Consider the following 143,551-nt stretch of genomic DNA (forward strand, 5'->3'; position numbering starts at 1 on the left):
AGGAAGCGGCTCCAGCGGCGCCTGACGCCGTCACGTCAGCTCTGCGTCCGGCCCCGCCCCTGCCCGTGGAGCCAATCGTGGGGCCCGGAGGGGCCTCGGGGCGGGGCCAGCGCTCTCCTGTGCTGAAGGGGTCTCAGCCCCGGAGTAGATACGTGGTCTGGGAGGCTCACGGTCACCGTACCCTAGCGGGGCGCGGAGAAGCAAGGCGGCCGGCGCCCGGCGGAGTGCGTCCTCACTGCCCACCTTCCGCTGGATCTGTGTCAGGCGAGATCCTCCTTCTGAGTTCCCGACCTAATCTGCGTAGAACTGGGGCCGTCACTTGGCCTCCAGCGAAGGTTCCCTGCTTGTAAAATGGGACCAACGCCTACCCTATTTTTGCCTCCCCCAGGGCATCAGTGTAGCTAGATGGGCAGAGCCCAGGCCCAACTTGGAGCTTCTGTCCCGCCAGGCGTTTCTCAGGAAAAGCGTGTGTGTTTTAAGCACAGCTTGTATCAAGGGAACGCCTTGAGGTCCCCTGGGCATTATCTAGTAACGTACCATCATGCCTGCGCCACACTCGCTCAAGCAGTTCTCACGTAGCCTTGCAGTTGTTTGCTTTCCGTTGTAGAAGCGATATTTCTCTTTCAAATGGAATCAGAATAGGGACTTCCTTGGTGGTGCAGTGGTTAAGACTCCATGCTACCAATGAAGGGGGTTTCATCCCTGCTCAGCGAACTAGATCTCACAAACCAACGAAGACCTGGCACAGCTAAATATTTTTTAAAAAGGCGGGTACTGAGAACCAAAGGTCAAAAGTGGGGGTGGGGGGTGGGTCCTGACATACTTGAGACATTTAACACGTGCAGGTTTCGATCTAGTGAGACTAGGTCCTGCGTGTGTGAAGAGGTACCACGACATGCTGGGCTGTGGGACTTTGGGGTGGCTTTACAGGACTGGGGGATGGGGGACACACCAGTTCTTGGGAGAAAGCTCCACTGATCCCTCCTGGGATCTTATGCTCCATCCACCTCTTCAGGGAAGGTGTCCCTTGTATCTCTGGGAAGGTTGAGGTCCCGTGTAAGCAGATAGGATGGGGTGATGGGGAGGTCCTAGGAGAAAAAGAACTCAATATAGCTTTATGACATAAGAGAAGCCATTTTCCACCTAAGCTGTTTTGTAATCTAAGCCTGGCCACGATGCTTGCCCTTGAACAGGTCTCAGTAATTAATGATCTGAAAGGAACAGAGGATTGCAATCAGGAAACAATAATTCAGCTATGAAACGGGAATCCTAGTTCCTCCTCAAGGGCTGGACATAACAATCTGATACACATCTTTGAGTTGTGCTACAGGAACTAAGTCACCCTTGCCCCCCTCACCCCCCACATCCCCACCCTCCCTCCCACCAGGCAGAGGGTGGTAACTGCATGCTCAGTTACCAGCCTGGAAGAGAAATAAGGAATGATGTTGACCTTTTCTGACTTTGTGACTTCAGTCAACTAAAACTTGAACTCTGTCAACATTGGCCCTTATTCTATGTTAAATCCCTCTGCTGAAGCCCCTTCATGAAGATCCATACACCACCCCAGCCCCTTCATGAAATACGCACGTTCAGAAAGGCAAAACAGTCTGAGGAGGCCTTACAAATAACTGAGAAAATAGAGAAGCAAAAGGCAAAGGAGAAAAGGAAAGATACCCATCTGAATGCAGACTTCCAAAGAATAGCAAGGAGAGATAAGAAAATTTTCTTAAGTGAACAATGCAAAGATACAGAGGAAAACAATAGAAAGGGAAAGACTGGAGATCTCTTGAAGAAAATTAGAGATACCAAGGGAACATTTCATGCAAAGATGTGCACAGTAAAGGACAGAAAGGGTATGGACCTAACAGAAGCAGAAGATATTAAGAAGAGATGGCAAGAATACACAGAAGAACTATACAAAAAAGATCTTCAAGACCCAGATCATCATGATGGTGTGATCACTCACCTAGAGCCAGACATCCTGGAATGTGAAGTCAAGTGGGCCTTAGGAAGCATCACTACAAACAAAGTTAGTGGAGGTGAGGGAATTCCAGCTGAGCTATTTCAAATCTTAAAAGATGATGCTGTGAAAGTGCTGCACTCAATATGCCAACAAATTTGGAAAACTCAGCAGTGGCCACAGGACTGGAAAAGGTCAGTTTTCATTCCAATCCCAAAGAAAGGCAATGCCAAAGAATGTTGAAATTACTGCACAATTGCACTTATCTCACATGCCAGCAAACTAATGCTCAAAATCCTTCAAGCTAGGCTTCAACAGTATGTGAACTGAGAACTTCCAGATGTACAAGCTGGATTTACATAAGGCAGAGGAACCAGAGATCAAATTACCAACATCCATTGGATCATAGAAAAAACAAAAGAATTCCAGAAAAACATCTACTTCTGCTTCATTGACTATGCTAAAGCCTTTGACTGTGTGGATCACAACAACTGTGGAAAATCCTTAAAGAGACAGGAATATCAGACTACTTTACCTGCCTCCTGCAAAACCTGTATGCAGGTCAAGAAGCAACAGTTAGAACTGGGAACAATGGGCTGATTTCAAATTGGGAAAGGTACGTGAAGGCTATATATTGTATGTCAACCTGCTTATTTAGTATGTCAACCCTTTTTATTTAATTTCTACGCAGAGTACCTCATGGGAAATGCCAGGCTGGAGGAAGCACAAGCTGGAATCAAGATTGCCAGGAGAAATATCAGTAACCTTAGATATGCAGATGACACTACCCTTATGGCAGAGAGCAAAGGGGAATAAAAGAGCCTCTTGATGAAGGTAAAAGAGGAGAGTGAAAATCTGGCTTAAAACTCAACATTCAAAGAATGAAGATCATGGCATCCACTCCCATCACTTCCTGGCAAATAGATGGGAAACAATGGAAACAGTGACAGACTTTATTTTCTTGGGCTTCAAAATCACTGTAGGCAGTGACTACAGCCATGAAATTAAAAGACGCTTGCTCCTTGGAAGAAAAGCAATGACAAACCTAGTTCAGTTCAGTCGCTCAGTTGTGTCCGATTCTTTGCCACCCCATGAACTGCAGCATGCCAGGCTTCCTAGTCCATCACCAACTCCCAGAGCTTACTCAGACTCATGTCCATCAAGTCTGTGATGCCATCCAACCATCTCATGCTCTGTCGTCCCCTTTCCTTCCACCTTTAATCTTTCCTAGCATCAGGGTCTTTTCCAATGAGTCAGTTCTTCTCATCAGGTGGCCAAATTATTGGAGTTTCAGCTTCAGCATCAGTCCTTCCAATGAATATTCAGGACTGATTTCCTTTAGGATGGACTGGTTGGATCTCCTTGCAGTCCAAGGGACTCTCAAGAGTCTTCTTCAACACCACAGTTCAAAGGCATCAATTCTTTGGTGCTCAGCTTTCTTTATACCAACTCTCACATCCATACGTGACCACTGGAAAAACCATAGCTTTGACTAGAGGGACCTTTGTTGGCAAAGTAATATCTCTGCTCTTTAATATGCTGTCTAGGTCAGTTATAGCTTTTCTTTCCAGGAGCAAGCATCTTTTACTTTCATGGCTGCAGTCATCATCTGCAGTGATTTTGGAGCCCCCCCCAAAAAAATGTCTGCCACTGTTTCCATTGTTTCCCCATCTATTTGCCAGGAAGTGATGGGATGCTGCTGCTAAGTCACTTCAGTCGTGTCCGACTCTGTGTGACCCCATAGACGGAAGCCCACCAGGCTCCCCTGTCCCTGGGATTCTCCAGACAAGAACACTGGAGTGGGTTGCCATTTCCTTCTCCAATGTTTGAAAGTGAAAAGTGAAAGTGAAGTCGCTCAGTCACGTCCGACCCATAGCGACCCCACGGACTGCAGCCTACCAGGCTCCTCCATCCATGGGATTTTCTAGGCAAGAGTACTGGAGTGGTTTGCCATAATCTTAGTTTTCTGAGTGTTGAGTTTCAAGCCAACTTTTTCACTCTCCTCTTTCACTTTCATCAAGAGGCTCTTTAGTTCTTCTTCACATTCTGCCATAAGGGTGGTGTCATCTGTGTTTCTGAGGTTATTGATATTTCCCCTGGCAATTTTGATTCCAGTTTGTGCTTCATCCAGCCCAGCCTTTCACATGATGTATTCTGCATATATGTTAAATAAGCAGGGTGATAATATACACCTGATGTATTCCTGATAATATATACCTTGTTGTATTCCTTTCCCAATTTGGAACCAGTTTGTTGTTCCATGTCCAGTTCTAACTATTGCTTCTTAACCTGCATACGATTTCTCAGGAGGCAGGTTAGGTGGTCTGGTATTCCCATCTCTTTCAGAATTTTCCACAGTTTATTGTGATCCACACAGTCAAAGGCTTTGGCATAGTCAATAAAGCAGAAGTAGATGTTTTTCTGGAACTCTCTTGCTTTTTCAATGATCCAATGGACTTTGGCAATTTGATCTCTGGTTCCTCTGCCTTTTCTAAATCCAGCTTGAACAACTGGAAGTTCACTGTTCACGTAGTGTTGAAGCCTGGCTTGGAGAATTTTGAGCATTACTTTACTAGCATGTGAGATGAGTGCAATTGTGTGGTAGTTTGAGCATTCTTTGGCATTGCCTTTCCTTGGGATTGGAATGAAAACTGACCTTTTCCAGTCTTGTGGCCACTGATGAGTTTTCCAAATTTGCTGGCATATTGAGTGCAGCACTTTCACAGCATCATCTTTCAGGAATTGAAATAGCTCAGCTGGAATTCCATCACCTCCACTAGCTTTGTTTGTAGTGATGCTTTCTAAGGTCCACTTGACTTCACATTCCAGGATGTCTGGCTCTAGGTGAGTGATCACATCATCCTGGTTATCTGGGTCATGAAGGTCTTTTTTGTACAGTTCTGTGTACAAACCTAGATGGCATATCAAAAAACAGAGACATTACTTTGACTTCAAAGGTTACTATATCAAACTATGGTTTTTCCAGTAGTCATGTACAGATGTGAGAACTGGACAATAAAAAAGGCTGAGCACCGAAGAATTGATGCCTTTGAACTTGGTGCTGGAGAAGACTCTTGAGAGTCTCTTGGATAGCAAGGAGATCAAACCAGTCAATCCTAAAGGAAATCAACCCTGAATATTCATTGGAAGGACTGATGCCAAAGCTGAAGCTCTAATACTTTGGCCACCTGATGCAAAGAGCTGTTGAGATGGGAGTCTGAGTTCTTCTCCATGGAGCCAAAAAATGGAATCCAGGAACATGCAAACACTCATGGTAGCAAGCGAATAGGATTTATTAAAGAGGAGGAAAGTACAAAGCTTTCAGCATAGACAGAGAGAGCCAGTAAAGAGTCCCTCCAAGGTGGGACTTACAGCAGTTTTTATATCCTTCCTTAAATCACATTATTTCTAATCAGTCAATTTAAAGGTCAAGAGAGGTAACATCTTTAGAGCTTCTCTTGATCCTTGTGTTAAGTCACCACCCTTTTTTGTACCCTCTGGCCATTTTACCATGGACCAGATGTGTGGGCTTAAGATTAATGCTTTATTGACTATGCCAAAACCTTTGACTGTGTGGATCACAATAAACTGTGGAAAATTCTGAAAAAGTTGGGAATACCAGACCACCTGACCTGCCTCTTGAGAAACCTGTATGCAGGTCAGGAAGCAACAGTTAGAACTGGACATGAAACAACAGATTGGTTCTGAGTTCTGTCTCAAAGTCTCAGAGTTCTACACTGACTGCCTAGTAATTTCTACTTCACTGTTTTTATTGTTCAGTTGCATCTGACTGTTTTGACCGCATGGACTGTAGCACGCCAGGTATCCCTGTCCTTCACTATTTCCCAGAGCTTGCTCCAACTCATGTCCATTGAGTCGGTGATGCCATTCAACCATCTCATCTTCTGTTGTCCCCCTTTCCTGCCTTCAATGTTTCCTAGCATCAGGGTCTTTTCCAGTGAGTCAGCTCTTCATATCAGGTAGACACAGTATTAGAGCTTCAGCTTCAGCATCAGTCCTTCCAATGAATATTCAGGGTTGATTTCCTTTAGGATTGACTGTTTGATCTCCTTGCAGCCCAAGGGACTCTGAAGAGTCTTCTCCAACACCGCAGTTCAAAAGCACCAATTCTTCAGCACTTAGCCTTCTTTATGGTCCAACTCTCACATCCATACATTGAAAAAGACCCTGATGATGGAAAAGATTGAAGGTAGGAGGAGAAGGGGATGACAGAGGATAAGATGTTTGTATGGCATCACTAAGTCAATGGACATGAGTTGGAGCACGCTCTGGGACGTGGTGAAGGACAGGGAAGCCTGGCATGTGTCAGTCCATGGAGTCACAAAGGGTTGGAGAGGACTAAGTAACTGAAAAACAGCAACAAAGAATGGAGAAGCAGAACTTAGTTCTCAAGTCACCTTTTCAACCCACTTCAGGTGGAGACACCATATACATAGGAGGATCAAGTTTAAAGGGAGTAATTTGGAAAGAGAGGGAGGAATATCCATGAGTTATCCAGTATAGGGCTGTGGTTTGGGCAGTAACTGGTGCAGTACTCCTTTTCAGTCCTTGTATGGGCCTTTCCAGTTGTCATGGCAGTTGTCAACTGTCCTCGTGCTGATGGGTGTGTCATTTAGTATAATCGTTCATTACAGTGAGTATATAATGAGGTTCAAGGTCTACTGGAAGTCAAATCTTCCGGCATCTTGGACCAAGTTGGTTATAACTAGTTCTTGTTTTTCTCTCTGCGCTTCCTCCTGAAACTTAGGTAAGAGCAACTAATTTCCATTTGAGGGAGAGGCAGCTGTATGATTCTGGAGCAACAGCCTTGATAATAATTGTGTCTTTTGGCTCAACACCCAAGAGATGAACCCAGCTTTTAGGGAACACCCGTGACTGTTCCCACTTATAAGTGGCTGTTGGGGGCCAAGATAGGGATAGGTAGTCAGTTAGTCATGAGCAGGATGTTAAGGGATCAAAGATTTGATCCATAAATAAAGAGGGGGATTGTGGAGCCCTATACAAAGCTCACAGGTGTGGAGCCTTATATCAAGGTCATAGGACAAAACTTTCTAGAATTAACCAAGCCCCATAGCAACTGTTACCATGAGTCTCCTGGTCTAAAACAGGCAGTTCCCCGACCCCACATTATGTAAAATACTCACCCTATTCAGTTCAGTTCAGTTCAGTCACTCAATCGTGTCCCACTCTTTGCTACCCGGTGGACTGCAGCACTCCAGGCCTCCCTATCCATCACCAACTCCTGGAGTTTACTCAAAGTTATGTCCATTGTGTCCGTTGAGTTCAGGGTTGATTTCCTTTAGGACTGACTGGTTTGATCTTGTTAGGTAGATAGAATAGGGAAAAGGAGTCCAAAATGGCGGTGGCTAAAAGAAGAGGAAGAGAAAAGCCCGTGAAAATAGAACAGAGGAAAGTCTGAGGACGGGAGTGAGGACTGCAGGTAGAACAGCACTCCTGACTAAGCCCAGTTTGCACAGGGCAGGCCCAGGGGAAGAAAACATACAAGAGGAGGAGCCAAGCGCTCTGTCGCTCGCTCTCTATCTACACCCGCCCCCCCCCCCGGCCCCCGTGCATGCTGGTGCGCTCCTCCACTCTCTTCTCTTCTTCGAGGATGGATTCTCCTGCTATCTACTAAATAAAATAGAGCTGTAACACTGACTTGTCTAAGAGCTATGACATGGTTTGTTCAAGACCCGAGAGGACGTCTGTCGCCCCAAATCACTGTTGTGATGAGACAAGAACCGAGAAACATACACTCGCCTGACAATCTCCTTGCAGTCTAAGAGATGTCAAGGGCTTTGGCATAGTCAATAAGGCAGAAATATATGTTTTTCTGAAACTCATTGAGTCAGTGATGCCATCCAGCCATCTCATTCTCTGTCCTCCCCTTCTCCTGCCTTCAATCTTTCCCAGCATCAGGGTCTTTTCAGATGAGTCAGTTCTTCTCATCAGGTGGCCAAATTACTGCAGTTTCAGCTTCAGCATCAGTCCTTCCAATGAATATTCAGGACTGATTTCCTTTAGGATGGACTGGTTGGACCTCCGTGCAGTCCAAGGGACTCTCAAGAATCTTCTTCAGCACCATAGTTCAAAGGCATCAATTCTTTGGCGCTCAGCTTTCTTTATAGTCCAACTCTCACATCCATACATGACCACTGGAAAAACCATAGCTTTGACTAGATGGACCTTTGTTGGCAAAGTAATGTCTCTGCTTTTTAATATGCTGTCTAGGTTGGTCATAAATTTTCTTCCAAGGAGCAAGCATCTTTTACTTTCATGGCTACAGTCACCATCAGCAGTGATTTTGGAGCCCCCCAAAAAAGTCTGTCACTGTTTCCACTGTTTCCCCATCTATTTGCCACGAAGTGATGGGACCAGGTGCCTGATCTTAGTTTTCTGAATGTTGAGTTTTAAGGCAACTTTTCACTCTCTTCTTTCACTTTCATCAAGAGGCTCTTTAGTTCTTCACTTTCTGCCATAAGGCTGGTGTCATCTGCATATCTGAGGTTATTGATATTTCTCCTGGCAATCTTGATTCCAGCTTGTGCTCTATCCGGCCCAGGGTTTCTCATGATGTACTCTGTATATAAGTTAAATAAGGAGGGTGACAATATACAGCCTTGACATACTCCTTTTCCTATTTGAAACCAGTCTGCTGTTCCGTGTCCAGTTCTAACTGTTGCTTCCTGACCTACCCACAGATTTCTTAGGAGGCAGGTCAGGTGGTCTGCTATTGCCATCTCTTTCAGAATTTCCCACATTTTGTTGTGATCCACACAGTCAAGGGCTTTGGCATAGTCAATAAAGCAGAAATAGATGTTTTTCTGGAACTCTCTTGCCTTTTTGACAATCCAGCGGATGTTGTCAACTTGATCTCTGGTTCCTCTGCCTTTTCTAAAACCAGATTGAACATCTGGAAGTCCATGGTTCATGTACTGTTGAAGCCTGGCTTGGAGAATTTTGAGCATTACTTTACTAGCGTGTGAGATGAGGGCAATTGTGCAATTGTTTGAACATTCTTTGGCATTGCCTTTCTTTGGGATTGGAATGAAACCTGACTTTTTCCAGTCCTGTGGCCACTGCTGAGTTTTCCAAATTTGTTGGCATATTGAGTGCAGCACTTTCACAGCATCATCTTTCAGGATTTGAAATAGCTCAGCTGGAATTCCCTCACCTCCACTAGCTTTGTTTGTAGTGATGCTTCCTAAGGCCCACTTGAATTCACATTCCAGGATGTCTGGCTCTAGGTGAGTAATCATACCATTGTGATGATCTGGGTCTTGAAGATCTTTTTTGTATAGTTCTTCTGTGTATTCTTGCCACCTCTTCTTAATATCTTCTGCCTCTGTTAGGTCCATACCATTTCTGTCTTTTATTGAGCCCATTTTTGCATGAAATGTTCCCTTGGTATCTGTAATTTTCTTGAAGAGATCTCTAGTCTTTCCCATTCTATTGTTTTCCTCTATTGCTTTGCACTGATTACCCACACTATAACATCTTAACCATACTAATACCACCCTTCCAGTAGAATTTGTCTCTGTTTTAAGAACTTCCCTGGTGGCTCAGACGGTACAGTGTCTGCCTACAATGAGGGAGACTCGGGTTCAATCCCTGGGTTGGGAAGATCTCCTAGAGAAGGAAATGGAAACCCACTCCAGTATTCTTGCCTGGAAAATCCCATGGATGGAGGATCCTGGTGGGCTATACAGTCCAGGGGGTTGCAAAGAGTTGGACATGACTGAGTGACTTAACTTCACTCACTTCTTAAGGTTATAAAGATTTGCAACTAACTCTTGAAAGGGGTCCTCCCTTGAACTGGCCTATTGTTCTAATCACGTCTCCCACTCTAATAACCTCTATTCTCTTCTCAAAAAAAAAAAAAACAAAAAAAAAACCTGTCTGGCTGTTGGCATTGTGCTCTGCGCCTTTTGAAATTGTCCAGGAGTGACAACCACCCCATCTTTAGCTTTGGGCTTGATAAGTCTGACTGCTGAATGCGTTCACCAGGGTTAATTGTTGATCAGGAAGATTAGAAAGAAGGCCATAGAGGCAAAGTATTCTCATTGTTAAACTCCTTTTTAAAATTAATTAATGTTTTCATTTTTAGCTGTGCTGACTCTTCATTGTTGTGCACGGGCTTTGTCTGGTTGCAGTGAGCGGGGGCTTCTCCCTAGTTGCTGTGAGAGGATTTCTTGTGGTGGCTTCTCCTGTTGCAGCACAGGGGGCCTAGCTGCCCTGCATCATGTGGGATTTTCCCAGACCAGAGATCGAACCCATGTCCCACCACTGACAGGTGGATTCTTAACCACTAAACCACTAGGGAAGTCCCAGTGTTAAATTCATTTTAAACAAGGTAAGAGAGTTACTAGGGAAATCTGTTCACCTTGGCCAAAGGGCAGTATGTTTGGTCATAATTGGCACAGCAAGAGCCTTACCCGCTTGGCACAAGCATACCCTCCCCTCAAATGGAGCATGCAGTGTCACTTGGTTATTCTGATAGGGACAAGTAAAGGTACAAGATAGGTGATTAAACAGTTATTTCCACTAGGGCACTGTAAGTAGGAAGAATAGTGTGGGAGACTCCTGTAAGTTAGTGATTGCTCAAGAAAGCAGGGGTTTGCTTAACCACAAAACCAAGCAGGCTCGCTGAGCAAGAAAACCATGCAACAGAAGCACAAGACATGCCCCAAACAATAAAACAATGGTGACATGAGACCCACATCCTGCCCAGTGGGCTCAACACTAGGACATACTCTCTGCCGACATAGAAAACAATAATTTATGGAAATGTGACATTTCAAAGTGAAGGACACTCATTGTAATGAGACCTGAAATAAGTTTTCCATAGTGTCATGACAGTCCTAGCTTGACCACATAGGGACAAGAAAATTATGTCCCTGCCCACTGTCTCCCCTGCAACGAGATAGAGGAGGAACTAATGGTGGAAGTCTATTCATGAATGAGGAAGAAGAAGGTCTTTTCCCCTCCCCACTTTTCTTTTGTTTATAAAACTGTAACCCACTAAGTTCTTGGGGCAAGGCAACCTCTCACCGCCTGCTTGTAAACCTCAAAAGCATCCTAGTCTAATGAATCACTTCTTATCTATCACTTTGCCTCTTGCTGAATTCTTTCGGTTCTGAGACATAAAGAACCAGAGCTCTTCAAGCCCCTGAAATGCCACCCAGCAATTTCAATTTCAGTGAATTTCTGCACAACTGCCATCTGCAAAAGCTGTGGGAAACCCCTGGAATAATCTGTTGTCTGATTTTTCAGGAGCACACCCATCTCTCAGTCCTCTCCTTCTTCCCAGGCTTCTCAGCCTCTGTGGAAAGTCTGCGAGCTTATCTTCTTCTCTTCCTCTTGCTCTACAAGTCTTGTGAAACTGAATAAAGCCTTGAATCCTGGCAGGGATTGGGGGTTGGAAGGTTGGAGAGTGAAGGTGAGGGTGCATTCCCATGAAAAATTTTACGTGGACCATGAGTGCACCAGGTAGACTCCAGCCAGGAAAGGAATCTCACGTCACCACATAATTTGAACAAAAATAAAGGCAGCCACAAAGTGTTAGATAAGAGAGCTCAAAAGGCATCCTGGAGGAGGTGGCTTTTGATCTGAGTCTTCTTGTCAATAGAGGATCCCACATACCACAACTAAATATATCGCATGCTGCAGCAAAGACCTGTTCCAACCAAATAAATAAATATTAAAAGAAGAAGAAGGAGAAGAAATGGCTGGTGGGTAGAAATGCAAGCTGAGCTCAGGGGAGGGTGGACCCAGAGTGGGAGGGGAAACAAGGAAGTAAGGAAAGGGGAAAGTCAGAGCAGGGGGTTGGGATAAAAGGGAAGATAAAGATAGATTACACCAGAGAGAAAGGGAGGAGGTACAGACACAGTTGGAGACCATGGCAAGGAGGGCTCAAAATATTTGCAAAGGCAGCTCATATCCTGCTGGTCTGAAAGCTGAGATTTCTAGCACTATCCAGAGTTATCTGAAGCCAGATAGAGGAACTGCAGCCATCCAAATTCCCTGGGGACAGGTCCAACATAGAGAATCCTGAACCCCACCCCTACTCTAGAGTCACTACAAGACAGCATCCAAAAATCTGGGCTTGATCATCCCTCTTGTCTTCGGCCCTCACCTCTGATGGATGTGAAGCATAATAAAATGTGAGAATCTCCGCCCCAACCTGGGAGATAAAGGGCAAGGGTTTGACATTTGTGGAAAATAGAAGCTCCTACAAAGCTAGTGGAGGTGATGGAATTCCAGTTGAGCTATTTCAAACCTTGAAAGATGATGCTGTGAAAGTGCTGCACTCAATATGCCAGCAGATTTGGAAAACTCAGCAGTGGCCACAGGACTGGAAGAGGTCAGTCTTCATTCCAATCCCAAAGAAAGGCAATGCCAAAGAATGCTCAAACTACCGCACAATTGCACTCATCTCACACGCTAGTAAAGTCATGCTCAAAATTCTCCAAGCCAGGCTTCAGCAGTATGTAAACCGTGAACTCCCAGATGTTCAAGCAGGTTTTAGAAAAGGCAGAGGCACCAGAGATCAAATTGCCAACATCCGCTGGATCATGGAGAAAGCAAGAGAGTTCCAGGAAAACATCTATTTCTGCTTCATTGACTATGCCAAAGCCTTTGACTGTGTCGATCACAATAAACTGTGGAACATTCTGAAAGAGATGGGAATCCCAGACCACCTGACCTGCCTCTTGAGAAACCTGTATGCAGGTCAGGAAGCAACAGTTAGAACTGGACACGGAACAACAGACTGGTTCCAAATAGGAAAAGGTGTACGTCAAGGTTGTATATTGTCACCTTGCTTATTTAACTTATATACAGAGTACATCATGAGGAACGCTGGGCTGGAAGAAGCACAGGCTGGAATCAAGATTGCTGGGAGAAATATCAATAACCTCAGATATGCAGATGACACTACCCTTATGGCAGAAAGTGAAGAGGAACTCAAAAGCCTCTTGATGAAAGTGAAAGAGGAGAGTGAAAAGGTTGGCTTGAAGCTCAACATTCAGAAAACAAAGATCATGGCATCTGGTCCCATCACTTCATGGGAAATAGATGGAAAAACAGTAGAAACAGTGTCAGACTTTATTTTTTGGGGCTCCAAAATCACTGCAGATGCTGATTGCAGCCATGAAATTAAAAGACGCTTACTCCTTGGAAGGAAAGTTATGACCAACCTTGATAGTATATTAAAGAGCAGAGACATTACTTTGCCAACCAAGGTCCGTCTAGTCAAGGCAATGGTTTTTCCCGTGGTCATGTATGGATGTGAGAGTTGAACTGTGAAGAAAACTGATCGCCGAAGAATCGATGCTTTTGAACTGTGGTGTTGGAGAAGACTCTTGAGAGTCCCTTATACTGCAAGGAGATCCAACCAGTCCATTCTAAAGGAGATCAATCCTGGATGTTCATTGGAGGGACTGATGCTAAAGCTGAAGCTGCAATATTTTGGCCACCTCATGTGACGAGTTGATTCACTGGAAAAGGCTCTGATGCTGGGAAAGGTTGGGGGCGGGAGGAGAAGGGGACGACGGAGAATGAGATGGCTGGATGGCATCACCGACTCTGTGGACATGAGTATGAGTGTACTCCGGGAGTTGGTGATGGACAGGGAGGCCTGGTGTGCTGTAATTCATGGGGTCGCGGAGAGTCGGACACGACTGAGCGACTGAACTGAACTGAACTGAACTGTTGGTTAGGATGGAATTGTGCTCTGCCCTTACCAAGCACTTAGGAAGTAGGCGTCCTTGTTATGCCCATAGTATTGCAGGAAGGGGACCTCCTTTCAAGGCCTGAGAGTGAGGGCTTGTCTAACATTTGGAGATGAATTGTCCAAAGGAGAAGACATGCTAACAAAGCAAGAAACTTTATTGGGAAGGGGCGCCCCAGCAGAGAGCAGTAGGGTAAGAGAATCCAGGAGAACTTCTCTGCCATGCAGTTCACAGTCTTAGGTTTTATGGTGATGGTGTTAGTTTCTGGGTTGTCTCCACCCAGTCATTTTAAAAAATTATTTATTTTTATTTATTTAATAAAAATTTATTTATTTAGCTGCTCTGAGTCTTAGTTCTGGCATGTGGTGGTATTTTTAGTTGTGGCATGCAAAATCTCAATTGCAGCATGTGGGATCTATTTCCCTGACCAGGGACTGAACTGCATTGGGAATATGGAATCTTAGTCACTGGACCACCAGGGAAGTCCCTCTGGCCGATCACTCTGACTCAGGGTCCTTTCTGATGGCATGCACATTGCTCAGCCAAGATGGATTCCAGCGAGAGGAATTCTGGAAGGTTGGTGGGACATATGGACTGGCGTCTCCTCTCTCCTTTTGACCTTTCCCAACTTCTTCCTGGTTGGTGGTAGCTTGTTAGTTTCATGTTCCTTCCCGGGACCTCCTGTTGTAAGATAACTCATGCAAGTGGTTATTATAGTGTCTGGCCAGGGAGGATGGTTTCGGTCAGTGCTTCCCCTAACAACTGTACAAATAAGAAAAGAGGCTTAAGAGAGGTTAAGTGACTTGGGGCCCAAGGCCACACAATGAATAAACAGCAGAAGCAGGATTCTCACTCAGCTCTTCCTGATTCTGGTTGGTGAGGAAGCATAGTTCAGTGGCAGAGCAAGTGAGCTTTGGATGCTTAGTTTTGAATCCCGTGCTGTTTGCTGATAGTAAATGAATGGACGTGTGTGCTCAGTAGTCTCCGACTTTTTGCAACCCCATGGACTGTAGCCTGCTAGGCTCCTCTGTCCGTGGAATTGTCTAGGCAAGAATACTGGAGTGAATTGCCGTTTCCTTCCCCAGGAGATCTTCCTGACTCAGGGACCGAACCTGCATCTCCCACATCTCCTGCACTGGTGGCGGATTCTTTACCACTGAACCACCAGGGAAGCCTAGGTGTTTGCTAAACTTTCCCTAAAACAGTCCAGGGTTCAGGGCCATCCAGTGAGCGTGAAGCTAGGACAACTGCCACAGTGTTGTTAATTTTCATAGGTCCCTTGAGATATCACTGAAAATGAAACTTCTAAATTGAGTTTTATTGATGTTTAGAAAAGAGAAGTAAGTCATAACATCCTCTGGCCCCTTAGCCTCAGGCAGAGTGGTCTGGAATGTGTGACTTCAGGGAAGTTCCTAAAACTCGCTGAGCCTCAGTTCCTCATCTGTAAATTGGGGAAAACATCAGATTAAATAAGATAATATCGTTAAGACAGTTTCTGGTCTGTAGGAAGCACTGGAAGATGACTAGCTATTATTATTACAATTCTGGTAATTCTTCTGAGCCACCAGGGAAGCCCCAGAATACTGGAGCAGGTAGACTATCCCTTCTCCAGGGGAACTTCCTGGCCCAGGAATCGAAGCAGGATCTCCTACATTGCAGGCGAATTCTTTACCAGCTGAGCTACCAGGGAAGCCCAAGGCAATTCTTACCTTCCTAATTCAGTCAGGCCCCTGCCTTTCACTGCTCTTCTGAGCACTGGAGTGAGATCTTTTCTTCTTTGGATCCCAGATATATTCTTACTTGGCATCAGGTTAAAATCATTAAACAGGTAATTACTGCAACCATCTCTTTCAACAATGGAATAGCTGGTGTTTTCCCAGGTTCTTTAGTAGGGAACTGATTCTTCCCACTCTGTCTGCATTTCAGCCGCGTGGCATGGCTTGCCGGATCCTAGTTCCAGGACCAGGGATCAAACCTGCATCCCCTGTAGTGGAGCCCTAACCACTAGACCACTAGGGAATTCCACTTCTCACTCTTTTTTAAAATGGATTTAAATTTTTAAATTATTTGTCAATTATACCTCTTATTGAGGAAAAAAAAAGTCACCAAGTAATGAACTGAAAAAAAAAAAAAACAACAAAAAATTGTATTACATGAAGTTTACATTCAGATAGTACTAAGTGAAATGACATGGTGATGAAACACAAGGATTCATAGCAGTTCCTTGCCCCAGACCAGGTCCTTTCCCACCTTCCTGAGCCAGCTCACTGGGCCTAGGTACCTCTACGGAGCAGGTTTTAGATGAATCTTCTGCTGCTTTTCTCCATTTCTCTTTGCACATCTAGTTCTTATTTATCCATTTTAGACCCTATTGAATTCCTAGTTGGCACTGGCAAGGAGTTGCCACCCCCAAACTATTCTTGAGACTTAGTTATGTCACTCTCTCCGGATAATTAAGTGTTTACAGGGAATTCCATGGTGGTCCCGTGGTTAAGATTCAGATCTTTCACTGCCTAGATTCGGTTCAATCCCTGGTCATGAAACCATGTGATTCAGATTGGGATTTGAACTCAGTCTTTTAACTGATATCACATACCTCATCTCAGGACTTAATGAAGCTCAGTTTCTTGGTGTCATCACAGAAAGAATTCAGTGAGAGACAAACTGACAGGTAAGAAGTGAGTTTATTTAGAGAGAAACCCACTCCACAGAAGGGCCGTCTCAGAAGGGGAGACTGGCAGCAGAGTATGGGGTTGTCAATTCTGTGGGGCTGGGCACTTTCATAGGATAATGAGTGGGAGGAATATTCCAGCTATTTTGAGGAAGGGGAGGAGGTTTCTAGGATCGAGGCCACTGTCCACTTTTTGACTTTTATGGTCAGCCTTGGAACTGTCTTGGTGCCTGTGGGTGTGTCATTTAGTATGCTGATGTGTTGCAATGAGCATACACTGAGGGTCAAGTTCTAGTGGAAGCCAATTTGCCTGCCATCTGGGGCCTAGTTGGTTCTAACCAGTTTATGTCCTGTCCACCCACTATGTCCTTCTTTTAAAGATTGTTCCCTGCCCTCTTCCTGTCTTATCCCCATTCCCTCCTTAACAAGCAGGATCCCTGTTCCCTGTTACACCAGTTCTCAAACTCATTCAGGAGGCAGGGTGTTTATTAAACAGGAGGGATGGGGGCAGGGCACAACCTTTAAAAGAATGACATAGCTCTTTGAGGGCTTATTTTCTGAAATGACCATGTGTCCTGGAGGGGAGTTATGCCTTTTGAGACATTCTGTCTATGGAATGTGTATCTCTCTAAATAAATCTACTTTTTACCTGTCACTTTGCCTTTCACTGAATTCTTTCTGTGATAAACATCAAGAACCTGAGCTTCATTAAGTCCTAAGGCCAGTTATGTGAACTCAATTCAAAGACAGTGGGTTCAAGTCCCAGCTTCTGGCTGGGTTCAAGTCCCACCTGAGTTGTATAGTTTCAGCTGGCAAGAGCAGTTCCAGGGCATGGGGCCATCTCGGAAACTGAGAGCAGCCATGGGAGAAAAACCCCACACAGAGTGTGGGCCATCTCAGAAGGCAAGAGGCTCAAGGTCTACCAGCAGTCAAATCCCTTCCATCTTGGACCTCACTGGTTCTAGCCAGTTTGTGTCGTATATTCAAGGACTATGTTTTTCTTCTAGAGATTGTGCCCTGCCCTCTTCCTTCCCATCTCATTTGGAATGTGTGCATTGTTCAGAACAATTCTTTCTGTTTTAGAACTAGGAATGACCTTGTCAACAGGTCCTATGACTGCTGTTTATTGATGCAGAATAAAATCATGATCATCTGAATTTATTTCTCAGGAAAAATAATGCTGTTAACCAGTGCTTGACGGTAGGTTGTTTTTCCTTTAACATCCCCTGGCTACTTCACATTGTTGTCTATGAGTTCACAAGAGCAGAGAGATGGTGGCACAAATCATAACATCTATTAGCTTACTTTGTTTTACGCTGATTGCGAAGTAATATCCTGAGAATCACGGTCCTGGTATGGTGACCCTATGTGGAGATTTCTAATTCCCAGTTGTTGTTATTTTTAATATAAATACTTCATACAAATACATGACAAAAAATTCAAAAGGTACAAGAGGGGATATGGTGCTGCAGCCTCCCAGTTTCCTTCTCTGAAAGCAACCACCATTACCAGTTTCTTCTGTGTCCTGGACATATTCTGTACCAGCATCATCCAATAGAACCATGATGATGGAAGCAGGCTACCTGCGATGTCCAATACGGTAGCCGTAAGCCAACCCACTCCAGTACTCTTGCCTGGAAAATCCCATGGATGGAGGAGCCTGGTAGGCTGCAGTCCATGGGGTCACTAGGAGTTGGACACGACTGAGCGACTTCACTTTCACTTTCATGCATTGGAGAAGGAAATGGCAACCCACTCCAGCGTTCTTGCCTGGAGAATCCCAGGGACGGGGGAGCCTGGTGGGCTGCCGTCTATGGAGTCACACAGTGTCGGACACGACTGAAGCGACTTAGCAGCAGCAGCAGCAACAGCAACCACATGTGACATCGGAGCTGTGGGGGCTCTGATGAATGATATCATTGTTCTTAAAACTGTCCTTAAGTCCATGTGGAACCCTTTTGTATTATTTTGTATTATTGCGCTTTTGTATTATTTATTTATTTGGCCATGTCTCATGGCTTGCAAGATCTTAGTTCCCCACTCAGGGATTGAACTCTGGGCCCATGGCAGTGAAAGCACTGAGTCCTAACCACTAGGCAGCCAGGGAATTCCCTAGGGTTGTGCTATTTTTTTTTTTTCAATCTGCGTCATAATTTAACCAAGGCTCAGACATAACTAGAAATGTACTGTTTTATTTCTTTTTAAAGATTTTTTGATATGGGCCATTTTTTTCAAGTCTTTATTGAATTTGTTACAGTATTGCTTCTGTTTTATGTTTTGGCCCCAAGGCATGTGAGATTTTAGCTCCCTGACCAGGGACTGAATCTTTACCTCCTGCATTGGAAGGTGATTTCCTACATTACCTCCTGCATTGGACCACCAGGGAAATCCCCAGGATTGTGCTTTTAGACAGCCTTCCTCCTAGGATATTTCAGGCAATGAGAATCTACCCAGTTTCAAATGGCATCTAGAGAAAGACATTTCAATACCTTGTTTTGATGTTTACTCTGTACAAACGCTTTCTTCGGTGAGGTCCCTTCGGACAGCAGTGGATACAGAATTCAGTATCAGCCAGATCTGGGTACAAGACCCACCTCCAAATAACATAATCCCTTTGCAGCTTGTGGAACAAATACAGTAGCATCATATGCTGACCTTTAGGAGCTTAGTCTGTATTTCACAAGGAATCATATGGGCAGAATGAAGAAATGATCTAAAAGTCACTCAAGAATATCCCTGAATCATCGCTGGGGGCAGGGCCTGCTCTTATATATTGGGGATGGGAAGAGGATGTGATTCTTGCCTTGTCAGCGTTCCTGACATAATAGAGAAAGTGTTTGGGTCTGCACACTGACAGACAGTGACTTTCACAATGCTCCATTCATAGGAGACACCTTTGAGAGTGGAAGGTGTGCATTCTGCAAAACCCTTCCTTCTGCTACAGAGCCAGGGCTACCCTTACCAACAGGTCCTATGGCAGCTGTTTATTGATGCAGAACAAAATCGCAATCATTGGCACACATCCCAAACCAAGACTCACCACATCCTGGGAGGGATAGAATCATTAGCCCTGATCCCTTATCTCTCACTACATCTATACTCATCTCACTGTGGGCGGAGTGGACTGTCCAGTCCCTGGGCTTGAACTTGGTCATGTGACTTGCTTTGGCCCATGGAATGGGCAAAAATGAGAGTGTGGCAGTTCCGTGCCAGGTTGGAGAAGGCCTGGTGATGCTTCCTCTCGTATACTTCACTTGGGGCAGCTGCTGCCTCTTCAGCCTGGGCCCCAGGATAAACATGCTTGGAAAAGAGCTACCTCACCTGGTCTGCAGACCAGCAGTGAGGAGCAGAGTGGACCCAGCCAGCAAAGCATTAAACCACAGTGGCCCCAGCCAAACCGCAGACTCGTGAGAATTGCTATCTTAACCCAATGAGGTTGGGATGGGTTTATTACATAGCATTATTGTGGCAATAACTGACCAATACATGTGCATACTCTTTTATTAGATTATAAATTAAGCCGCTGTAGTAAAGAGACGCTACACAATAGTGAGTTAAATAAGAAACATTTATTGATCTTTTGTGTACGAATCTGGGTAAGCAGCCGGGGTTAGTTTGGCGGCTCATGTGTTGGGGAGCCAGGCTCCACCATTCTTGCTGTAGCCCTCTTCCACCTGCAGCCTTCATACTGTGCACAGATCGGTCGTAATTTTCCCACAAGTCCAAACACACCGTAGCGCGGTGCCAAACCCTCTTTCCTACATCACCCTCCAAGAGCTGAAGCCTCACTCTGAACCATGTTTCCACTTCTGCTCCAGGCCTCGGGGCCGGTCTTTTTCTTGGATGGGTGTGCTCCCACCACGTCTGCAAGCTGCTGCTCCACTGCCCCCCCCAGGGGGTCTCAACAGCATCTCACTCTCACCAGCAGCCAGGCCTGGTGCTCCCCAGGAGTAGAGGTCCTCACCTCCTTGGGGAGTGCAAGGGGTGGGCAGAGATGTCCATTCTGCCTCCCAGTCCTCCTTGCAGCCGACATCTCCAACCCTCAAATCCCTGCTGACCTCCGGCCCTGAAGAAGCCAAGAAACTCTGCATCCCACACCTCCCTGGTCCCCTTGCTTCCATATCTCAGCACTTCAGTGAACACAGGAAGCAGGGGTCCCCATGCTTCAGAGGCTGACAGAGGCTGGAGGGGTGGGTATGTGGGTTTGGACAGTGACAGACTCTCTCCTGGACTAGCCAGGCTCCTCTGAGCCTCCCTCTAGATTCAACCTTGGCCCATAAAGACTTGAACAAACACCAACAGTTTCTAGCAGTTCAAGGCCACAGCTCTAGAATGACTCTGCTGCTGCTGCTGCTAAGTTGCTCCAGTTGTATCCGACCCTGTGCGACCCCATAGACTGCAGCCCACTAGGTTTCCCCGTCCCTGGGATTCTCCAGGCAAGAACACTGGAGTGGGTTGCCACTTCTTTCTTCAAAGCATTAGAGTGAAAAGTGAAAGTGAAGTCATTCAGTTGCGTCCGACTCTTCGCGACCCCATGGACTGCAGCCTACCAGGCTCCTCCATCCATGGGATTTTCCGGGTAAGAGTACTGGAGTGGGGTGCCATTGCCTTCTCCCAGGATGACTCTTCAGTTCAGTTCAGTTCAGTTCAGTCGCTCAGTCGTGTCCGACTCTCCGCGACCCCATGAACTACAGCACGCCAGGCCTCCCTGTCCATCACCAACTCCTGGAGTACACTCAAACTCATGTCCACAGAGTCGGTGATGGCATCCAGCCATCTCATTCTCCGTCGTCCCCTTCTCCTCCCGCCCCCAACCTTTCCCAGCATCAGAGTCTTTTCCAGTGAGTCAACTCGTCGCATGAGGTGGCCAAAGTATTGCAGCTTCAGCTTTAGCATCAGTCCCTCCAATGAACACCCAGGATTGATCTCCTTTAGAATGGACTGGTTGGATCTCCTTGCAGTATAAGGGACTCTCAAGAGTCTTCTCCAACACCACAGTTCAAAAGCATCGATTCTTCGGCGATCAGCTTTCTTCACAGTCCAACTCTCACATCCATACATGACCACGGGAAAAACCATTGCCTTGACTAGACGGACCTTGGTTGGCAAAGTAATGTCTCTGCTTTTTAATATACTATCAAGGTTGGTCATAACTTTCCTTCCAAGGAGCAAGCGTCTTTTAATTTCATGGCTGCAATCAGCATCTGCAGTGATTTTGGAGCCCAAAAAAATAAAGTCTGACACTGTTTCCACTAGCCCCCCTTAAAGTGCCTGCCTAGAAAAACCCCAGGCTGCCTAAAGAATTTGCTGTTTGTTCCAGCCAACACCTGAAGCTAGGAACTTTGTCTCCCAGCTGCTGGGACAGGGTCGGAGCCCACCTCTGATTAGCGTCAGTTAGCCAGCACATGTGGGTTTCACATACAAGACCAATCTTTCATCCTTGAAACGTAAACGCTTGTCCTTTCAGTTCTTACTCATCTGCACCCACTGCACAAGCCCTTCAGTTGCATCAAAACCTCTGGTCTGGCGCCCCATTTTCTTCTGGTTCCTACTTGGTCTACATCCCCATGTTGATCTCTTGGCCTGACTACTTTTAGGCCACCATCAAAGTACTCTTTATAGAACTCAAGCTTGGTCGTGTCTCTTTTCTCTGCTTAAAACATTATAGTCTGCGCTCTGTTTGGTCAGGTCCACATGCCTTTGCCAGGCCCTTCAGGAGTAGTTCCCTGCTCACCTGCACAGCCTCATCTGCTGTCCTTTCCCCGTTGAGCTCTATGCTTGGGAACACCAGACTGCACATGCTTCAAGCCCAGCCGAGATTTCATGCTTCTGACCTCTGTGCTATCCTCCATCCAGAATGCCCTTCCTTCATCTTGTCCTCCTAAGAAGCTTCTGTGTGGCTTTCTTCCTCTTCCTCTCCTCCAAGCCACCCTTCACATTTCCTCCTTTCCAGTCAACCAGGAACTGAACCACTTCTTGGTCCATTGCCATCGTCTTGCCAACACACTGTCTTCTATGTGTATCTTCGGGTGTCTGGGCCTCCTGTTAGGCTTAGGGTCCCTCATGGCAGTTACTTTGTCCCAATCAGCTCTTTCCCCAGCACCAGGAGCAGTGTCTGGCTTACAGTCCAGGCCCAGCTCAAGTTCTCCTTTTCCCATGGAGTCTCCCCAGCTTCCTCACCTTCCCTCCTGCGAGGCTTACAACTTTTCTGTATCACTTTTGTCCTAATCACACATTGTCTCATTTCATTATCTTTTAAAAAACGGCTGATTTCTCTGGCAGATTTCATCAGAATCAGTGAGATTTTTCATTCATTTGGTAGCTATCGGCCTTGTGTCTCCCTCTCCTGTCACTCAGCTCTCAACAAGGAGCTGGGCCCTGCGCTGGCTTGTCCATCATGCGATGGTGCCAGAGGCAGCCCTAGGCCGACAAGCTTTGTACCACCTGACCCTGGGCACTCTTCCCTCTTTCAAGCTCTCTCCAGGGATGTGTCCCTGATCCAAGGAGAGACATCTCACTCGCAGGCTGGCCAGGTGATGTCTCCGGGCTCTGGCAAAAACACTGCTCAGTCTAGGTCAGAGGACGAGATGGTTGGATGGTATCACTGATTCAATGGACATGAGTTTGAGCAGGCTCTGGGAGAGGGTGAAGGACAGGGAAGCCTGGTGTGCTGCAGTCCATGGGGTCACAGAGTCAGACATGACTGAGCAGCTGAATAACAGCAGCAACCTTTAGGTCAAGTCGGGCAAAACAGACTTTAACTCTTGGAAATTTTAATTTAGAAAACTGGTAGGGTAGCATGTGAGACCGATATAAAATTGTGCAAAGTTGAGGCAGTGTGATACAAAAAAATGATATCTAAACCTTGAGAGTCCCTTGTACCGCAAGGAGATCCAACCAGTCCATTCTAAGGGAGATTGATCCTGGGTGTTCATTGGAGGGATTGATGCTGAAGCTGAAACTGCAATACTTTGGCCACCTCATGCGACGAGTTGACTCACTGGAAAAGACTCTGATGCTGGGAAAGGTTGGGGGCGGGAGAAGAAGGGGACGACCGAGAATGAGATGGCTGGATGCCATCACCGACTCTGTGGACATGAGTTTGAGTGAGCTCTGGGAGTTGGTGATGGACAGGGAGGCCTGGCGTTCTGTGATTCATGGGGTCGCGGAGAGTCGGACAAGACTGAGCGACTGAACTGAACTGAACTGAAACCTCACTTTATGTACCAACTCTGAAATAATGAAAATGTCCCCAGATAGGAACCTGGAGCTACTGGGAATCCTGGTCCGTGCTTTGCGAAGCCCAGCAGCGCAGGGTCTCTACTCCCTGGTCTGGTCAACTCCTTGTCTTTGTGTCTACATCTCTTACTGAAATCAACCTCCCTTTCATTACAGGGTTTTGAGCGGACATGGGGACTTTCTGCTCTTGTGAACTAATAGTGTAACCAAAGCCCCTAGTATAGTACCTGGCGCATAGCGGGTGCTCCATAAACAGCGGCCGCCCCTTCCCCATAATTATTATCATCATCACTGTTATTGACTCTTTGGTGGCAACCAAAGGTTCCACACTTCTCTCACCCCTATTGGAATCTAGCAGTTCTGCGCTACAACCCTAACATATTTTTGCACATATGGCCTGGGGCACTTGAGAAAACCTACGTTCTTTTTAGAATTTATTTGTTTTTGGCTGCACTGGATTTTTGTTGCTGCACGTGAGCTTTCTCTAGTTGAGGTGCGTGGCTTCTCTTGTTGCAGAGCACGGGCTCTAGCGCGTGGGCTTCAGTAATTGAGTGGCGCACAGGCTTAGTTGTCCCACAGCATGTGGAATCTTTCTGAATCAAGGATTAAATCCGCGCCCCTTGCACTGAGGGGTGGGTTCTTAACCACTGGACCCTCAGGGAAGTCGTTACCGACATTCTTTAAACCCTGTTTCCTATCTGTCAAACGAGGATAACAAGATATGTTTCCATGGATTGTTGGGCTAGATAAGACCATAAAATGCCTAAACCAGGGCTGGGCACCACATAAGCCCAAATAGAACATGCTAGCTGATGCTGTTTCCTATTATTAGTATTATTGGTCATGCCCTTTAAACAAAGTAAATACTCATTGGCTGAAGTTACCGCCCAGAGAAAACATTTGATTTTCATTCTTGGTGAGAAATTTTGGGAGATGACCTGGGCAAGCACTGAGAGAACAGATGTCTTCATGCAGCATCCGGGAACTCATAAACCAGAAGAAACGGGTGGGCCGATCACTTTGCTTGAAATCTCATCCAACTAGCAGAACCTGCTGGGCTGTCTCTCAGGCCCACTGCTCCTCTGGGGGACTGTGAGCTCTCATCCCATGGTTTGCACCATTCTTCACCTTGTATTATTAAAGCTCCGGCGCTATCTGTGGTCCTTTTGGTAGATTATCAATTCTTGTTCATTCAGAATTTCTTGCTCATTAATATCTTTCTTTCTCCCTGACTTAGTAAATGCGATTCATTAACGATTTTCTTTGCAGAAGGACTAGAAAAGCCTTTGCACCTTTCCCACATGGCACTGTCATTACATCATCACTTGGAGTCAAGGCAGCCCTGGACACGTGTTGGGTGAGGCAGGAGTGGGTTTGGTTTGGTGCTGGAGGGAGCTGAGCAACACATGACTGACCCTCAAAGGGGTCAAGATAGGCTGGGGCCTGAGGAGGACCATCTTGGGTGCTCTCACATGTTTTTCTTTATCCTGCCCCTCTGGCCCCTCCCTGCTAGCTATTCAAAGTCTCAGATTTTTTGTTTTTTTTAAAGAAAAAATACAACCCAATGTGCATTTTCCACCAGCTTGAAGGGGTGGAGAACCCCCTACCAAGACAGGGAACACATCCGAACATGAGTTTGAGAGCTTGGGAGAAAGTCAGGCCTTGGTCCTGTGGTGGAGGGAGACCCAGTGATCCAAATATTCTGTCAGCCCCAGTGACTTACAAGAGGGGCCAGAAGTGGATGATCCTCCATGAGCAGGAGGTCAAGTGTGTTGTAAATAACTTGTACTTGATGAACCAGAAGAGAAAGCACCAGAGAAAACTGTTATTTGATTTAATGATCTATACCCCCTGAGGATGACCTGCTTTCCAGTTCCCAAGGGCTGGTTATACTGGGGAAACAAGGGATGCAAGCCCCCCTCCATCCTTGTATTTATCCTCTTCTGCCCGCATTTCCTCTGGTGGACATTCTGGCCTCCCTGAAGGAGTCCAGTTTCAAAAAAAAGCTCTGCTTTCTTCTTGCAGGCCCTTGATGCTGCTGCTACTGCTGCTAAGTCGCTTCAGTCGTGTCCGACTCTGTGCGACCCCATAGACGGCAGCCCACCAGGCTCCGCTGTCCCTGGGATTCTCCAGGCAAGAACACTGGAGTGGGTTGCCATTTCCTTCTCCAATATAGTGGTACATAAATACTCAACTATTGACATTTTAATTCCTTACCACAGGGTTAGAATTGGTTATGGATTTATACATTTTAATATGAGAAAAATAAGTATTTTACAAGTGACGCTGAGGGGCCAGTCTCAGAAAATAAAATCTGCAGGTGGCTTGCGGCAGGACGGGGCTCACTCTGTGGCGGTGTCGGCGGCCGCCTCACTCTCCTCACCCGCTGGCTCTTCAGCAGCTGAATCTGTAGCCGGAGGAGCCTCCTCTGTGGGTGCTTCAGGGGCCCCCCTGGGATGAGAAGAAGAGTGCCAAGGCATTTAGTCTCGAAAGGGGCAATTACACTTTTCCTCATCTGGGGCAAGAAGTGTCAATGGTCCCTTATCATTTACCCTGTATCCTTATTGAAAATCTCATCTTCTTCTGAAGACTCCTTGTCATGCAGCTTCTGTGCCATGTTTTTCTTGCGTGTGGCGTTGAGAGGCCTGTACATGTCCCGAAGCCAAAGTGGCCGCCGCCTCCAGAAAAAGCCCTCCTGGGACACAGAGAGCGACATGTTAGTTCTGCTTCTCCCCTGCTTCCTCTGGCCACAGCACTTGATCCTTCCCAGACCTACCTGACTCTCACTTGTCCCTGAGCTTCTCTTACGCAGCAGAAATCCAAAAAAGCCCCTTGGAGGAAAGCATACACAGTTAGCGCCACGGCCGCTTTCCATCTCTCACAGCTTATTTGCTCTGGTCTTAGCAGGACTAAATGGGACTTCAGTCAGCAATCACAGTGAGCAAAGTCACCGCAGATCTGGGGTCGTGAGAATCACTCCATGCATGCTGGCCTTCCAGAAGCTCTCCGGGTCTGTCCAAAATTGCCCCCCGCCTGCATCTCTGGGGAGACCTGTGCATGTGGCTTAGCGTGGCCTTCAGGCATGACTGCGGCCACACTCACATTTCTCAGCCCTCAGCCAACTGCCCTCATGCAGTGAAAACACTGCACAACCATGCTGGGCAGACGCACATTCCTTTCAGAGGCATTCCACACTAGCCCCCTTTGGACTTAGTCTCATGTGCTGCATTTGCGGGGGTAGGGGTCGGGGAGGGGAGGAGGTGCTTCTGTTTTCTTAGCTGCTCTGTCTGATAAACTGCATCTCAGCAGGTCAACCCCTAAGTCCAACTAGCAAACTTATCTAGCACTCTGACTTGCATATGCTAGGGTTGTCACTGAGGTGTGAGTGAATTGTGAAATCAGTTTAAAGGTTATGACCAGCAGGAAAATTCAAAAGTATTCTTTTTGAAAACAAACAGAATTGAAACAAAAAACAGAGTGCACAATGAGTTTGTATCAGAAACCACTTCTGTCCATAAAGTATGTGTGTACTGAGCTGTGACATAAAATGCAGCTCACAGCCCAAGCACAGGGTGATCACGAGGGGCCCTGGGTGGAAAGGTACAACCTTCTTTTTGATAATCACTAGCAGAGTGACCACGGGGTCAGATGTTTTCTCTTTCTCCATTTTTTTTTTTTTTTATTATAAAAGGAAAAGACAAACTACTGTCTAAAGTTTCTTCCAGTTAAAATTTTATGAGGTTTAGATAAAGGGAATACGGAGTGGGGGCTGAAAACCAGGAGGATAAGAAGGGAAGCTTTCCTGCCCCTTTACAGAAAGAACATATAATTTGTTCTACTTTTCATCAGCTTTGACTAAGGCTAGCCCCCAAATCTCTAACTTCCCTACCCCAGAGCCTCCAAGAAGACCTCTGACCTGGCCTGATGCCTACCACCGGCAGGAACAGGTACAACCGAAACCTCTCCCCGTCCACCCTCTTTCCTTAAAGAACAAGTGAAACCAGATGAATCCATCCCAGTCCTGTGCTAGGCCAGATTTGGTTGGGGAGCTAGTTCTGCTGATAAATTAGCGTAAAGCATTAGAGTAAATAAAGCTTCTTCCTGCCTTTGGTGAGGAGACTAAAACAGATGAGTTCTCAGCTCTCCTCTAGTTCTAAAATTCTACTTTAAAAGACCAATATTTACCTTCTGCTTCCTTCTTCCTCTGATGCTGTTCTATGAGAATAAATCTGTTTTAAAAGAAAACATGATCACAATCATGACAGTCACTTCCAAATCTTTATTCATTACTTTTTATTTTCAGTCTTATCTACCCAGTGAGTTGATAACATTTTTAAGGACAGGAATTCTATCCTGTTTAAGAATCTTTTGACTTTCCCATAGTACCTAACCTTGACTGTTGCATGCAGCTGGAGACATATTTTATGGGCCATTTTAGATCAAGTTCAACAGATAATTCCTAACAAAAAACTTTCAGAAGTAGGGAAAGAAAATAAAAGTATTGACCAGAAACCTAAGCACTGTTTAAAAATCAAGAACAGCAGGAAGAGGCCTATCATTACCATTACTATTGATCACTGTGGAGAAGGGGGGTCGTAATGAGTACAGTAAGAAAAATGGGAGAATTGGAAAGGAAGAGATAAACATATCTGCATATGGATGATGGACTTTAGAAGACCAAAGGAATCAACTGAAATTTTAAGTACTGTAAGTAATATGAGAATTCCGTAAGATGGCTTATGTACAAAATCAAGAGATCAACATATAAGCTTTAATAGCTTTCCTATATAGCACAAATAACTAGCTAAAAAATAGAAAAAAGATCCCATTTATAATATCAATAAGAATGCATAAAGTAACTAGGAATCAACTCAACCAAAAATGTGTAAGACTTATGTAATGAGAATATTAAAACCTTCCTGAAGGACATTGAGAAGAAATACATACATGGCATGGGATTCTATCTTCCGAGAAAACTGTAAGGAGGTCAATTCTCCTCAAATTAACCTACAAATTCAATGCAACCTTATTTATATCCAAGGAAATTTTTAAACAAAACTTGGTGAGGTGACATTTGGTAGAGAATATATGCAAGAACACTTATGAAATGTATGAAAAAGAAGATCAAAGAGCAGGGCCTTACCCCAACAGATATAAAACTACATGTTATAGAGTAATTGGAGTTAAGCAGTATGATATTGAAAAGATAACTGGATCGAGAGAATAGAATCCAAGTAAAGATAGTATTTTAGACAGGGGAGAAAGAATGAACCATTCAGTGAAAGATTTGAAAACAAGTGGATCTTCACGTACTAGGGAAAAAGTTAGATCCCCTACCTCAACCACACTAAAAATCAAATACAGCAAGTTCTAGACAGATTATAAAAGTACTTGAAAATGATGATTAGAGATGATTTTTATGTCATGAGGTGACAAAGGCTTGGCTAACAAAACCCGCTGCACACGAGTCATGAGGAGAGGATGGCCCAGTGTGGTGGCGGGCCGTCAGTGCCTCTCCTACTCTCCTCAGCCCTCACCCGCTTCTCCCCGGATTGTCTGTCTTCCTGCTGATTTATAAAACCCCTTGGAGTTCCTTAGTGGTCCACAGGTTAGCACTTGGCCATTTCACTGTGGTGGCCTGGATTTGATCCCTGGTCAGGAACGAAGATCCTGCAAGCACAGCATGGCCAAACAAACAAAAACACCCCCCACCACAAACCGCTTTATAATAAATAAATATTGGCTTTCATTGAATTTCAGCGTTTCAAACCTCCCGTTGTTTCTGTCTCTAAGGAGACAAGACAAAATAGCAGAGTAGGGAGCACAAGCTTTGCAGTCGGGTAATACTGGCTCCTGCTTTTGGTTTGACCACTGGGGCCTCATGCTCATTTCCTTCCTCTATGAGGGAGCGACAGGAATACCATCCTCACAGGACTGTGGCGATTGAGTCAGACAATACACAGAAAATTCTTCATCTTCCACTTGGCATGAATCAGTGCTAAGTTGGTGTCACAGACCAGGTGGTCAGATCCATCAAAGACTCTGCTTGTGGTACCGGGCCCTGAAGCTGCTTTCCTGCCACAAGATTATTAAAATACTGCTTTTCTTCTAATACTTTTATGCAGTATTTTTTTTCACATTTATGGAAACATGTTTATTTAAGGTGAGAAATGGGGATCTGCTATTATTCCTCCCCCCTCCCCACAAATAGTCAGGCAGCCTATTTGATTATCATTTATTCATTTTCTTCCACTGATTAGAATATTAAAACATGACAAATATCTTAAGAACACATGGGTCTATTTCTGGACTCTCTACGCTACTTCAAATAAATATTCCATTGCATTATTCCTCACTGTGGAACTCATACAATGCCTCATCTCTGTTCCGTCAAACACCATTAGTGTCTGTCATGGGAAAAACATTGCACAGTCCCTGTCCTCAAAAACCTTGTAAGTGGGGAGAGGAAACAATGAAATGGTATAAATACAAAGGCAAGGTTAAACTACATGGAAACTAAAAACAGTAAAAAGAGGATATTATAGGACTTCCCAGGTGGCACTAGTGGTAAAGAACCTGCCCACCAATGCACAAGACATAAGAGATGTAGGTTTGATTCCTGGGTTGGGAAGATCTCCTGGAGGAGGGCATGACAACCCACTCCAGTATTCTTGCCTGGAGAATCCCAAGGGCAGAGGAGCCTGGAAGAGCTACAGTCCATGGGGCCACAAAGAGTCAGACACGACTGGAGACTTAGCTTGCACATGTAGATATACTAAACAAGCAAAGGCCATATGCCACCTGAAGATGCAGAGGGTACAGTCTGGGCAATGGCCAACTGCTAGCAAGCTGACCCCATGCTAAGTCCCCAGACCTCATGTTAAGTCCCCAGCCTTCTAGGCTCAGAAATTACTCTTCCCCACCAAGAGAGAACTCACATCTTCCTCTTGTGGCAGTTTCACTTTATCAATAATATCACAGGACTGATCAAAAATCAGAATGCCAAATTCTTACTTGACAACGAAAAATACATTTGTTCTACAGACAGGGCACCTGTGTCTACACAACCAGAGAATTAAAATTCTGTAGAGACAGGCCTCCAAGGCACACCAAAGCACAACCACACACTCAAAAGGCTACTTGGTGAGAACAGAATTAGAACCAAAGGAATCAGCTGAATCCCACATTAAATGGAAAGGCCTGTGGTAGCCAGATGCTCTCAACAGGTGCAGCCTGGCGATGGGCCTGACTCCAGTTATGCTGCCTCAGGTGCCACCTCTTCTCTTGGACAAGGTGAGGCTGGGCACTGCTGGTCCCTCTTCACCTTTTCTGTACTTTCACTACTGACCAGCCTTCCTGCAGACGGACACATTTCTCTCTAGCAGGTAACACATCATGTCAGGTTTTATTCAAGTCTGACAGACCAGGAAGCCATTGGTCCTTACACTGCTCTGCTTCTCTGCATGAGGCTCTTAGGGAGCCACCTTCTAAAGAACTGTTTACCACTTTTGTAGGTTCTGAGGTGAGGGGACTGCTTTGCTGGGGCCCTTAAGAACTGTTGACAGGCCTCATGGGACTAGGGTCAGGAGGGCTGGATTATTCAGGGAAGTCTATTTGAAGAAAGATGAACTTGAGTTGGCTTTTGAGAGTCACAGGACTCCCACAGGAGTAAAATAAAATAAAGGAGTAAAGTAAAATAAAGGAATTTATTTAAATGAGCAGGCAAAAGCAGGAATGGTATGGTGTAACAAGCACATGGTGAGGGGCTGCTTTGGCTGGAATGGAGGGCTGCCAGGACAGAAGAACAGATAAAGCAGATTGACTGGGTAGAGTAGAATCAAGATGGTTAGCTCACTAAAATTGTTCTTTTGGACTTCCCTGGTGGTGCTGTGGATAGGAGTCCGCCTGCCAATGCAGGAGACATGGGTTTGATCCCTGGCCCAGGAAGACCCCACGAGCCATGGAGCAACTAAGCCTGTGTGCTGCAACTACTCAGCTCCCACACATAAAGCCCGTGCTCTGCAACAAGAGAAGTCACCGCAATGAGAAGCCTGTGCACAGCAAGGAAGAGTAGCCCCACCACTTATCTCGACCAGAGAAAGCCCGCACAAAGCAACAAAGACCCAGGGCAGCAAAAATAAATTGATAAATAAGATTATAAAAAATAAAACAAACATGTTAAAAAAACCCCAAATCTCCCTCTTAATGTTAGCAACTGCCTGTTGGGGAAAGTAAGAAACCATTATGGAACTGAATGCAAGGTAAGGAGGAAGATGCTACTCTGAACGTGACATACTTCAGGGTGGCCTAATGCAGGGCTCTAATGGAACCTATTTACACGATGCCTAACACACTGGAGAAGACAGCTGCTAAGGAGATCTAAGGGACTGATAAGATCACACTTCTCTCTACTAGCCGGGTCCTTTTAGCCCTCCTAGGGTGACCGATAGCTCCGTGAGGGTGGAAATGATGTATCTATCATCACAGCAGCCAGCGAGGAGAGAAATCAAGGTAGCATGACGGTGACTGTGAGCACATCAAACCCACAAGGTGTTCTGAGTCAAAGAAATGTTACTATCGTGTCAACTCTGGCTTCTTATAAACTTAACTGGTCAGAATAGTCTAACGGCTTGTTATCTTGGATTCAGTTCCACAGATAACTCCTGGGAGTGGAGCTCCTGTGAAAACCCTGGGAACAGACTCTTCAGTAAAAGAACAGAGTATATGTCAGTCCTCGTGACTGAAGAGGAGTATCAAGTACTGGCAGGTGGAAAGGTGGCTTTGATTTTTCCGGTTGGGGGTTCTGAATCTGCATTAATAATCGTCCTTACCTCAATGAGACAGAACATTATAATCAAAAACATCACTACTACAGTCACAGATATCGCCAAGATGAGTTTGTTGTTATAGCCATAACCTGGAACTTCTTTTGCGAGCTAAAAAAAAATAAATACATAACAAGTTTTAAAAAACAGGGAGCTGGAAAGGATGAAAGCTGAGTATTTTTAAACCTATTCTAAACAATAGCTAACTATTTTGAAACTACTAGAAGACGCCATCCTTTTCAGGTGGATAGCTTTTAGAAGAAGAAACCAAATTTAAAGTTATGGATCTCATCGTGAGCATTTTCTTCTGCAATGTATTTATCTTGTGTGTCATGTCCTCTTCTCACCTACCCTAGGAATAGTGGCACACTCTCTGAATGAGCAGAGTGGGAGGTCACTGTCTTAGCCAGCTTGGCCGAGACAAGAGACAGACCAGGAGCCCCAGGTCTTCCTGCTTGGGCACTTCAGTGGCATGTCCTGAACTGAGTGGAAGTCCGGGTCCCATGTCTCAGGCATGGTCCTCACCTCACTGGACTCCTGTTCCTTCTGTTCACTCTGGGCTTCAGTGCTCTCATTGATGTAGTTCTCAGTTTTCCACTGGTCCGTATCCCATTCTGCCTTGGACACCTTTATTTCTTGCTGCTCACTGAGCAGCTTCATCAAGAGGCCTGTTCTCGAGATGAGTTTGGCACAGGCCAGCTGCACGTGGGTCTCAGAGCAGTCCATTTTCAAAGTCCGGATGACGTGAGCAATGAGCTTTCTCACGTCGTTGTTGGGGATGAGGGGCCGTAGCTGCTGGTTAAGCTGACTTTCAAACTGATCGCCTGGGGATGAGAGCACCGGGAAACTGGCACTTGGGGGCTTCGAGGCGAACTCAGTGCCCACGTTGTGGTACTCCCATTGTGTTTCGTTGGTGTGGTGAACAGGTGGCATGAAGTCCGCAGCAACGGTGGACTGTGCACTGGAGACATTCTTACGGGCAGTGATTCCAGGTCTGGATCCTTTTGGCACAGTAATGTTTCCCGAAGAGATAACTGCTTCAAAAACATGTGGAGTATCGTTCACTGAGCTCGAGCTTTCTTTAGGAGGGTCTGAAAGAGAATATAATTCTGAAAAACGATTTTCCTGAGGATCCAGTAATCCTGAAGATGAAAATGCCTCTCGTGGAGGGGAATTGATGAGACTCCTCACGGCAGAGAACAGAGGCCTTCTGGCCAGCATCATTCTATTGAGTGAACCTTTCTTTCTCAGCTTTCGACGTATTTTGGCCTTTGGTGTTCTGTGGGCCACCCGAGAGCGAGTTTTATGGAAGAGGTATTTTTTTCTGGAATGCGAGACTGGTTTGGAAGACTTCATGTTTCTCACTCTAGCATCAGCATCTTCTAAAACGAAAATGGTGTAGGATAAGTCTTTTGATTTGTTTTTAACCTCAGGTTGGGGTTTTGGAGGGAGGGGGTCAGAAGGCCTGCCCCGAGAGTACTGTTTCAGGAAAGAAGAGACAGCTGCCTTGTGTTCCTTTATGAACGAAGGCTCTGTGTTGAAGGAGTTCCCCACTAACTTCCTGGGCCTCTGCACCATGTCCAGCTCGTCCAGCTCCCTGGGGGACGGCCTCCTGAGCCTTCTTTCTTTGGCAGTGTTCTCCACAAATGACTGGGCATTCTGTTTCTTCTCGCTGCTCTCATCTCCCACATCTTTGAAGTGCCTTTTCTGTAGGCCCCTTGGGTGCTTGAGGACCCTGTTCATTCTCAGCAGCCTTTGCCCTGGGCTCTCAATCTCGGCTAGGCTGTTTTCCTGTGGTTGGGCGGTTTCCAGTTTCTTCGGAAAGATCTGGCGTTTAAATTTGGGACCCAAAAGGTTGGCACGGATAAGCATGGCCGTTTTTTCTTTCTTTTTAACCTCATCAATTTTTTCTTGAATTTCTGCATCTAACAAGTTTTCCAGAAAATAGAGTTTCCTCAATTTATTTTTATAAGTCGAATTGTTGTATATAGGCTTAACAGAAGGGTTCTTTGTATTGTTTTTGAAATGGCCCAGTGGCATATCTCCCTCACGGGAATTTGTAAAAAGAAGTTGAATGAAGGGCAATAATGTTGATTCAACATCTTCTAGATTTCCCTCTGAGAAATAAGGCAGTATGTAATTCAGTGCGCTGATCACATCACTTTCATCAGTAAAGTCCAGCTGCTCGTTCATGAAGGCTGACAGGCTGACAGCACTTTTGTCTGAGGATGCCTTCTCGGGTTCAATAGTCAGCTCTGTGCTGGTATTCTTCTTCCGGGCTTGTAACACCTTCATGAACGATCCTTCTGCATTCCCTATAGATGTATTTTCATCTGTCAAAAGAGAAGAGACTGGTTTTGATAACTGAAGACTGACGGGAGAGCTTTTGGTCAGTCCACAGTCATGTATCCCAGACAAATAAATTAGGCATCAGCAAATGTTTGATTGCCACTTGGAAGGGAGAGAAAGAAACCCAAACATAAGCCAATGATTGACAACAATAAAAGGTGAAAAAAGATATCTTTTGAAAAAGTAACCATCTACTCAGAAGATTCTGTGGCATGAAATATAGTCATATTTAGGATCACTCGACTGGCTCCCAAGGGACAGGCAGGAAGACAAAGATTCCTCTACTCGGAGCTACAGTGACTCCTCGTGGTCACATACCCCATCCTGCCCTGCCTCAGACGCAGAGGAGCAGAAGGTCTCCCCTCTCCACCTCCTCAGTGTACTTGCCTTCTTACTACTATCACAGGCGACCATGACCACAACTGTTGCCGACAGGTCATCATCCAAACGTGTCTTTCACCCACCCATCGAGTCCTTTGCTCAGTCCCTGCCTCCATATATTCCAGCCCCTAGAACAGAGGGCTCTGTGTCCAAAACTCTTACGTCACCCTGGCTCTTTGCTGAAATTTAGGCAGGGATCCATTAGCTAACAGATTTGCCAGCCCATATGCCAGTGTGGAATGTCCAACAGATCAATAGAATAATACTTGAAGTACTATAATGCAGAAGGGAAAAGCAACTTCTGTCAGTTGCCTACTTTGCTTTCATTCAATTTCACTTCTAATATTTCCAGTGTTTTTGGAAACCATTCAAAGCTTCTGACTGTATGAAGGTAATATGTACCATTGTGTTGCTGGGCTTCTCTTCCAAAAGGCTTAAAAATTTTAGTGGTGGTGGCAAGGGTCAAAGGAGGATGTAAGGGTCATGAGAGAGGAGGGGCATGGGTGTGCAGAGAGCCTAAAATCGGAGACAGGAGATCTGGGTACTAGGCCATTGCACTTAATACCTCGGATCTCGCTTTTCCTCATCTGCAAAAGGAGATTAAAAGTGCCTTTTCTGGCCCACTTCTGGGGGAGAAGGGAGTAATATAATTGGTAAAAACAATTGTTTTGAGGAGTTCCCTGGTGGTATAATGGTTAGGATACAGTATTTTCACTGCCATGGCCCAGGTTCTATCCCTGGTCAGGGAACTGAGTAGCCAAAATAAAAAAAATTTTTGAAAAATAAGCAAAAATTGTCTTTATATAACTAACAAAGTGTTATTATTTATGATGTGTTCTAGACCATTGATAGACACCTGTATTCAAGCTATCTGGGCATCAAAGCACATTTTGGAGGTTATCATGTTAGTGCCAACAAATCTAATATATAGAAAAATAGTCAGAAGCACCTGAATGTTTTGTGGATAGAAAAGTTTGAGATTCAGAACAAGTTCAGAGCTGGACAGTCTAAGAATAAAATTGCTCTTCCCTGGTGGTGCTAGTGGTAAAGAACCTACTTGCCAATACAAGAGATGTAAGATATGCAGGTTCGATCCCTCGGTTGGGAAGAACCCTTGGAGGAGGGTATGGTAACACACCTCAATATTCTTGCCTGGAGAATCTCATGGACAGAGGAGTCTAGTGGGCAACAGTCCATAGAATCTCAAAGAGTCAGACATGACTGAAGCAACTTAGCACACACACAGCATACCCATCCTTTAGAAGAGCTAGCTAGTAGCTTCTGGTAGTGGAACCAGAAACTCTCAGGCTCCAGGTAGGCCATAAGACAGCATCACTTGTACTCTTTTATAATATTATAAAAATAGACAAAATATCAAAAATATGTTTACATCTATCCTATAAGACAAAGGATACTTGAGACCTAATGTATATAGAATCAGTTTACAAAGGATGCACTGTATGAATAAGTTCTCATTTGCACACAGCACAGAATACACTGTATGGCCATTCGTGTTAATGCCCTTCCCCCTTCCATTCCTTTCTCTTGTTCTTTTATGTATGTATATCAGTTACGTTATTAAGTTAATGTAACTAAGCTATTATTAGCTTAATAATTTAACCAAGAATCTGATTTTTAGTAAGAGAGTAGTTCTTAGAAATTTAGGGATGTGGAACTCTGAATAAAAATAATGCAATTACATTATTAATTTTAAAATTTATCATCACTGGTTAAAAATAAAAATGAAAGAATTAGAAGAAAATTTAAAAATCATCATCAGGCAATTCAGACTCACCACAAAACGTGATGTTTGTCAGGCAATCACTGTCACAATGCAGTTTGACTGTCTTGCAGACAACCTCAATAGTATCTTTAAATTGGCAGAGGCAGCAGGCCATACGGATAGGTAAGATCCTATAAATGGAAACACAGAGAATCAAATTTGTGGTAAAGGAGTTACTCGAGTAGGTGGAAGAGGCAGGCCAAGGCCACCACAGGCCAGTGCAAAAAGGAGTTAGTTCTTGGGGCATATGGATTGGAGAACTGGATACAGATCAGTTGGCCAGTTGCTGATCTTGACTGTTGAAAACAAGTATAGAGGCCAGAGGTGCCCAACAGAAGGATTAGGGTGGCAGTGGGGATGGTATACCTAGAAAAAAGGGAACAAGGACTAGAACTGGGTGACATTGATCTGTAGTTTAATTCAGAAATATCTCCTTCCAACCCAAAAACTTCATTTTGGGTTGACAGTACACAGAAGTAGGAAGACTTCTGAGAAGAATCTGAATAAGTCCCCAACTTCCGAAGTCTCTTTCTCAATTCCTATTTATGAGTAATAAATACATTAGAAATTACTCTAGGAATAAAAAAACATTGTGTGGTTTAACAATAATAGAGATCTCATTGACCAAATCAGGATAATCTGAACATTCAAAAGAATAACATTATCATTATAACAAGTTATAATTAAAGAAGAGTACATGAGTTCATAATGATATTCAAAAAGAAAAGTGAGGGAGCTCTCCTTTATGGAATAATAACAGGTAATAAATGCGAAAGGAATGATAAAATTAGGAAAGTGTAATTTTACAACTATCAATGTAATAGTTGATTCAGACAAGTACTATCATTGATGCACTGCTGGATGAAGTGTTGTCTGGAAGTAGGATCTTCACTGATCCCAAAGTTCAGCCCACGTATTATTTATCAATTACCAAGGGGGAAAACAACTTTACAATGGAGACATATGTAAGATATCACCTTAATCAAGTGATCAGACTTAGCACTGGGCCACTTGAAGTGATGAAGTAGGAAGGATACATCACTTATATAGTATTCTTCTCCAAAATGTTTACTTTGAATCTAATGAGGAAACAGACAAATCCAGATTGTGGGGCAAATTACAAAACAACTGACTTAGACTTTTCAGAAATGCCAATGTCATAAAAGATCAAAAAAAAAAAAAGTAGGGAAACATTCTACATTAAAGGAAACAAAGACATGACATGCAATGCCTAGTCTTTGATTGGACTCCATATCAAAACAAAACAGACTTAAAGAATATTATTGGCTTCAGGTCAAGATGAAGTAGCAAGGACCCATTTAACCTTTTACCTGAAACAATGAAAAAATCAAACAAAACTTACGAAAAACAGTTTTCAGGAAATTGGACCTCAGGCAATCAAGTTCGGTGATCCCCAGGAGATGGGAGATAAATGAAGTGACCTTTATGATTGCTCTAGCTTACTTCTTTAAGAGAATTTCCAGGTCATGGTACAGGGGAGAGAAATCCTGGCACACAGACTCCCCAGCTGAAGAAATGGAGCTGAGAATCTGGGAAAACCAAGGTGGTGAGAGTTCACAAAGCAGAGTACTAGAGGGTAAAGAAGTACACAGACAAAGAACTCTGGAGATATGCAGAGGAAGCTCTTAAGTATTCAACAAAGTATTAGTCACACAGCATTTGTGTGAGGAATTAACTGATGCCAGGAAAAGAACCACATGAAAGGATTAATAATAAGAATAACTGCAAAATTCTGGACAGCAATGATCCTTCAATAAAAAATAAATTAAAAAAAATTTTAAGTAAAAAATAAAGATTAACTGGATATCACACAGGGTTGGGAATAGTATCTGTTCCTACAAGTCAGAAGAGAAAACCTCATGGTACACAGAAAGTACTTGTCTCAGTAGTTGCAAATAATGAATTCTAGACTAAAGGTTACTTGAAGTGCTACCTAATGCATCTTAAAAGCTAGACCTAAAAGAATAAAATTGTTCTGAGTAACTTAACTTTACCCAAAACAAAGCCCAAGCGTTTTTTTAAAATATATATAGCACACAATAAGCTAAAAATTCACAATGTCTAGAATCATATGAAAAATTACCAGGCATGCAAATAAGCAGGAAAATGTGACCTATATTGGGGAAAAAGCAATCAATCAAAACTAACTCACTATCGATACAGATATTAGAATTAGTAGAAAAGGACATTTTAAAAATTATATGAAAAAGCTGACTGGCTGACTGCTGGCTGACTTAAAACTTAACATTCAAAAAACTAAGATCATGGCATGTGGTCCCATTACTTCATGGCAAATAGAAGGGGAAAAAGTGGTAGCGGTGACAGATGTTCTTTTCGTGGGCTCCAAAATCACTGCAGACAGTGACTGCAGCCATGAAATTAAAAGACACTTGCTTTTTTGGAAGAAAAATTATGACAAACCTAGACAGCATATTAAAAGGCAGACATACCACTTTGCCAACAAAGGTCTATATAGTCAAAGCTATGATTTTTCTATTAGCCATGTATGGATGTGAGAGTTGGACCATAAAGAAGGCTGACCACTGAAGAATTGATGCTTTTGAATTGTGCTGGAGAAGACTCTTGAGAGACCCTTGGACAGCAAGGAGATCAAATCAGTCAATCCTAAAGGAAATCAACCCTGAATATTCATTGGAAGGACTGATGCTGAAGTTGAAGCTCTAATACTTTGACCACCTAATGTAAACAGCCAACTCATTGGAAAAGAAGGATTGAAGGTAAAAGAAGAGGATGACAGAGGATGAGATGGTTAGATTGCACCACTGATTCAATGGGCATGAATTTGGGCAAACTCTGGGAGATAGTGAAGGACAGGGAAGCTTGGTATTCTGCAGTCCATGGCGTCACAAAGAGTCAGTACAACTTGGTGGCTGAACAACAACAACATACGTGAAAAAAGTTGTAACAACTGTATTTCATTTGTTACAAAAGCAAGACTAAAGACTGAAAATGTTAAGTAGAGGCATGGAAGATGTAAAACCGATCCAAACTGAACTTCTAGAGATTATAAAAACAATGTCGGAATGAAAAAGATACTAGGTGAGGTTAATGGCATATTAGACACTGCAGAAGAAAGAATCAGAAAACATTAAGACATAGTAATAGAAACCCAAAATGAAACACAAAGAGTAAAAAAACAAAACAACAACAAAAATGAACAGCACATCAATGAATTGTGCAACAACTTCAAGTGACCTAAAATATGTATACTTAGAGTCCACGAAGGAGAGGAGAGATACAAAAATTTGAAGAAATAATAGCCAAATTTTTCCCACATTGCTAAACACTATAAACTGACAAAGCTGAGATCAGTGAACTTTAAGCATAAGAAACATGGACAAAACTACACCAAGGCACAAATAATCAAATTGCTCAAAACCAGCAATAAAGAGAGAAATTTTAAAGCCATCAGAAGAAAAAACTATGCACTACATACAGAGGAACAAAGATAACAATGACAGCAGATTTCTTGTTGGAAATAATGTAAAAACATACTAAGTGGATTAACGTAATAACAATGCAAGTAGTGAATTGAATACTATCAGGCTAGAATTCTATACCCAGATCTTTCAAAAATAAAAGCAAAATAAAGGGTATCTCAGACATACAAAAGCTGAAGAATTCATCACTAGTCGATTTTCATTGTAAGAAATGTTAAAAAGTATTTTTAAACAGAAGGAAAATGATACCAGATGGAATCATGGATCTACACAAAAGAATAAAAACACTGTAATTGGTAACAGGTAAATATACAAGATTTTTCTTATTATTTAAATATCTTTAAAAGATAATCTATTGTTTAAACAAAAAATAATATAGTGTGCTGTTTATGACATAAGTAAAATATATGAAAACAATACCACAAAGGGCAGGAGGGAAGAAATGGAAGTACCCTATTGTAAGATTCCTATACTATTAATGAAATTGTATAATTTGAAGATAGACTGTGATAAGTTAAAGATGCATACTGTAAACTATCAAGCAATCATCGAAATAACAAAACCTGAGTTATAATGAATTAGCCAACAAAGGAAATAAAATAATAAAATGTACTCAGTCTGAAAGTAGGAAGAAAAAGGAAAAAGAAAGTACAGATGGGACAAATAGAAAGCAAATGGCAAGACAGTAGATTTGAATGTAGTAATATTAATAATTACATTAAATGTAAATGCTCTAATCACCCTAATTAAAAGAATCATCACACTAGACAGAAAAGCAAAAGCCAACTATATACAAGAACCATCTTCAATAGAAAATAAAAGTTTAAAAGGATAGAAAAAATTATTCTATGTTAACACTAATGAAAAGAAAACTGGAGTGGATGTATCACTTTAAGACAAAGTCAGTGACAAAGCAGAGAATATTATCAGGGATAGAGAATGTTACTTCATCATGATAGAAAGGTCAATTGATGAAGAAGACATTACCTAAAAAATTATCCATTCGGTAACAGCTTCAAAATATATGAATGAAAAATGAGAGTGGCAAGGAGAAACAACAACAAAAAAACCCTATAATTACAGTTAGGGATTTCAACATTCCTCTCTCAGTAATTAACAGAACAAGTAGATAAAACATCAGAAAGGACTAGAAGACATGAACAACACTATCAACATACTTGACCTAACTAACATTTATAGAACACACCACCCAAATAAAGGAAATCAGTCCTGAATATTCATTGGAAGGACTGATGCTGAAGGTGAAACTCCAGTACTTTGGCCACCTGATGCAAAGAACTGACACATTGGAAAAGACCCTGATGCTGGGAAAGATTGCAGGCAGGAGGAGAAGAGGACCACAGAGGATGAGATGATTGGATGGCATCACCAACTCTATGGACATGAGTTTGAGTTAGCTCCGGGAGTTGGTGATGGACAGGGAAGCCTAGCATACTGCAGTCCGTGGGGTAGCAAGGAGTCAGACATGACTGAGCAACTGAACTGAAGGTGTGTAATAAACTGTCACAATAAGGACCTACAGAAATAGTTTTTTAAACTGCAAAAAAATAAAACCTGACCCCTTCCCTCACAGCATACATGAAAATTAAATGGATCATAGACCTAAATGTAACTATACAACTTCTGGAAGAAAACACAGGAGAAAAATCTTTGTGATTTTGGATTAGGCAATGGGATCTCAGAAGAAGACTTCTTAGGTAAGACACAAAAAAGCACAAACCATACAAGAAAAATTGCTAGGGTTCTTCAAAATTTTAAAACTTCTGGTCTTCAGAGACACTTTAATAGAATGAAGGTAAATCACAATCTGAAAGAAGATATTTACTAAACACATATCTAAGAGAAAGGACTTATTTTTTTCAGTGCTCTGTAAAGTATTCTTAAAACTCAATATAAATATCCAATTAAAATGGATTTGAACAGACACTTCATTTTAAAAGATATCTGCACATGAATCACTCAACAGTATCAGCTATTAGAGAAATGCAAATTAAAGCACAATGAGATTTAACCACACACCTACTAGGAAGGCTTAAATTTTTTAAAACAAATATAAGGATCAGGTGAAGATGTGGAGCAATCCCAACTCTCAGACGCTGCCAGTGGGAATACAACACGGAACAGCCACTTTAGATACCAGTTCAGCAGTTTCTTAAAAAATTAAATATGCACTTAGCATATGATGCAGCAATCCCACCCTTAGGTATTTTACCCCAAAGAAATGAAAATATACATTTGCACAAAACATATGCTCACACATGCATGTGACTATTTTTAGAGGTTTTGTTCATAATAGCTGAAAAACGAAATAGCTCAGCTGATGTTCATCAACTGATAAACAAACTATATACCCACACAACTAGAATACTACTCAGCATTATTGCTGAGGGATGAACTACCAATAGGTGCGACTGCATCAATAAATCTCCAAGGAGACTGGCTAAGTGAAAGGAGTCAAAAACAAAAAGGCTACATACCACATGATTTCAGGTATAAGATACTATGGAAAAGGCAAAAGTATAAAGACAAAACTCAGATTGGTGGTTGCCAGGTGGTAGGAGGAGGAGACTGACTACAAAGGGACATGAGGGGTCTTTGGGGGAGTGCAGAAGTTTTCTATATCTCAAATGTAATGGTGGCTACAGAACTATAAGTCTGTCAAAACACATCAAACTGTATATTTTTAAACAGTGAATTTTATTAAATGAAAATTATACATCAATAAACTTAAAAAAATAATAAAATAAACCTAAAAATACACAATCGAGTGAAAATAAATATAATAAAAATCAACTTACAGTTTTTCCAATTCAAGGGTCATCATGAGAATACTTTCAATTGTTGTAAGTGACACTTGTGTTGTTCCCATGTCTCTGAAGAAGCCCAAACATGTAAGATATAAACATATAATATAAACACAAATTCTAAACTTAAAAATTTTAACATGTGATTACTTCAATTCTGACTTCTTAAATGCCCTAGATAATTCCAGAGAACTCCTACTGGAGAAATTTAAATTTGCATCATCAAATTAATGACCCTGGTGCTGAACAGCAAATCTTTATTATCCTAACTTCTCATTTTCAATTGCATCTACCTCTCCTGATAACTTTGTTTTTAAAATAATGTACCCCTCATTCCTTTTTGCTTTCTGGGATAAATAATATTCCTACATGCATCTATATGTTCCATATCTATGTGTGTTCTTCAACACTGCTGTCTTCCTCTGCTGGCTGTCTTACTCATATACATTCTTTAGCTTTTTTCTTTGCCAATAACTCTTGTATCAATAACCTAGTTAAAATTTAAACTATGACTTTTTAGCCAAAATACTCAACCTGTGACAAAAATAAGAAAGAGCAGAAATCATCTCAAGGGCCATGAAAATGCTGCTATACTCACAAATATTTTAATGCCGGCAATTTAAAAAGATACGAATCTTCCACTGCTGTCAAAGGATTACGATTGAGAATTCTGAAAAATGGAATGGAATTAAAATTGTCCACATTTTCAATGACATCCAAGAAAGTTTACATTCATGTTTGGGGCATATGGAACTTGGTAAAAAAATAATCTTTTTCTGTCTACCTATAAATCACCCTTAGAATCCATAAAGCACTATTCCTTTGGGAATTACCCAAGTCTCTAGATGATAAGAAGGAGAAGAGAAAGAGAGGGAAAAAATAGAAAAATAGTGGATAACAAAGAAAAAATACGCCAAAGAACTTTTCAGGTCAAAAACCCTAGAAGTGACTATGCTGGTAGGAAGCCCTTGCTCCATAAGAAATATTATTTCTAGAGTCCTCCATAATTTAAGGTGTTTTTCCTTCATTTCTAGAAAATTTTTTTAAATTTCATAGTTTAAACTACCCAATTAAAGACAAAAATAGGACAGTTCCTTGATTTTGGAGCCAAAGAAGAAGAAATAAACATAAAAGGAACTGGTGAAAGTCATAGTCCCATCACGTGGTCCCACGTGTATCCTAGGATCATAGCCTTTGCTACAGTGTATGTAATCATCTGTTTGTCAGTCTCCTAGGTTGTCAACAACTTGAAAGCAGTGACCACACTATATTGTCATTGTTATCCCTGTGCCTGACAGAGTGCCTAATATTTACCAGGTATTTAATAAATGTTTGTTGAATAAATAAATAACATTTTATTTATATATCAAAAAAAAGGAAAAAATTAATTTTTTTGGAACAAAGTTTTTTATTCCGAAATACTAGAATAGATTTTCTTCTTAGTTCTTTAAAACAAATAAGGAAAAGGAAAACCAAGAAGAAACAGGAAGAAAGGAAAGAAAATCTGTCTTTAAGGTAACTCCACCCAAGAATCACTAGCATATTTTTGCAGAATATTATAAAGCTAATTATCACAACTAACATCTGTTGGGTTGCTAGGCATCTGTGATTGGCATTTATCATTTAATCCTCATAGTAATCTTACGTGATCGACTTATTACCCCATTTTACAAATGAGGAAACTGAGGCACAGAGAAGTTATATAACTTGTTCTAAGTCATCAAACTAGTAAGCAGAACTGGAATTTGTACTCAGTTCTGACTCAAAGCCTGTGTTTAACCTGTATGGGAAAAAAAATGAGGGGTTAAAATTATCTGTTATGTTAACCTCAATTGTGAGAGCACTAAATATAGAACTACCTTTTCAAACTTCATCTATCCATCTGAGAAAGCCTCTATGAGAATTGTACTTTCTCTTTTTCTTTCTTTTCCCTAATTATCTCCCACGATCAAATATTTAATTAGCCTATGGTCACTGAGATTTTAAGCAATGTTGCAGGCAAATCAGTAAAACTGATGGAGTAAGGACATCTGAAAATTCATCCCTCCATAAAAGTAACGACAACAAAACTGACCAAAAAATGGTCTGAATCAACTTTTCCTGAACTCTGGAAATTTAACCAACAGGCTTGCAGCAAACCAGGGAACCATTTATTCAAGGAAAACAAATTAATTTCTGTAAGAACAATGAGATCTGTGTTGCCCCATTTTACAAATGAGGAAACTTCACTTGTTCCAGACCTTTGCTCTCCATGCCTTGATAAATAGCCCACATCTCTGGTACCAGAAGAAGCAGAATGGACTGGGAGGGCCTTCAAAGCCTCACTTCCAAAGCACTATCATTATTTTACACGTTTGGTGGTTCCCTGGAGGACCTTACTTGAAAGGTTTGCCTTTGACCTGACTGGAAGCTACCTAATGTAAAAGGCCTCTTCTCAGATGGTATTTTTGGAAAATATTTTCAGGTAAATATTTTAACAAGACAGTTGTATGAGGCCGTGGATAACAGTTTGAGGCAAAACAGCCTAACCAAAAAGCTTAAAAAGAAAAGCTGAGGGACTTCCCTGGTGGCTCATTGGTAAAGAATTCACCTACCAAACCAGGAGACAAGGGTTCGATCCCTGGTCCAGGAAGATCCCACAAGCGTGGGCAACTAAGGTGTGGCAACTAAGCCCCTGTGCTACAACTATTTAGCCTATGCTCTAGAACCTGGGAGCTGCAACTACTGAAGCCCATTCACCCTAGAGCCAGTGCTCTGCAACAAGAGAACCCACGGCAAGGAGAAACCCGCGCACCACAACTGGAGAGCAGCTCCTTTTCTCTGCAACTAGAGAAAAGCCTTCACAGCAAAGACGACCCACAGCCAAAAATAAAGAAAGAAAGAAAAGCTGAGGAATGAGATGCCCACAGAGCCTGTAATGTTCCAACACATTCCTGGGAAACTAGAAGACCACAAGACATATTCTTGGGAATCTAAAAATAACCATTAGCCTTAAAGAGTTCAGCAAAGTTACAAAATGTAAGAAAAATATACAAAAATTAGTTATATTTCTATACAACAGTAATGAATGCTACAAACAAGAAATTAAGAAAACAATTCCATGAGTAACAGCATCAAAGCAAATAAAATACTTGGGAAAAATTTTAACCAAGTAAGTGCAAGATTCACACTGCAAAGTGTGAAACATTGTTGAAAGAAATTAAAGAAGGTCTAAATAAAATGTAAAGACATGCTGTGTTTGTGGGTAGGAAAGAAACATTATTAAAATTTCACCACTTCCAAAATTGACCTATGGTTTCAGGGCAATGTCTATCAAAATCCCAGCTGACTTCTTTCTGGAAATTGCCAACCTAATTCTAAAATTTATATGGCAATTCAAGGAAAAAGAAAAACCGAAACAATGTTGGTGGTATCAAAGGCAGCTTAAGGCTACTGCAATCACAGTGTGGGGCTGGCATAAGAATAGACATATTAAATCAATGGAACAGAATTGACAGTACAGAAATAAAGCCTTATATTTATGGTCTATTGATTTTCAACATGGGTGCCAAAGCAACTCAATGTGGAAAGAGTAGTCTTTTCAAATGGTGCTGGGACAACTGTACATCCATACACGAAATAATGAAGCTGGACTCTTACACGTCACACCATATGAGAAAATTAACTCCAAATGGATCAAATATCCAAAAGTAAGAGCTAAAGCTATAAAACTCTTGGAAGAGAACAAATGGGTAAATTTGTATGATCTTGCATTGTGTATGTGCTTTGTTCAGTTACTCAGTCAGGTCTGATTCTTTTTTGACCCCATAGACTGTAGCCCACCAGGCTTCTCTGTCCATGGAATTTTCCAAGAATAATAGAGTGGGTTGTCACTTCCTACTCCAGGGGATCTTCCTGATCCAGGGATCAAATCCACATCTCTTGCATCTCCTGCATTGGTAGGCAGATTCTTTACCGCTACGCTACCTGATACCCAATCAGAGGAAAAATAGATGAACTGGACTTTACAAAAATTAAAATGTTTGTTCTTCAGAAGACACTATCAAGAAAGTGATAAAAGATAGGACTTCCCTGGATGTTCAGTGGTTAAGACTCTACACTTCCAATGCAGGAGACACAGGTTCAATCCCTGGTCCAGGAAGATTCCACATACCCCTGTGGGCAAATAAGCCCCTGTGCCACAACTACTGAGCCCACGCTCTAGAGCCCCAACTACTGAAGCCTGCATGTTCTAGGGCCCCCGACCCACAACTAATGAGCCCCTGTGCCACAACTACTGAAACCTTTGCGCCCTAGAGCTTATGCTCCATGAGAGAAGCCTCGGCAATGAGAAGCCTGTGCACTGCAGCTGGAGAGCAGCCAGTCACTGCAACTAGAGACAGTCTGTGTGCAGCAACGAAGACCCAGCATAGCCAAAAACAAATAAATAATAAGTAAATAGAGCAGTGTGTACACGCCAAAAAAAAAAAAAAAAATGTGAGTGTCACGTGTTTGGTTAAGCACAGTTCCTCAAACTTTGAGGAGCTGAAAAACAAACTTTTGGCATTAAAACCTATCAGATCACTGATGGGCTCCTGTGGCAGTGAATTCCTTCACTTTTGCATCTTCTCCTGTCCACTTTTTCCTAGTCATCACGAATGACTATATATAAAAATAGAATGTTATAAAGCAATAGGTAGCCAAAACAATTTGGCAAAGTTTGTTATCTTTCTCCAGAATTATCTCAATTCTCCAGCCCTTCACTTTTTCTTAATAGCTTGGTTCCGTGAGCTCACTGTCTTTTCTTTACTAAGCAGCCCTTTTCTGAGATTAACATCCTTGTGTTCCTCCCTAGTGAAATAAAAATGTGCGGCCACTCTAAGTTACCCTGTTTCTTCCTCCTGTCTTTCGTGCAGCCTTTTGTTCACTAAACTTGTGTCTGGGCAAAGGGGAGAATGAGTCAACAACTCAATGTGGGGGCTCCTACAGCACCTACTTTCCCACAAACCAAAGGACAAATGGTTTTAGATTCACAGTGGACACTGTACTACAGATCATTTCCATTTTGGCCTGATTCCCTCATTTTACACATAAAAGGTATGCTGACTTCTAGTCCATTACCTTTTTGATTCATGATTCCATTTTGGCCTGATTCCCTCATTTTACACATAAAAGGTATGCTGACTTCTAGTCCATTACCTTTTTGATTCATGAGCTTATCTTTATGGAACAAAACATGGGAACAGTTTTTTCTTTTTTTGGCAACTTTAAAAAAGAAGTTTTATTTGAATAATTTCAAACTTATAAAATGTTACAAAAACAAACAGATCAAGGAATATGTGTATATTTTTACCCAGATTCCCCTAGGCAATATCTTTTATTAGCCTCAAAGACCATCTCAAAGTTTAAGGAATGTTGTCCTAAATGGTTTTGAAAAATATATCTTATTTGAAGAATAGAGCTCAAATGTTTTCGCATCAGCCTTCTGCTGTAGAACACAAAATAAGGGAACATTTCTTACCTGTTATTTTTTTCTCCAAATTCTTCTATACAGGTCCAGACAGATGGGCTACGTTTCCTTTCTATTAACTGAGGAGACACAGAAGAATTGAGGACTGAAGCTTGTCATCACTGTCCTGAGTGTACTGAAATCCTAACAGCTTTAGCTGAAAAAATGTCCAAAGCAGGCAGTGAAAACAGATTTCAAATAGGACAAACTCCACAACTATCTATGCTAGAATCCCAAGGTAGGCAGGGCAAACTGGTTCCTTGGAGGAAGGTAGTCAAAGAAATGAGCAGAGTGACCTGGACCCTGTTCCAACATATTTGAAGTACTTGGGGATGGGCTGACCCCCTTTCCTTCATTCATCTACATAGGTCCATGAGCCATGAGAACATGACTCCCCACGTAAGGCTCCTCAATACAAGACCTCCAGCTGCACCACGTAAACCCTGTCTTGGGGTGGGGTGGGGGCAGCCTAAAGAATTTGAAGTGGTGAATCTGTCTTTCTGTCCAAGTTCTGAGACTAGCCTTGAAGAAGAGTCCCTGGCAGTGAGGAACAGAGAAAGAAACAAGGGAATCGGGCAGACCTGAGTTTGAATTCTGATTGTCACTTTCTGGTACAGTGACTTGAATAACGAACATCTCTGTCTTGCTTAGTACCATTTACCTCATGAGGCAGTTTGAGGATTAAGGGAAAGAGCATGTGCAAAGCACCCAGCACAGACTGGGCACAGAGTAGGTGCTCAGAAGTGATGATGTCATATTTGCTGGGGATGCCCAGAGGCGGCCTTGCCAAGAGCTCCAGAAGCGTGGAATTATCGCAGGGAAACCAGAGCTCTCTGCTCTAAAGGCGCTATTCAGGTTAAAAGCCAACTTCAAGATGCAAGGTACACAAAGCCAAACTGTCATCGTTTAGTTCTTACTGCAAGGAAATGAAGAGTTGCGTAGAAAATTACTTGCAAAGCTCATAAGCGGTTTTCTCTCTTATTAACAGTGTGAATCTAGGCAAGTTATCCAATGTCTCTGAGTTTCAATTTCCTCATCCCCAAAATGGGGATAATAAGAGTTGTTGGGAGAATAAAAGTGTGAAGTACTATGTATTCAGTATTTACCATGTATCAAGCACTATGGTAAAAGCTTCAGGCATACTATCTTACTTGTATAGTAAGTATAGTGCCTGGAACATAATAAGTACCTAGGAGATGTAGGTATTAAAGAAATGTTATAGGGCAGAGGAAGAATTACTATGCTTTTGACAGAGAGAAGAACCGTTGTAATATAGGTGGTAAGAATAAGATGCAGTTGGGAGAAGAAAAGTAGAGTAGTTGCTAGGTGTGACAATCTCAAATTTTTGAACTATTACAGAAAAAAAAAAAACCACAACCAGCCACCCCAAATCATCCCAGAGGACAGACCCAAGTGAGTTCTTTTTCATTTTTAATGTTGATGCCTTTCTGAATCTGAGAAGCTGCCAGGATTCCAGTACATACCAAAAAGTGATGACAACACCCTTCAGGGCGCTAACTTTTGTGTGTACACAGCTATCTAAAGAAAACCAAGGTCAGCTGACTGGGAGGCTTGGTGACCACAGCTCAATTTGCCTTCATGGTATGCCCACATCCATCTCATCAATATTCTCAACCGTGGGGTAAATAATTCAATAGGGATAAGGCTTTGGTTTTCCTCTAATTCTCTCATAATGCTTATGTTCTTGGTACAATATTGATGTACCACAGACAAGCCAGCATGTGAACATGCTCTGTCTGGATAATTATATAGCCTTTCTACATTGTACAGTCCTTCAGTTTCTAAAATCATGGAGCTTGTATTGTTAAAAACAATGAAGTGACTGAAAGAATTAAAAAAAAAAATAAGCCATCAGTCTGGACCTGTGTAGGTGAATGAAGGAGAAGCACTTTAAAGTCAGAAAAAATAGTATACTTAACATTTAGGATTATCAACCACTGCTGGTTTTCCATAGTACATTTCATTCCTGATTTCATCTGAAAGAGATATGATTATTACTGCCATTTACAAAGTTGTACTTAATTTTAAAAGCCCTTGGTTCAACTTTGAGGTGGATTTCAGATTCAGAATAGACTACCACACTGCTAACCTGTTTATCTGGTGTTTGTCAATAACATACAGGCTTCATTTAAGAAACCTACTGTTATAGTTGGGCTTCCCTGGTGGCTCAGAGGTTAAAGCATCTGCCTGCAATGTGGGAGACCTGGGTTCGATCCCTGGGTCGGGAAGATTCCCTGGAGAAGGAAATGGCAGCCCACTCCAGTATTCTTGCCTGGAGAATCTCATGGATGGAGGGGCCTGGTGGGCTACAGTCCACGGGGTCACAAAGAGTTGGACATGACTGAGTGACTTCACTTCACTTCACTGTTATAATTACCTGAAAGCCAGTTGATGAATCAAGTTTTTGTAGGGCCTGAACCTTATCTACTTTGGGAAGTTCTAATAAAAGCACACAAAGATAAGAATACAGAAATTGCTAGGACCACTCCCAAGACCTTGGAAGGGACTTATGCAAGTAAGGAGCCCTGAAGCTTAAGCTTCATTTAATACATGATAAATCCACCTCAACTGGGGCCCTTTACCAAACTTACTTAATGCAAGGGAAAATATCATTTCAACTTATAAACACCCTAGTCATTATAGGTAATAAAATGACTTAACTCGAGGGGTAGCATCTTCTCTTGGCATCTTGCCTTTGGAAAGAGATGCAATCAAGTTTATATCTCACCATGCCAAATGTTGCCTGAAGCAAATTAGCTTTGTCTAGTAGAAAGACTTGGCCCAAAACAAAGAGCCCTACCCCCAACACAAACTTACTATATTGTGACAATCTTTTGATGGTAAAACTTTGAATGAGTTTTAGGAGTACAGTATTATTTCCAAAACCAGATAGCTCGGATTCTTTCATTACCTTTTCCTGTCATTTATGCTAAACACAGAAATTCAAAAGGAACAAGTTGGTGTCTCTTCCCTTAAGAATCTTTTCTGACCCACCACCTGTTTTCTACTTTGTTGCCCCTGCCCACCTTGTTACCCTGCTGCATAGATGTTAGCATGGCTCTCATATATTTTCCCATCAACATCCATCTTCTTCTTTCCAATGTGGAAGCTTCTTGGGGACAAAGTCCTTGTCCTATTCTTCTTTATGTCCCCAACACAGCACTTAGAACAGTGCTGACACACAGTGGGCATGGCACTCTATAAACGTTTCTGAATGAATTAATTTTTGTCAACTGTGATTCCACAATTTATTTTCCTGTTGCCTGCATAACCACAGTGAAACTCTGATTCTTATTAGGGACTCTTGGCATTATAAAATGTTTAGAAAAGGTGGTGAGTTTAAGACATTGTATTGACGCTACTGAAACCTCCTGGCGGAGGGACCTTAGGAGCCTGCTCTCTGGCCTCTGGCCAAAGAAAAACTGACTCTGGGTACTCTTTCCCCAAAGTAGGGATCAGGGACGGGGGTGGGGGGGGAGGCCACCCAAGATAGGGATCTGTAGCTCTGGACACACCCTCAACACCTTCATTAACTGGAAAGGAACTGTGTGAAACTGGATTTCTGAACCACAAGACAGTAAGAGAGTCTTTACCAAAGCCAGGCATAGACAAGTCTCTTTACCTTGACTCGAAAATCCCCTTCTGGCCATGGAATGTACTCACTTTGATTTGCTTGTGTCACAGAGAAATCACAGAATTTTTGAGCAGAAGGGGTGTAAAACCCACACTTGTTATTGACAAATAGTCAGGAAAAGTCTATAGCATTAGGCTACAGCAATATATTTTCTTTATGTTTTTCACACTACAGCTGAACAAAAATATCATCTTTTTCCATAACTGAAAGGTTCCTACTGGCCACAGATAATTCACTTCAGAGGCATACTTTTTGAAAAACAAGTATCTAGGTGATGGGGGAGAGCCCTGTGGTGGATGTTCAGGAATTCCTTTTCATTTACCATTTAAAAGAAGCTAATGGTTGAGGAAGCATCCACACCTTTTGTTCCATGAAGATATTTGTGCTAAACTTAGATCTTTGCAGCTTTGCATTGCATAGATTTTAAGCAGTTAGGAACTTTGCACATGAGCAGGAATCAAAGTTAAATTCAAAAATGGAACTTCAAGGATCCTTCCCATATTGGAGCAGCATCAGTGGGATTCCATGACAGTGCTAATTTGAATGATTTTGCTTGGTGCCTTTTATTGCCTGTGCCAAAGATCAGTACTATGGAAACCAGACCGGTTCATACATAGGAGTTAGACAAGTCTCTTGACCTCTTTGTACCTTAGTTTCCTCATTTGAGAAAAAAAAAAGGATCTCAAGACATACTTTTCAGGATTCATACTAGGCTTATACCAGGTAACCAATAACTGTATGATGTTTTTACACATAGTTTTATACATGTATTCATCTTCTATTTCACTTACAACTTGTGTAAAAACTGCATTCCATGCCAGGCCTGAAATGTTCCAAAACTCAGTTCTGTGAGTAAATTGCAACCAAGATTTCTACAAAAAAAGACACAAGCAAAAGAAGAAGAAAAATATATATTCTTTCAAAACACTTATCCTTTGGCAGTACATTTAATTTATATATGATGAAAATAACATCAGTACTCCCTCCACACACTAAAGAAATCTCAATGTGGAAGATAATATGATTTACACTTTAATGAGTATATATGTGGTGCATTTAGTAAATGCTCAATAAATGCTTATGTTATCTTTATTTCTCTAGAAAAACAGCACTATTGCCATTTGAGACTGGATAATTCTATCTTGTGCTGGGGCTCTCCTGTACACTGTTGAATGTTTAGCTGCATCTCTGGCTTCTGTCCACTAGATGCCAGTAGCACCTACAGTTCTAACAACCAAAAATGTCTCCAGACATTGCCAAATGTCACTGCATGCAAAATCACCCTGGTCAGGAACCACTGTTCTATAACAATTCACTCTAATCTGTGTAATAATTCTCACACTCATCTTTGCCAGAGACAAAAAAGACTTGTTATATAATTTTAATAATATTTCAAAATGAGTAACAAATTGATTTGATAAAAATTAAGTTTTCTAAAAATTCCAAATATAATGAAGTTATATTTGTAACTTACATAAACTGCAAAAAAGGAAGTGGTTCAAATGAACGCCTTTCAATAGACTGTATTTTATTGCAGGATAAATCTCTAGGAAAAGTAAAAGGAAAATATTGCCTCAATTAGCTATTAGATATCTATTTAATAGGAATAACTAGTAGAGGTTAGAATGACAATAACAAATATGTAGCTTTGGTCTAAACTCCAAACCTTAGGAATTGTTATTTGAACCTTCCAGAGTCCCTAACCCTGCCTTCACCTCTCTCAAGAAACCTCTATAAATAAAATATGTAACTACAGAACATTTTTTAAGTTTATATCACAATCACCTGGAAGGCAGCTATCACTATGGACTGTTAGTTGCTCAGTCGTGTCCAGCTCTTCGTGACCCCATGGACTGTAGCCCGCCAGGCTTCTCTGTCCATGGAATTCTCCAGGCAAGAATACTGGAGTGGATTGCCATTCCCTTCTCCAGAGGAACTTCCTAACCCAGGGATCGAACTCTGGTCTCCTGCCTCACAGGCAGATTCTTTACCATTTGAACTACAACTATAGATCTTGATAGATTTTGGAGGTAATCTTTCCTGACAGCAGAATTGATTAGATTTCCACCTTTTGCAGTCTCTTCAAATTATAGATTATGAGCTCAAAGATTTTATTCTCCAATTACAATTTCTAATATTAAAAGGAATTTTCTTATATTTATACACCTCCCAATTTAGTTCTGTTTTTCTAGGCCAATTCAGTACTAGCAGAAGTAAAAGATATATTTTCATACAACCTGAAAGGAAGTTACTCCCCTCATTGATATGTAACTTTACCTAGTTCAGTATTATACTTTCTATCATATTGGTTTTTCTTTGAAAATACCCACTCTTGACTATAGCTGACTCTCCTGTTTCCATTGATATCAGCTTGTGTTTCATTTCACCTGGATAGGTATAACTGTCTTCTGACTGGTGTTTCTATCTCTGCTCTCTCCATTCCTAAGCCAGCCTCTACACGATCATTAGTTTAACTCTCCAGAAAATGAAAGTTGCTCAGTTGTGTCCAACTCTTTGCTAACCCATGGACTGTAGCCTGCTAGGCTCCTCAGGCCATGGCATTCTCTAGGCCAGAATACTGGAGTGGGTAGCCATTCCCTTCTCCAGGGGCTCTTCCCAACCCAGGGATCGAACCAAGGTCTCCCGCATTGCAGGCGGATTCTTTACCATCTGAGCCGATTTCCAGAAGTAGTCCTTAAATACCAGCACCATTTGTGAATTTATTGAAGCTACAAATACTCAGCCCTACTGTGGACTGATTGAATCATTAACTACAGAGTTGGACCTTGAGCTTGTGTTTCAACAAGCCCTCCAAGTGACTGATTCTGCTGCAGGCTCAAGTCTGTCCTAGAGCACTGCTGTGGTAACATGGTCGCTTGGCATGATATTCTGGGCTTGGCCCCCAATGCCCTTGATAACCTGGCTCTCATCTCCTACTCTCCCCACTGGAACGCTATGGGTACTCAAAGTGTTTTTCCTGTGTTTTGTCTTTCTCCCAATTTCCTTTTGCAAGCTTATTCTTCCCAAGATGTCTATCTGATGATACCAATGGCCCTTCAAGGTTCCGTTTGAACAGCATTGCTTTGGAAACATCTTCCCTGATCCAGTTAGAAGTCTTTCTTTCCTTCTTCTATGCTCCAACACCAACTTACAGCTCTCATTACCCTTAGTCATTTCTTTTTTTTAAAAAAGAAAGCTATTTTTGCATCCCATTTTCTCTCAGCGTAAAACTCCTTGAATGTATGGGTTAGATCCTGTTTATGCACATTGTCTATGGTGTTTGCAGCAAACGCATGGACATAAAGCAAACTCAAATATTTATAAAATCAACAAATAGGGAGTGAATAAGGAGAAAATGACTGTTTTAAAAGAAATGTAGCTTTATTACTTCATGGCTCCCTCTTCTGCCTCCACTGCACTTTGACTTTGTCATTATGGTTTGAGTTTCTATGTTTATTTTCTCTTTATTGCTAGAATGAATCCTATCTTAACCACCTTTGTGTTTCCAATACTAGGCTTAGCATATTCCTTTTTAGCTTTTTTATTGATTGGCATTTTTTAAAAAGAATGAGCATATGGATGCTAACATGAAATAATCAGCTTATAAAGTATTTCACAGAAGTAATGAAGGGCCTAATCCACTGAGTAGTTACCTTTGTTTTTCTCCAAACTGTGTTTGTAAGGTTTGGAGCCCAGATGGCAGAAAAGAAAATGGTTGCCCCTAAGGCTTTGAAGGTTTGATAATTAAAGAACTATTGTTAGGGTGAGGTGAGATTCTTTATATACTCATCTCCCTTAACTCTTTTATATTTGCAAAAATAATCTACTTGTTAAACAGCATCATAAATTGGCTTAATAAGGGTTAATAATATACACATGTTGGATGCCATGGACAAAGGACAAAAATTGAGCTTTTAAAGCAAAGAACACGGTATCTCCTTATCCCTAAATAAACAAAAACAGTATGCAAGCATTTCTTCTTGGATAAAGAAGCTATAGAGGGCATTCCCTGGAGGTCCAGTGGTTAGGACTCAGCACTTCCACTGCCAGGGGCCTGGATTCAATCCCTGGTAGAGGAACTAAGATCCTGCAAGCCACACAGTGTGGCCAAAAAACAGAGGCTGGAGAGATTTTTGTTTTGTACTTAGTGAAGTTAGGGGCATTTCTGATATGCTTATTTAGTGTAAACATTTCTAAGTATACCACTTATACATCATCTTTAACATTTTTAAGATTTTTAATTTCATGCAATTCCTGCATGATATCCTTAACAACAGTCTGTTCTTTTGATAACTTAATGTGTTCTTGACAAAGTACTGTTTACATAGTTCATCTGCTTAAATATTTAACATTTTAGTGTTCAGTTCAGTTCAGTTGCTCAGTCGTGTCCAACGCTTTGCGACCCCATGAATCACAGCACGACAGGCCTCCCTGTCCATCACCAACTACCGGAGTTCACTCAAACTCATGTCCATCGAGTCGGTGATGCCATCGAGCCATCTCATTCTCGGTTGTCCCCTTCTCCTCCTGCCCCCAATCCCTCCCAGCATCAGAGTCTTTTCCAGTGAGTCAACTCGTCTCATGAGGCAGCCAAAGTATTGGAGTTTCAGCTTTAGCATCAGTCCTTCCAATGAACATCCAGGATTGACCTCCTTTAGAATGGACTGGTTGGATCTCCTTGCAGTCCAAGGGACTCTCAAGAGTCTGCTCCAGCACCACAGTTCAAAAGCATCAATTTTTCGGCGATCAGCTTTCTTCACAGTCCGATTCTCACATCCATACATGACCGCTGGAAAAACCATAGCTTTGACTAGACGGACCTTTGTTGGCAAAGTAATGTCTCTGCTTTTTAATATGCTATTTAGGTTGGTCATAACTTTCCTTCCAAGGAGTAAGCGTCTTTTAATTTCATGGCTGCAATCAGCATCCGCAGTGATTTTGGAGCCCAAAAAAATAAAGTCTGACACTGTTTCCACTGTTTCCCCATCTATTTCCCATGAAGTAATGGGACCAGAACATCTGGGAGTTCACGGTTCACATATTGCTGAAGCCTGGCTTGGAGAATTTTGAGCATGACTTCACTAGCATGTGAGATGAGTGCAATTGTGCGGTAGTTTGAGCATTCTTTGGCATTGCCTTTCTTTGGGATTGGAATGAAGACTGACTTTTTCCAGTCCTGTGGCCACTGCTGAGTTTTCCAAATTTGCTGGCATATTGAGTGCAGCACTTTCACAGCATCATCTTTCAGGATTTGAAATAGCTTAACTGGAATTCCATCACCTCCACTAGCTTTGTTCGTAGTAATGCTTTCTAAGGCCCACTTGACTTCACATTCCAAGATGTCTGGCTCTAGGTGAGTGATCACATTATCGTGACTATCTTGGTCATGAAGATCTTTTTTGTACAGTTCTTCTGTGTATTCTTGCCACCTCTTCTTAATATCTTCTGCTTCTGTTAGGTCCATACCATTTCTGTCCTTTATTGAGCCCATCTTTGCATGAAATGTTCCCTTGGTATCTCTAATTTTCTTGAAGAGATCTCTTGTTTTTCCCATTCTGTTGTTTTCCTCTATTTCTTTGCATTGATCACTGAGGAAGGCTTTCTTATCTCTCCTTGCTATTCTTTGGAACTCTGCATTCAGATGCTTATATCTTTCCTTTTCTCCTTTGCTTTTTGCTTCTCTTCTTTTCACAGCTATTTGTAAGGCCTCCTCAGACAGCCATTTTGCTTTTTTGCATTTCTTTTCCATGGGAATGGTCTTGGTCCCTGTCTCCTGTACAGTGTCACGAACCTCCACCCAGAGTTCATCAGGCACTCTATCTATCAGATCTAGTCCCTTAAATCTATTTCTCACTTCCACTGTATAATCATAAGGGATTTGATTTAGGTCATATCTGAATGGTCTAGTGGTTTTCCCCACTTTCTTCAATTTCAGTCTGAATTTGGCAATAAGGAGTTCATGATCTGAGCCACAGTCTGCTCCTGGTCTTGTTTTTGCTAACTGTATAGAGCTTCTCCATCTTTGGCTGCAAAGAATATAATCAGTTTTATTTCGGTGTTGACCATATGGTGATGTCCATGTGTAGAGTCTTCTCTTGTGTTGTTGGAAGAGAGTGTTTGCTATGACCAGTGCATTCTCTTGACAAAACTCTACCAGCCTTTGCCCTGCTTCATTTCGTGCTCCAAGACCAAATTTGCCTGTTAATCCAGGTGTTTCTTGACATCCTACTTTTGCATTCCAGTCCCCTATACTGAAAAGGACATCTTTTTGGGTGTTAGTTCTAAAAGGTCTTGAAAAGGCAGAGGCACCAGAGATCAAATTGCCAACATCCGCTGGATCATGGAGAAAGCAAGAGAGTTCCAGAAGAGCATCTATTTCTGCTTCATTGACTATGCCAAAGCCTTCGACTGTGTGGATCACAATAAACTGTGGAACATTCTGAAAGAGATGGGAATACCAGACCACCTGACCTGCCTCTTGAGAAACCTGTATGCAGGTCAAGAAGCAACAGTCAGAACTGTACATGGAACAACAGACTGGTTCCAAATAGGAAAAGGAGTGCATCAAGGCTGTATATTGTCACCTTGCTTATTTAACTTATATGCAGAGTACATCATGAGGAACGCTGGGCTGGAAGAAGCACAAGCTGGAATCAAGATTGCTGGGAGAAATATCAATAATCTCAGATATGCAGATGACACTACCCTTATGGCAGAAAGTGAAGAAGAACTAAAAAGCCTCTTGATGAAAGTGAAAGAGGAAAGTGAAAAGGTTGGCTTGAAGCTCAACATTCAGAAAACAAAGATCATGGCATCTGGTCCCATCACTTCATGGGAAATAGATGGAAAAACAGTGGAAACAGTGTCAGACTTTATTTTTTTGGGCTCCAAAATCACTGCGGATGCTGATTGCAGCCATGAAATTAAAAGACGCTTACTCCTTGGAAGGAAAGTTATGACCAACCTTGATAGTATATTAAAAAGCAGAGACATTACTTTGCCAACCAAGGTCTGTCTAGTCAAGGCAATGGTTTTTCCCGTGGTCATGTATGGATGTGAGAGTTGGACTGTGAAGAAAGCTGATCGCCGAAGAATCGATGCTTTTGAACTGTGGTGTTGGAGAAGACTCTTGAGAGTCCCTTATACTGCAAGGAGATCCAACCAGACCATTCTAGGGGAGATCGATCCTGGGTGTTCATTGGAGGGACTGATGCTGAAGCTGAAACTGCAATACTTTGGCCACCTCATGCGACGAGTTGACTCACTGGAAAAGACTCTGATGCTGGGAAAGGTTGGAGGCGGGAGAAGAAGGGGATAACCGAGAATGAGATGGCTGGATGGCATCACCGACTCTGTGGACATGAGTTTGAGTGAGCTCCGGGAGTTGGTGATGGACAGGGAGGCCTGGCGTTCTGTGATTCATGGGGTCGCGGAGAGTCGGACACGACTGAGCGACTGAACTGAACTGAACTGAACTGATGGGACCAGATGCCATGATCTTTGTTTTCTGAATGTTGAGCTTCAAGCCAACTTTTCCACTCTCCTCTTTCACGTTCATCAAGAGGCTTTTTAGTTCCTCTTCACTTTCGGCCATAAGGGTGGTGTCATCTGCATATCTGAGATTATTGATATTTCTCCTGGCAATCTTGATTCCAGCTTGTGCTTCTTCCAGCCCAGCGTTCCTCATGATGTACTCTGCATATAAGTTAAATAAGCAGGGTGACAATATACAACCTTGACGTACTCCTTTTCCTATTTGGAACCAGTCTGTTGTTCCATGTCCAGTTCTAACTGTTGCTTCCTGACCTGCATACAGGTTTCTCAAGAGGCAGGTCAGGTGGTCTGGTATTCCCATCTCTTTCAGAATGTTCCACAGTTTATTGTGATCCACACAGTCAAAGGCTTTGGCATAATCAATGAAGCAGAAATAGATGTTTTTCTGGAACTCTCTTGCTTTCTCCATGATCCAGCGGATGTTGGCAATTTGATCTCTGGTGCCTCTGCCTTTTCTAAAACCTGCTTGAACATCTGGAAGTTCACGGTTCACGTATTGCTGAAACCTGGCTTGGAGAATTTTGAGCATGACTTCACTAGCGTGTGAGATGAGTGCAATTGTGCGGTAGTTTGAACATTCTTTGGCATTGCCTTTCTTTGGGATTGGAATGAAGACTGACCTTTTCCAGTCCTGTGGCCACTGCTGAGTTTTCCAAATTTGCTGGCATATTGAGTGCAGCACTTTCACAGCATCATCTTTCAGGATTTGAAATAACTCAACTAGAATTCCACCACCTCCACTAGCTTTATTCATAGTAATGCTTTCTAAGGCCCACTTGACTTCACATTCCAAGATGTCTGGCTCTAGGTGAGTGATCACACCATCGTGATTATCTTGGTCCTGAAGATCTTTTTTGTACAATTCTTCTGTGTATTTTTGGCACCTCTTCTTAATATCTTCTGCTTCTGTTAGATCCATACCATTTCTGTCCTTTATCGAGCCCATCTTTGCATGAAATGTTCCCTTGGTATCTCTAATTTTCTTGAAGAGATCTCTTGTCTTTCCTATTCTGTTGTTTTCCTCTAGTTCTTTGCATTGATCACTGAGGAAGGCTTTCTTATCTCTCCTTGCTATTCTTTGGAACTCTGCATTCAGATGCTTATATCTTTCCTTTTCTCCTTTGCTTTTTGCTTCTCTTCTTTTCACAGCTATTTGTAAGGCCTCCTCAGACAGCCATTTTGCTTTTTTGCATTTCTTTTCCATGGGAATGGTCTTGGTCCCTGTCTCCTGTACAATGTCACGAACCTCCGTCCAGAGTTCATCAGGCACTCTATCAATCAGATCTAGTCCCTTAAATCTATTTCTCACTTCCACTGTATAATCATAAGGGATTTGATTTAGGTCATAACTGAATGGTCTAGTGGTTTTCTCCACTTTCTTCAATTTAAGTCTGAATTTGGCAATAAGGAGCTCATGGTCTGAGCCACAGTCAGCTCCTGGTCTTGTTTTTGCTAACTGTATAGAGCTTCTCCATCTTTGGCTGCAAAGAATATAATCAATCTCATTTTGGTGTTGACCATCTGGTGAAGTCCATGTGTAGAGTCTTCTCCTGTGTTGTTGGAAGAGGGTGTTTGCTATGACCAGTGCGTTCTCTTGGCAAAACTCTGTTAGCCTTTCCCCTGCTTCATTCCGTGCTCCAAGGCCAAATTTGCCTGTTATTCCAGGTGTTTCTTGACTTCATACTTTTTCATTCCAGTCCCCTATAATGAAAAGGACATCTTTTTTGGGTGTTAGTTCTAAAAGGTCTTGTAGGTCTTCATAGAACCATTCAACTTCGGCTTCTTCAGCGTTACTAGTTGGGGCATAGGCTTGGATTACTGTAATATTGAATGGTTTGCTTTGGAAACAAGATCATTCTGTCGTTTTTGAGATTGCATCCAATTACTGCATTTCAGACTCTTTTGTTTTATCTTTCTCTCACTTTCCTTTAGCAAGATGTCTGTGTGATGATACCAATGGCCCTTCAAGGTTCTGTTTAACCAGCATTGCTTTAATAGCATCTGATCCAGTTTTAGCTTAAATTATCAAAATTAATGGCATTCACACTAATGGAAGTGCTCTATATTTTCTTTCCTGTGGGTGACAATTTGAAGTTAACTTTAATTCCTCTCATTTTACTAAAACAAGTGTTTCAAACCTTTCCCAGAAAGGCCAGGGAGTAAATATTTTAGGCTTTGAAGGCCACACAGTCTCTGTCACATATTTTTCTTTGTTTCTCTTTTTTTTTTTTCATTTACAATCCTTTAAAAATCATTTTTAACTTATGGGCTGTATAAAAATGGACCATGGGTCAGATTTGAGTCATGAACAAAATATAAGCAGATAGGATATGAACATTTAGATATAATGTTATAGACACGGGAGTCTATAACTGCTCAGATCCCATTACCACTTTTCCTCTACAACTAAAGGGTTTTTTCCTATCTATATCTTGTCTAAATAATTAAATTTAAAAAATGATTAGGAGGTATTTAATGGTAGAGATGGGCATGGGCCCTACACAGACTTGCAAAATTATAGAATTGTATGGGTAGAAGAAATTGAAGAGATTATCTAATGTGAACCCCATAGTTATTTTATAGATAAGATCTCATAAATAAATATGATTCACTAATTAACTTACAAATATTGGAGGGACAGCAAGCCTTCAAATGAGTCCTTGTGTAATTCAGTCAAAGAATTTTCACTGAGAATTCTGAAAAATGAAAAGGTTATTTCTCAATCAAAATGCAAAATAACTACAACCATTTACTACTTAGTACTCCTGTGGAAGAAGCTGGAAGAAGTGGAAGAAGCTAAGTAATGGTGCCATCTAAACACCCTAATTTTTATTTAATTTAGGGGTGCAGTGTCTGCTCTGTTTTCATTTAAACCTTTCTCCTCACATCCTTCGCTGTGTCCATCTCTCTCCATCACACACACACACACACTCCATCCACTCTTCCCACCAAATCATACAGATCATACAGTTAATGCCTGCTCTCTAGATCACAGGATTTCTGTTAGAACCCAACTCTGGGCAGCACCAACATTGCAGAGGTGTCCTTCCCTCTTCTCTTTTCCCAAACCTTATTGGGAAGTTCCACACAGAACTGTATCAGGGCTGCAAATGAAGCCATTGAATTTTTTTCCTCTAGTAAAACTTTTTTGAAAACTATTTGCATATTTTTAAAATATGCATAAAATATATACAATTGTTCAGTTTAACAATTATGAAACAAATCCCTGTGTGATACCACTCATGTCAGAAAAGAATCCGGTCAGCATCAGAGGAGTCCCTGGGCAGACCTTTCCAATCACAGCTCTCTCTCTGACTTTAGTACAGAAGAAACTCTATAAAGATATCAGAGGTCAGTTTCTCTCGCCTGCAAGAATCCCCTTCCTTGCAATATTAACAGTGGTACATCCTTTAGGAGTCTTGGGGATCTGAGCACATGCTATGTTGCCTTGTGAATATTTTCACTGAGTTCTGCATTTAAAACATTGTTTTTCACTCACAGTGTATCTTGGTCACATATTTATATTAATTCCACCTCATAGCTTGATTCTCTCATAAATTAATTCTTTACTCATAGCTTATGAGAATTAAAGTATTGCTACCTGGAAGCTCTGCAACTCAGTTATAAGGTGGTTCATACTATATAGAACAGGCATATACATTTTTAAAGGATCACTAAAACCAAAACACAGAAGACTTTATTCCCACAGAATTCCCACAAAGAACTCTTGGAGTCCTGAAAATGCTTCAAAGATCCTGACCTCAATTTGAAAGTCACCATGTTAGAAAGAAGAGCAGTGATGGACAGGGAAGGGAGAATGGTCAACAGATGGTGCTAAGACTGATTCTTTCCTCACCTCTGTTAAGTAGTGGTTTCATACTTCCATGGAAATGATTCCAAAAAGAGAAAACAAATCAATATGTCCAATGCCGTTTACAGTAACCCTTTCCATAGCTTTGAAAGTTGGAAAGAACTCTACCTCCCCACATCACATAACAAAACTGTGTACACCATAGGTGATTTACAAAAGTCACAGGAAATAATGATATAGGAAAAAGGTCAAGACAGAAGCGACTCCACAGACTGTAGCCCACCAGGTTCCTCTATCCAATGGATTCCCCAGGCATAAATACTGGAGTGAGTTGCCATTTCCTCCTCCAGGGGATCTTCCCAATCCAGGGATCGAACCTGCATCTCTTATGTCTCCTGCATTGGTAGGAGGGTTCTTTACCACTTGCTCCACCTGGGAAGGTCAAATCAATATGTCCAGCGCTGTTTACAGTAACCCTTCCCATTAACTTCGAAAGTTGGAAAGAACTCTACCTCCCCACATCACATAACAAAACTGTGTACACCATAGGTGATTTACAAAAGTCACAGGAAATAATGATATATGAAAAAGGTCGAGACAGAAGTGAAACTCGTATGTACTAGTTATAAGTCTGAACACTGATAAGGACTCAATCAGGACAGTGAACAGATGGGGCTGATCATCAACTCTTCACGGCACTGTCTTCTTTGATTGGCTGATGCCCATATCAGACTAGTTGGAGTTTGAATATCGTGGGAGGACAGAGAGTAACCAAGAATATGTGTTTTTAATTAATGGGGTTTCTTTTTGTGGATTTGTTTGGATGGCAAGATATTAAAATTTTTAATAATAATGGTAATAAATTCAACCTAGAAGTAAAGTTTAGACTGAGAATGTCAGTCACCAAAAAGTACCCCCAAAAGGAGCTTCAAATAAGCAACTAACTGAAATAAAGTCTACTGATCTGTAGAACTCCAAATATGCATTCTGACTGAGGCAAGAAATTTAAAACTATGGGGAATCAAGAGTTAAAGCCAGATCGAAAACTTTCTCACATCATGAAAATATCAAAACCAGGCATGAAGTAACATTTAAGAAACATCCATGTTTTACTTCTGACCAGGGTTCTTATCTAAGGCAATCTTCTAAGTTTCACATTCATTCTTGATTCTATATTTATAGACAATTATCCTTCTCTCCATTCTGCAACTTCTAGAAAACTGAGAGGGCTCAGTGTTTCTTTGACTCAACTATACATATAATGCAAATAGTAGGCCATTCTAGAAGTGATTTACTCGACTTTCTCTGCTTTCTTTCTTGACAAAGTACTCATCAATACTTAAAATTATACCTATTTATCTACTATACTTACTTACTGATTTTTATATATTCGTAACCCCCCTGAGAACTGGAATACTTGGTCTTTTTTGTTTTGGGACCTGTCTCCCTAGCATGTAAAACAGTTCCTGGCACATAGGAGACACTCAAAAAAATACTTATTGAATGAATTCAAAAAATGACAGGTTATCAACTATCTGACACTTATTTAAAACAAATCATTCATTTACCATCATTCATGAGGATAAGTACAAGGAAAGAAATGTCTTCTCTCCTACATTTGTGACTAAATCTTTTGAGATAAGAATCCGTTGAAAATTTCATAAAAACAATGTCCTTTTCCCTAGAAAACTGCACTGTCTTGAACACATGTAAAAATGTATGTGCAATTTCCATTTTTGGACCATCCTTTTATAGCAGAGGTCTATGAACAGCGTAGACTGAATTCAGATGGGAAACAAAATCATATCTCAGTTTTCACAATTTCTCAATAAAATCAGCATTTCCTTCCATTGGTAGTAGCTAAGTTGGTCCCCAATAGAAATCACAGATCATTTCATATCACATGTATGTTGCAGATATCTCAAAATAGCATTTATTCACATCACTACCCCGAGTTATAATATTTATTGACCTACCACTATCTTGTTATTTAATGTGCTAAGAGAAGCATATTTATTATTATATCACTGATTTTTAAACTATTCTGAAAACTAGTCAGTGTTTCGATATAGTCGGTTTCCTTTGATTTTCTATATATTTTAATGTATTATACACTTAAAAACATCATCCAAAGAACATAACCTTCTGTAGATTATACACCAAAGAGACATACATGGGGGATCAGGAGGGAGATTAAAAAATTCTGCCCTGGGGAACCACTGACACCAAGTTAGGAACCTCTGCTTATAAGGTATAAACCTCAAGCTGACTCAGAAATCTTCAAATCTTACCAGATTAATGTTACACTGTATCACTTCCCAAACACAGGCTTTTTAACAGTTATCTTTTTAAATTTATTTTTTTACAAAACATGTAATATATATTCACATGGCTCAAAATCCCAAAGATATATAGTACACAATCCAAACTTTTTCTCTTACCTCTGTCCCTTAGTCTACCATTCCCCTCTACGCCTCAGAGGAAACGAATGTTATCTATTTCTTGTGCCACATGACTTTCATTCTTCTTACAAGTTTGGGAAATAAAATCTCCAAGTTAGATACTATCATGGGAAATATAAACTACATTTTGTAGTTACGAAATCTGTAAATTTTAAAAAATTGCCTGGTTCTAGCAATTTTTTCCTTACCAATAAGATAGTCAAACTAAGGGAACATGTCTCTGAGGGTGGTCATAATCCCTATTTTCAGATTGACTGTTATATCTTTTATTAATTCAGAATTCATTTATGACTGGTCTATTCAAGTTGAATGAATGATATGACCACAAACGGTCATGAAAAATACTAGTTAATTACTTCGAATGTTTTTTTCCAAAATCACTTGTGTATCTAAGTAGACTTTTTCTACAAATCAATAAAAAATAACAATAACAGAAAAATGGACTAAGGACAGACAATTTAGAAAGACAAATGTTCAGTAAACATATACAGACATTTAAATTCATAAGTGATCAGAAAAATTCAAATTCAGATCAGACCTCTTTGATTCACCCATCAGATCAGCCAAAAAAAGAGCAGGGGAGGGGGCGGAGAATATCCAATGGCAGAAGGAATGTGGGAGAAATGAATGTCATCATGGCATGTTGACTGGAGTAGAACATGGTCAACACCAAAATCAGATTGATTATATTCTTTGCAGCCAAAGATGGAGAAGCTCTATACAGTCAGCAAAAACAAGACCGGGAGCTGACTGTGGCTCAGATCATGAACTCCTTATTGCCAAATTCAGACTGAAATTGAAGAAAGTGGGGAAAACCACTAGACCATTCAGGTATGACCTAAATCAAATCCCTTATGACTATACAGTGGAAGTGAGAAATAGATTTAAGGGACTAGATCTGATAGACAGAGTGCCTGATGAACTCTGGATGGAGGTTCGTGACACTGTACAGAAGACAGGGACCAAGACCATCCCCAAGAAAAACAAATGCAAAAAAGCAAAATGGCTGTCTGAGGAGGCCTTACAAATAGCTGTGAAAAGAAGGGAAGTGAAAAGCAAAGGAGAAAAGGAAAGATATACCCATTTCAATGCAGAGCTCCAAAGAATAGCAAGGAGAGATAAGAAAGTCTTTCTCAGTGATCAATGCAAAAAAATAGAGGAAAACAATAGAATGGGAAAGACTAGCAATCTCTTCAAGAAAATTAGAGATACCAAGGGAACATTTCATGCAAAGATGGGCTCGATAAAGGACAGAAATGGTATGGACCTAACAGAAGCAGAAGATATTAAGAAGAGGTGGCAAGAATACACAGAATTGTACAAAAAAGATCTTCAGATAATCACGATGGTGTGATCACTCACACTCACCTAGAGCCAGACATCCTGGAATGTGAAGTCAAGTGGGCCTTAGGAAGCATCACCACGAACAAAGCTAGTGGAGGTGATGGAATTCCAGTTATTTCAAATCCTGAAAGATGATGCTGTGAAAGCGCTGCACTCAATATGCCAGCAAATTCGGAAAACTCAGCAGTGGCCACAGGACTGGAAAAGATCAGTCTTCATTCCAATCCCAAAGAAAGGCAATGCCAAAGAACGCTCAAACTACCACACAATTGCACTCATCTCACACACTAGTAAAGTAATGCTCAAAATTCTCCAAGCCAGGCTTCAATAGTACGTGAACCATGGAATTCCAGACATTCAAGCTGGATTTAGACAAGGCAGAGGAACCAGAGATCAAACTGCCAACATTTGCTGGATCATTGAAAAAGCAAGAAAGTTTCAGAAAAACATCTACTTCTGCTTTATTGACTATGCCAAAGCCTTTGACTTTGCGGATCACAATAAACTGGAAAATTCTGAAAGAGATGGGCATACCAGACCACCTGACCTGCCTCTTGAGAAACCTGTATGCAGATCAGGAAGCAACAGTTAGAACTGGACATGGAACAACAGACTGGTTCCAAATAGGAAAAGGAGTATGTCAAGGCTGTATATTGTCACCCTGCTTATTTAACTTATATGCAGAGTACATCATGAGAAACCCTGGGCTGGATGAAGCACAAGCTGGAATCAAGATTGCCGGGAGATATGCAGATGACACCACCCTTATGGCAGAAAGCGAAGAACTAAAGAGCCTCTTGCTGAAAGTGAAAGAGGAGAGTGAAAAAGTTGGCTTGAAGCTCAACATTCAGAAAACTAAGATCATAGCATCTGGTCCCATCACTTCATGGGAAATAGATAGGGAAACAGTGGGAACAGTGGCTGACTTTGTTATTTTGGGCTCCAAAATCACTGCAGATGGTGACTGTAGCCATGAAATTAAAAGACGCTTACTCCTTGGAAGGAAAGTTATGACCAACCTAGATAGCATATTAAAAAGCAGAGACATTACTTTGTCACCAAAGGTCTGTCTAGTCAAGACTATGGTTTTTCCAGTAGTCATGAATGGATGTGAGAGTTAGACTATAAAGAAAGCTGAGCACAGAAGAACTGATGCTTTTGAACTGTGGTGCTGGAGAAGACTCTTGAGAGTCCCTTGGACTGCAAGGAGATCCAACCAGTCCATCCTAAAGGAAATCAATCCTGGGTGTTCATTGGAAGGACTGATGTTGAAGCTGAAACTCCAATATTTTGGCCACCTGATGCGAAGAGCTGACTCATTTGAAAAGACCCTGATGTTGGGAAAGATTGAGGGCAGGAGGAGAAGGGGATGACAGAGGATGAGATGGTTAGATGGCACCACCAACTCAATGGACATGAGTTTGGATAAACTCCAGGAGTTGGTGATGGACAGGGAGGCCTGGCATGCTGCGGTTCATGGGGTCGCAGAGTCGGATACAACTGAGCGACTGAACTGAACTGAAAAATTTATATCTACATAGTCTTCACCCCAACAGTCCCATTTCTAGAAATCTATTCTACAGAAATACCTGACCAGATTCACAAAGGTGCCTGTATGAGGATTTTCATTGCAGCAATGCATGCAACAAGAAAACTGGACGTACAAACATCCTTCAATAGGGGCATTATTAACCTGTGATACATTTATACTATGGAATATTATGCAGGAGTTGAAATGAATGGGGTAACCCTCTATGTACTAGGAATGAAAGAAATCTAAGACATCATGAAATGAAAGAGTCAAGTTGCAGGATGTTTCATTTGTGTAAAAAAGATAATAAAATCATACAACAAACCTATTCGGTTATCTGGAAATATATATGTATTCAAATATATAGGAAAGAGTCTGGAAGGATATATACTAAACTCAAAGCAGCTTGACTGGGGTTTAGGGAGCAAGGAGGGTTTTCACTATACCTGTTATTTTTACATAGTGAGAATATAATCATACAATACTTATATAACGGAAAATAAATGACTGATTTTAAAGAGGGCCTGCCAAATTTAATTTTTAAAATAAACACAGAATTTTAATCAATAGGTTGCTTTGGGAGATGAAAGGGGAAATATCTTTTCTCACAGCTATTGACCTCAAAATTCTGGACCAAGAAGAATCTTACAAAACAGTTAGCAGTTTGTATCCACATTCGGAGAGAATATACTCACAGTTTCTCAGCCCAACGGTATGCCTTCCATATATTTTCATCAATGTAAGAAATATAGTTTCCTTGAAAATTTCTGTGGAGAAACACAGGTTATATCCTTGAATAGGCAGGAAAAGAATGAAGAGAATATGTAAAAGAACCATGGCCACCTAATGGGGAATACTCAAATGCAGAAAAAAAACAGATTTTTAATTCCCACAGCTTTCCAGTGTGTGTGCTTAGTCCAACTCTTTGTGACCCTCTGGACTATAGCCCGCCAGGCTCCTCTGTTCATGAGACTCTCCAGGCAAGAATACTGGAGTGAGTAGCCATTCCCTTTTCTGGGTGATCTTCCCAACCAGGGATCAAACCTTAAATGCTTAAAACGGAACTCATCTTAAACTAGCTCAACCCTCAACAAGTGGGTTGCCATTTCCTTCTCCAGGGGATCTTCCCAACCCAGGGAATCAACCCATATCTCTTCTGTCTCCTGCTTTGGCAGGCAGGTTCTTTACCACTAGCACCACCTGGGAAGCCGCATCAACATATGCGACTTTTCTCTTTCCCACATACTCAAGTCCCCCAACGCTAGTCAATGACTACATCTAGTCGGTTTTTGCCTTTGTCATGCTCTCCTGATTTTCTTTCTACTCCTCTCACAATCACTCTAATTCAGCCGTTTCTCACTTTACCCCTAGATTTTGCTAGACCATTCTATTTGGTCTCCCTGAATCAAGCTTTCCTCTCAAGATCAGTCTATATATGGAATCTAAAATAAGTCTCTCGTTTTAATCATATGTCTTTCTTGTTTGAAAACTTTCAGTGGCGCCACATATCTTACATCATCACTTTTAAACCTCCATTAGGATAGCCAAGGTTTTTCATAATCACAGCTTTCATTGTTCTCTAACCCAATTCTTTTGGGCTTCCCTGTGGCTCAGCGATAAGGAATTCACTTGCCAATGCAGATGTGGGTTTGATCCCTGGGTCAGGAAAATCCCTTGGAGAAGGAAACGGCAATCCATGCCAGAATTCTTGCCTGGGAAACCCCATGGGTGGAGATGCCTGGTGGGCTACAGTCCACAGGGTCAAAAAGAGTCAGATATGACTTAGCTACTAAACCACCAACAAGCCACTTCTTTTTATAGCCAGACTAATCGATGAAATCCTGATCATCCTCACAGGCACACATTTGCCTAGACTGTGCTGTCTGCTTTTTCTCTAACAAATCACAGCCAATGTTTTAAGTCCCAGATGAAGTTTTAACTTATCCATGCAGGTTTCCCTGACCTCCACACCCTAATAATTACAGGTTCTGGTGAACTACAGCAGATATCTGTATCTCTTTTAATGCTTAACTGCGTACTACCTCCCTTTTAAAGCACATCCCCTTTCTTCTCACCTATCATTGTCATGTTCTGCAGACAGTGTCATACTTTTGTGGCGCCCACAGTACTTAGCCCTGTGTGTTGGCCACAAAATGGGTGTTATACATAGAATGTCAGGGGACAAAGATGAGTTCTAGATATAACTGAGGAATTGAATATATAATAATAGCTAACACTAACATATATGTTAGGCACTGACATAAGAGCTTTACATGTATTGTGTGTGTTAGTCGCTCAGTTGAGTCCAACTCTTTGAGACCCCATGGAACCTGCCAGGCTCCTCTGTCCATGGAATTCTCTAGGCAAGAATACTGGAAATGGCAATTTCCTTCTCCAGGGGATCTTCCTGACCCAGGGATCGAACCTGGGTCTCCCACATTGCAGGCAGATTCTTAACCGTTTGAGGCACCAGGAAAGCCCATATATGTTAGGCACTGATGTAAGAGCTTGACATGTATTAACTCATCTAAATCTCACAACAATCCTATGAGATAACGACCATCATCATTCCCACTTTACAGATGAGGAAACTGAGTCAGAAAGCTAACAAATAAGAGACGTGGGTTCGAACCCAGGGAGTTCAGCTCTGGACTCTCTACTCTTAACCATTTGTTGTTTCACCACCAGTGAGGTGGGGAGAGGGACATGTTGCTTGCAGAGGATGAAGCAAAGATGGGAGAAGAGTAGATGTTAAGGAATTAAATGGGGTAAAAAATAGAGAAGGAAAAAGAATAGGGGTGATTATATGGAAAAGATTGGAGAAGAGGGAACAATAGTAAGGAGGAGAATGAAGATAAGGAATCGTTGACAAATAAAAGGTTAAAAATAGCAAGTTAGTCAATATGGGTTGGGGAGATGAGAAAGACCCAGGGAAACCTGGAAGAGGGGCTGCCACGTTAGGCAGGATGCGGAGAACAAATAAAGAAAGGCCATTCTTACAAGATGGTGAAGGTGCCATTGTAGGAGTTGGGCCCTGGCTCGGGCACTCTGTGGAGCTTCTGCTTTGCGCTCAGACCAACACACGACAGCATCTCATCTTTGCAGGTACAGAGCTTACATACGTTGATGGTTGTGGCATTCTGTACTGGCTGCTTCTTTCCTAGGATATGTTTTACACCAGGGGGACTTTTGGATTCTGAAAATGGAGTCAATGGAAAAAGAACCATCTGAGATGAACTCTGCTGAGGTATCGTCTCAGATGGCCTCGGTTGCTGAGATATGCTAACTCCCAGGTCCACAGTTTGGACTGTGGCTTGAGTCAGGTTTGGTGGTGGAAATGTCACCTCTGGGGGAGCCGTGGTCTGCTGCAGGGTGGTAGAATATTCAGACACCACAGCAGGTTCCGGGGTTATGGTAAGCTCCAGGTTCGTATGATGAGTTGTGACGCTGGGTGATGTTGGAGGCTGACTTTGATCCTTACTTGGGGTCTCCTGCAGGGTTGGAGGAGGTTCAGTCTCCGTATTATTCACTGCGGTAACGTTAACTTCCACGTCCATAGGTTGAACCGTGACTTCAGTCAGGTTTGGATGGGCAAGTGTCCCCTCAGGCTGTTCTGGAGGAGGAGCTGTGGTCTGTGGCAGGGCAGTAGAATGTTCGGATGTAGCAGGTTCTGGAGTTACGGTAAGCTCCAGGTCCACGTGATAAGCGGTGACGCCGGGTGACGCCGCCTCGAGTGCGGGACTTGTCACCTCGGAATACAATGGAGGCTGAGCTACAACTTCCTTAATGGGTTTTGGAGGCTGAGCTTGGGTCTGCTGCACGGTCGGAGAAGGTTCGACCTCTACAGTGGATTCCGGAGTTAGTGTGAGTTCCAGGTCCAAAGGTTGAAAGGTGACCTCGCTCAAGGCTGGGCGCTGAGACTGAACTGGCTTTGGATGTGGCAGTGTTAACTCGGGGTATGGTGGAAGAGCTGTAGTCTGCTGCAGGCCTGTGGAATATTCAGCCTCTGTCATAGGTTCTGGAGTTGTGTTAGGCCTCTGGTCCGATGGTTGAACTGTGACACTGGGCAGCAGTTGGCTCTGAGCTGGCGTTGGAACAGTCACCTCTTGCTGCACTGGACGCTGAGCTGGGGTCTCCTGCGTGGCTGGAGAAGATTCAGCCTCATTCGTGGATTCTGGAGTTATGGTAAGTTCCAGGTCCAAAGGTTGAACTGTGAACTCCGTCAACTGAGACTGAACTTGCTCTGGATTTGGAAGCGTCACCTCAGGGGGTTTGGGGCGAAGAGCTGTAGAAGATTCAGCTTCTACAGTAGGCTCTGGAGTTACAGTAGGCTCTGGGTTGAGAGGGTGAACTGTGTTGCTGGGCAGTGTTGGATTCTGAGCTTGATACTGGCCTGGAGTTGAATCAGCCACAACCTCCTTAGGTGGCTCCACAGGCTGAGGCGGTAGCTCCTGTATGGTTGGAGGAGGTTCTTCCTCCTTGGTGGGCTCTGTCTTTATGGTAAGTTCAAGGTCCAAAGGTTGAATTGTGACCTCAGTCAAGGTTGGATGCTGAACTTGAACCTGCTCTAGATTAGGAAGTGTCGCCTCCAGGGGTGTAGAAGGTTCTGGAGTTACGGTAGGCTTCTGGGCCAAAGGTTTGACTGTGGCACTGGTTAAGTTTGAATGATGAGTCTGATGCTGTCCTGGTGTTGAAACTGTCACCTCATAAAGCATTGGAGTTTGTGCTACAACCTCTGTAGGTGACACTGGAGGCTGAGATGGGGCATCCTGCTGGGCTGGGAACTCCTCTTGGTTTGGAGAAGATCCTACATTCTGAGGGGGCTGTAGAAGCTGAGGAAGGGTCCCCTGAGGGACTGGAAGTGGTTCCACCTTTGAAGGGGGTTCTGATGTCTGAGTCTGAAGCACCTGCTGTGTGGGAGAAGACACCACCTCCTTAGGGGGCTTGAGAAATACAGTTGCGCTCCCCTGGGGAACCGGAGACTGAGCTGGGTGTCCCCCCTGGGCTAAAGGAATCTCGATCCCCCCAGGGGGATCTGGAGTATGAGCAGAGGGGCCTGGAGTTAGGGCAACCGCCAGATCCATGGATTTAGCGGTGAAATGAGGCAACACTGGACCCAGAGGTGAGACTGTTACCTCATTCTCTACTAAAGGTTGAGTAGCATCATCGTCAGTGTCCTTTGGAGGCTGAGCTGGTTGCTCATCCTGGACCAGAAAAAGTTCATTTTCAGAGGCAGTCAGTGGCTGATTTGAAACCTCTTGCTGGACTGACAAAGGTTTTAACTGCCCAGGGGACACTGTAGACTGAGCTGAGGTTTCCTTTTGGGGTGGAGATGTTTTAACCTTATTAGTGAATGCTGGCGTGATGGTGAGTGCAAGATCCATAGGTTTGACAGTGGTGCTGGGCCGCTGCAGAAGCTGACCTAGAGAAGAAACCGTTGTCACATGATGTTCTGGAAAGATAACTGTAATTTCATTAGGGAGCTCTGGACGCTGAGCTGCGGCCTCCTGCTGAGGTGGAGAAGGTACAATCTCATGAGCCTGCGAATCCTGAGCTGGGGTCTCCTGTTGTTCTGAAGGTGTAATCTGGGTAACAGCTTCTGGAGATGGGACTGGAGCTGGCACTTGAACTGGCAAAGGTTCAACTTCCTCAGGCAACTGTGAAAGCAGCGTGGGGGCCTCTGGCGGGGATTCTGCATTCGTAAGGGGCACTGAGGACTGAGCCAAAGGCATCTGCTGACTTGGAGAAAGTCCTGCCACCGGAGTGGGTTCTGTGGTTATGGTAAGCTCTAGATCTGCAGGTTTGACAGTTACATTGGATATGCTTGAATGTTGAGTAGGTTGCTCCAGCAGCGTTGCAGCAGATTCTGTCTCCACTGGAGACAGAGCTAGGGTCTCCTGCTGGGTGGGAAAAGATTCAGCCTCATCAGGGGACTCTGGAGATGGAGCAGCATCTTCCTCCTGGACTGGAGGTCTAGGTACTTCAAAAGAGTCTGACAGCTGAGTCAGCGTCTCCTGCTGGGTGAGAGAGGGTTCAGCTTCCCCAGTAGGCTCAGAAGGCTGAGTTAGTTGCTCCTGTTCACTTGAAGAAAGCTCCGCTTCCTCGGGGGCCTGGCCTGTGCTCTCCTGTTGGGTTGGAAAAGCTTCAACTTCTTCAGTAAGCTCAGAAAGCTGAGCCGGTTGCTCCTGCTCACTTGAAAGTTCATCCTCCCCCAGGGTCTCTGGAGGCTTCTGCTGAGTTGCAAATTTAGTTTTCTTAGTGAGCGTAGAAGTGATGGTAAGTCCCAAATCATGAGGTTGAAATGTAACATTGTACAGGTTTGAATGAACCTGATGCTGAATGCCAGGTGGAATTATTACCTCATCGCTAATAGGAACTTGGAGTACATACTCAGTAGGGAACCCTGGAGCTTGAGTTGGGGTCTCTTGATGGAGCAGAGGAGGTGCAACCGTCTCAGGGTGCTTTGCAGGCTGAGATAGGACCTCCAGCTGGACTGGAGGAGTTTCAACCTCGTCATGTTGCTCTGGAAACTCAGATGGGGCCTCCTGTTGGGCTGGAAGAGGTTCAACCTCCTCAAAGTGCTCTGGAGGCTTAGATAGAACCTCCTGCTGGACTGGAGAAGGTTCCACCTCTTTAGTGACCTCTGGAGTCAAGGTAAGCACCAGATCCAGAGGTTTAACAGTGACATTGTGCAAGTGTGACTGCTGAACTTTATGATGCGCTACTGGCCGAGCTACAGTCTCCTTAGGTGTCTCCAAAGGCTGGGCTAGGGCCTCCTGAGGGCTTGAGGTTTCCACTTCCTCGGGGGCCTCTGAAGGCTGAGACAGAGCCTCCTGCTGAAGTAGAGGTAGTTCTACCTCTTCAGTGGGCTCCAGATGCTGATCCTGGGCCTCTTCTTGGGATGAAAAAGATTCAGCCTCCTCCTGTGTCTCTTGTTGGGTTAAAGATTCCAACTGCTCGGTAGGCGACGGTCGGCGAATGTGGTACATCTGCTGAGATGAAGAAATTTCAGCCTCAGGGGGCTCTGGAGGTTGATCTGGGCTCCCCAGAAAATCCGTAGGTAGGCTCTCCTCAGGATAAAAGTCATCCATACTGGAATCTAAATAATCATCCTGCAGTTCTTCTAGACCCTGTTTTTTTTTTCCAAGTTGTCTTGTAGTTCCAACAACAACTTTGGCAAGTGGTCGATGCTTAACTAGATCTTTCTTCAGGTTTAAGGGTGAAACAATAAACTTCGTTGGTTTTGAGCTCTTACTACCTAAAGGTGGAACAAGTATTTCAAATGATTGGTGATTTTCAGCCTGATCTAGACCTATAGTTTTAGCCTTACTTTTGTGTTGAGGAGGCAGAACCAAGGCTTGATTCTGATCCCAATCTAGCACTGGAACTGCTTCTGGGAGCTTTTGGTGCTGGGTTAGCTTGTCATCCAGATCCTCGTGTAGAATAGCAAACTTATCTGGCTCTGCCAACAACTCTCCAGCTGAATCCGAGTCCAGGTATGGAACCAGAGTCTCACTCAAATCCTCATGAGGCAGGGCCAACATGTGGTCTGGAGACGAGGAAGTCAAGTAATTAAAGCCCCCCGGCTCTGCCAGGGGTGTGAGTGCATGGGGCAATTCGGGCGGGAGGTCAGAGGAGTGTGAAGACCAGGGCTCAGTCAGCCCTGGGGGGTTGGAGGTCAACTGGACAGGGCCCTGGGCCCACTCCAGAGGCTGGGCTGCCTGAACCAAAAGCCACAACGGTTGCCAGGTAAGGAGGAGCCGTGGGGACCAGAGGCGCAGCCGGGACATGACATGCGGAGGCTCCCAGGCGCAGCGACCCAGGCCAGTGGGGCGCCGGCGCCGCCCCTGAGCGGGAGCCGAACCGTTATGTGAGCCCGCAACGCGCGTGCACCGTTAGCAACCGCGCGCCCCTCCCCCGCCCCGCGTCCAGCCCTTTATTTACGACACCTTTAGTTACGCCACCTTTATTAGGTTCGAACCAATCTGCGCCATCTGAGTGCGCCTTTTTCTCAGTCACCAGGGTGCAAACCAAGCCATCCTTCCTCTCGCACAGGTGACAGTGACCTCCGGCCGGGCCCTCTCCCCAGCCCCTCTCTGGCTCCGCGTAACCAGGCAGGATTTGGGCTGCAGACCTAAATGGCCCTGGACGCTGACAGCCCAGGGGTTTGGGGAGGAGTGGAAGGGGATGCAGAGCTTCCCAAGGAAGCCCCAGAGGCCAAGCATTCCAGGAAATTCAGAAGCGCTAGTCCAGTTCTGGCACTGTGAACTCCTCAAAGCTGAAGTCTGAGAGGCATTCTTCCTCCCTTTGGCCACATGGCTTCCAGGAAAAGCAGCTGACCTGCAAAATGAGTAGCACTAGTTAGGGTGGCGGGAGGGGAACACACCTTACAATTTTAAAGTAATTAAAAAATGTTGCTCTTTCCTCTAAACTCTCAGTACCCAAGTCTGGTCATTAATTCACCACTCTGCTATTAAGGGTTACCACCAAATCAGTGATGACTTCAAAATTTCTGTAGGAGAGGCTTTGGGCAAGTGAGTAAGTCATTGTGGGAAAGAATGTCCAACCAATTACGTTACCATGGGAAAACCTGCCCCATCCCACCTTGTTTCAACACATCCATTAATCTAGAAAAAATTGCATTGTCACTTTACAGAGCCCTACTCTGTGTACATACCTAGAGAAAACACTTAAGATGTTACAAGTCAGTATGTTTTAGTAATTTTCTTGAAATACGGTAAGCATGCAGTTTACTTTCTTCACAGTCCTTTTAAATAATCTAGTCCTTTTTGCTTGGCATGACCTCTAACATCTAAACTCCAAGAGAAAAGGAGCTTCATCTTATTCCCACTGTCCAACCTAATGGTTTTTAAATGGAACTGATTCGAAGACTGGCCTCATTTAGGAACAGATTTGTTTTTATAATCAGGTTTCCAAAATCTTTAGCATCAATACCAAATCCTTTCCTCTCTCATTTCACAGGAAGCTAGCCTTCTAAAAGCCCAAACTTTGATACGTTTGAAGTTTCCGTGACTTATCTGATTTAAATTGAATTAAAATAATTATTTTGTGAAGGAAAAACTTTCAAAATTTTTATGTCTTTCAGGACATAACCACCTTTTCTTTCTCTACTTTCTTCTCTTCAAAACAAACTTTGCAACACTGCTGCTGCTGCTGCTAAGTCACTTTAGTTGTGTCCGACTCTGTGTGACCCCATAGACGGCAGCCCACCAAGCTCCCCCAACCCTGGGATTCTCCAGGCAAAAACACTGGAGTGGGTTGCCATTTCCTTCTCCAATGTGTGAAAGTGAAAAGTGAAAGTGAAGTCGCTCAGTCATGTCCCACTCGTAGCGACCCCATGGACTGCAGCCCACCAGGCTCCTCCGTCCATGGGATTTTCCAGGCAAGAGTACTGGAGTGGCTTGCCGTTGCCTTCTCCGTTGCAACACTGGGGTGGGTTAAATAATCAGAAATCTGATTATTTATATAAATAATTATTTATATAATTATAAATTATATATTCACATTATATTATTATATATTATTAATATACAATCATATAGTATATAACAAATTAATATATAATTATACATTATAATTATTTATATTTATAATATGATATATTCTGATTATTATATAAATCAGATATTATTATATTTATATATTTATATTATTATACAAATCAATATTATATATTAATTATATAATATATGTAATTAGTTTATATATATGTTAATCAGGCCTCTATCACGTGGCCAGTGTGGGGCTCCTCAGATGCCAGACCTCCAGGCCTGCTCCTGTGGCCTCAATTCCCAAGTCTTGCCGGATGTCTGCCTGTACTCTGTGAGTCTTGCAAACACATTCCAATATATAATTAATTGATATATATAATTAATATATAATTATTATTTATATTTATAATATAATATATTCTGATTATTATATAAACCCCAAATTAAGTTCTCAATGGCATGAAACACATTTTTTGCTCTTTTTTTTTTAAATCCTATATGCAGTACATTAATGTTTTCTTTTAGAAATTTGACAACTTAATCCCTGATTTGAGGCATTCATATAACTGGTTTACAGAAAGGTCCTTCAGCAAAATATTTCACACAAAATACATATGAGATCTGGGTAAAACACCTTATTTGAAAGGCATTAAAACATTAATATAGTTTTCACACACTGTAGCATAATCACAACAAATTAAAGCCATAGTTACTTTGTTCCCAAATGCCTGCAATTCTGTTTGCGGGGAGTTCTAAGAAGCCTGTGTCTTCTCCTGTGTCCACAACTGTACAAGAACCTCATGGTCCTCAACCCTGCTATCCAAATTTCAAATAAGGGATCAGACATCAGGAAAAGTCCTAGAAACTTCCTGCCTCAAAAGCAGTTTCAGAGTTTCACATTTCCCTAAGGATGATGGAGCTGAGCAGACATGCCAAGAATCTTCTGGTTGTTTTGAATTACGGCTACCCTGGCTTTGAATCCCTTGAGTCTTTCTCTCCACATACTTGAATTAAATCCTGTAGTTCCTCTTCGGTTCTAGCATCTGTGACCTCTTCACAGGATCTATATGCCACAGCTATTTTACCACTTTCTGAAATAGAGTTAACAAATATCAATTTAGAAATTTTGTTTCAAAACTTCCTGTGCACAATGGTTGCTGCTGCTGCTGCTGCTAAGTCACTTCAGTCGTGTCCGACTCTGTGTGACCCCATAGACGGCAGCCCATCAGGCTCCCCCGTCCCTGGGATTCTCCAGGCAAGAACACTGGAGTGGGTTGCCATTTCCTTCTCCAATGTGTGAAAGTGAAAAGGGAAAGTGAAGTCGCTCAGTCATGTCTGACTCGTAGCGACCGCATGGACTGCAGCCTACCAGGCTCCTCCGTCCATGGGATTTTCTAGGCAAGAGTACTGGAGTGGCTTGCCGTTGCCTTCTCCGGTGCACAATGGTAGCATCCAATAATTAGACATTCTTTTTATTTCTAAAAGCAGAAAACAAGAGGATTTTCCTAGAAGTTCCCTCATCTGACACATATCATTACTATTTGTGAAAAAATATGTAAGAGAAGTATCCACTTTGGTTCAAAAACCTTTATGATCTTAGAAATAAGAACTAAGGAGTGATGCAGTAAAAGCTGTGGAATCAAAAATGTTCAATCACAATATGATTAAATAGGAAGGCATTAAGGAGGGGTCAAAGTGAGTTCAAGCTGGGGATAGATACCACTGGACTATACAGTAAATGTCATGTTTGAAGCGAGCCAAGTGTCTACTACTTGGGACCAAAATTCTACCAGATACAATGAACAAAGCTTTGGAGAGAGAATTTTACTGGCCTATGTACCTTTTGGACTACACAGTTTCCCTCAAGGCAAACTACAGCCACCAGGCTTTTTGGTTTAAGGAATTTTGAGTGCATATAAGGAACACCATTTGCATATTAGGGATAGGCAAACAACTGAGACAGTTTGGTTCTCAAAGGTTGTTACTGGAATTGACAGAGATTCTGCCTGGTGACCAGGGAAGTCAAACTTCACTGGAACGACTGCCCAGGCTGGAAGGCTGACACCAGTCCAAGGCCAACTCTGACAAGCAAATAAGGTCTCTGACAACTTAGCTAGCATTTCTCAGTCCCAAGCCTGCAGGGCTGTGAAACAGGGGAGCAATTCTGTTCCAGGGATATACCAACCATGAAGTTTCCTTTGGGCACAGCCTGTGACATTCTCACCCTATATAACTCAATAGGGTACATAATCAAGCTATTCAATAGCATGATCACACTCAAGGCTCACAAAAATGTATATAAGAATTGTATTCACCCAATATATCAGAAATGAAAACGGAAATTGATTCCAAAAACATAATCTAATCAACTCTTCAAGAAAACAACAACAATAATAGTCAAAATATTTTGTCTGCTTACTATGTTCTAGGCATGGTTCTAAGACTTTTACATTCATCATCTTATTTCCTCTTACAATATCCCCCACAAGGTAAGCTGAATTACTAACCCTATTTATAGATAAAGAAATTGAGATATTTAATACCTTCAAATCTCTCTGGCTAGAAAACCTGAAATTGCAACAACAAAAATATGAGACAAAGTCAAGATTCAAACACAGGTGTCCAAGGCTTATAGTCACTATACTATTCTGTATGATAAGTCAGCAATCGAGAAACAAGAACCAGATCAAACACTTTCTATATGAACTGAGGCAAGTCAGCCTACATCTAAACAGTGGGGACAGTAATATCTGTGTCACTTTTCTCATAAATGCCACAAAGAACAAATTTGAGACTGTTGCTGTGAAAGCATTTGGTAAATGAAAGAATATCTAGTGTTTTATTTATTTTTAAACATTCTTTTTTTTTACTTTTTATTTATCTATTTACTTGGCTGAGCTAGGTCTTAGTGTGGCATGCAGAATCTTTAGTTGTGGCATGTGGGAGCCGCACGCTACTTCCCTGATGAGGGATCAAACCCAGGCCGCCTGTATTGGGAGCACAGAGTCTTAGCCACTAGACCACCAAGGAAATCCCTATGTAGTGTTTTAGATAGCCATTATTTTCATCCAATTAACTTTTCAAATAAGTTTAATTGCTCATTGAAACGGAAGTACTTTAAGGACAATCAAAAAAAGTCTTACCTAAAACCACAATCTGCAGTTTCTGGAATGCATCTGTCATAGCCTTCTGAATAGCAAGCTTCTGGGTTTTCTTCCTTTTCATAAGGAGTGATAATGGCCCTAAATCTAACCAAAACAAATGAATTTAAAATGCTTATCTGGATAACTGATTTCTAGGTTATACGTTTAAAAATTTAAAAATGCACCTGTGATTCTTAGATCATTATCTTAGTGATTAAGGGTGAACACAACACTAGGGTATGGCTGAATGACTATGATGTAGTTATATTCCAGCAGGGCACGTTTTTCCTGCTCACATCTATTCTTGAAGTTCCTGAAATACTAGATGTGAGATGCAAGCTAAGAACGTGACACAAATCCCTCATTACTCACAGATTCCACATGGACAAGCTACAGCCACGCTCCTGCAGACTCCTGCGTTGAGAGGGCTGGATTCACACAGTGAGACAGATGATCTGGCCTCTCCCCAGGCGTCACTCACTCAGGTGGATGGTGGGGCCTCCTCCACTCCCTTAGCTAACAGCCCTGATTCTGACTGAAGCCCAAGTGCCATGGGAATCCATACCAATGGGAATCCCCTTTCCAGGGATCTACATTTGACTTTCTCCACTCAAGCCCTTCCATAGGAGGCTAAGGACTGAACCTTTACACAAGAGTTTCTTTAAATATTTAGACAATGATTTTGTTGGGATAACTGAAGTCCACAAGAGATCTGTATTTGAAGGACTATTTTAGCAGAAAACAAATTATTAACTAAAAATGGAAAAAAAAAAACAACCTTAATTTTCCCTCCTCCTTGGCAGTCAGTCAGTTCTAAAATTCTAAAGTTTAAGGTCCTGTCAGGTATTGCCTAAGTTAAAAACCTATCAAAGGAGAAAAACTCTGCCCAGGACTTCAGCTGCTTGGTAAAGGTGATGATGTATCTGAAAAGGCGAGTTTCAGAAAGAAAGGAAAACAGACCTTCTTCCAAGTTATCCAAAGGTTCCTCAGCCATGCCAACTCCTGGACTTCTGCACTCGTAGGATGGCAATACCACCTCTAAAGCACAGAAGAACTTCAGGCTTTGCTTCTGAAGAGGGGCCACAATATCTTCATTTTCCCTTTCTTCTTTAGGGTCAGAAATATCCTGAAGCTGTTAGGATTTTTAATTAAAGATTATACTTCAAAATATTCTGTTTTGAAAAATAAAAAACTCCATCAATCCCAGTTAATAGTTGAGGTGTCTTATAGCTTCAAAATCAAGTGAGATTTGCAAATGAATTACTAGGTACAGAGAACTATTTTTTATTATTCATCACACAAATACTGGAGAAAATTATGGACACAGCCATTTAAGTCACTGAGATGATCACAAATTCTAGGTGGCATGTCCATGCTCAGATACTTCCACGGGGAAGTCTTTCCCATCTCCTCCCTGTAGCCCAGTTCTAGTTTTCCTTCTAAAGTCTAGGAGTTCATTGTTGAAAGGGGCCTGGTTGGTCAAAGAAAATCTACAGAGTTTACCTTGATGATCCTTTTTGACCATCCATTGAAACCAAAGTAGTAATTTGCCAATTCTTGGCATCTGGAGCTGTTTAGGGCAAGGGTGTTGTGTTGAACCGCCTTATGTTGAGTGCCAAGACGAATCTAAAGACATAAGAAACCTAAAAATATCACAATCTGACATAGACTTATTTTGGATATACCTGTCTGTCAATACCAGTTTCATGTTGTTGTGTTGTTTAGTTGCTGAGTTGTGTCCGACTGTTTTGTGACCCCATAGACTTGAGCCTTCCAGGTTTCTCTGTCCATATCATTTCCCAGGCAAGAATACTGGAGTGGGTTGCCATTTCCTTCTCTGGGGGATCTTCCCACCCAGGGAGTTAACCCATATCTCCAGAATTGCAGGCAGATTCTTTATCACTGAGCTACCTGGGAAACCCCAACCAATTTCAGAGTGGTTGAAAAGATTCTATAGGACATTGGAGGAGGAAACGGTAACCCACTCCAGTATTCTTGCCTGGAGAATCCCATGGACGGAGAAGCCTGGTAGGCTACAGTCCACGGGGTCGCATAGAGTCGGACACGACTGAGCGACGGAATGGAATGGATGGAAGCAATAAGTTCACAGTGAGCCCTAAATAAGTGTTCTTTATTATTTTTAACGTCAGTACTTTTCTGCATCATTTCCAGAACCCCTGATTCATCAGAAGGTTTCCCTGACCTCTGGTGGTGAAAGAGATGATGAAAGCAACCAAGGAAGCCCAGCAGAAGCCTGTTATAGGGCTGTGGGTAAGCAAAGGAAGAAACTTTAATCATCTTATCCCCTTCTTATCCTGCTTGAGAATATGACCTGAAAGGGAGGTAAGACGGACCTGCCACTGAAGTAGGACCTTAATCTGTAGCTGTTGCTGCTACTGCTGCTACTAAGTTGCTTCAGTTGTGTCCGACTCTGTGCGACCCCATAGACGGCAGCCCACCAGGCTCCCCCGTCCCTGGGATTCTCCAGGCAAGAATACTGGAGTGGGTTGCCATTTCCTTCTCCAATGCATGAAAGTGAAAGTGAAGTCACTCAGTCGTGTCCGACTCTTTGCCACCCCATGGACTGCAGTCCACCAGGCTCCTCCGTCCATGGGATTCTCCAGGCAAGATTACTGGAGTGGGGTGCCATTGCCTTCTCCTATATTAAATCCAAATTTGTCTGCACTCCCCGAGGAGGCAGATGGGCGCATGGGGCCATAATCTGTAGCACCCCCTCCCTAAGTTACTAACCCCTGTTAAAAGAGGGAATACACATACCTCTATAAATTTTATAAGTAACCAAAAGAATTAGAGGTTCATCTACATTAACAAGCTTCTTTGAGAGTATAAATATTTTCAGCATTAACTCTCTAAATAACACAATAACACATTACTGTGGATTTTTTTACATCACTAGCACTTTGTTAAATGTCTATTTCCATTTTAAACAGGGTGTAGCATATAAATATATTAATAAAAATTTAAATAAAGTCAAAGCATTATTAATTCTTTATAGCTCTGTTTGTGCATCTTCCTCTATCACTAATTTATGAACTTCTTAAGTGCTGGAAGGAACCATATCTTGTTACCAGGAACAAGCATAATTCTTGGCATATAATAGAGGACTGAGGGTCTGTTGACTCAGTGAACGAATGAAAGAATGAGTAAATAAGAAAATGAAATTACTTTCTCCAACTGAAGCTGCCTGCTGGGAAGGAGAAATGAAGACTAATTTTTAAATGTTGAGTGTCTTGTGGGAGGCTAGGCCCTGTATGGTGAGTCATAATTTACCTGTCCCGGAAAATGAGGAAGCTTCAGAAGAGCTCTGAGCATAGTAAAGACAGTCTACATCTGGGATAACCTTGCCACAGTTCTTGCTGGCAAACAACATATAATTAAACTAGGAAACAATTGGGAGGGGGGTAAAAACTCAAGGTTCTGCATTACCTAAAGAAATCTAATATGAATGCCCTTTCCTCTCAACTATATAATTAGTTCAGTCACTCAGTCGTGTCTGACTCTTTGTGACCCCATGAATCACAGCACACCAGGCCTCCCTGTCCATCACCAACTCCCGGAGTTCACTCAAACTCATGTCCTTCGAGTCGGTGATGCCATCCAGCCATCTCATTCTCTGTCGTCCCCTTCTCCTCCCGCCCCCAATCCCTCCCAGCATCAGAGTCTTTTCCAGTGAGTCAACTCGTCACATGAGGTGGCCAAAGTATTGGAGTTTCAGCTTTAGCATCAGTCCTTCCAATGAACACCCAGTATTCATCTCCTTTAGAATGGACTGGTTGGATCTCCTTGCAGTCCAAGGGACTCTCAAGAGTCTTCTCCAGCACCACAGTTCAAAAGCATCAATTCTTCTCAACTATATAGTGACTTACAAAATATTTCCTTCATTTCTCTATCAGGGATGGGTTTTATGGTGTGCAAATCTCAAAACCTAAGCTTACGGAATGGTCTTAATGTTCAATATAAGAAAAACAGCTCATTACTCACAACTGATACCAAGTAATCATTTCATAATCTTTCCAGTAATATCTAAGTGGTTACATGAAATGGTCGCAGCCAGTAGCAGGCAGATCATAGTCTCCAAATTAAAGAATGTCTGACAGGAAATCATTTCAATCATAGGGAGGAGAGCCCAGATTAAAGAGGGTGTGAAACAGGGTACAGAAGTGGGAAGTAGTGTACCTAGAGTCACATCTGAGGAGAGTTCTCAGATTCAATCAAGGTTAAACCAGTGAGGAAAGAAATATGGGTAAGAATAGGCAGCAAGGTCAGTGGGAAGTAGCCAGGTCAAAAAACCAACCAGAGGGACTTCCCTGGTGATCCAGTGGTTAAGACTCCACCGTGCAAAGCAGCGGACAAGGGTCCAATCCTTGGTCAGGGAATTAAGATCCCACACGCCTCAGCACCACAACTAAGACTCGACCCAGCCAAATAAATAAATAAATACTTTAAAAAAGAAGAAGCCAATCAGAGGAGACATACAGTTATAAAGTGAAAGGCTTGGGAAATCTAAGCCTTATTCACTTATTCAGAGGAATTGAAAAAATCCTTGGAAAAGGAATGGTGGCTGAATGGAGGCATATAATGAAATGTTCATTCTGGGGCTCTGGGGAGGTAAAACTGGCTGGCATGTTACCATGGAGCCATATTATTAGAATAATCATGCACTAAAGAATATTTTAACCATTTTCCGGAAACTGAAGGGAGTTCTGAATAGGCAGTTTGAGAATGACGATGATGATGATGATAAAGCGTCCTTTATGTTACAACTGACTAAAGACTGTCAAGCTCACACATTTCAAATTCATATAAAAGTAACTATAAAGAACTCTTGTGAGGATTTCTTAAATTAAGGGGCAGCATAAAATGACATGGGGTTTAACATCAATAAGTTTGGGTTTGACCTCTAGTTTCCATATTTATTGTCATGAATCTTAAGTAAGTCAGTTAACCATCCTGAGTTCGAGTTTCTTTTAAAAAGAAGAGAAAATAAATGGGGGTGGGGGGAAGAAATGGGGAGCTGTGAGGGGCGGTAAGTGGAGCAATGCATCTGAAAGCATTCTGTAAACCAGAGTGCTTTACAAACGTTGGCCTATTCGTTTTAAATTCAGCACTTCATCTCAGCGGAGCAAGGAATTCCACATTTGGACCCACCTTCACTGGAGATTTCTGGAAAAGCTGCTTCTGGTTGCATGCCTTTTGGGCTCTGTGAGCATCCCTCGCTGAATAAAACTTGATGATGGCATAGAATCCAGGACCGGCCACTGCTGCGTTTGGGAAGACTCGGACCGAATACAGAAGGCCGAACTGGGAGAAGACTGTGAACAGAGAAAGCTGTAGGGTGGTCCTACGCTAAGTAAGAGCAGGAAATTTCAAGCCCAGGAAACCAAGTTGCCCATTGCCTTATATTTCCCCCAGCGCTTCGCCACAGGCAACGGTGGTGAGCCTGCAACTCCAAACACTTCTCATTTCACAAACAAGTTTCCCTCTGAACTCCTAAGCTACGAGAAGCATTAGGAGGCAGTGTGAGGCCTGCTGGGAGCTATCTCTCAAAAATCTGTAAGGGCGAGTAGACTGCTCCGGTCGGCTCTAGACCACAGGCGGGCGAGGTGCTGAAGCAGGGCCCCGGGGCTCCCAATTACTAGGGCGCGAGGCGGCTTTCTCCATCCCTCCCTCCACCGCGGCCTGGCTCACTTGCAAGGCCTCGGCCGTGGGTCCAGAGCTCAGTTCCCACACAAGCAAGGTTTTGTCACTCCCTGTGGGAACCGCGAAAGGTACCAATTCCGCCATCCTACTGTCACCGCGCGCGCGCGGGCGGCTCGCGAGCAAGCCGCACGGCGCCTGCGCACGGCGCGCCCGCGCTTTTTTAAAAGGAGAGCGTGACGGGGGCGGGGCCAGCTCTGGGGGAGTGAGACGAGGGCGGTGCTCGGACCTCGCCTTCGCCCCGCCCACTCCTGGAGGGTCTCCGCCTCTAGTTCCCCTTCCGCAGTTCCGTCGCCTGGGAGACCTTGGAGTTTAGTGATTCTGCTGCTGCTGCTGCTAAGTCACTTCAGTCGTGTCCGACTCTGTGTGACCCCATAGACGGCAGCCCACCAGGCTCCCCCGTCCCTGGGATTCTCCAGGCAAGAACACTGGAGTGGGTTGCCATTTCCCTCTCCAATGCATGAAAGGGAAAAGTGAAAGTGAAGTCGCTCAGTCGTGTCAGACCCTCAGCGACCCTATGGACTATAGCCTTCCAGGCTCCTCCGTCCATGGGATTTTCCAGGCAAGAGTACTGGAGTGGGTTGCCATTGCCTTCTCCATTAGTGATTCTACACAAGTGTATTTTGTGGATTGAGTCCAAAGGGTTAGTTTACTGGATCGAATAGTGCTGACTTTATAGCAGCTGGCTTCATCTTCAGACTCCCAGGGAAGACTAGAGTACTAAGTGCTGCTGCTTCTGCTAAGTCACTTCAGTCGTGTCCGACTCTGTGCGACCCCATAGATGGTAGCCCACCAGGCTCCGCCGTCTCTGGGATTCTCCAGGCAAGAACACTGGAGTGGGCTGCCATTTCCTTCTCCAATGCATGAAAGTGAAAAGTGAAAGTGAAGTCGCTCAGTCGTGTCCGACTCTTCGCGACCCCATGGACTACAGCCTACCAGGCTCCTCCACCCATGGGATTTTCCAGGCAAGAGTACTGGAGTGGGTTGCCATTGCCTTCTCCCAGAGTACTAAGTAGTTAGCGGTAAATACCCACTGAACTTTAAAATTTTAGATGTCCCAACTCTGTGGGAAATGACCACCAAAGATGCAACACTTGGACTTAACAGTGTTTGTTTTCATGAGTTTTAAATATGCAAATCAAGGTATAACTTACTAAAGTCTAGTTTGAAATCCTTAAAAAGCTGGTTTCTAGCCCATTTTCCTGAAGTACCCCCAAATCACCTGCCATATTTCTGCACCCCTACCATGACTTTCTCCACTTCAATATATCAGAACTTTAGCCTCACTCATTACCTACTTCTGAGCTCTTTTACTTCAAAAATAGTTGACTTTAGAAGAATAACTTGGATCTTGATACTGTTTCAAATCAATAACTACAGATTTTATTATCCATTTCATTATTTTTTCATTCATTGTATGTGTCTATTTATTCATTGTATCCACTGTTCACAGATGTCTCTGCTTCGCCAGCTGGATTATGAACACCACATGAACAATAGTTACCATTTATCATCCTTTTTCTAGTACCTAGCACACACTCCTAATCTATTAGGTACTCATAGATTAAATATAGGTGGGATTAATCATGAATACATTAACACATTCTTTGCACAAGGAACGGTTTAATAATTCCAAAAAATAGAGAAGCTTCTTTCATTGTGGTCTTCTTGGTTTGCAAATGACAGTCAGGAACCAGGGACCTGGGCCTGGATGGGAACAAGGAGGAAGCCCTAGAAAACCATTTTTCCTGGGGCTCTGGTCAGTTTTATTTGTAAATGGGAGGGGAAGAAAATAACATGAAGTGGAGGCAAGAGGAAGAAGAATTGAAGAATTCCCGAGTGAGGAGAGGAGTTCTGGAGTGACTCCACCACAGGCCTGCTCCCTGCCTCATGCCAGGTGACAGCCTGTCATCCAGTAGGAGAGGGGCCGGCCAGCACAGTGCAACCTCCATTTTACCCTGTGGAGAGAAAGAACAGTGATTCTTGCTTCCTGCTTAGCAGCTGCTTCTTAACACAGGATCCAGCTTTCCGTGAGTATTCCATACAGAGCAATGCCCAGAAACCCCTTTATTCCCAGCTCTCTACTGGGTCCTCCTGTGGCCCCTCTGATTCTTCCTTTAATTTCTGTCATCCATAGTGTTCGCTCTTTCCCCATACTTAGTATACTTCCACATTTCCAAATCCTCAACTCCTTCTGAAGAGGGAGAACACTTTTTTTACAGGGCTGCTGCTGCTGCTGCTGCTAAGTCACTTCAGTCGTGTCCGACTCTGTGTGACCCCATAGACGGAAGCCCACCAGGCTCCCCTGTCCCTGGGATTCTCCAGGCAAGAACACTGGAGTGGGTTGCCATTTCCTTCTCCAATGTGTGAAAGTGAAAAGTGAAAGTGAAGTCGCTCAATCGTGTCCAACCCTTAGCGACCCCACGGACTGCAGCCTACCAGGCTCCTCCATCCATGGGATTTTCACAGGGCTGAGAGTTACTAAAAAAAAAAAATCCCAGGTGTAACTATTGACTTTCCAGGTCAGCCCTAACAGTCATCAATGCCCACTCCTCTCTCTCTCTTTTTGATAAAGTTGCTATGTGCATTCATTAAAAAAAATTATTTATTTGGCTCTGTCGGGTCTTAGTTGCAGCATGTGGGATCTAGTTCCCTGACCAGGGATCAAACCTGGGCCCCCTGCTTTGGGAGTGTAGAGTCTTAGCCACTGAACCACGAGGGAAGCCCCAGTGCCCCTTATTTTGCATGGTGTTTTGGGGGCCTTCAGGCTTCCCTGGTGGCTCAGATGATAAGGAATCCGCCTACAATACAGGAGACCCAGGTTCGATCCCTGGGTAGGGAGGATCCCCTGGAGAAGGGAATGGCAAACCACTCTAGTATTCTTGGTTGGAGAATTCCACGGACAGAGGAGCCTGGCGGGCTACAGTGCGTGGGGTTGCAAAGAGTTGGACATGACTAACACTTCACTTCACTTTGGAGCATGCAAGGCACTTAACTCCTTCTGTTTTCAGTTTCCGGTAGAGGCAGCCATTTACATTGTTTATATATCCAGTTTGAGGCTTAGAAATGTTAAATAATCAACTCAACGTCCACCATAGTTAAGCTGGATCTGCAGCACTCATCCAGCTGATGAACAACACTCTTTTTTATAGAAATGTTGCTGCCAGTTTTGGAGAGAGGGTCCCATGGCAGCCGTGTTTATGTTGCTTTATTGCTTCCATCCCTACAGCTGAATGGAGCCAGGTCATCAGGTCCAAGATGAACCTAACAGATCCTCTCTCTGGACTAGGACTGAGCCTCGTGGGTCTCTATGGTCGTTTAGGACATTAGCCCATAGATTCAGGGCAGACATTGTCTGGTGGACTGTAGATTAGAGAAAGCTGGTCTGCAGAGGGAGTAGTGAGGCCAGGGCACTGAGAGAAGCAGAAACCTGCCAGGAAAAGTCCCCAGCCCTGCTTCCAGCCCTTTCCTGAGGCCTAACTGCACCCCTCACGTGGGCCCAGCAAGACACCTTGTCCTCTCAGCATAAATCCACCCCTCCCCACACACACACCCGCTACTCCCGTCTAGCTAAAGTCCTTCTGTTACTGCAACCAAGAGTTTTGCTGAATATGGCATCAGAGAAAGAGCTAGATCCCAGGTGCTGCTAAGTCAGAGTTCCTGCCACAGGCCCCGTTTTTCTTGACTGTAGAGAAAGTCCTGACCTACTGTCCCTTTCTCTGTCACCACATCGTTCTTAAGGCTCTGCCCACTAACTTCGTCCCAAAGTGACCTCCTCACCAGTTCTTCATCCCCCCTGCTCCGGACACAATCTTTTTTGCACAGTTGATAATTGCGAGAAGATTGGGGCTCAGCAGTTCTGAAAGAAAGGGAGAAAGAGAATACCCATGAAAGTGCCAGGGACAGTCCCAAAGACTGGCTCTCCCTGCAAGGCACCTCCCACCCAGAGGCTGAGAACTTCCAGGCGAGGCATGGCCTCCCTCTCGGAGGCCCATCTGGACATCCATACAATGGCTGGTGGAGATTGGGGGTGACTGGGGAGTAGGGGCAGGAGGGGCAGGAGACAGAGATTTGGGTCTGTTTACTGCCATACGCCCTAGTGGATGGTGATCCACCCCAAGTGTGGAGTTTTCTAGGGAAAGGAAAAGCCAAAACAGGCTGCACGGAGACCAAGGTAAAGTCCTGCCTAGGGAGCGAGGCTCTTCAGGTGAAGAGCCGAGGGCCATTCATCAGAGTTCAAAGGAGGAGATGAGGTCTCCTCCTCATCACAGAGTCATGGACCTGTGGAATCTTCTGAACTAGCCCTGAGGTGGGGACTTTGCACTTGACCTTCGGTCAGACCATTAGCCAAAGACCGCACTACTTGCTGGCAAGAGCTGAGCCTTCAGGGCCATCGGTGTGGCATTTGGCACTGGTTCTATGAGCTTCAGTTTGCTCATCTGTAAAGTGGGGATCATATTAGTTTCTATCACATAGCAAGTTGGGTAAAATGAGCCATGTGTGCAAACTACTGAGTATGTAATACACTCAATAAATGTTGGCTTCTGCACTGCTCTGCTCTACTGACTGTGCAGAGCCTTTCTGGATCTTGAGAGCACCCTGCAGAGCCTCCTGTGGGCATCCAGGGACACAGTCAAACCCCCTGCTCAGTAAAGGAATTCCCTGATTCCTTGAGCCATCCCTCTGGGGGCGTTCCCAGGCTGTGCATGGGAAGGGAAGTCCCGTGAGTAGAGCCTGGTCATCTCTCTCACCTCTCCCACCCTGGGGCCCTTGCCAGACCTTGACAGTCCACTTGGCAATTGTTTTCCGTGTGACTCTGGTAATCGTTGCACCAGTAGTGGCTGTTGATCTGGAAGATGCCATAGTCAAAGCTGCCATCTGTGTTTTCATTTACCTTTGTTATGTTGAAATCACTCTCTACGAAAGCCAGGCACAGCCCTTAGAACAGGGAGAAGAGGGTTTTCAGAGGGGGTGGCCAAGCTGAAGGAGAAGGAAGACGGAGGAGAAAGGGATGGGGAATCAGAAGAAAGGAACAGGGACTGAGAGGCTAGATGGGGCTGGCCGGCCAGAAACATCATCGGCTTCTCCTCCCATTTTACAGTCCGTTCAGCCAGCCACCCATCAGTACAGCCACTCCTGCATCCGTCTGTCCATCCATCCTTTCTGCACTTAATGATCACCTACTGTGTGCCAGAAACTGCGCAAAGCTCAGAGAGGGACGCTTAGCTGGGTCAAATGCAGATGTTGCCTTCAAGGAGCCTATAGAGTAAGAATGCAACTATGGACCTAAAAAACCCACAAGGCAAAATAAAAGGAGAGAGTGTTGTAAGGCAGATATGCACAAATTCTGGGCCAAAAGGAGCTATCTCCATTGTGGAGCGGGATAAAGCTTTTGCACTGGCTGTTCGCTCTGCCTGGAATGCTCTTCCCCCAGACATTTGGGGGACTGGATCCTTTTTTTCTCTTCAGCACTTCTCAAAGTCACCTCCTCAGAGAGGCCCTCCTTGACTTCCCCTTCTACAACAGTGTCACCCAGCGCTCCCCCTGACTTATTCTTCTGCATAGCATTATCACCACCGGAAGCACTTCATTTATCTGTGTGTGTGTTTCTTGCTGCCTCTTCCCCGAGGATGTGAATACTGTAAGAGAAGGAGCTATGTTGAAGTCTGCACCCGCAGTGCCTGAAATCATTCCTGGGACATAGTGAGTGCAGTTAACAATGGTTGAGCAAACATGGAATGTTGGGAAAGCCGTCTTGGAGAGGGCTGCTTTGTTCATTTGACTTTGAAACAACAAAGAGAAGACAGAAAGATGGCCACCGAGGGCATGGCCGGGGGAGGAGGAAGGAGGAAGGTGTAAGAAAATGTCACTCACAGTCCATCAGGGAGTAGCCCTCAAACCCATCCAAGTCCTCCTGGTGTAGCACCTTGGCCAAGTCACAGCGACCGATGAGGTTGGCTTGATTCACAGCAACGAGGCAGCTGACCAAGGAGATGAGCAGTGGGCTTGTCATCCTTGGAGGGGAGGAGGCACGGTGGAGGGTGAGCAGCGGAGGGCCTGCGGGTCCCGGCGTCTCCCAGACTGCCTGCTGGTCTTCTCCTGGGGAATCTGGAGGGGGCAGCCAAATGTCCCCACTCACTCACTGCTCCCCTCCTGGCTATTTCTCTTTCCTCTCATGTATTATTCTATAAATACTGTTCGGTTTTTTATTCCCAATTTAAAATTAACAATGCTGGGGCATGTCAAATAGACATGTGAGCTGGCCTAAAGGGGTACCCACTAGCCAAATCTGGAATAACATTTTTGAGGTAACAACTTTACTGAGATATAATTGACAATATATAATTCACACACTATACACTAATTAGTATACACTTGAACTGAATTAATTTAATTCAGTTAAAGTGTGTAATTCAATCATTTTCAGATTGCAGAAAGTCATTTTCAGAATGCAGTACTGTGTGACTATCACCACAGTCAACTTTATACTGTTTTCATCAACCCAAAAATAAACCTCATATCCATTAGTTGTCACTCCCTGTTCCACTTCCCTCCAGGCTCTGGCAACCACTAACCTACTTTCTGGGCTTCCCAGGTGGAGCTAGTGGTAAAGAACCCGCCTGCCAATGCAGGAGTCATAAAAGATGCAAGTTCGATCTCTGGGTGGGGAAGATCCCCTGGAGGAGGGCATGGCAACACACTCCAGTACTCTTTGCCTGCAGAATCCCATGGACAGAAGAGCCTGATGGGCTACAGTCCAGAGGGTCTCAAAGAACTGGACACAACTGAATTGACTTAGCATGCATGCATGCAATCTGCTTTTTATTTCTATAGATTTGCCTGTTCTGAGTATTTCATATAAATGAATTCATACAATATCTGGTCTTTTGCATTTGACATCTTTCACTTAACATAATGTTTTCAAGGTTCATCCACGTCATAGCATGTACCAGTATTTATTCCTTTTTTATGGCTGAATACCCTGGAGAAGGAAATGGCGGCCCACTCCAGTATTCTTGCCTGGAGAATCCCATGGACGGAGGAGCCTGGCAGGGCTACTGTCAGTCCCTGGGATCACAAGAGTTGGGCACGACTGAGTGATGGCTGAATAATATTACATTGTATGGATATATCACAATTTGTTTATGTATTCATCAGTTTGTGGACATTTGAGTTGTTTCTACTTTTTGGTTGTTAGGAATAATGCTCCTGTGAACATTCATGTACAAATTTTTGCGTGGACAAATATTTCCATTCCTATGGATATATACCAAACAGTGGAATTGCTGGGTCACATGGTGACTTAAAGTGTAAACTTCTGAGGAATTGCTAAACTTCCAAAGTGGCTGTACCAATTTACATTGCAATCAACCATGTATGAAGATTCCAACTTCTCCACATCCTCACCAATACAGTTATTAACTGTCTTTTTGATCAAAGCTATCCTAATGGGTGTGAGGTGGTACCACATTGTGGTTTTGATTTGCCTTTGCCTGATGGCTAATAATGTTGATTGTCTTTTCACATGCTCATTGGCCATTTGTATGACTTTGGCAAAAATATCTTTTCATATCCTTTGCCCACTTTTTCAGTTGGGTTTTTTGTCTTTTTATTATTGAGTTGTAAGTGTTCTTTATATATTCTGAACCTTATCAGATATGTAATTTGCAAATATTTCCTCACATTCTGTGGGTCACTTTCACTCTCTTGATGGTGTTTCTTTGAAAGAAAAGTTTTAAATTTTGATGAAGACCGATTTATGTATTTTTTCCTTTTGTTGCATGTGCTTTGGTACCATATCTGTGAAACCAATGAAGATAATCTAGAACAATTTGGCCATCAAAATAAATGATGATAGTTATTATCTGTGATAACTTTCACTCTATCAAATGATGATAACCCATTGAGTGAGATAGGAATCCATGAGTTCATAACAGTAATAAATAGACAAATGGGTACATAACAGGGATCACAGAGAAGAGGCTCTTTCTGACAAGAAAATGCTGACTGATAAATGTGGAGGTAGGCATGAAGTTGAAAAATCGCCATCCTGAAGCCATCATAGATTGATCTGAGCAAGAAAGAATCAACAGTGGATGCTAAATCAGAGGGAGTGGGAAGCTTAGTGAAGAACTGAGTATGTTCATGGTCCTAAAGTGTCTCCCCACAGATTGCATCTTAGTTGCCTGAGAAAAACAGTAACAATACAATGGAGAAACAAGACAGCATTTTGACTTCAGTCATACTGAGTGAAGAGAATGAGAAATATCTTATGATATCATTACATGCAGAATCTAAAAAGAAATGATAAAAATGGACTTATTTACAAAACAGATACAGACTCACAGACTTAGAGAAAGAACTTATGGTTACCCGGGGGAAGGAGGAGGGCGGTACGGAAAGGGACAGTTAGGGAATCTGAGATGAACATATATATACACACTGTTATATTTAAAATGGATAACCAGCAAAGACCTACTGTATGGCACAGGGAACTCTGCTCAATGTAATATGGACAAGAGGGGAATTTGGGGCAGAATGGACACATGTCCCTTTGCTGGAAATGGAGAAGGAGGAAGGGAAAACATCTTGCCCTGTGATCATACTGCTGCTGTCTTGTTTACACCCTAAGTTGTGTTCAACTCTTTGCAACCCCATGGACTTAGCCCATCAGGCTCCTTCATCCATGGGATTTCCCAAGCGAGAACACTGGAGTGACTTGTCCTTTTCTCCTCCAGGGGATCTTCCTGACTCAGGAATAGAACCCATGTCTCCTGCATTGGCAGGCAGATTCTTGACCACTGCACCACCTAGGAAGCCTTGTGTGTGTGTGTGGGGGGGGTTTCCTTAACTAGGTGTATGTTCCTGAAGGTTCCTCCATCCACTGGCTTCATGAGTCTGGCAGTTTCTTGGACAAGATGGCTACCCTGACAGTCTGTCTCCTCACAAATGTTTTATTCTGTCTCCTGAGACTCACTCCTTAGCAGCCTGAGCTTGCGACCATTCTTTTGCTCCTCTCTCCCGCCCTACAGTTGCCAGATTTAGTAAATAAAATCACAGCATGTCCTGTTATGTTCGAACTTCAGACAAACAATGGTTATTTTTTTTAGTATAAGTGCCTCTCATACAACCTTACTTGGCCCTGACTCAGTGGGACCCTTCAGAGACAGATATCACTGAGCCTTGGAAAGCAGGGAGCTCCATCTCTGCCCCTGAAAGCCCCTCTTGGGGTTCTCCAGGGAAGATGGTGGTTCGGGCAGGTACGCCCCAACTTCCCCTCCCAAAGCTTACCTCTCTCCTATCCCTCGCTGACCCCAGGTCCCAGCCTGCCCAGGGCTTTCCGTGAGAATCTATAGAACAAAGCCTTTTGGGTGGGAGCCTCCTCTTCCTCATGGACTATCCTTTAGCCCCGCCCAGCTCACTGCTCTCCATGTTCTAAAGAAGATGGGAGCACTCAGTCACCCCTGCCTTCTGGAACCCCAGTTCTGTGATGTCACCACTCTCCTGGAAATACTCTGGTCTTAACCGTGCAAACTGGCTCAGTCTTGAGGCCAAACTTGAGGCAGAAGCGGCAGGTGGTCCTGGAGGGATGGGTAACAACTGAGATGAAGACCGCTGGTGGGACAGGGTAGAGAGGGCACATTGTTTTGCTTTGTTTGACCACCTCCCTTCCCTTCTGGGCACAGTAACACCTTTGAGGGAACTCCTTCCCTCATGGGTTTTAGGTGGTCTGATGGTCACGGGGCCCTGCCCTCCAGGTGAGAGGGTTTGTTCGTGTCCCAACCCGTGTATCTTGAACTGAAACTAAGTGGTGAGGCTCAGCTTCTCACTGGAAGCCTTCAGGTGTGGGGCCTGAAGGGGATCTCATGGATACAGCCTATCTGAGAGAATAAGCCTCCTTGAACAGAGAGCAGAGTCCAGACAGGATTCTTGTCCCAGCATCCACCACTTCTGCAGCCTAAACTCACTTTTGCCCTTACTGAAACCCTGTGATTCAATAAATGTCCTTTCTTGTATAAACACATTTGAGTTGAGTTTCTGTCACCCATACAACCAAAAGAGACCTGCTTAGTACAGGTAGGATGGATTAACCATCCATGGAATGGTGACCTGACAACCTGTCACCTCCCCATGAAGGACACACATCTTAGTGTCACTTGTCACCAAGGAAGTCTTGGAGACATTTCCACCAACTATCGCAAAAAGGAAGGGCTTCCCAGGTGGCGCTAGTGGTTTAAAAAAAAAAAAAAAAAACTTGCCTGCTAATGCAGGAAACATAAAAGATACAGGTTTGATCCTTGGGTTGCGAAGATCCCCTGGAAGAGGGCGTGGCAATACACTCCAGTATTCTTGCCTGGAGAATCCCATGGACAGAGTAGCCTGGCAGGCTACAGTCCATGGGGTTGCAAAGACTCAGACATGACTGAAGCAACTTAGCAGCAGAAGCATAGCAAAAAGGAGGCAAGAGAAAGTTTTGTTACTGATGCTCACTTCACCTGTGAGACGGGGTGATAGAGTCTACCAGAAAGGAAGTAGGAGGAGTTTTCTAAGTGGGCAGTGATGCCCTGTACCCTCCACGTCTGGACTTGCCTCCCGAGCGGGGCAGCAGTGCATCGTGTCTTGGGATGTAAAGACAGCAGAAGCTCTGTTGTTCAGTCACTCAGTCGTGTCTGACTCTTTTCAACCCCATGCACTGCAGCACGCCGGGCTTCCCTGTTCTTCACCATCTCCTGGAGCTTGCTCAAACTCATGTCCACTGGTTCGGTGATGCCATCCAATCATCTCATCCTCTGTCATCCCCTTTTCCTCCTGCCTTCAATCTTTCCCAGCATCAGGGTCTTTTCTAATGAGTTGGCTCTTTGCATCAGGTGGTCAAAGTATTGGAGCTTCAGCATCAGTCCTTCCAATGAATATTCAGGACTGACTTTCTTTAGGATTGACTGGTTTGATCTTGCAGTCCAAGGTACTCTCAAGAATCTTCTCCAGCACCACATTTTGAAAGCATCAATTTTGAATCTCTGGTGGAGGTTGAACCCTGGGAGGAGGGCATTCTCTGGGTATCACTTTATGCAGTACCATTTGTGGCCAAAACGGATGACCCAGAAAACTTCAGATGATCCAAGTAACCTCACCTGTGCAGAATTAGAGCCCTGGGTGACAGGAAAGGCTTCCATAATCCAGGACCACATGCTGGAAATTGGGCCTGCAGGTGGGGGTCTCCTTGCAGCATGAAGTCTTAGAGGAAATGATGGCAGCACTCAGAAAGGGACCATAGGGACCTTCCAGCCCCACTCACCCCCAACTGTGGCACACATGAGCCCTGGATGGATTCCTACCCATTCAAGGAACTGGCACATCCAACCTGGAACCCATGATGGATGTTGTCGCCTGGGGCAAGAAGACATGGACTCTACGTATTACTTGTCTAAATAAATATTTTCAAGTTATAAATCAAGCTAACAAGCTGTTAAATAAAATATTTTCTATCCTCATATTCTGACAAACATTCCTTTAAAAGAATAAAATTTTAAAATGTGTATAAAGCTATGTGTGTGTGTGCTCAGTTGGGTCTGAGTCTGTGGATCCAGGGACTATAGCCTGCCAGGCTCCTCTGTCCGTGGAATTTTCCAGGCAAGAATACTGGAGTGAATTGCTGTTTCCTACTCCAGAGGATCTTCCTGACCCAGGGTTCGAACCACGTCTCTTGCATCTCATGCATTAGAAGGCAAATTCTTTACCACTAATGCTGCCTGGGAAACCCATATGAAGCTACGGCTTATTTTAATATATGACTGAAAATTAGCAAGATGTCAAAGATCAATGAATTTAATTTTTATTCCACGTGTCTGGATGCTCTGTTAATGGACTAATAATGTCGGCATGGATAGTAAGTGTATACATAATTCATAAAGGATTAAAACTCTTCCATGAAATTTATTTTCTTATCTTCCTTTCAGCACAAACACTAGTTATATTACTATTATCAAGACTTTTAAATATATTTAAGAATTAAAGACATAATTATATTCAAAGTGCATAATTTTAAATATATTTTCATCAAAAATATAAATTTATGTAAAAAATGTACTAATTTTTTCTGTTTTCCAAAAAGTTAGTTTATTTAAAATATTGAAAAGAATCTAATAATTTGAAAGTCAAGGGCTTTCCTGGTGGCTCTGTGATAGAGAATCCACCTGCCAATGCAGGAGACACCGGTTTGATCCCTGGCCTGGGAAGATCCCACATGCTATGGAGCAGCTAAGCCCGTGCACCACTACTACAGAGTCTGTGCTCCAGAGCCTGGGAGCCGCAACTACTGAGCCTGTGTGCCACCACTAGTGAACCCCCCACACCCTAGAGCCTGTGCTCCCCAACAAGAGAAGCCGCCGCAATAAGTCTGTGCACTGCAGAGAGTAGCCCCCGCTCGCCGAGACTACAGAAAAGCCCGAGCAGTAACAGAGACCCAGCACAGTCAAAAATAAACAAATAAATAATTTTCTTAAAAGTCAAAATACAAATTAGAATGAATGTACATTATATGTTTATATCAAAATTACAGAGATCCATTTTATTCTACTCTTTGGAAGTTTAACTACACTTTACTAAGTAACTTTGGCTTTTAAAATTTAACTTAAATTTTATTTAAATTATAAATTGAATTTAAAACTTAGAGTAACTTTTCAAATTAAAATGTCAAAATTCATAAGTCTAGCATTTAATGTCCATCTTGCTGCCAATGTAAAGAATTAGTATTATATTATGTCTGAAGTCTAGACCTATATGAAAACGTAAGAGTAAGGTGCAATGTGAGTTTTGCAATATTACAAACATTTCCTCAGCTTTTTACAGCTGAGGTAAATATTGTACTAATTCATGGATTCTTCCAGAACCAAGAATAGGAACACAAAAATAAGGAACTGTACACTCAGCACTACTAGCAAATGATATCTCATTGTGTTCAAACCTATTGCCTTCAGGCTACCTGAGAGGAAAGCTCTGAAGAGTTAATTAATTAGTCTTTTCTCTTACCTAAATACTTTTCCGCTCAAAGCCTCTCTGAACTTCAAAACAGTGCCCAGCAAGAGCCATTAAGTTTTCACCAAAACATAAAACAGGATCTATATTGTAACATTCAATAAAGCTTTAAAAATGGTCCATATAAAAATATCCTTAAAAAAAAGGCTGTCGTCACACACTTGGAAGTCCTCCAAATCCTGAGCAGAAGGGCATGTGGAAAATGATGAGACCAAAAAGGATGGATGTGGATGACAAACATCAGAGACTTAAAGTGGGACAAACACAACAGAGCTGCAAAAGGTGAGTTTGCAGATCTGACATGAAAAGATAGTCACCAGTGAGACATATTCAAACATATGTTCATAAGGCTGCATTTTAAAAATTATTTATTTATGTATTTTTGTTTGCGCTAGGTCTTCGTTGCGTGTGGGGGCCTTCTCTAGTCGCAGCGAGTTGGGGCTCCTCCCTGGTTGCGGTGTGCAGGCTTCTCATGGAGGCGGCTTCTCTTGTTGTGGAGCACAGGCTTAGGGTGCACGGGCTTCAGTAGTTGCTCGGTGGCATGTGGAATCTTCCCAGACTAGGGATCAACCCTGTGTACCCTGCATTGGCAGGCAGATTCTTATCCCCTGGACCACCAGGGAAATCTAAGGCTGAGTTTTTTATTTTATTTTGAGGCTGTACTTTATGGTTTTTCCCGTGGTCGTGTATGGCTGTGAGAGTTGGACTGTGAAGAAAGCTGATCACCGAAGAATTGATGCTTTTGAACTGTGGTGCTGGAGAAGACTCTTGAGAGTCCCTTGGACTGCAAGGAGATCCAACCAGTCCATTCTAAAGGAGATCAGTCCTGGGTTTTCATTGGAAGGACTGATGCTAAAACTGAAACTCCAATACTTTGGCCACCTCATGCGACGAGTTGACTCACTGGAAAAGACTCTGATGCTGGGAGGGATTGGGGGCGGGAGGAGAAGGGGACGACAGAGAATGAGATGGTTGGATGGCATCACCGACTCGATGGACATGAGTTTGAGTGAACTCCGGGAGTTGGTGATGGACAGGGAGGCCTGGCGTGCTGTGATTCATGGGGTCGCAGAGTCTGACAGGACTGAGTGACTGAACTGAACTTACTCCACAGAAAGTATACCTTCTCAAATACTTCAGGAATAATTACAAAACTGATTATAAACTAGGCTAAAACTATTACCTCAAATTGTCCCAAAAGGAGGAATTATATCAGCTCCATACTCTGGCTACAATTTAAAAACCTCAGTTTCTTATAACTTTAAAAGAAACACATACACAGACACACATACACTTTTTATCCCCTGAATAATTATTGGGTCATTGGCAAATTATTAATAAAATCTGGAGTAACAGCTTTCTAAAATGAAAATGACGTTAATATATCATGTCTGAAATTTATTTAGAAGTAAATTCATAGTCTTAACTGCTTTCATTCAAGTAAAACAAATTGCGTGTTTGACTCAAGAAGTTAGAAAAATTAGAAAAACTTTCCCAAGGAAAACAGAAGGAAGCAAAGCATAAGAATAAAAGCATAATATATTTAATTGAGGGGTTCCCTGGTGGCTCAGATGGTAAAGAATCTGCCTGCAATACAGTAGACCTGTGTTTGATCCCTGGGTGGGGAAGATCCCCTGGAGAAGGGAATGGCTACTCACTCCAGTATTCTTGCCTGGAGGATTCCATGGACAGAGGAACCTGGAGGGCTACAGTTCATGGGGTCACAAAGAGGTGGACACAACTGAGTGACTAACACTTTCACACTTTCATATTTAATCAGATTCAGGGGAAATGTTGGGTGACAAGTTAAAAATGGAGTTAAGAAACAGCAATGAGAGAATCTGCATATTATGTGTCCCACTTTGGACTTTGGATTCTTCTCTGTAGCACTAGTGCAGTGTAAGCTAAATTCTTCAAAGTTTCTGGGGTAAATTCCTTGCAAGTACAGGTCACTCTGAAGCTACAGGTCACCACAAAACTCACTAGGCTGATTATCCAAGACGGTAGAATAATTGAAGGTTCTAAAGCTTTGTTACTTCAAAATCATTGCCAAACATTTTCTCTCATAAAATCATGTTCTGACTCAAGAAGGCCTCCAGTGGGACAAAGAGGTACTGTTGCCAGCTGCTGGCCGTGAGAGCATGGGTCACGGAAGGAGACTTCTGTTTCTGCTCAGGAAAGTGCAATGGTAGCTTCTAGATTGCACTGTGAAACACAGGATGACTCAAATACAAACATGCCTTAAAAAAATCAAGTACAGACCTCAGTGAGCTCATAAGCCTGAGTAATTAACATTTCTTTATTTACTTGGCTGCACCGGGTCTTGGTTGTGGTACGATGGATCTTTGATCTTCTTTTCAGTATGTGGGTTCTTTTAGTTGTGGCATGCAAACTTAGTTGCAGCTTGTGGAATCTAGTTCCCTGACGAGGGATTGAACCTGGGCCACCTCCATTGGGAGTGCGGCATCTTAGCCACTGGACCACCAGGGAGGTCCCTGAGTAATTAATAGACTGGAGAAAATTCCACAGTGGTCCACACCGAACACACCAGTCACATAATTCAAAAAGTAACATGCCACCCTAATGATCAGTCCTCTGAGAAATGAATCCACTGAACTAAAATCTGCCTGTTTCTACCTTCTCTGCTCAATCTCAGCGCCCATGTGTGATCCACACAGCATGTACCCTCCTGAACGGAGTGGTTTTTGGAGCCAAACCAGCCAAAGTTTCTGGCAAAGAACTGGGCTCGTGTAATTTCACGTATAGGTAAAGCCTGTGACCACATCATTGTATGTTTTACTGTTCTCATGCATGAGCATCTGCTTGGGACTTATCTATTATTTTATTACTTTCCTTCTGTTTCTTTTCTATGTGATAGCTAGGGCATAATGCTCCTTTTTAAATTTACCATCACTCTGAATGGATAAACACGTCAATGAAAAGAGAAGAACTATTGATTAATTCATTGAATGGATAAATTTCAAAATAATTATGCTGAGTAAAAGAAGCCAGACCAAAAAAAAAGTATATACAGATTTCATTTATAGAAAACTTTCAAAAATGTGGACTAATCTATAATCTTTTTAAATTATAGAAAGCATGGGGGGAATTCCCTGGTGGTTCAGCGTTTAGGGCTCCACACTTCCACTGCAGGGAGCAAGGGTTTTATCTCTGCTCAGGGAACTAAGATCCCACATGCCTTGTGGCATGGTTAAAAAGATAAATAAATTTTTAAAAAAATTACAGAAAGCAGAAAGCAATCATTAGTTGCTTGGGGACAGGGGGTAGAAAGGGGGACAAGGAAATTTGGGGGGAGTGACAGAGATGTTCACCATCTTGACTGTGATGATGGGCATGGATATTCACATAAATAAAAAATTTATCAAATTACACCCTACAAATATGTCATTTATTAGACAGTGTCACCGACTTGGCAGGCTACAGTCCAGGGGGTCGCAAAGAGTCGGACACGACTGACCGACTAAGCACAGCACAGCGAATCACTGACTCAACGGACATGAATCTGAGCAAACTCTGGGAGACGGTGAAGGGCAGGAAAGCCTGGCACGCTGCAGTCCAAGGGGTCACAAAGAATGGGACGTGACTTAGCGCCTGAACAACAACCTCAATAAAGTGCTTAAAATCTTTAAAAACTATTATCATTACACAAAATCTATTTTATGACAAAGGAGTTATGGGTCTGTCATGGTTGAAACCCCCCAGCATCAGGAAAATCCAGAAATGGGGGAAAACTTTCCCCATACTCCGATTCTCAGGCCAACTCTCTGTGCAATTTATCCAGTGGCCACTAGGGGCCAGCAACGGCCCATGTACAGGAAGTGGGGCTGCAGGGGTACCAAGGTAATTGATTGATTCATTAATCAATCCATGAGTCTGACATGACTGAGAGACTGAACAACAACACAAAATTATTTATTAGCTGTATTTTTTCTTTTGCATTAGCTGCATATTCCCAATACATCTCAGAAACTGGCTGTTGTCTGCCCCCTGGGGAAGGTACAGTAGGCATTGGTCCTGCTGTAAATGTCCAGAGAGCAGCCAGCCTGTCAGGTACAAGGCAGGAGCCACAGGTAAGAGGATGAGAGGGAAGAGGGAAGTGGCAGGGCTCACTCTAGGAGAGCAATTGGAGCAGCAGGCTGTACACCACTCTCGCCAACACAATCCTGCAGGCAGCATGGATGGGGAGCACCAGCAGGGTTGCAGGGTTCAACCACTCAGGTGGGACCGGGGCAGAACTCCAGCACCCAGGGGGAGAAAGGCAGGACCCTCATCCTCATATTGGGCAGGTGACCAAGGCTAGAACTCAGGCCAGGGATCAAACTCAGAAGCCCTGGGACTTACCTGGTGGTTCAGTGGCTAAGACTGCGCTCCCAATGCAGGGGGCCCGGATTCGATCCCTGGTCAAGGAATTAAAACCCACACGCCGCAACTAAGACCTGGCACAGCCAAGTAAATCAATAACAAGTATATATATTTGTTTAATCAGAAGCACTGAGTGTTCAGTTCAGTTCAGTTGCTCAGTCGTGTCCGACTCTTTGTGACCCCATGAATCACAGCACGCCAGGCCTCCCTGTTCATCACCAACTCCCGGAGTTCACTCAAACTCATGTCCATCGAGTCGGTGATGCCACCCAGCCATCTCATTCTCTGTCGTCCCCTTCTCCTCCCGCCCCCAATCCCTCCCAGCATCAGAAGCACTGAGTGTTAGCTAGGCTTAAATTGGGGTTGAGAGGAATAGAAAACCCCAAATATCACTGGCTTAAGCAGAGTAGAAGCTCATTTCTCTCTCATGTTAAGACACCCCCAGGGAGTCAGTCTACTACCAGTGAGGTGCCCCATAGTGCAAAGGAGATGAGAGAAAGGATCTAGTTTCCCCTGTCTTGTTTGCCTATCTTCAGTCATGACTTTGCTCCTTGGCCCAAAACAGCTGCTAGGACTCAGCCTTTCCTTGCCATATTCCAGGTAACAAGAAAGAGGAGGGGAAGAAGTACAATCTCCTTTTTTTAGGGCATTTCCTAGAATTGTGCAGACTACTTCACTTACATTCTATCGGCCAGAACCAGACCTAGCTGCAAATGACAATGGGAAATGCAGTCTTGATTTCACACATTCACGGATGGGCCCAAATAAAAATCAGAGAGTCTATAAGTGAAATCAGAGAACATGTCCCAGGGACTCAAATTATGATATAAGGCAGAAGTGAGCAGGGGGCTCACACTTAGACACAGGTGCTGGGGTATAGCTGTTTCCATCTCTGCTGCCCTAGGTCCCAGGGCTTGGGTGGAATGGGGTCACATGAACTCAGTTGTGGGGAGGGAGGAGGAGTTGAATCCAGCCACAGGACCTGACTGTCCCTGAGTACCTGCCACTGCTGCAACCGGGGGCCTTTTCCAGCTCAGTGCAGCATCAGCCCTGGAAGAACTGTCTGCTCATTGTCAAGGACAGGCACAGACTCAAAGGCCGACAACTGCTTGATGCTGTGAAAGGAATTCTCAAGATGAGTCCAAGGGTCACAGCCTGCCTTCTCCCAGGAGGCGGCGATATGGTTGAGGACAACTGGCTTTTTTTTTTTTTCTTTACTTAAAAAATAATTTCTAAAAATTTATTATGAAATAACATGGAAAAGAAAAGTACACAAATCATAAGTGATCTTCACACACACACACACAACGAACACACCTAAGCACCTAGCATCCAGATCAAGAAGTAGAACCTTACCACATCCACAGAAGACCTGAAGGTTCCCTTCCAGTGACTCCCTATTCACTCTCCTCCCACCTCCACCCTTCCCACCCCATACCCTTCAGTGTCCACCACTATCATTAGCCTTTAAAAATCTCTCTGGGCGATTCCATAGTTAATGTTGAGAATCACTGCTTTTGTGAAAACAGTTCTCTAAATTGGCTGTTCATTAGAATCCACTGGGATAGAAAAGGGAACAGAAACAGCTGCTAGAAGGCAGTGTGGTGCAGTGGGGAAACCTGGGGACCAGACAGACCTGCCAGTTATCAGCTGTGTGACCTTGACTGAGTCCCTCCCTCTTACCTGTGAAATGGGGATAGCATCATCCCACACCCAACAGAGCTGAGGCTGAGAAACAGAGGATGCAAGCCTGGGCAGATGTAGGGTCCAAATATGGCAGCTACAGTTGTCATTTTTATTAAAGGTGAGCAGCCCCAGGAAAACTGAAAGCCCTTCTTTCTGTATGCAGATGGGACGCCATCTGGGGATGGTGGAGACAGGCTATGCTGATAAGAGGGTCAACAGGTTGGTAAGAAGCCCGGGTCTTTCTAGGGAGTCCAGGAAAACTCCACAGACAGCAGAGATTCCAAGCTAAAGCCAATGAGAGGTGGCCCACGGTTAGCACAACTGCAACAGCACTGGGGACCGGCAACTGTAGATGAACTTGGGCTAACCCCTTCTCCTTCAGCAAGATGAGCAAGGAGCTGACTGGCTGCAGACTGATTCTGAGAGCTGCTTATGGAGAAAAATGCAATGTTGTCGAGCACCTGCTTTGTGCCAGACGTTGCCCATTCATGTCTTTAATCTCATGAGGTGGACAAACTCATCCCATTAATCTTTTTTTTTTTTTAAGATGCATTTGTTTGTGGCTGCGCTGGGGCTTCACTGCTGAGCGAGGGCTTTCTCCAGTCACGGTGCGCGGGGACTGCTCTTTGTTGCAGCGCTTCTCATTGCTGTGATTTCGCTCTTTGCAGAGCACGGGCACTAAGGTGCCTGGGCTCAGAAGCTGTGGTGCACAGGCGCGGCATGTGGGATTCTCCAGGATCAGGGATGGGACCCATGTCTCCTGCATGGGCAGGCAGATTCTTAACCACTGGACCACCACGGAAGCCTGCACCCCGTTAATCTTGAGGGCCCTGAGGCCTAGAGGCAGCAGCGACCGCCTAACTCACAGAACCCAGCTGTCACCAAGAGGCTGGGACCTGCCTCTCCACTGGGCTGCATCACCCTTATGGGTGTGGTGTGTACACAAATGACCTGTGAATACCTTGATTAGATGCTCATTTCTCTTTTTTTTCCTGAAATGAAAAGTATATGACTTTTTAAGCTGATGACTTTATCTTTTTTTGGTACTTATTACAAGGTATAATATTCACTTTAGAACATATAGGAAATACAGATAAAAGAAAAATATTAAAGTATCTTACACAGAGGTGAGCATATCTATGTTTCACACTTATTGTTCATCTGTGTGAGTCTGTGTGTGTGTGTGTAGGCAGAAATTTACCAAAAAGGAGTCATGAGGTATACTCTGTTAGATAATTTGCTTCTCTTCACTTAACAATACAGTTGACCTTGAACAGCACAGGTTTCAACTGTGCGGATCCATTTATTGCAGATTTTTTTCAAAACAGGGCAGGTTCTGTATCTGTGGATATGGAGGACTAGTTACGGGACTTTAGCATCTAGGGATTTTTGTATCTGAAGCAGGTTCTGGAGCCAATTCCCTGTGGAAATGGAGGGATGACTGTAAACAGTGGTCATATTTCTATGTCATCGAATATTTTTCTCCAACAGTGGCACTTGTTAGAAGCCCCAAGGAAAACTTAACAAGTATTCATGTCTGGGTTCCACCCTCAGGCAGATTTAATTGATCCAGGATGGGGTTGGTCCATGGGACTTTTAAGACTCCCCAGGGGGTTCCAATGTGCAGTCAAGCTGGAGCACTCCTTGCCACAGCCTCACTTTCCCATGGTGGGCTTGCATTTTCTTTACTGAAGGGATATGCTGTAATTTGACCAATTCCCTTCCTTGGACATTCAATTTGGTTCCATTTTTTTCAATATTAGAAACCAGGGGTTAGCAAACCTTTTCTGAAAAGGGCCGAATAATGTTTTAGCCTTTATAGGCTATAAGGCGTCTGGTTAACCCTGCCTTTGTAGCACGAAAGCAGCCACAGACAATGCATAAAAGAAGGAACATGGCTGTGTTCCAATAAAACTTTATTTACGAAAACAAGCAGTGGCCAATTTGGCCTCTGAGCTATAGTTTGCTGGCTCCTGCTATAAGCAGTGCTGTTGTGAGTATCTTCGAAACTACACCTTCTAGCATAAAATGACTATTTTCTTGGGATGGTGATACCGTTTACTTTTAGAAGTAACACCCCTTCCAAATAAAACTTGAACTAGAATTCATGTAAACAACAGGTAAGAGGGGCATCTTGTTAGTTACATATATTTTATAAATTCAAATGTACATTTTCTTTTTAAAAAGTCAGGGGTTGTAGATCATAGTTTTGGTTTTGTTTCTGATCAGCCCCAGCACCTGTGGCATTCAAGTCAAAGTTTTTAGAACCAACCAAATGTCTCTATGAAACCCTAGTGCTCCACAAGGAATACAGTTTGAAAACCATTGCAGTGTGATAAATTCTTGGAAATACAGCTGGTGGAAGGCCTGAACCATTTCAAAGAAGCTTATGGAGACTTCCCTGGCGGTTCAGTGGTTAAGACTTTGTCTTCCAATGCTGGGGGTGCAGGTTCCATCCCTGGTCAGGGAGCTGAGATCCCACATACCTTGCAGTCAAAAAACCAAAACATAAAACAGAATAAATATTGTAACAAATTCACTAAAGACTTTAAAAATGGCCCACATTAAAAAAATCTTAAAAAAAAAATGAAAGCAGCTTGTATATGTCATTTCAGCTGTCAAATGACCCAGAAGAAAGAGGGAAAAAAAGACATGTTTCTAATATTCAAACAGGTGTGAACAGCTTCCTGTTGTCCAATTGGCTTTGCAGGGTGAATGTTTTAGACACTGGTTCCTAGTGTGGTGTGAGTCACTTACTTCCCTTGTCTCATCCCCTTCAATGATTTGTAGAAGGTTCTCCAATGTTCTCCCATTGCACATGCTCATTATGGCTTTCAAAAACATCAATAAAATGATTATCTTATTCTCTTTTTTCTTCTAGTCTTACTGAGATATAATTGACACACAGCACTGCCTAAGTTTAAGGTGTACAGCATAATGATTTGATTTACATACAGCATGAAATGATTATCACAATAAGTTTAGTGAACATCCATCATCTCACATAGATACAAAAGAAAAAAACTTTCCTTGTGATGAGAACTCTTAGAATTTATCCTCTTAACAACTTTCAAGTGTAACATACAGCAGTGTTAATTATATTTATAGTGTACACTGCATCTTTAGAACTTCATTCTCTTTTTTTAAAATATTTGTTTTTTAATATTTTTTAATAGTGTGTGTGGGTTTGTTTTTTTTTTTTTAATATTTGCCAGGTCTTAGCTGTGGCATGTAGGATCTATTTTCTGACCAGAGATCATACTCAGGCCCCCAACATTGGAAATGTGGATTCTTAACCACTGGACCACCAGGCAAGTCCCCTCCCTGCCCACTCTTCAGCCTTCTCTCTCGACACTCCGCAGCGCTGTAGCCTCACCCCTGGGTCCCTGCGACCACAGCCCTGGGCTCCCTCGGGTTTCAAAGCCACAGTAGATGCTGCTTCCCCTGTAGATTGCTCTTTCTGCCCCTTTTGTCTGAATTTTCCCGTGTACATTTTCTGACTCAGTTCTGTCACTGTTCCCCTAGCACATCATACAGAACTGTGAGTGGCCAAGATCACTGTGCCCAGACAGTGGGAAGGGTTGGCTGACTCATGTGGGATGCTGTGGGGTTCTTCCACTTGACCCCAAAGCAGCCCTGGTCCTCCCCTTCTCTTCTCCACAGTCTGCGATATTCCCCACAGCATCTGAGCTAAACAGGGAACCACCGACTCCCTAGAGCCTTGTCATTAGGAGCTGGCATTTTGCTGCATTCCCCCTGTTGTGATGACTGGCATTGAAGCTGGTGCCAAATGGGCAACCCAGAAGGATCTTTCTCTTCCTTTTTTCCTTCCTCCAGGCTTGTTCTTTAGGCTTGAGAAGCCAGATGCTTTGGGGTTTAATTACACGCTGCAGTTAGAAGCACAGAATGTCAGAGCTGGAAAGGAAGAACCTTATTATAAATAATCACTGCCAGCATTTATTGAACACTTACTCTGTACCAGGCCTGTTTCCAGGCATTACCCCGCTTACCCTTCCCAACAATTCCAGGAGGCAGAAACCATTATCACCCCTATTCTGCAGGGAAGGAAGCAAAAGGTTTTTGGGAGATTAAAGGGCATTTCCCAAACTGTGCAAAGTGATACACAGTGGCCAAAAACAAAAGTTTATTCTGGTTTTTCCACAAGATGGTATGGAAAAGTCCAAATGAACTATTTGGCCAATCCGTACTAGTTGCTGGTGAGGAAAAAAGTATCCCATTGTTACACAGCACAACCTGGATCACCCTGGGAAAGTCACAATGCACATCAGTATTCTAAAGGCTCTGAGAAGTCCTGTAGTGAAGAAACCTGTTGGGATCAGTGTCACTTCTGTGGGTACCTCACTGGGACTGGTGATCCAGAATACACAGTTTGGGGAATGCAGATCTTACCCTTGCTTCATCTTACAAATGGGGTAAGAAAGGCCTAAGATGATGGCATCTGGTCCCATCACTTCATGGCAAATAGGTGGGGAAACAATGGAAACAGTGACAGACTCTATTTTCTTGGGCTCCAAAATCACTGCAGATGGTGACTACAGCCATGAAATTAAAAGACACTTGCTCCTTAGAAGAAAAGCTATGACCAACCTAGACAGCATGTTAAAAAGCAGAGACATTACTTTGCCGACAAAGGTCCATCTAGTCAAGGCTATGGTTTTTCCAGTAGTCATGGATGGATGTGAGAGTTGGACCATAAAGAAGGCTGAGTGCCAAAGAAGTGATACTTTTGAACTATGGTGTTGGAGAAGACTTGAGAATCCCTTGGACTGCAAGGAGATCCAACCAGTCCAAACTGTGCTGAGTGGTACACAGTAGTAAAAAAAAAAAAAAAAGTTTGTTCAGTTTTTTGTTAGTATCAATTGTCAGGTGGACCTATCTGAACTAAAATGTTTAAATCCAAAGGTATTTTACATTGTCACCAGTCCCTTCTTTCCAAAAAGGTTAATAAAGTGTTCCCTGCATATTATCAATTCTATCAAAACTATCAATCGAACTATCAAAACTGTCAGTCCTAAAGGAAATCAATCGTAAATATTCATTGGAAGGACTGATGCTGAAGCTGAAACTCCAATACTTTGGCTACCTGATGTGAAGAACTGACTCATTAGAAAAGGCCCTGATGCTGGGAAAGATTGAAAGCAGGAGGAGAAGGGGATGACAGAGGATGAGATGGTTGGATGGCATCACCAACTGAAAGGACATGAGTTTGAGCAAGTTCCAGAAGTTGGGGAAGATCAGAGAAGCCTGGCGTGCTGCAGTGCATGGGGTCACAAAGAGTCAGACATGACTGAGTGATTGAATGACATCAACAAGAAAGGCCCGGGTAATGCTTGAGGTACAGACCAGTCACAGATTTTGGGCCCCATGCTCTCTGCACATCCCTTCCAGGAAACAGAGAGTGGAGAAACGACAAACCATGACCCATCTGGCTCCACTTCCTGTTTTTATAAATACGGTTTTATTGAAAATGATCAGATTCAGCTCCCTTGATTTACAGAAGAGCCAATCAAAGCCCAGAGAGGATAACTGATTTGTCAAAGGTCACGCAGACAATTCAGTTCAGTTCAGTTCAGTCGCTCAGTCGTGTCCGACTCTTTGCAACCCCATGAATCACAGCACACCAGGCCTCCCTGTCCATCACCAAATCCCGGAGTTCACTCAAACTCATGTCCATCAAGTCGGTGATGCCATCCAGCCATCTCATTCTCTGTCGTCCCCTTCTCCTCCTGCCCCCAATCCTTCCCAGCATCAGACTCTTTTCCAGTGAGTCAGCTTGCCGCATGAGGTGGCCAAAGTATTGGAGTTTCAGCTTTAGCATCAACCGTGAACTTCCAGATGTTCAAACAGGTTTTAGAAAAGGCAGAGGCACCAGAGATCAAATTGCCAACATCCGCTGGATCATGCAGAAAGCAAGAGAGTTCCAGAAAAACATCTATTTCTGCTTCATTGACTATGCCAAAGCCTTTGTCTGTGTGGATCATGATAAACTGTGGAAAATTCTGAAAGAAATGGGAATACCGGACCACCTGACCTGCCTCTTGAGAAACCTGTATGCAGGTCAGGAAGCAACAGTCAGAACTATACATGGAACAACAGACTGGTTCCAAATAGGAAAAGGAGCTATGTCAAGGTTGTATATTGTCACCCTGCTTATTTAACTTATATGCATAGTACATCATGAGGAACGCTGGGCTGGAAGAAGCACGAGCTGGAATCAAGATTGCTGGGAGAAATATCAATAACCTCAGATATGCAGATGACGCAGACAATTAGGGGCAGAAATAGATTCTAGATCTAAAACCAGAAATAGATCTCCAAAGTCCAGGTATTCTCTGAAACACAAATCAGACAGGTGGCAGGAGGTGAAGTGTGAAGTTCCTGATACCTGTGACATCTGCTCACAAGTTCTCCACTGTACAGTACTTAAAAAATACTTCCCGCTTTCTGCTATGGCACCAACACCCCCTAAGGCATTTCTCTCACTGCTTTGGGCAAAGCCACCTTCGCAGGAACAGTCAGGCTCCTCTGTCCTCCACTCCGTGTGCATGAACAGAGTAGGGGCCAACCTCGAAATCTCTGGAGGGGCAAAGGCTGAACAGGGCAGTCCATGTTTATTTAAATTCTGTACCAGATGCAGGAAATCATTATTAACTTCCCCTTTGCCAATGTGAAACGTGAGATCATTTGGACAGGACCTGGGCATAAAGCAACCTTTGCCCACTCCAGGAAGTTTGCCAAATGAATGACTAGCATAAACAGGAGCCCCAGGGCAGCTGTTTGAAACCACTTCAGAAAATAAATTCCTTTCAAGGGTTCTTGGGCCTCCCTGAAACAAGCTATGGTACAAGGGTTACCTATCGAGATTTCGTGCATGTGTAGTCATGTAGCAATGTAAGAGGTGGACCATAAAAAGGCTGAACACCAAAGAATTGATTTCGAACTGTGGTGCTGGAGAAAACTCTTGAGAGCCCCTTGGACAGCAAGGAGATCCAACCAGTCAATATAAAGGAAATCAACCCTGAATATTCATTGGAAGGACTGATGCTGCAGCTGAAGCCCCAATACTTTGGTTACCAGATGCAAAGAGCCAACTCACTAGAAAAGACCCTGATGCTAGGAAAGATGGAAGGCAGGAGGAGAAGGAGAGGACAGAGGATGAGATGGTTGGATGGCATCCCTGACTCAATGGACATAGTTTGAGCAAGCTCCAGGAGGTACTGAAGGACTGGGAAGCCTGGTGTGCTGCAGTCCACGGGACTGCAAAGAGTCAGACACGACTGAGCAACTGAAGAACAGTATGTTCCTGTGTACAGCTGAATATGCAAATAAAGTCATTCTGACCTCTTCATTAAAATGCAGGGAGCACTTTACTATAAGGCTGACAATGTAAAATACCTTTGGATTTAAACATTTTAGTTTGAATAGGTCCACCTGGCAGGTGATACTAATTGGGGAGGTTTGATTAATCTCTGAATCTAGGGGAGGAGGTGTCTCACCAATCCTGGATGGCCAACGCAGGCCTGAGAGCTCAATGTTCATCTAGAAACAGCTGCGGGGACAACAGGGGCCTCTGGGTGGAGGTTCTTCCTGGGGCAGCCAGACTGCCCAGATGGCCTTTCCAGATCTGGGAGAGGCAGGCTTGTCACTGAGGTGGAGGGTAAAAATAGTGCTGTGTGGGAGGCAGCTGGGCCCAGAGGCACTGGCTTCCTGGTTCTAGGGCGGAAGACAGCCCGCAGACATGCACCTTCTTGGGCTCCTGAAGCCCCTCCCGAGTCCTGGGGCCTGGATGGGGGGCGAGCTCTTTATTCACCATTCGTCCCCTCGCCCTCCCTGCCCCGTGAGCAAACAAATCGCTGGAACTGGAATGAGCTTGGGCTGGTTTATAAGGTAGCTAAGTGCTGAAATTCTGGCTGTGCCAGTCACCAGCTCTGTGACCTCAGGCAAGAATTTCTCCTTTCTGAGCTTCCATTTTCTCATCTATCCACAGAGGCTCACGGTTTCTCTCGGTAAGGCTTGCTGTGAAGATTAAATAACAATTTCGACCCTGCAACCTCATTCTTCTGCCTCTCTCCCTTCCATCAGTTGCTTACCTTCCTGCACATGCTTTTTTTTTTTTCCTTTTTGACCTCACCTTGTGGCATGTAGGATCCTAGTTCCCCGACCAGAGATGGAATTCACACCCCCATGCGTTGGAAGCGTGGAGTCCTGACCACTAGAATGCAAGGGAAGTCCCTCCAGCACCTTCTTCAAGAGTGGCTCTGAGGCAAGCCAGCTGCACGTCATGAGGACACTCAAGCAGCCCCTCGGGAAGGTCTACACAGCTGGGAACTGAGCCTTCGAGACAACAGTTGTGTTGAGAAATCATGTTAGAAGTCAATCCTCTACCCACCACCATGGAGCTTTTATGTGACCCCAGCCAACCCCTTGACTACAACCTCATGAGAGACCCCAACCCAGACCCACTCAGCTAAGCAGCTTCTGGTTTCCTGGACCTCAGAAACTATTGCGAGATAAGAAATATTTGCTAAATTTGAGGGTGATTTGTGATGCAGAGATAAATAACGTACTTACCTTTCAGGGTTACTGTATGAATTTAAGAGTTAATGCAGGGCTGCCCTAGTGAGTGGCTCAGTGGTAAAGAATCCACCTGCCAATGCAGGATCCCTGATCTGGGGAGATCCCACATGCCACGGAGCAACAAGACCTGAGCCCCACAACTACTGAAGCCCATGCACCTAGAGCCTGTGCTCTGCAACAAGAGAAGTCACCGCAATGAGAAGCCCAAGTTCCACAGCTGCAGAGTAGGCCCTGCTCACTGCACCAAGAGGAAAAAAAGCCCGTGCAGCAATGAAGACCCAGCACAGCCAAAAATTAATTAATTAATAATAAAAAGAATTGAGGGCCCCAAAGAGCTTTAAAAAAACATATAGTTAATGCAAGGAATTACCTGGTGGTCCAGTGGTTAGAAGTCTGAGGTTTCACTGCAAGGGCACAGGTTCAGTCCCTGGTCAGGGAACTAACATCCCACAAACTGCATGGTGTGGTTTTAAAAAAAAAAACAAAAACAATCAAATGGCAACCAGACTTTCTGGGACCAGTGCCTCCAGAAAGGGCAGAAGGAAGAAGCAGAAGGAGGGAGTACCTGGCTGGGTCCAGGCTAGGTAGGTCCCCACTCCTGAACTCTGGGGAGGAGTCTGACACACTGAATATACAGACAATGGCCAGACTGTATATAAAAACAGCGCTCTGATGCACTACCTATATCAACAGCCCAGGAAGCCAAACCACAACCCTTGTAGCAACCAGCCCCAAACAGCCAGACATTGATCAATGACAAGTTTCTCTAATTTTGCCCCCATTTTCAATATAGTACAAATTGGAGAAAGTTAAATATGCTCCCCTAACCAATCACATGGGACACCCCCCGTCTAGTCTGCCCACCAACACATTTTCCAAGGCATCAGTCTCCAATCAGGGCATATATGAAGCCTACCATTCCCCCTGCCTGCACTGTAAAGCTTTCCCACTCCTCTGCCTACCTTTGTGTGTCTGTCAAACTCGAGTAAATATGGCTGACTCCCTTGCTATAGCAAACTCTGGAAAAATAGACTTTGCTCATTCTCCTTTGGGTGATCTTTGCCTATTTCCACAAGACCAAGTTCTCTCTCTCCCTTCCTCCTCCCAGGTCATAAACAACATTTTTCTCTCCCACCAGGTGTCCAGAGAAAGCTGCTCAGGAATGATGGGGGACAGTTACAACTGAGTGTAGCTTTGGATGTGGTATATAAACACAATGGAATATTACTCAGCCATCAAAAAGAATGAAATAATTCCATTTGCAGCAACATGGATTGATCTAGAGATTATGATATGATATCTATGACATCCCTTATATATGGAATCTAAAAAGAAATGATACAAATGAACTTACAGACAAAAAAGAAACAGACTCACAGACTTTGTGAAGGAGCTTATGATCGCAGAGTGGGAGAAAGATGGGGAAAGGATAGTAAGGAGTTTGGGATGGACACGAACACGCTGCTATATTTAAAATGGATAACTGTATAGCACATGGAACTCTGCTCAATGTTATGTGACAGCCTGGATGGGAGGGGAGTTTAGGGGAGAATGGATACGTGTAACTGTATGGCTGAGTCCCTTCGTTGTTCACCTGAAACTATCACATTAGCAGACGCAAACTATTATATAGAGGATGACTAAACAAAAAGGTCCTACTGTATAGCACAGGGAACTCTAATCAACATTCTGTGACAAACCATAATGTAAATGAATATGAAAAAGAATATATTATATATATATGTAGAGCTGAGTCACTTTGCTGTACAGAAGAAATTAACACAACATTGTAAATCAACTAATTTCAATAAAATTAAAAAAAGAAGAGTGTAGCTTTGGAACAGGATAGATCTAGGCTCAAATTGTGACTCTGATGCTTAACTAGTTGTGTGGGTTTAAGTAAGTCAACCACTTTGAGCCTCTATGTCCTCACGCCAAGGATACATTCACTGTAAGAATTCAGTGAGGGACTCCCTGGAGGTCCAGTGGTTAAGGCTCTGTGCTTCCACTGCATGGGGCATGGGTTTGATCCCTGGTTGGGGAACTAAGATCCCACATACATGCTGAACGGTGTGGTTCCAAAAAAAAAAAAAATACTCATTGAGGTAATATATTTGATGCACTGAGCATACAATAGGTGCTTAATAAAGGAAAGGTCGGACTTCGTAGATGGCATAAGTGGTAAAGAATCCGCCTGCCAATACAGGAGACAGACACAGTTTCAATCCCTGGGTCGGGAAGATTCCCCTGGAGGAGGAAATGGCAACCCACTCCAGTATTTCTCACCTGGAAAATTCCATGGACAGAGGAGCCTGATGGGCTGCAGTCCATGGGGTTGCAAAGAGTCAGACACGACTGAGGATACACAGAAAAGGCCAGCCATCAGCCTCCTCAAAGCCTCTTCCTGAAGTAGGCAGGACCCTGTACCCCACCTTTACTTACCCTCCCCACCTTTCTGCGCATCTGGCAGCTTGGCTGGATGGAGTCTGTCATGGGCTAAGCCCAGGGTACATCAAAGCTCAGTGGTTTGTCTCAGCAGGTTGGACAAAGGGCATAAGAGTATTTCTCTAAAGAAATCCAACTGGTCAAAAGCAGAAGAGAAAGTGTCCAGGCCAGATACCATTCTCATTCTGCTCTGTCCTGGCCCTGAGGGGTAGTCAGGGCAGGGAGACTCCTGCCCAGAAAACTCTGAGTGCCCTTGTGCCTGGCTGTGTTCCTAGGACTGAGGAGGTGATCTGGGTCTTTCTCTAATTTCTCCTCTATGTGTGTGTATGTGTATCTGGGCATATGTGTCAGTTTCATTTTTAAAATGAAAAATTCAATAGCTTCGCAGGACACAGACACACAAATTAGTGTTCTGCTAATAATGAGGGGGTGACTCTGAGAAGCTAACCTGCTGGAGACAGCCTGAATCCCCTCCCTCCAATTTGCCAGGCTCTTTCTTTCCGTCCACGTTTCTCTCCTTCTCCTGCCATCCCTGGAATCCAAGCCTCCAGCCAGCCATCTTTTGCCTAGACTGTTGCAACAAGTCCTAAATGCTTTCCGTTTTTCCTTTTGATTCAACAACCAAAGAATACAAGGGTGAGAAATTATCCCCTATCCCCTGAATTCACACAATGATTTTTAAAATATTGACAATGACCAAGGCTGGGAGCAATGCATTCTTTCTCCCAGTGGAAGGCTGGAGTGGAAACTGGTACATTTCTGGAGGGCAATTTAGTCAGATGTAATTTACTGATTCTGCAGGTCCATTTTCCCAAAATATGATAGAAATAAAAAATTACAGGACCTGTACAAAGATTTCTTACCAAGTTCCTTATGGTAATATTGTTTCTGATGAAAGAGAAAGAAAAAAGAAAGAGGGAGAAAAAAAAAAGAAAGAACAGAAACAAATCAAATATCCAAAAATAGAGACTTTGGTTCAATAAATTGTAACAGTATAACAATCTATACTTTGAAACACAATTCCTTCTCTGAAAATGATGTCGCAGACCAGTAATTCTCAAAGTAAGTCCAGGAAGAGCAGAAAGAGCATTTGTTTGAAATGCACAGATTTACTGATTCGGAAACTCTGGGTTGGGCCCAGGAATCTGGGTTTTAACAAGTTCCTGTTGTAGATGAATATTCTTTACTACGAAAGAATAAACTGGTAAATGACAAAGGATTACAAAACAGCATGTACAAAACAGTATGTATGAACAGTGCATCCTTATTCTGAATATATATATAGAAACACATAGAAAAAGGCCAGGAAGATTTTGAAGCAAGGCGGTAACAGGGACACTCCCTGGGTAGTAGGATTATGAGTTTTTAGATATTTTTCGTTTTCCGAATGTGTACTTTCTAACTAGTTTACAGTAATGTGGCTTTGTAAAAAGAAATAAAGAAAAAACGCAATAACCTATTTTTAAGTTAAGAAAAACCACGTGGGGAGGGGTGGGGACGAGGTGGGAAGGAGGCCGAGAGTAGTCCTCATATTTATGGTGGGGGCGAGGCTGGGACGACCTGCGTCGGGGCAGTGGGGTTCGGCAGCCACCCACGGCCACGGCCCAGTGAGGGGGGATGGGGGATACGGCGCAGAGGAAAGGAAAGGCCGCGCTGCGGGGAGAGGATGGGGTGGGGGTGCGATTCTCTGCAACTCCTCTGACATCTGGGAAGGCTTACCATGACCTCAGTAAAGAGCGGAGAAGAGATTTAGGGCAGACTTCAGGAAGAACTTAACTGCAGAGAGCATCAAATCCCAGAAGGGGCTCCTTGGGGCGATTTTTCCCGGCTGGAACAGACCAAGGATGCCTTGAGGGTGTCGAGCTTCGCCGACTGAGGGCGGGGCTGCCCTGATCTCCCGACCCCTTCCAACCTTGGGACCCAGGCGGAGATGCGATCGCTGCGGGATCTCCCACCTCCCCGAGGATGCGGCCGGGCCTGGGGGAGCTGGGGGGGAAGGAAGGAAGGAGAGGGGGCGGGGCCGTTGCTAGGGGAGGGGCGGCTGGGCGGGCGCCGAGCGCAGTCGGTGCCTGGAGGCGCGCTGGGCTCTGCGGCTCCTGCTCGCGCGAAGCCTGTTGCTCGCCTCTCCGGGCCGCCGCTTCCCGCCAGGTGCCCCGGGGCCGGCGGCCGGAGCGGGTGAGACACACCGGCAGGCCCCCGCCCTCTCCCTCTCCCCGCGCACTGGTGGACCCGGGCTTCTCCTAGAGCGCCGCCGCCGGAGAGCCTTCCGGTGCGCCCCGGACCGCGCGCCGAGACCCCCCCGGGCGCCGAGCGGCGATGAACTCGACCTTCCTGAACCACAGCGGCCTGGAGACAGCGGGTGGCTTGGGCGGCGGCGGCGGCGGGGCTGCGCTGGGGAACCGCAGCCACGGGCTGGGCACGTGGCTGGGCTGCTGCCCCGGGGGCGCGCCGCTGTCCGCCAGCGACGGGGTCCCCGCGGGGCTGGCGCCGGACGAGCGCAGCCTGTGGGTGTCGCGCGTGGCGCAGATCGCCGTGCTCTGCGTGCTGTCGCTCACCGTGGTCTTCGGCGTCTTCTTCCTGGGCTGCAACCTGCTCATCAAGTCCGAGAGCATGATTAACTTTCTGATGCAGGAGCGCCGGCCTTCCAAAGACGTGGGCGCTGCCATCCTGGGGCTGTACTGAGCGCCGCCTCTGCCCGCCCTGTCAGCGCGCTGGAAGAAGACCGAGGAGAGCCCAGGACCCTAGATCCTCCTTCCCGAGCTCTGCTGCCGCCTCCAGGAGGGCAGCTCGAGGGTCTCTCCCGACCCCTCGCCCGCAAAGCGCCACGCGGCGCCAGCCCCCAGGACACTGCAGGACTCCAGGCGGCGGCGCGGGAAGAGACTTCCACACCAGACTGCGTGCGGTCCAGCCTTGGTGGGCGGGATGGGGGTTCTTAAACGTTTTGTTTTGTTTTTTTAAGTTCTCGGCAGGGTGGTGGGAGAGGCTGTGGGAAGCAGCTTGGGGCTGAGGTCACTCGCGTGGGAATTTTGTGTGTATGTAGGTGGGGTGGAGTGGGGGCCAGTTCCGAGCAGCATGGCGAGGTGGGGGGGAGTGCAGTTGTGGATGAATCTGAGTCACTGAGCTTGTTGGGTTTGTTAGCCTGATTTCACATTTGAGAAGAGATCTTATAATAAAGCTACAGCCGTCGGGGGCTTCCTCTGTGGGGTGTTGTGTGTATGCTGAGGCGTTTGTTGCAGGCGGGGGCGGTGTGTAACCTAGGAGCCAGCACGTTAAGCAGGTCACAGAAGGCCTGGGCCCCCGGACTGGGCAGCTATGGGGGATGGTCAAGGTCTCCTGAGACCCTACTCCAAAGCTGGGAAGAGGGGGGAAAGTGCCCATTTTCTACTGCTGTCAGCCCGGGGAAGGCAGGTCCTGCAAGGACGGCTGGACAGCTGGTGAGGTAAATTAAATCATTGGGAAATTTGAATCTATTCTGTGAGATGGAAAAAATAAATAAATCAGCGACTTTAATTCAAAAGGGAGAAAATAGCAAAAACAATACACCAGGAGAGTGGACAATTGAAATGTAATTGGGGTGTGGGGAGAGGTCTAGATGGAGGTGAAATTTTCACGATAGGGCCAAAAGCCCCAGCTCAGGGCTTGTTTGACTCACTCTTGTAGAGGGTAGGTGAGCAGATTCTGAAGATTTGCCTTTGCAGTGTGGGGAGAAAGGGTGTGGGGGAAGGGGGATGTGAGCTTGGGAGAGGGTGTTGTGGTTTAAGGACCCAGGATGTTTACTTATTAAAATTTTTTTGGCTGCAGCCCTTGGCATGTGGGGGGGAGACCATGATTCCCCCCACCAGGGATTGAACCCACACCGCCTGCACTGGAAGGTGGAGTCTTAACCACTGAACCACTGGTGAAATCCACACCCAGGACATTTAAAATGGAGCAAATGGCCTCCAATGCACCTGGGTTTGGGGAATTTGGAAACTGCCATTATGAGATTTCCCCTGCTGCCCAGAACCCTGGCATCTCTTATAGGTGCAGAATTTCCATAAAGCCACGTTAAGCAGTTAGAACTTTGGCACTCACTGGCCAAGGGGGAATGAGTGGCTCTACTGTCTGCAAGTGTCTGGTCTGGGGAAGAACTGAGCCTGGGGTCAGGGGGGACAGAAGGAGAGAACGCTGGGCTTTGTGGCCCATGTATCCCCCTGAACCCTAGTGCCAGCCCAACTCAGGCACCCTGGTGCTTGGAAGATTTGAGGGGAGTGCTCTAGTTGATTTCTCTCTCTCTTCTCCCTTCCACCATGTGTGGAGGTAAAGATGGGTGAGATGGAAGGGGACTGAAGCCTTACTTGGCTTTAGGAAGAAATGTATAAGGCACAACTGAAGCAACTTAGCATACACACACGTACAGGGCACACTAACTCATGTCTTCAATACTAGTTCCATACGAGGTTGGGGGAGAGCAGGGTATCTCAACAGAAGCGTAGATGCTCACTGATTATGAAGGACCCAGTATCTTCCTGGTTCCTGAGCCCTCCTGTGTAAACAGAGTCATCAACATCAGCCTGTGTCACCTTCCCACCCACCCCCACCCCACCACCCCAATCTCAGACCTGGGAGAGTTCAAGTTCATCCAATTAGGCCAGTCCAGTAGAGGCTAGGGGCCAGAAACTATTTATAAAGGATAGTTTATAAATAGTTGTGATCCATACTTTTGGATGGATCAAATTTGGATGGCTCCATTTGATCCACAGTGTGGAGAATGTTCTGTTGATGGCTTGGGGTGATTTGCAGGCCTGATCTGGGGAGAGCAGCCTTGAGTAACGGGGGCAACCTGAGTATGTAGCTTTGTGTAGCACAGGTGCCTGGAGCCCAGGGTGGCGAGATGGCCTGGAGAATGTGGTTCAGAGAGCTGCAGGCATTCACGGAAAACCCAAATGACCGGAAAATGGTAGTTTCGGGAGGGACGCTGAAACTTAGTTTTCTGGCTGACCGAGTTGGAGCGAACAACTACGAGAACGTCCCTCTGATGAAATGGATCTACGACTGGGGCAAGAGGAGGGGATTTAAGAGTTACGTTTCCTGAATTTGCTGAAAAAGGAAAGCCTCAGTGGGGAAGCTTTGCAGGATTTTCTCACTGTAAAGAAGAAAAAGGACAACGAGGATGTGCCTACCAACATGCCTGTTTGTGCCCTCCATGACCAGCATGCCCCCGTGTGCAAGAAGGGACACACAAAGCCAGGCTCAAGCCCCAAAGAGGAAAACAGCAAGTGTGAGTGGGGTCCTGGGAAGGAGTGGAGCGTAAGAGCTCATTTTTTGTCCATCTCAGTTCTCCCGAAGCCCTGATGTCCTGCAGTGTGTTTACCAGAGTTGTCTTATATAAACCTCGGGGGCGGGTACACTTAGTTACGTAAGAGGAAGCATCATGCTCTGGGGAAAAAGCAGGAGTAGATCAGAATCCTGAGGCTGGGGTGTGGGGTGCTGAATCGAGAAGGGGTCTAGTTCTCCAATGCCCTCCCCCTACTCCCCATTGCTGGGCAGGGAAAGATCTTCCAACAAAGGCTGCCCAGGTTTGAAGGGCCAGGTCTCTGGGGATCCTGGGTTCAGAAAAGAAGTCCTGGACTGTTCTTTGCCATCCTAGTCACCCTGCTTCCTAGCCCCGTGACTCTGGGGAAGTAACTCAACCTCTCTGTCCCTTAGTTTTCCTTAGTTTCCTCTGTGCCTTAGCTTCCATTTGCAAAGTGGAAGCCACGGACTTCCCTGGTGGTCCAGTGGTTAAGAGTTTGCCTGCCAATGCAGAGGGACACGTGTTCCATCCCTGGTCTGGGAAGATTCCATGTGCCTCCGGGTAGTTCGGCCCGTGTGCTCCAACTACTGAAGCCCACACACCCTAGAGCCCAGGCTTGGCAACAAGAGAAGCCACTGTAGCGAGAAGCCTGCACACCGCAATTGGAGAGTAGCCTCTGCTCGGTGCAACTAGAGAAAGCCCACGGGCAGCAGTGAAGACCCAGCGCAGCCAAAAATAAATAATGAATAAACATAAAATGGAAGCCATAGAGCCCATAACTCCCATGAGATGATGAGTTTAGGTAGCCAACATTGTGCCTAGCATGGAATAAACAGCAAACAACCAGTCCATTCTAAAGGAGATCAATCCTGGATGTTCATTGGAGGGACTGATGCTAAAGCTGACACTGCAATACGTTGGCCACCTCATGCGACGAGTTGACTCACTGGAAAAGACTCTGATGCTGGGAAAGGTTGGGGGCGGGAGGCGACGGGGACGACCGAGAATGAGATGGCTGGATGGCATCGCCGACTCTGTGGACATGAGTTTGAGTGTACTCCGGGAGTTGGTGATGGACAGGGAGGCCTGGCGTGCTGTGATTCATGGGGTCGTGGAGAGTCGGACACGACTGAGCGACTGAACTGAACTGAACTGAAAGATAATTACTGTGACTGTCGTGATTTTTCTTTAGGGTATGAACGCTTCCCCAGCAAGATATATTTGGTTCTCTGAAAAGGGATCCTGGACAGAAATCCAGTAACTTATATCTGCAATGTAATTTGTTGTTTTCAAAGCACTCTCATAAGCAGGATAAAAACAATGTGTATCACATGTCTAGCCTGCAGAGCGAGAACTGAGCGCCCACCCCAGAGAGGACGATTTCATCACTGCTCCCATTTTGCATGCTCTTGTTTGCTGTCCACAATAGCGTGGGGAGTAACAGCAGACACTCTCCCGTGTGCCAATTTAAGGAGAGGAAACTAAGGTTCTGTTTAAGGGCCTTGCCCCAGTTCATCCTTTGTACCCATGTCTACTGGGAATCTCCGGGGCCAGATACTGTGCAGGCACCAGGGTGAGCAAGGGGATGGCAGAGCTGGAGTCTAGCCTGGCCTGCAGCCCCGGAAGCCCCAGATTCTTGCCGCGCTCCTCAGGGCAGCTAGCCCTCGTGTACTAAGCTAAGGGTCTCGGGGATGAGGTCAAACCATTCACTTTCCTCCTTCCTTTGAGCCAGGACTGGAATATTTGGGGTCAGTTATGCCCTCACTAGTAAGAGAGGTCCCCTGGAGTGGGAGACAGTAGGAAGGGCTTACATCACAGCATCCACTTATTTTCCCACTTGTTTGTCTGAATCGCATTCACACAGAGCCAGGCTGGGCTGGCTTCCAGGAGTTGCCCTGCCTGATCTCTCCCGAGACACCCACTCGGCAGCAGACCAAGAGCAATCTGGAGTGTTAGGGAGGTTTTGAAGGGAGAGGGAAATGTTAGAAGGGAGAGGGATACGTGAGAAGTGGTGGACAGACAACAATGGCCACAGCCAACATTCCAGTGTCGGGGGAAAAGGGCTGTGTGTGTAGTTTATATTGGGTTGGCCAAAAATTTCGTTTCGGTTTTCCATAAGACTGTATGAAAAACCCGAATGAACTTTTTGGTCAACTCAATGCAAAGGAATTTAGTAGGATCTCTGAGTAGCATCCCTTGAATACAGCTCATGGTCCTCTCTTGTCAATCAAGATCTGACCAGGTACATGGGATGTCCAGAACCCCGAACCCCAGCTCAGGCCATGCCAAACCAGGCAAGTGTCCAGGACTCTGAGAGGGCAGCTGAAAAGTGAGGGGGTTTTCCTGAGGCAGTACCTGCTTACCCCTGCAGCTCCATGGTGTGACAGAACTCCATCACTACACTACCCCTGAGGATCACAACTGCCTTCTCTGTGTGTGTATTTTCTGTGACAGCAAGCATGATGCTTTATTTTGTTTAGGGACATCACAAAACTGGGTTGAACTGAAGACACAGCCTCTGCTTTCAAAGAGTGTCATGGCTCATAAGGATCAAAGACATATAATCAAATAAACAAAACACAAGGCACGTGAGCGCTCACTTCAGTCAGATGCAAATAAAATTTCACAGTAATGATTCCCTTTTTAGGTGCTAATATTGCCATTTAGTGAAGATCTTCCACATGCCAGGAATAGTGTGGAGTACTTTTCATATTTGATCTCATAATCCTTTCTGATTTTTTCATAACCCAGATCTAATCATTCCTGCAAGGCAGAGATTGCTGTCATCTCTGCTTAAGAGAACAAGGCTCAAATTGTTTAGGTCATTCCTCTGAAACCACAGTTAAGAATCCATAGAACCAGGGACTTTCCTGGTGGTCCAGTGGCCAAGACTCTGGGCTCCCAATGCACGGGCCCTGAGTTCAGTCTCTCGTCAGGGAGCTAGATCCCACATGCCACACAACTCAGAGTTTGCATGCTACAACTAAGACCCAGCACATCTAAATAAATAAACTAAAAAAAAAAAAAAAATTTATAGAACCAGAGTCCAAATTCAAATCTGGTGGTGGTGGTTTAGTTGCTAAGTCATGTCCAACTCTTGCAACCCTACAGATTGTAGTCCACCAGACTCCTCTGTCCATGGGATTTCCCAAGCAATAACACTGAAATGGGTTGCCAATTCCTTCTCCAGGGGATCTTCCTGACCCAGGGATCGAATCTGGGTGGATTCTTTACTGACTGAGCCACCAGGGAAGCCTTAAATTCAAGTCTATCTGAGATCAAAAGATATTTGACAGGTTAAAGGATAGTTTGGGGGTTTGGGATAGACATGTATGCACTGCTATATTTAAAATAGAAACCAACAAGGACCTACTGTGTGGTACATGGAACTCTGCTCAGCGTTATGTGGAAGCCTGGATGGGAGGGGAGTTTGGGGGAGAATGGATACTTGTATATGTATGTCTGAGTCCCTTCACTGTTTATCTGAAGTTACCACAATATTGTTAATTAGCTATACCCCAATACAAAACACGGAGAAGGCAATGGCAACCCACTCCAGTACTCTTGTCTGGAAAATCCCATGGGCGCAGTCCATGGGGGTCACTAAGAGTTGGACACAACTGAGCGACTTCACTTCCACTATTCACTTTCACGCACTGGAGAAGGAAATGGCAACCCACTCCAGTGTTCTTGCCAGGAGAATCCTAGGGACGGGGGAGCCTGGTGGGCTGCCGTCTATGGGGTCGTACAGAGTCGGACACGACTAAAGCGACTTAGCAGCAATACACAATTTTAAAAAATTTAAAAGAAAGATATTTGGAAGGTGAAGAGCTGGCATATTTCAAGATTTTGATTAAAATTCTGAAATTAAACCATGCCTTGATTTTTCTGTTTCATTGTTCATGATATGGGGATTTTCGTGAGCACTTCTTACTTTTCTTTGTTGCAGAATGTGATGGTGACTCCTTAGTCAAGAAATAGCTTTGTTACTGATGATGAAAATAATGAGGAAGTAATGAATGACTAACAACCATCATTAAACAGACTAAGTTGGCAAGGAAAGCTACCCAAAGCACTAAAAGGAGAGAGAGAGGGTTAGGTCTTAATCGTGCCCTAGATACTCACTCCAGCCAGCTCTATGTCATCATAAGCATCAGGATAGTAGAGAAAATCCATAGCATTGCTGGGAAACAGAAGGGGTGTCCTTGTGGACTAGAAACCACAAAGATCTCCTGGGAGATATGTGGCAGATTAGGTCATGTTGAAAGGGGTGCCCACAACCCACAGATCACGCAAGTTAAGGTCTGCCACCAAAGAGGGGAACAGCTCTAGGGGTGCCCCAAACTGGGCTGCATGGGCAAGGGAAACAAGAGGACACTCTTGGGGTGCTGCAGAGGCTGCAGTCAGAAGAATCAGCTCCCTCTCTCCTTGCCCCAGCACTTCTTGCTATCAGAGGCAAGTCTGAGACTTTGTCATCCGCAGGACACCAGGGACAATACAGAAAAGGAGACATTTTTTATGGCCATGGTGAGCTTCAGATACACTGATCTGTAAAGTCCAGAAGAGGTTTGCAATGACACTCAGAGGGCATATCTGCCCCAAAGACCGCTCTGGGTCCTTGATGCTGTGGCCCATCTATGCTGAAACCTGCCTTGTTATACTCCTGACTGCATACTCAGAATATGAGATGCTTCTAAAAATGTGGTTTTACATTAATTTTTCTGCAGTGTATGTATCAGCAGTCACATGTGTACATTCCCAGAAGCGTGATCTGTAAAGTGATCCAATGAATTGCCATGGAAATGAAACCTGGAATGAGGTTGCCATGGCAATGAAACTGTTTCTATAAGGCCACATCACCTTGGGGAAGTAGTGAGCTCCCATCAAAGACTTGAAGTTTAGGGGCCAAATCACAAACCTTACCATCAGGGCCAGGTGCTCTTTCAGGTTTTTTTTGCCTCTCCTTTTTTCTTTTCTTTTCTTACCATCCCCAAAGAAAATGGACTTAAATTTTGAAGACTTGGATTCAAGCTCTGGCTGTATCATTAGTAAGTCATGAGAATCAGGTATCTGAGGGCCCTGAAGAGGTACAAGGAAGTGGGCTGCTGGCCTTCCTTTCTTTTGACCTGTCATGTGACTTTCTTTTGACCAGTCATTCTATCTGTTCCTGGGTTTTCTTCCATGCAAAGTGAGTGGCTGGACTCGAAGATCATTCCAGTTCTTTTCTCTCTCTCCCATGACACTGCCTTGAGGGGCAACTGATCTCTCAAGTAAATTACTCAATAGGTCAGAGGAGCTGTCTGTGGTGCTGAACATCTGTCCGTTGAGCTCCTGGGTCATGTCTTGTTGTCAATAGATCCTGGTTATTCTCAGCACTTCTAGGGTCTGGTGGACTCAGGAGGCCTCTATCAGGAGTTTGGAGACCTGCTTGAAGCTGGAGAGAGACTCCAGAGAGTCTTGGAGTTCAGAGAGCACTGGAAGAGGAATCTGGAGAGGGTCTGATTCTGATATTTGCTGTCAGTGGGTTTTAGATGAAGTCACGCCTTCTCTGTGGACCTTTGTTTTCTCATCAATGAAGCTAAGATGGGGACTAAGATGATCCCTAACACCTGATGGGCCTATAAGCTTGCCTGGGCTATGGCGGGGAGGACAGCCAATAAAGATTCAACCCTTCCCCGTCTGTCCCAAGGCTCGGGCTTCTCTAGTGGGGCTGAGGATGAGGAAGAAAGCACGCTCCCTTGTTAGGAACATATGTTCTTTCGTCTGGAAGAAAAGACAGGCAGTGAGCAGACGTAGCATTTACATTTTCTCAAGTGACAACTGAACACTGAGGATGATTAGTGCTTGTTATGTGTCAAAACTATAATAAAATCTCCAACTTATATCCTCTGCCTACTTATCTGATCATCTTTCCAGAGTCTGCTTCACTCTACAGTAGCACAGGATGAAAAAGACAAAGAAAGGAAAGCTCAAAGGGAGCTCACCCGCTAAGGGACACAGACACCACAACTTGATCTGAAACACCTTGTGTTTTTCACCCTTCAACGCCCCCACTTGTCAACATAAAGGGGTGGTTGGGAGTGTGGGGTCCATAATCAAGAAGGGCCTTGATACAAGCCCTGCTTCTGCTCCTTATTAGCTGTAAGACACGCTTTCCAAGCTTCTGTTTCTTCACTGGCAAAATGGGGGTTAATGCCACAAACCTCTGTGTTGTTGAGGGATGAAATAACATCATTTCTGAAAATGATTAGCAAGCACAGTGTCAGCACACATTGAAAGTTATTGTTTTATTTATAGCAGCATAAAAAACTACCACCCAAGTTTTATGGTTTAAAATGACCCCTGTTTTGGGACTTCCCTGATGGTCCAGTGGTTAGGAATACATCTTGCAATGCAGCGGACAGGGGTTCTACCCCTGGTCAGGGAACTAAAACCCCACATACCACGTGGCAACTAAACCCACAATACTGAACCCACATGCTCTGGAGCCCAAGTGCCACAACTAAAGAGTCTGTGTGCCACAACGAAAAATCCCACATGCCACAACTAAGATTCAATGCAGCTCAATAAATAAATACTAAAAATAAAATAATTGTATTATCTCTCATGGTTCTGTGGGTTGACTTGGAATCCATGGGTCAGCTGGGAAGTTCCTCAACTGCATGTGCCATCAGCAGGAGCTGCAGTCATCTAGGGGTCATCTGGCTAGAGCGTCCCAAGTCTGGTGCCTCGGTGGGGACAGATGGGAGTCAGAGCTCAGCTGGGATGGCTGAGATGGGATGGTGCTTCTCTTCTTTCCTGATAGTCTCATGGAATCTTCTTTTCCATGCGGTTTCTCCACATGGTCTCTACAGCAGAATGGCTGTACTTATTTTTGACACATAGCGGCTTTCTTCCCAAGAATGTAGAAGCAGAAGATTCCAAGCCCTCATAAGCCTTAGGCTCAGAAGTGGCATATTTTATGCCACATCCTAGTTATCACTATGAGCTCCAGGGCCAGTCCAGACCCATTGTGGGAGAAGAGACTATATAAGGACATCAAATCTGGGAGGCACGGCTCATCGGTGGATGTTTTTGGAAACCAACTACTACATTGATCAATGCTGCTACTGCTACTGCTGCTAGCTAAGTCACTTCAGTCGTGTCCGACTCTACACTGATCAATAAATGAGTTTTATTATTGAAATTCCAAGTATGCCACTACCTTATCTCATCCTCAGACATATCACCTCTTACTGGGTTTGCACAGAGTCATTGCACACGTACTTGTTAACTGTATAATCTAGGGCCACGTGGTTACTGCCCCAACTAGTTCCCTGGGACATGTGTCAAATTCTGTTTCTCACATATCATCCCACAGGCCTAGGACAGGGCTCTGCATACAACAGGTATTAAATAAAGGCTTCACACTTTGTTGGATATTGATATTTCCTTTATCAACTTTATTTTGGTTAATATTTTCTTTGTGTATCTTTTTTTTCAATCCTTTCTTTGCAGGTTTCTCTGGCAATATATTTTAGGTTCATAAAATATAGCCGGATTAAAACATACATCATCTTTTTACTGGTGTGCTTTCTCTGGTTTCATTTCTTGTGATAACCAATCTATTTGGATTTATTTCTATCATCGTATTTAGCGTTCTGTTTTTATTACTCTTTTTATTTGCTTCCTCCCCCCCCCCTTTCTTTCATGCCTTGTACTGGTTTGGAAGTTATGCATTTTATTTCTGTTCTTATAGCAGCTACCTGCAATTTTTAATAGCATCTTTGATGAAAGAGTCTGAAATTAATCAATATCTCTGTCTTCATCCTGGACAAAACAAAGACTTCAAATGTTTGAACTCTGATTTCCTCACCCATCTACCAAGTTTTCTTCTCTAGTATTTTATTTCCACCCTGTTTTTTTAATTCTCCCCAAAGTAATCATAAATATGTCTTTTTTTTTTTTTTTGGCCACACTATATAGCTTGTAGGATTGTGGTTCCCTGGCCAGGGATTGAATCAGTGCCCTTGGCAGTGAAAGCACAGAGTCCTAACCACTGGATTGCCAAAGAATCCCCACAAATATGCCTTTTTTTAAAAAAACTACATACAGTGAAATTTATGTTTGTTTGGTGTGTAGTACTATGAGAGTCCCTTGGACTGCAAGGAGATCCAACCAGTCCATTCTAAAGGAGATCAACCCTGGGTGTTCATTGGAAGGACTGATGCTAAAGCTGAAACTCCAATACTTTGGTCACCTCATGCGACGAGTTGAATCACTGGAAAAGAGTCTGATGCTGGGAGGGATTGGGGGTGGGAGGAGACGGGGACGACAGAGAATAAGATGGCTGGATGGCATCACTGACTCGATGGACATGAGTTTGAGTGAACTCTGGGAGTTGGTGATGGACAGGGAGGCCTGGCGTGCTGTGATTCATGGGGTCGCAAAGAGTCGGACACGACTGAGAGACTGAACTGAACTGAACTATGAGTTTTGACTAATGATTTGAGTTGTGTAATCACCAACACAACCAAGATACAGAACAGTTGTGCCAAACACACATACTTCCTCATGCTGCCTCCTTGTAGTCAATCCCTCCCTCCCTCCCTCCACACCTGACAATCACTGATTTATTCCCTGTCCCTATGGCTTTTCTTTTCCAGAATGTCACATCAATGGAATCATATGATATGTGGCCTTTTCAATCTGGCTTCTTACATTCAGCTTAATGAATCCACATTGCTCTGTGCATCAGCAGTTCATTCATTTTTATTGTTGAGTAGTATTCTACTACATGAATTTATCACAGATTTTTTCAATTAAATTTTGATTTTTATCTGTCTTCAGTTGAAGTACATTTGGGGTGTATCAGTATGTGGTGATTATGAATAAATTCAACATAAACAATCATGTACAGTTTTTGGATGTATGGATGAGTGAAGCTTTCTTTTCCCTTCTCAGTACCTAGGAGTGTTGGGTCATATAGATTGTTGGGTCATAAATATTTTCAACTCTACAAGAAGCTGCCCAACTGTTTCTCACACTGGCTGTCACATTTTGCATCCCCATCAGGAATGTGTGCGTGTTCTGGCTGCTCTTCATTCTCACAGCACTTGGTAATGTCAGCGTTTGATTTGCTGCTTGTTTTTGTATTTGCTTCTTTGTATGTGTGTTCTTTCTAGCATGTAGGTTGAGACATCTCATTGTGAGTTAAATTAGTATTTTCTAAGGAATGATGGTGTTGAAAATCTTGTCATGGGGTCATTTACCATCTGAACATCTTTAGAGAAGTGCGTCTTGCTCATTTTTAAAGTTGGGTTGTTGGTTTTCATTATTAATTTTTGAGAGTTCATGGCAGATGTGTGATTTGTGAATATTTTCTCCCAGCCTAGGCCTTGTCTTTTCATTAACAGAGTCTCTCACAGAGTTCCACACCTCTCCCATCCATTGCTCACTCTCACCACTACTGTGTCCCCAGTACCTGGCTAGCACCTGTGTAGTAGGAACAGCACAAGTATCTGTTGAGTGGATGATGCAATGAGTGAACGGGGGACCTGAGCCTTCTGGTTACTGAGGAGGTGAGTCACTCTGGTCTGGGTTTACATCATTTAGGTCTATTGTATTTTTAAAAAACAGAATTTCCTTAAAATTAATTTGTATTGAAGTATAGAAGACTCTTGAGAATCCCTTGGCCAGCAAGGAGATCAAACCTTTCCTAAAGGAAATCAACCTTACGTATTCATTGGAAGAACCGATGCTGAAGCTGAAGCTCCAATACTTTGGCCACCTGATGCGAAGAGCTGACTCACTGGAAATGACCCTGATGCTGGGAAAGATTGAGGGCAGGAGGAGAAGGGGGCAACAGAAGATGAGATGGTTGGATGGCATCACTGACTCAATGGACATGAGTCTGAGCAAACTCCAGGAGATAGTGAAGGACAGGGAAGCCTGGCATGCTGCAGTTCATGGGGTCGCAAAGAGTTGGACACAACTGAGTGACTGAACAATAGTTGCTTTACAATGTTAAGGTAGTTTCTGCTGTATAGCAAAGTGAATCTGCTACACGTATACATGTATCCCCTCTTTTTTTGATTTCCCTCCTATTGCCTTCTCGCTCTGGTTCTCTGTTCTATAAGTGGCTTCCTGACCTTGATTTTGGTTTCCCTGGTCTCCTGACTCCAAGAAAGGGAGTTACTAGAGCATGAGTAGTCCAGTGACTGAAAAGGCAGCCTCCATCCCTCCCATCCTGAGTTTAGGAAGTGGCATTCTGGTTGCTCTTCACTGAGTTTGGTCAGTCCTGAGAGACTGGCCACTTTTGAGTGTCCTGGTCAAATTTCTGGACCCTACTGAAGCCTGAACCTTGGTGATCACTCTGAAGTCCACCCTGTAAAGTCCTGCCTGAGGGCCCAGCCAACACTTCTCAGATGGCCTCTCTCTTGCATCTCTCTCTTCCCTGCTCAGTCCAGAAAGCGGTGTGTGTGTGTGTGTCCAGCCAACACTTCTCATCTCTCTCTCCCCTGCTCAGTCCAGAAGGCGGGGTGTGTGTGTGTGTAAGGTGGGGTGTGTGTGTGTGTGTTTGTAAGGTGGGGTGTGTGTGTGTGTGTGTAAGGTGGGGTGTGTGTGTGTGTGTGTGTGTGTAAGGTGGGGTGTGTGTGTGTGTAAGGTGGGGTGTGTGTGTGTGTGTAAGGTGGGGGGTGTGTGTGTGTGTCCAGCCAACACTTCTCAGATGGCCTCTCTCTTGCATCTCTCTCTTCCCTGCTCAGTCCAGAAAGCTGTGTGTGTGTGTGTGTAGGTGGGGTGTGTGTGTGTGTAAGGTGGGGTGTGTGTGTGTAAGGTGGGGTGTGTGTGTGTGTGTAAGGTGGGGGGTGTGTGTGTGTGTCCAGCCAACACTTCTCAGATGGCCTTGCTCTTGCATCTCTCTCTCCCCTGCTCAGTCCAGAAGGCGGGGTGTGTGTGTGTGTGTGTGTAAGGTGGTGTGTGTGTGTGTAAGGTGGGGTGTGTGTGTGTAAGGTGGGGTGTGTGTGTGTAAGGTGGGGTGTGTGTGTGTGTGTGTCCAGCCAACACTTCTCAGGTGGCTTTGCTCTTGCATCTCTCTCTCCCCTGCTCAGTCCAGAAGGCGGGTTGTGTGTGTGTGTGTGCGCACGCACACCCCAGAGTGGAAAGATTGGCTTCTGGGGACCTCCAGGGATGAAAGGACTTTCCATAGGTAGGGAGATAAAAAGGGAAGAGAAAAATTTTGCAGGTGGAAAGTGGGATGGCAAAGGAGAGAGCTGGAACCAAACAAGGGCTCAGGAAATACTCTGGCTTAATCCCTTCTCACCATAATTCAGTATAACAGAACTGCTATCCATGGGGGCTGGTAGACAAGTCCAAATGCAGCAGAGCCTTCTTGGCTCTAGAGATAGAGTCAGTTTGTCTCTTTTCTTTGCTTGAAAAGAAAGATGAAGAACTTCTCCTTTCTCCAGGGTTTTTAGTGCAGCCTGATCTACAGGACCTGAAAAACAGTCAATGGCTCTTGAGCACTACCAGACAAAGAGAAACAACCTTAGAAGGAGGGGTAGGTGTGAGGTGGTACTGGTGGATTTAGTTTTTTTTCCAAAAAGACAGCAGAATACTTTTCCTTTTGATCCAAACCTCTTCTTAAAAATTTAAAGATTAGAGGTCACGCACTTTGCTGCCTGCCCTCAGTCCATCAGTCCACCTGTCTACTGGTAGGAAGCAGATGATGCTTCTGTTGCTAAGATACCCTCTGCTCTCATCTTCCCATCAGCTCCTGATGCTGCTCGCTGACCACACTTAGGTGCCCGCCTTGCATTCCTGATACTGACTCCCTTGTCATAGGATGCTCTGCCTGTGGAGAAAAGTCTCAGTCAGATTTTGTTAAGCTGTTCTGCATGGATACATGGAGACCTCTTGTCTCTGCACTGGACTTGACTTTGGTAAAGCATTTGCCATCTCACTTGACTCACTCAGCCTTGTACTGGTTCTTCAAGGTAGATTTTACGTTCACTTCTGGGGAAACAAGTAAGCGGGGGTGGAGTGAGCTAGATCCCAATCATGTGTGGAATTTTCATGGATTGGATTCAGTCTTCAGGCAGGCTCAAACTCCCAGGAGCCCCTCACTTCCCAGGAAGTTGGGTCCACCCCTTGTCCCCATCCCATGACCTCCGGGAGGCAGAGATAACTCTGGTCCACCGGAATTGGGTGGTGGGAGGGCCGAAGCACTGATGGCCCAGCCCTCACCCCTGAGCTGACACATCCCCTGAAGGACACTGATGGTGTTCTGCAGCCAGGCCTCATCTTTAAGGCTCCTTCCAGCTCCTCCTTCCAAGTGTTCTTGGCTGAGTCAAGCTCTGAGATGCCTTGGTTTCTGCCGTCAGCATTTCCTTCAGTTCAAGAATAAAAGGAAGCCATCCTCTGAGTCCCCACGCTTGTCTCCCACCCCCAGAGTCTTCTTTGCTAGTTCCTGCTGTTGCGACTGTCAGGAGTGGATTTTTGGGTAATTGTTGCCATGGAGACCCTGTCTTGAGTTATTGAGCAAATGCATACCATCTTTATCCTTATTTGGTATGTGATAGGAATGTGGGTAGAACAGTGAGGCTGAAGGTGCTTCACCTCTCTCCTTTGCCATGCAAGTTGGTTTACCTGGGCCCAAACTTCCTGGTAGCCTGTACCCTACCCCTGCCTTCTTTAAAAGGTCACTGGCCAGTTTCTGCCAATGGAAAGAAAGTCCTGGACAGCTGAGGACAAGGAGACCTGCTCTCCATGGGTTGAATGGGATGGTACAGATCTGGTGAGCTCTGGCAGCAACTGATCTCCAAAGCAGTGGCCCAGATTCCTGGAGCCATCATCCCCTTGGGGAATTAAGCCTGAGCTCCTAGCACTTTCGTCCAAGAGAGGAAGCCTGTCTAAAAGTTGAGGAGTCACTCACCTTGACCCCAGCTCCAACCCACTTCCATAACCCCTGCCACGCACACCTATCCCGCTGCAGCACCCAGGCTTAGCACCTCGCCTCCATTTCCCCAAGTGCTCAGCCTCCCACATGCAGATGACTGGATCACCAGCACTATTTTTATCTTGTCTCTTTCCTATTCAAGATCTGGCCTCGTCTCCTTATCACTTTTTCCACCCAATACAGACTTGACTTGCACTGAAGGGCTTTCATCAATTCCTTCCTCTCCCACCAAGCTAACCAGCCCTTCACGTCCTCTCCGCCTCACCCCTCCTCACCTCGGCTCCCTGCTCTCTGGAGTTCCAAGTGAGTTCTCTGAGGGCAGCCTCATCCACCCCCTGCCCCTCCCCCTGCACACACTGCCTTTTCTCTGGTTCTGTCCTCCCCCAGTGACTTTCTCTGACTCTCACTGGGAATCCAGCACCTTCTTCAAGCCCCTACCTTAGCATCTTCCCTCCACCATGGTTCACTGCACAGCTGCTGCTAAAAAGGCTTGAGTGTTGGGATGGGGCAGGGGTACCAAGACAGAAGGGCATGTTGAAGAGAGCAGGAGGGTGGGATCACATCCCACCAGCACTGTCAATTACACAGGCTACTCCAGGGCTGCGGTCCAACAGGAGCCACGAGACGGAAAACATATGGCCGCCCCCTCGGCGTCTACGCAGATTTGACAAGCTTCCCAATGCAGGCTTCATTGTTACCCAACAGTCAAGGAACAAGGGAAGCAAGAACGCTCGTAAGGCAGAATTCTGGCCTCGTGTGGGGAGACTTCTGTTTACGTTGCTACACAGGAGGGAAGAGGATCTGAGTTAGAGTAGAGCAGGAGCTGGTGAACAGCAGATTCTGCTCTGGGACTAATGTTGTGGGCTGTTCTTCAGTTTTCCCTTAAAGGTTAAGGTGGATCCTCCTGTGAATGAGGAGGGTCATTCTTTCTTGTCTTCCTCCCACTCTCCATTTATAATATGATTCAGACTGGATTTTTCTTGCCTTGCTGATGAGGTTCATGAGGCATGGAGAGATGATTCTAAATTGCACAGTGCCTTGTCTGCTGTGAGGAAAAGCAGCATCTGGGTTCCCAGACTAGCAGGGGAGTCCTGCCCCCCTACTAATCCCTGCCCCCAGAAGATTCCTAGTCTGATGGTAGAGACACAGTCCCTGTCCTGAAAAGCTCTGAGTCAGTTGGCAAGGGGTGCGGTGGCGGGAAGGATCACACACACACACAAACACACACACAGAGTTATGCTCAAATGATACATCTAACCAAGAACAGCTGGACAAAAATGTCACACACACACACACACACACCTATGCTCAAATGATACATCTAACCAAGAACAGCTGGATGAAAATGTTAGCAAAAGCAAGGAATCGCAAAGGTAGGCAGGATGACAAAGTTAAGATCTGGTTTGGAAGGATTCTTGGAGGAGGTGAGTGCTGAAGGAATGGTTTGATGAAGAGGAGAAGGGATTCCAAGAGAAGAATGCAAGCATGCATGGCCTGAGACATCTACAGAGGACAGATGGGTGTGTGTCTTTTAATGAGTCTGGTTCAGAAATCAAGTCCTTCCGAGCTCTACTTTGACTCTTGATGAGATAAAAAGCTGGGGTGGGGAGGCTCAAGGTCTACTTGAGTTAACGTTTATTGTGTGCTAACTTTGCATGTAGCATTTTATAATGTAAATATTAATAGCTTGGGAGATGAGAATAGAGACAAAGGCATGGCTTTGGTCTTATAGAGGATCTCCTTCTGAGCCGTCAGTGAGACAGAAACCCAATGTAAACCTGCTTAAGTAGGCTCCTGAAATTGTGAAGTTTTGAGGGCTCAATCCAGGGGCTTAACTGACACTGTCCTCCCTCCCTCCCCCCCCAACCTCTCTCCCTCTCAGCTCTGCTTTCCTCTTCGTTCTCAGGCAGCCTCTCCACATGGCTGGAATTCAAGCTCCAGGTTAAGACGTCTTGCTCCCACAGAGCCAGTGATCAGTTAGAATTAGTGCTCAAGGGGCCATGCCAGTCTGAGTCTGTTCCTTCTGAAAGTCTTTCCCAGAAGTCCCTTCCAGCAACTTCTTCCCACCTCCTACTGACCAGAACAGGGTGATATGATTTACCCCTAGCTGCAATGGCAAGCCACTCCACTACTATTGCCTAGAAAATCCCATGGATGGAGGAGCCTGGTAGGCTGCAGTCTGTGGGGTCGCAAAGAGTCTGACATGACTGAGCGACTTCACTTTCACTTTTCACTTTCACGCATTGGAGAAGGAAATGGCAACCCACTCCAGTGTTCTTGCCTGGAGAATCCCAGGGATGGGGTCGCACAGAGTCGGACACGACTGGAGTGACTTAGCAGCAGCAGCAAGAAAACCTGGAGACTACAGTATTTTCTACTGGGCTTCCACTAAAAGTAGGGTTTTGTTAGTGAGAATCAAGGGGAGAGAGGACATTGGTCCGTGAGCCAGGAGTTTCCAGGAGTACCAAGGAAGATTCCAATTGGCTCTGTGTGGTCATGTGGTCATTCTTGAACCAACCACTAGGGCCCATGGATAGAGTTCTCCAATTGGCCAGGCCTACTTCAGGTGCTTGCCCCTGCTGGAGAAGGCAACCCTGGCTGCATCCTGTGGGACAGACTTTTCCATATGAAGGGGAGATACGCCACCAGCTGAAGGGGATACAGGCTTGTAGTCTGAAGAGGGGATGCTGGGCAAATCAACAACATATGCCCATGACAGGAATTCTCCAGTATAGAAAGAAAATATACCAAAAACAGCTTTAGAAAGAAAAAACAGCTTCAGGAATCTCCTTTCTGACATAATACATGCAAAGTTATACTGCAGGAACCAAATATAGCCATGCTAAGAAAAATGGTTTAGAAAGACATCCTGGTGCAAGTGAACTTGGAGTTGGGGGTGCGAAGGAGCTAGAAAGGAGAAGTGAGGTTAAAAACCCAGAAGGATAAGTGCTACACAGAGGCCAGGAACAGAGCTGCCTAGGAGGGAAGGCAGGGTGGACAGCCCACCCTGCGTGTTCTCCCACCCTGTGGCGATGGACACTGGAGTTCCTCCCTGCCTGTACCTGGGCCCCAGAAAACTGAAGGCTTCCCTTTCCTCCTGAAGTCAGTGTCTGCTTTCACACGGCCCTAATGAGCATTGTCTTGGCCTGGGAGGGTGGGCAGAGGGGAATGGGGAAGACCCCCAATGCTAAGTTCCAGGGGAGAGGAGGGAGGTGGCTCTGATAAGGGAGCAAGTGTCTAACACAGTTAACTGATTGTGGTGGATTTCCCTGGTGAACTACTGGTGGTTCAGTGATTAAGAATCTGCCTGCCAATGCAGGCGACATGGGTTTGATCCCTGGTCCAGGAAGATACCACATGCTGCAGAACAAGTCCACGTGCCTGTGCTCTACAGCCCGGGAGCCACAACTATCAAAGTTCGCACGCCCTAGAGCCCAGGCTCTGCAACAAGAGAAGCCACCGCAATGAGAAGCCTGCACCCCAACTTGAGAAAAAGCCTGTGCAGCAACGAAGACCAGCACAGCCAAAATAAGTAAATAAGTAATTTTTTCTTAAAAAGTGATTATGGGACTTCCCGAGTGGCCCAGTGGCTGACTTTGCCTTTCAAGGCAGCAGGTGTGGGTTCAGTCCCTCGTCAGGGAGCTAAGATTCTGCAGACCTTATGGCCAAAGAACTAAAACATGAAACACAAGCAATATTGTAACAAATTCAATAAAGACTTTAAAAATGGTCCACATCAAAAATCTAAAATAAGAGAAGTGATTATACAGTCATATTCAAGGGCTATGCCAGTTACCAGACACATCCCAGGAGGCTTTGCTGGCAGCTCGACAATTCACCGTTAAACCTGGGATCTGGGGCTGGCTGGTGCAGCAGCAGGGCGAGGAGCCCAGGCACAGACAGCTGGGGTGGGAATCTTTAAGGATGAAAATGATGGGTAAGGAACTTGCTGTTTCCATGGAAACTGACTCTGGGAGGATGAGACATCGTCTAATGGGTAACCCGAGGGGAGAATGCCACCCACCACCAGGCTTTCACTGTGGGTGGCAAGCAGGCACCTCTGGAAGCCACCGTTTCAGCTGTGTTTGTGGGCTCTGTCCACCTCTGTCTGCATCCTCTTAGGGACATCACCAACTAGCAATGTGTGTGCCAGTTCACATCACTATCCAAGGGACCTGGGGAGATAGATACCCCCAATCAGAGAAGACCTGGCATGGCTTCTGCCACCCTGAGTTAGCTGTGCCTGGTAAAGAGTATGGCAGAGCACCGGGTCATGGGACCGAGCTGGGGTAAAGGCCACAGACAAGGGTTAGGACAAGCTGGCAAGGTGAGAATGCCCATGGCAGGGGGTGAAATGGCATGAGCACTGGACTGGGAGCAGGGCACCTCCACTCTGATTTCAGATCTATTACCAGCTGGCCAAGTGACCCCCTGGCACGTCACCCTCTCCCAGAAGGTCCCTAGGACCCCATTCAGCTCCACTTTTCCTGTTCTGGGATTTGGAACCTGACAGTTTGGATCTCATCAGCCCCTCATCTCAGCACCACCCACAATGGCACAGGGTGTCCTCCCCCCAGAGACCAGCCCAGGCTCTTCTGAGGCTGTCACACAGGTTCTGAGATAGCAAGACGCTGCGGTGGCCCCCGTGCCACAGGCCTTTGCTGCATGGGGCCACCTTGTCCCTGAGCTCGGGGTGTCTGAGCACGCAGACGGATGTTCCCATAGCTCCTGGTTGCCCCCGCACGCTCCCAGAGATGGATTTTATAAGCTGCCTGTTGCAATTACTCTTCCATTTCCAATAGGTGCTATTTTAATTGGACCTTTCCCTGGGATGAGTGTGAAGGAAAAAGCAATCTGTGGTGCGGGACTTTGGCTCTGGCCCTGAACATACACGGAAGGATTCAATTTTCTATCCCCTACCCCTCCTTCTCCTTTTTTTCCCCTCCTCTCCATCTCCTCCCTCCTGGCCCTTCCACTCCTCCCTGCCATCCCCAGCCCCTCCTCTTCATCCATGAGGGGCAGCAGAGTATGATGGGGGTCTCGTGGGCAGGGAAGAGACTCCAAGAATCTTGCTGGCAGAAAGGGAAACAAAAGGGAAGTGGTTTAGGTAGTGCTACCAGTTCCTGCAGGCTCTCTCAGAAATACTGAAAAATACTGGAAGGCTGGCAATTAAGGAAAAAGACCCCAAGTTCCTACAGTAAGAGTAACTTCTTGCTTGTCTTTAGCTCAGGCTCCTCCAGAGGCCCCATCTTATGGCTCTGGGATATGGCTTCCTCTTGGACACATATTGTTCATTCCAATTTCAATCAATATTTATTAAGTGTGTGCTGAGAGGCAGGGTACGAAGGAGGGCAGAGTCATGAGCCTGTTCTCTGGTACCGCGTCTGGCCCCAGCAAACCCTCAACCCCAAGCCTGAGCTCCAGTCACAGAGATGCTCGTGCTCTTCTCAGGATATAACCCTTTCACACTATTCCTTCTTTTGAGACTTTCCTCCCAGGCTGCATCTGGTCAAGTCATTCAGCTGAGATTCAGCTCAAAAGCCTCTTCCTGTGTCTCAGGTGAGTGGACACTACCCGGCACCTACGGTAATAAGATTTTGTGTATTTTACTGTTGTGAGTTAGATGGGCACATTATTGCAGAGGAGTTTGGCAGACTACGGGAGTAGTTAGGTGACTCAGTGGTAAAGAATTCGCCTACTGAGCAGGAGACGCAGGTTCGATCGCTGGGTTGGGAAGATCCCCTGGAGAAGGAAATGGCAACCCACTCCAGTATTCTTGCCTGGAGAATCCTGCCATGGAGCCTGGCAGGCTACAGTCCACGGGGAAGCAAAGAGTCAGACATGACTGAGCAAATAACCACAACAAACCAACAAAACATGGCAGACTGTACTCTCCAAAGATGGCCACATGTATGGTTTGACCCCCTCCTACCTGTTCTTAACACTGTGACCAACACCTCTTTCCCTCTGAGAGGCAGTGGGGGCTTGTGCCTGCCACTGCCCAAGGAGCATGGTAGAACCGATGGCGTGGGACTTCTGAGGCTTGGTTATAAATAAGTAGTTCCCACCAGGCTCTTTCCCCTGGGCTGCTCACTCTTGGAACCCAGCCACCATGCTGTGAGGAAGCCCTGGCCGCCTGGAAAGCCCCGAGAAGGTGTTCTCGTGGACAGCCTCAGCCAAGGAGTTCAGCGGATACCAAGCACCAGCCCCGTGAGTGAATCTCTGGATGACTCCCTCCCCCAGCCCTGGAACCTCCCAGCTGAAGCCTCAGACATCACGGAGCATCCCAACCATGCCTGTCCTAGTCTTTAGAAAAGGTGAGATAAAACTACTGAGCGCTGTTAAGTCCCCATGATTTTTTGTTGTTGTTTTTTCAGACTTTAAGCTTTTTATTTGGTAGTGGAGTATAGCCAATTAACAACGTTGTGTTAGTTTCACATGAACAGCAAAGGGACTCACCCCTACACATACATGTACCCATTCTCCCCCTAACCCCTCTCCCATCCAGGCTGGCACACAGCACTGAGTAGAGTTCTACGTGCTATACCAAAGCTCCTTGATGGTTATCCACTTTGAATACAGCAGTGTTGTTTGCTCGTTTTTAAATCTTTATGCATTTATTTGGCTGTGCCAGGTCTTAGTTGCAGCATGTAGGATCTTTAGAACTAGATGTGGGATCTAGTTCTCTGACCAGGGATCAAACCTGGGGATCCCTTTATTGGGAGCACAGAGTCTTAGCCACTGGAGCACCAGGGAAGTCTCTAAGCCCCTATGTTTTGTGATGACACAATTTTTCAAAACTAATGCAGGTGGGACCTTGTGAATCACATTTGTACTCCAAGGCCCAGCTCCATGACTGGGTACATAGCGGGTGCCCAATGAGTCCTTACTGAATGAATGAGTCCATGAACTTCAGCAGGTGACAATTCCAGTCTAACCTTTCAACCATCACTCCCACCTCTCCTCCATCCTCTCCCCAGAGTTCTGCTGTTCTTGGGGAACCTAGGTAGTCCCAAGCCCACCCTGGATGACATCACTGAGCCCTGAATCGATAAACGCTGCAGCCCACTCCAGCTCCAGCAGTCCTTCAAGCTACTTGGAGTTGGAGTTGCTGGTGCCTGCAGCCCAGAGCATCCTCACTGATTCACGTGATTGATCGTCTTGTCCTCACCAGAGTTCTAAAAAGTAGCTCATTATTACCATCCCCACTTGACACACAAGGACACTGAGGCTGAGAGAAAGAGAGCATAAGCAAGCGATGGGTGTGGTGTGCTTAGTCGCTCAGTTGTGTCTGACTCTTTGCGACCCATGGGTTGTAGACCATCAGGCTTCTCTGTCCATGGGATTCTCCAGTCAAGAATACTGGAGTGGGTTGCCTTTCTCCAGGGGATCTTCCCAACCCAAGGACTGAACCTGGGTCTCCTGCACTGCAGGCAGATTCTTTACCACCTGAGCCACCAGGAAAGCAAGTGATAATAAGTAATAAACTAGGGGGCTTCCCTGGTGGTCCGGGTTCAATCCCTGATGCAGCCAAATATATAAATGAATAAAAATAAATATTTTTTAAAAGTAATAAAGTAGGGATTTGAATTCATATCTTCTGAGGCCAAATGCAATATTATATCCATGACATCATACCTGTTCACAAAGTCTACCTGGTGAACGCCTGCTGTACTTTCTTTAGGGATATTGGGTCCTTGACTAAC

General features: G+C 44.2%; 5 protein-coding genes across 9 annotated transcripts in view; 1 reads left to right on the plus strand and 4 right to left on the minus strand.

Annotated features, from left to right (window-relative positions):
- The window catches only part of PLEKHM1 (pleckstrin homology and RUN domain containing M1), a 56,131-nt gene extending 56,080 nt beyond the window's left edge, over nt 1–51 (minus strand). The window contains exon 1 of one of the 2 annotated variants that reach the window (XM_055408096.2): nt 1–51. This exon is cut by the window's left edge and continues 91 nt beyond it. The gene's annotated coding sequence lies outside the window, so the exon portion shown is untranslated. The other variant, XM_055408097.2, reaches the window with a different exon arrangement.
- Nucleotides 52–25,965: 25,914 nt separating this feature from the next.
- On the minus strand, nt 25,966–76,903 carry LOC129538528 (uncharacterized). Of its 3 annotated transcripts, XM_088828565.1 has the most exons (15): nt 73,985–76,903; nt 72,114–73,600; nt 69,809–69,880; nt 62,590–62,661; nt 53,886–53,957; nt 53,203–53,283; nt 43,867–43,938; nt 43,263–43,337; nt 36,974–37,092; nt 32,974–34,781; nt 32,455–32,559; nt 27,809–27,852; nt 26,400–26,454; nt 26,176–26,318; nt 25,966–26,074 (listed from the first exon to the last, which is right to left on the minus strand). In XM_088828565.1, the coding sequence occupies exons 1-15, from the start codon at nt 76,901–76,903 to the stop codon at nt 25,966–25,968; spliced, it is 7,233 nt and encodes a 2,410-aa protein (XP_088684691.1). The 3 variants fall into 3 exon arrangements, with proteins under 3 accessions (XP_088684691.1, XP_088684690.1, XP_088684692.1); XM_088828564.1 differs by having other exon boundaries at nt 72,114–76,903; XM_088828566.1 differs by lacking the exons at nt 53,203–53,283; nt 53,886–53,957.
- A 311-nt stretch (nt 76,904–77,214) lies between these two features.
- RDM1 (RAD52 motif containing 1) lies at nt 77,215–87,629 on the minus strand. Of its 2 annotated transcripts, XM_055397659.2 has the most exons (7): nt 87,478–87,629; nt 86,938–87,117; nt 83,272–83,394; nt 82,729–82,900; nt 81,769–81,873; nt 79,631–79,716; nt 77,215–77,453 (listed from the first exon to the last, which is right to left on the minus strand). In XM_055397659.2, the coding sequence occupies exons 1-7, from the start codon at nt 87,571–87,573 to the stop codon at nt 77,358–77,360; spliced, it is 858 nt and encodes a 285-aa protein (XP_055253634.1). In that variant the 5' UTR covers nt 87,574–87,629; the 3' UTR covers nt 77,215–77,357. The 2 variants fall into 2 exon arrangements, with proteins under 2 accessions (XP_055253634.1, XP_055253647.1); XM_055397672.2 differs by lacking the exon at nt 83,272–83,394.
- A 1,624-nt stretch (nt 87,630–89,253) lies between these two features.
- LYZL6 (lysozyme like 6) lies at nt 89,254–118,163 on the minus strand. Its single transcript, XM_055397684.2, has 5 exons — nt 118,082–118,163; nt 93,361–93,594; nt 92,266–92,424; nt 91,267–91,345; nt 89,254–89,444 (listed from the first exon to the last, which is right to left on the minus strand). Exons 1-5 carry the CDS (start codon nt 118,161–118,163, stop codon nt 89,375–89,377), a joined length of 624 nt encoding a protein of 207 aa, XP_055253659.2. The 3' UTR covers nt 89,254–89,374.
- Nucleotides 118,164–119,707: 1,544 nt separating this feature from the next.
- Nucleotides 119,708–120,673, plus strand: RPRML (reprimo like). Its single transcript, XM_055397697.2, has one exon. It carries the CDS (start codon nt 119,950–119,952, stop codon nt 120,313–120,315), a length of 366 nt encoding a protein of 121 aa, XP_055253672.1. The 5' UTR covers nt 119,708–119,949; the 3' UTR covers nt 120,316–120,673.
- Nucleotides 120,674–143,551: the final 22,878 nt, after the last annotated feature.

Source organism: Moschus berezovskii, chromosome 20, assembly GCF_049115385.1.
Source record: "Moschus berezovskii isolate FMDL1 chromosome 20, NW_MosBer_1.0, whole genome shotgun sequence".
In the NCBI taxonomy this organism is placed as follows: domain Eukaryota; kingdom Metazoa; phylum Chordata; class Mammalia; order Artiodactyla; family Moschidae; genus Moschus; species Moschus berezovskii.

What these genes read in the sequence shown, in the direction of transcription:
- LOC129538528 (XM_088828564.1), bottom strand. Translation starts at nt 76,903, where the DNA reads ATGTCCCGGCTGCGCCTCTGGTCCCCACGGCTCCTCCTTACCTGGCAA. An exon ending in AATGGCACCTTCACCATCTT is followed by an intron (nt 69,881 to 72,113) that starts GTAAGAATGGCC and finishes GTTTCTCCACAG; the next exon opens with AAATTTTCAAGGAAACTATA. An exon ending in ATGCAGTTTTTACACAAGTT is followed by an intron (nt 43,939 to 53,202) that starts GTAAGTGAAATA and finishes TCCATTTTTCAG; the next exon opens with AATTCTCAATCGTAATCCTT.
- RDM1 (XM_055397659.2), bottom strand. Translation starts at nt 87,573, where the DNA reads ATGGCGGAATTGGTACCTTTCGCGGTTCCCACAGGGAGTGACAAAACC. An exon ending in CCACGGCCGAGGCCTTGCAA is followed by an intron (nt 87,118 to 87,477) that starts GTGAGCCAGGCC and finishes ACCACCCTACAG; the next exon opens with CTTTCTCTGTTCACAGTCTT. An exon ending in TCCAGAAATCTCCAGTGAAG is followed by an intron (nt 83,395 to 86,937) that starts GTGGGTCCAAAT and finishes TTATGTCTTTAG; the next exon opens with ATTCGTCTTGGCACTCAACA.
- LYZL6 (XM_055397684.2), bottom strand. Translation starts at nt 118,163, where the DNA reads ATGGCAGGAGAAGGAGAGAAACGTGGACGGAAAGAAAGAGCCTGGCAA. An exon ending in ATTCAGGCTGTCTCCAGCAG is followed by an intron (nt 93,595 to 118,081) that starts GTTAGCTTCTCA and finishes TGCCCCCTCCAG; the next exon opens with ATTCCCCAGGAGAAGACCAG. An exon ending in TTGCCAAGTGGACTGTCAAG is followed by an intron (nt 91,346 to 92,265) that starts GTCTGGCAAGGG and finishes CCTTTCTTTCAG; the next exon opens with AACTGCTGAGCCCCAATCTT.
- RPRML (XM_055397697.2), top strand. Translation starts at nt 119,950, where the DNA reads ATGAACTCGACCTTCCTGAACCACAGCGGCCTGGAGACAGCGGGTGGC.